Here is a 144,179-nt window from a genome sequence, read left to right as displayed (position 1 = left end):
CGCCTGACTCGATCACAGCCCAACCACTGTCAGCAGCGTGCTTTTCACCAAGCTTCCCTCTCAGTTTTTGCAGAGTGGATTTTCTGTTACTACATAGTTTCCCTTCGCTTCTGCCAGCCTCGTGATTATCCTTAACTCACTGAACAAGTGCTTCCTCCAAGCCTAAATACACACTGTCTACTAACCAATGTTCCCTCTAATTATTTTCCTCTGTGTGCGGCAGTGTAAGGTCTATGTGCGCTGCAACCAAGGCTATGTGCGCCAGTAACCAGACCTCGCGGGTGGGTGCAGAACCAAATAGCACTCCAAACTTTTGCTTAAAAAAGTGAAAAGACGGTGCATTTGCTCACATACAGATCCACGTGAACGGTGTTAAGGCAGGTTTGAAACCGTCCCAAATAGCAATTTGAAACCTTGGCAGCTATGTTGCTGCATTTCTTTTCTTAATAGAGCTGGGCTGCGTGGTAACTGTGTGCATTTATTCAGGTTTTTTAGTTAATTTCAGCTCATGATGGGCGCTGCGATTAACATCAAAACTTTAACAAATACTCTCTTTGAGCAGGAAAAAATAAAATTGCAATAAAGTTGTAATTATAATTTTACTTTTTGCAGTTTCAGGGCTGGGTTAGGGTAGAGTCGCATCAGGCTTTCGAATAACGCATTTTAATGCTAGTGTCTGCATCACCTAATTAAAATGCATTAGTTTTGTATTCTAGCGCCCCTCTGACAATACCGCAATTGAGGCACACGGCCAATGAGGCAGCACGATAAAATTGTCTAACATATATGAGCATGCAAATGCGCTTTCAAATTTAAAATGCTATGCGTCAGAGATAGAATATTTATGAACAGCGCTGAGCAGGCAGGCCATAATCTAACCAATCAATTTGCCGTGCCCCAACCAGCCTTCCTGTGAGTCTACTCTGGGGGTACCAGCCATCACGGGGTGATCCGTGGAATGGTTCATGCCTGCTGTTTTCCTACTATTACACCACCCTTTTGGTGACCAGAAGCACACACATGTTTGAAGATTGAACACACCGGGTGGTAGCTTTGTTTTTCCTTCCTGCACCTCCCAGCAGAGAAGTCACACTACCCGAGCCTCTTGCGCAGGATGTTATAGTTTTACAGCCTGGTGGTCCCATTCCCTCCTAAGCCCCTGCATCAACCTGGACAGAGATGGTTGACAAAACAGTCAACTTCTCAGCCCCTGCCGTGTCCTCCGAACATGTGTACTTTCGTGAACCGGAGGCACAGTATTGGTCTTGTCACTTGATCCTGGGACTTGATCGTCGTCAGAGTGGCACACAAGTGTTTAAATGCGACCAGCAGAGGAAGGAGGCGTTTTTAAAAACAAGCTAATAATCCATATTTTCAGACATTCTGTTTGTATGATCTGGGTTTAAAGCAATAATCGCTTATTTACTTCAAAACCCTTTATTTTGGATTGTGTATTTTTTAGGTTTGAATGCTGTGGACTGTCAAAAACAGTTTGCATGTTGTATTGGACTGCCATGGTTAACCTGAAAGAGATAAAAAAAATGAGGTGAAGATTGTAGTGCGTTGTGAATTGTTGTACACAGCAGCATAATAGTAAACTGCAATGAAATGTTGTTGTACACCGTGGTGAGCCACATTGCTTTACCATGGTTAATGGTGTATCACTGTTCTTTCTAGTTAGTTATCATCTGGTGTAATAGGCTACTCTGTTTCCAGAAGTCGGCAATGTGGATTTTCCACACCCAAAGATATTTAATGAATGAATGCACCTGACAAGAGTCCCTGCAGGGCTAGGTCATGGAAGGCATTATGTCAATAGCTGAGACTAGAGGTTCTTTTAATAATTTTTCAGATCTGTGACACATATGTGCCTGGGTGCTTGTACGTCTGAGTGTGTGTGATGTTATGTCTGTATACCTGTGCTTTTGTGAATGTGAATGTGTGCTTGCATGTGGCTATATGTGCATGCGTTATCTGTGTCTGTGGGCTGTGTGTGTGTGCTTGTGTGGTGAAGTTGACACCAGGCTTCAGGGATATCTGAGATCTACTGTGGCATCTCATTGAGACAGTTTAGGGGATATGAGAATGTTTATAATCATTGATGCTGGGCACACTCCCAGTGTGACATGGACCCACTGGTTCATTACAAATATAACATCCTACTGGAAACAGGCACCTTAACCAGGGCGGTGCTTTTGTTATCCTCTAAAAAGGCTAATTGAACTGTAGGGAATGCTCACTATGCCTTTAGGAATTTTAGCCTTAGGTCCACAAGTGTCTGAGTGTTTCTGTGCCCCAGGCCAGGGTAATATGTGCTTTACCCTTTCTCCTCATCCTACTAGCCCGGTCTCTCCCCCCATGCAAAGATCCATCATCCAGCACCTCAATGTAGTATGAGCATCATCATCTGTACCTCCAACCTCTGCCTTTCACCCAAGTCACAAGAGGAGATTTTCTTTTCTTCCAAGGGCTCCATTAATCAGCTCTTCCTGCCAGTGTTTATCAGTACTGATGATCACTGATTCATTCAGATACCCTAATCTGACAGAGTGCTGCTGCCTTTATTGTTAGGGATCCTGTGATCACCTCTCCCTGCAGGTACTGCTCATGTTCAGTCAATCATATGTACCTCTCTGCATATGATCTCCTGTAAATGCATACTGCAGGCTACTGACCTGATCCTCTTATGCATGACCGTCCACTGCAGAGATGCACCTTGGCCCTCTGCAGCACATGCAGTGCATGGGGCCACCTTCAGGTCCAGTCCTACACTATGAAGTGACCTGTGCCACTTGCACTTCCAGACTGAATTGTGGGCATCTCAGGCACACATCTCAAAGGTACTGTGGGTCTCATCCTGATACATTATGCCATACCAATTTGTACATGGTATCCTGCTGCACAACAAGCCCTGGTGAATCCCATACTTATTAGAATTGGTCAAGTGATAAGCTACATAATCTCCTGCTGCACATGGCTCTGGTTCCCTGTTCTTATTGCGTACGCTCTCTAGCTGCACCGAACCCTAGCGACCTTCTCTTTCTGCACATGGCAGCAGAGACCTGCACTTTATGTAGACAGCCACCTGCTGTATATTGCTCTGTCCTTCCTGTACATGCACATGGCCCTCTGCTCTTTACATACAGGGCCATGGTAATGTCCTGATCTACCCTATAATGTACTGCTGCATTGGCCTTCGTTAATTGCCCTTTCCACACAGGCCCTTATGACCAGCTCTTCTTTGTCACCATCTTTTGTTGGACGAGATGCTACTGTCACCTTGACTCGATTTCCAACATGTTACCTGCACATGGCCTTGGTGATATGATCTTCAAGCATACCATCTGTCAAGCAGATTCCTGGTGAAATGCTTAGCAGAAAATGCCCATGAAGACCTGTGTATCTTTCCTATGATGTCCTGCTTCCAGACAAGGGTGCCTGCTACTCTTGCACATGCTCTCCTGCAACAAAAGCCTCAGTAGACTAAGTAGTTGTGCACCTAATCTTCTTCTGTACAGAGCCCAAGTAACTTGCATTTCCTGCACAGGGTCATGGACACTTGTTGTCTTTCATACAAATTCATACTGCACTTTGCCCTACTCACATTCTCATCTCACTCACAAGAACTCACTTTTCCATGCACAGTGCCACTTTCTTTAATAAACATATACATGGCCATGGCGTCAGCTGTTTCAAAAGTAGCAAAGGCACAGCTTGACTTTTTTTAATTATAGTGATGTTCGTTACCTTATGAGCCAGTTTATTAAAATTCAATGTTGATAGGACTTTTGGTCCCAGGGCTGGGGCATTCCGTTTCGGGAATTCGCTGCCTAACAAGTAAACATTGATTGATTGTAGTTCTTGAATAATGGAGGGGCCGTTTTGTACAGATGTTGTGAACAAACATGGAAATATTTGAACAACTCCTCATTGTTTATTGGCAGTCAGTAGAGATCTACGAAAACTAAGTAGAAGTGCAGTACAACTGCTAAACAACCTTTACAACGCAACTTTTACATCACAGATCCTTTACAACGCAACCATTACAACGCAAACTATTACAACACATTGCTCTGGGGGGCGCTCTAGGATAGGGAATAGGTTAATTTACTATCCAATAACCTTCCCTAGTGTCCACGGGGACTGGAGTTGGAATAGTAAATTACACTATTCACTATCCAGCACCCCAAAGCATTATGCGTTGTAATGGACTGCGTTGTAATACTTGCGTTGTAAAGGCATGCGATGTAAAAGCATGCGTTGTAATGTCATACATCCGTACAACTATAATGTTACTCCCCGACAGTTTCAAATGTCACTAGCTGCCACTGTTTTCATGTTAATGGCAGTGCCCTTCATGCGCTGCCATTAACATGAAAACTTTACAAAAAGGCACACAATCTCCCCGCAATAAGAGAAGAAATGCAGTAGGTCTGCAAACACAGCGTGTGCTTTTAGGTGATTCTAAAAGCACACGCTGTGTTTGGTGCTGCATTTCTTTCGTTTTCTAGAGTGTGGCTGCGGGCAGATTGTGTGCTTTTGTTTTAAAGCATTGGTGTTAATTGCAGCTCGTGACGGGCTCTGCAATTAACACAAATGCTTTAAACAAAAGCATACAATAAGTCCCACAGCAGCACTCTAAATGCCTCTTCTTCTATAGGTTGGAAATGCCCGGTTTTCACACTGCAGCGTCGGTGGCACGAATGCTCCCTGGGGATGTGTGTGCGCGCCACACACACAGCAGTGCGCGCTCGGGGGCACTGTGGTGCGCGGGTGCCCAGGTGCCCAGCTTCGTGGGAACACTGCGAGTCCTAACCCACTATCTTTCCGTGACATTCAGCTCACTTCCGGTGCTTAAAATCGCTCAAATCTTGGCTAGCTTACAGGATCTGTATAGGTTTCCTGTCTGCACGGGGATTAAACCCTCTGGCCGTCTGCTCTGTACACTCTCTCGTGCTGCCTATAAACAGCTTCTAACCTGCTTGTAGTGTCCTAGCCTGAACACGGTCTAGTGTTCAGAGTGTCTGTATTACACTTTACACCCACCCACCACAGACGTCATGGTGTCACATGACGCTGGCAATAAAAGGGGCCGAGCGCACGTGCTGGAGGCCATTCTTACTACCCTCATCTGGTGTCTGCGTCCGTCATTGCTGCTCCTGACATGCGGGCCTAGGGCCCTCCACTTCGAACTTTACAATGGCGACGAGGCCGGTAGTGCAGCCCAGGCGTGCCACTACCCTCGGCTGATCTAGAAGGAAAAGGGGAAGAGAGCTGCCCGCCTAGAGGGCATCCCCTGTGGCGAGGCGCAACGCGCCGTGTAGCCGGTAGGCACGTCGGCGCCCCACAGCAAGCCGACCGGAGCCCACCCGCGTCGACCGCCACCACCGAGTGCCACCAAGCAACAGCGGACCGCCCAGAGCCCACCTGCGACGGCCGCGAGGCTGAAGACCCCCACCGGAGAGGTGCACGGGCCGGGCGGAGCCTACCCGCCGCGACCGCGACGGAGCATCTGGCCCGCCGGCCGAAGGTGAGCCCCACGGGCGAAGTGCCCGCCATGAACTGTGACACTGAATAAGCAGGACCAGCGGAGCCTACCCGCGGCCTGCCCGAGTCGCCCCCCGCCCCCGCCGCGTGTGTGCCTAGAAGCGGCGGGGCACAGAGACTAATGGCGGCGTGAGGAAGCGCGGCCGGACCCGCAACACCCGTCAACAACGAGGGGGAGGGAGCGGAGTAGCTAACCGCCTCCCGACCCCCCTCGCGACGTGGTCAAGACCAAGCGGAGCCCACCCGCGGCCTGCCGGTGGTATCCCCACCGAAGAAAGACTCTGCAGCGCCAGCGGAGCCCACCCGCGGCCTGCCGACGGCACCCCCGAGACGGAGAAGAACTGCAGAGCCAACGGAGCCTACCCGCGGCCTGCGACGTCCGTGACAGGTCTCCGCCGCGCAGCGTGTGCAATGTGGAGCTGCTGCGGCGGGAGACCGGAGCCGCTTCAGCATTTCAAAAGGGCAGAGCCGGCGGAGCCTACCCGCGGCCTGCCCCGCCCAGGGAAGAGTGACCGGAGCGACGCGCTCCCCGCCTGAGGAAGCATCAAACCCCCCCCCCCCGCGCCGCGAGGACTGCCGAGGCTGCAGCGGGCGGGGAGGGGAAAGAAGGAAACGCATACACGCGGCCAGCGCCGCCGCCGCCGATCAGATGAGCCTCCACCTCGTGGGCTCCATAGAAAAAAAAAAAAATGAAGTGCCTGTGAGCGGCCAGCGCCGCCAACCATAAACTGTGCCACGCAGAAGCAGTGCCTCACGTACATGCACAGGCACTCCTATGTGCCCCCACCCTGTGAGCAAACACAGATATGCAAATAAAAGAGACTCACCCAGCTCCCTGCTACCAGCAGCTCTAGCCCCCCTGTGCACCGAGAGAGCACAGACAATAGAGTGCTCAATCAGCGAAGAAGGTATCAAGCAAGGCAGGCTGCTGACACAGTGAACACTGCCACCCAGTGGCCAAAAGTCAAAGCGCACCTGCATTTCAAAAAAAAAAAAAAAAAGAGAACTAAAACAAGCATTGCACAACGCCAGAAAACTCACGCAGCAAGTAAGTTCTCAACAGCGCCAGTAACAGCGAAAGCATCTAAACTCCCGCAGCAAGTAACTGCGCAACAGCGCAAGTGACACCCACACACACCAGCAAGGAGTCGGCGGCTGCCACTTCCAACGCGACGTGGGAAAAAGGCACCAATGCCTCACAAAGCATCCAAGCACTGACGTCTGGAGGAAACGACTGCCAACCACTAAAAGAACGTCCAGGGAAACGACTGCCGCGATCAAAGGACGGAGAGAGCAGCGACGCCTTGTGGCCACAGGCGCTCACCGCAGCATCAACTACTCCCGCCAACGGTCCAAGGCATCAAGTACCTGACGACAGCCAAAGCAGCAAGTACTCAACGTCCTGCATCAGGCGTCCCAGAACCCTGAACAGTAAGTGCGCAAACAACGCGCCACGTGGCGACGCACAGCCACCGCAAGCAGAAAGAAGAATGCATGCAGCGCCATCGCGCAAAACAATCTTCGCGAACGATCGCCCATCAAGTGCCGACCCGCGACAGATCCATGGCGCCTCCCAGGAGCCGATCCGCAGAATGATCGCCCATCAAGTGCTGACCCACAACGGGTCCCCCAGGAACTGTTGTAGCACAAAGTCCGACAGGACGACTGAAGGCAACCTGCCAGGCATCGGCAGAAGTGGACCACCAACTGGTCCAAGACGTTCAACCATGAACAGGTCTACAAACATGGACCCCCGAACGTCACCAACAAGCATCAAGAAAAGAAAGCATCAAGAAAAGAAGGTTCGCGACACCAACTCTGGCTGCTGAGGAAGAAGGAGAAAGTGTCCCCGACGGGGACAAGACCAGGGGTACACATGCAGGGTGCGCGCACTGCATGGAGGACCCAGGTCAGAAGAGAAGACACAAGATCGGTCCAAGTGATGTCGCGATGCAGAAGGAAGAAAAGAAGAGATCTGAGTGGCACGTCTGCCACTGCGAAAAGGAAGGAAGAAAAGGAAAGATCTGAGTGGCACGTTTGCCACCGTGAAAAGGAAGGAAGAAAAGGAGAGATCTGAGTGGCACGTTTGCCACCGTGAAAAGGAAGGAAGCATATCCATGTGGCCTGTTGCCACAATTAAGAGTAGAAGGAGAAGTCAGTGCGAAGCAACGTCCCCACAGGGAAACAACTAAGGAAAGAGAAAGGAGTGCAGGAAGACGAAGACCACTCACTCCCGAAGAGAAGTAAGGCGACAAGTGCCAGGACAACGGTGCGAGGAACACGAGGCCGGAAGAACACCAGTGGCAAAGAAGACCAGCTGACAGACGATGTTTCCGCACACCCAGGATCTGCGGAGAGGAGCAAGCGAGACCGTTAGTGACATCCACCTTTGGGGTCACATGGACACTGGACACATGCCAGCCGTGGTGACCCAGGGGCAGAGGCCTCCGGGACGCAGTCCCCACGACGAGAGACGGTCCTCCGACGCCCATCCGAAAGGTCCGGGGAGGGCGAAGACATCGCAAGCAAAGACAGAAACCAACAGCTACCTTGGGACGAGGCTGCGGAATCTGAGGTGAGACACATCGTCTCTTCCATACCCCCACTGACGGCGGCGCAGGAACAACTGATGTGGACACATCCAGCCCAGCGCGAATCCGAGAAAGAGGACCTCAAGGATATCCCGTGGCAGGGGAACACCGACGAGAGGGGTCATCCTAGTGAGAGGGATGCCTTGCAACGGATCTGCCTTTTGCCAAGTAGGACACAGACTACAAATAAAGCTAAGGCCAAGACCGGAAATCGTGCATCATTCCCCGGCGAACCACAAGAACTCTAACTGCACCCGTCGCCATGGAAGTGAGCAAAAGAAGGACTGTGAGGACAATCTTGTAGCAGAGTCGTCAATAGACTGGTTCCATCGAGCACCCCCCCACACCGGTGCCACTGTGAACTGATGTTCCCCGCAACAGATTGAACATCATCTGTGATTCCAAGCAGCGGCGGATAGAAAGACACTGCGGAAGCTGAACACTTTACTGCATCCTGATACATGTTATTTTCCCCACAGGTTGATTTCTGAATGTGGGTCTTTGCAATTAAAAAATGGGAGGGATGTAGTGTCCTAGCCTGAACACGGTCTAGTGTTCAGAGTGTCTGTATTACACTTTACACCCACCCACCACAGACGTCATGGTGTCACATGACGCTGGCAATAAAAGGGGCCGAGCGCACGTGCTGGAGGCCATTCTTACTACCCTCATCTGGTGTCTGCGTCCGTCATTGCTGCTCCTGACATGCGGGCCTAGGGCCCTCCACTTCGAACTTTACACTGCTGACTGTCTCCAATGAGCAGTCTCTCTATAACCACAGTATCTCTTTCTTCCTCACTTCATCCTCTATTTGCACATTGATTTCTCCTCCTGTAAAAAGTGTTTTACACTGAGGATTGTATTCAAACATTTACACAGTCTATGACTAAGGCTACACATATTCAGATATTTATCAGCTTTTCTGTCTGTGTGATAATATACAATTGTTGATATGTGTTTGTCTCATAATCTTCTCACTAAATTTATTTCATTTTTCCCTTCCCTCTTCGGTTCTCCTTCCCATTTGGGTGTATATGTCTCTTTTTTTCTTTGTCTCTGATTGGAGCGTCTCCATCCCAGATATGTTTTTTTATGTTAATAACTCAGTAAACTACGTCAGAACAGCATTAGTCAAACGGACCTGTTTGACATTTAGACATTTATATGGAGAAATGCATCTAGCTCTACATGGTGCATCGCCATTAAAATTAATACGTTTATGTTTTTTGAAGCATACAAACTGATTCTGGATTCAGGTTGTAAATTAAAACGGGGCGGTCCCTATAAGAACAAGAAACGCTTTGATACTATTGACTACCCGACAAAGCAGCAAACAGTGAAGAAATTGATCATTTTAAAACTTGAAGGAAGGTGTTAGAATCGCTTGAACGTGAACATTATATACTCCAAATCGGAAAAAACACAGCTACTTTCCAAATGTTCATTTCCTGAAGGGGCCTCACTAAAGGATGTATTCTCTACAAATGAAATGGCATGAAAAAACATTCATTCACAGAAAAATAAACTGTTAAACATATATGCATTATAAGTCGCAGAACGCCTCCAAGGTTTCATATAAGAAAAGAAGTTGAATATGTTGTTTGTATTGCAAACTAGTGCGCCAGTCAGGAAATAAAACAGGTACGCCTGTAAGCGCACTTGCGTAGCGCAAAGAAGAAAGACGTAGGGCCATATTTATCAACCATAAGATATTTCACATTTAGGCTGTTCTTGTGCTTGGTTTACACCTTATACTACCTAGGACGCCAACCACTGTGTAGATAGTCATTTTACTTCTGATCCTGATGAATTGCTAACTGATCACTTTTGTGACAATGGAAGCAAGAAACATGTTGACCTTTTTGTATTGGCAACCACTGAACATCATGTCAGTATTTTGCTAACTCTGGTATTAACTAGACAAATAGACCCACTGATTACAACTTTTTTTAGAGTACTACTTAGTCTCCTTTAAATATTCACACACTCTATACACTCATCTACACTCCTCAGCCCTACACTTGCACTTCACATTATGTCTTGCGAACAAAGGATCTCTGATAAAGAGCCCCTTTAATTGTGCCCGTTGGGCATCGCAGCACCGGTTCAATGAAGACCAAGCCCTATGATGAAGCATGAGGTCCCCAGTTCCAAAAGAAGGAGACTCTGGCTTCAACCTTTGGATAGGTATATATACTGACCGCTCCTCTAAATCTCTATTCCTGTATCCTTAGGAACTGCATACTTTTTTTGATAGAAATCATATTTTTCAACCCCCAAGAGCAGCTGTGGCTCCTCCGCAATGGCAGAAGAGCATCGACTCACTGGCTCAGAGCAGGCAGCTGAAAAAAAGCAATATTTTATTATTGTTTTATTTTTCAGCTCCTGGCTGAGCCAGCGTGTGTAGGGATGGGCGGGGCTGGGCCATGGAAGATGGGGCAGAGTGATGTGCACTGCTAACTGCACATGTATCTTTGACCGACCGTGTTAGGCAGGCTAAACAGACCTGCACAGTTATGTTTTTCCAAACTTGCTGTATTGCACAGCTGGGTTGGAGAAAAAGCACAGACTCCTGTGTCTGAGTGAGCATTAAACAAACCTGCTCAGTACTATGCCCGTGCTGCTCTCATGCAACATGAGAGCATTGTGGTGATTGCACAGGGAGTCTCTGGTGCTGTCCCAGGGGCTGCTGGGACTAGGAAGCAGAGGAGCACTGAGGCGTGAGGCGGCAGAAGCAGCATCAGGTAAGTTTTATTTTTGTATTATTCCACCCCTCCATGCTTCCCCCTAGTGCTCCCTCCCACTGTCCCCCTGCACCTCCTCCACTCACCCACCACCGTTTATATGCAAGGCCGCCACTGCCCAAAAGTGAAACAAAACTAGTGCAAAATGATTATTTAGATTTTACTTTGCAGATTGTTTAGATTTTACTTTGCCCTGGAAAGAGGCCCTAAAGTAATGCAAAGTTGGACTTAGGGCAGCTTTGCACTATTTTGTGTCAGAGGGTTGTCCTATAGCTGGGAGAGGAACAATCCAGTGTAGCCACCCATGGTTTTTGCACAAAGCCCTATCTACTACATTTTGTAGATGTGGCTGATGAACAGATGCTCATGCAGCAGGTAAGTCTTCATACAGTTTCCTACAGCATAAAAATTTGGTGCTTGCAAGAGAAAGCACAGCTTAGACTGAACAGTGGGATTTCAAGACATACTAATGTTTTGTTGCATTGTATTTTATTTGGGAGATATTCACTGCGTTTGAAAGATATTTAGGGTTGTTCAATCCTATAGCTTTATACATAGTGCATCAGATAAAGTGGTAGCCATTTGATTGATTGTGTATGATGTTGATAAAAATCAACCATGAAGGAAAATGGATCTGACAAATTTCTTTCCTCGAACCATTTTTGACAATGTTTTTCAGGTGGTGATGGCAACTTTTTTTCACTCTTGAAGAACCTTTAATATGTTAATGATTAACTGGTGTTTTGTGACTTTTAAAGGGGTTCAACCCACCTACACATTTTTGCAATTGCCCTCTTCTCTGCCTTTTATGTCCATTGTGATACTCCCTTTCCAACTTTACTTCAGTTACTTTTTTTAAAACTCTTCACTCCTCATATTGATGTATTCTTTTTTATAAACCCTTTCCACCCATTTCAGTTTACTGATTTCCCATTACAACCACTCCTGCTCTCCTACCTTTTTTCAAATACCTTACTTCCCCTCCCACTTTGCATCATTTATATCAACCCCTTCATCCCATTTCCAATTTACAATCTTGTTCAAACCCCTTACTCATCCTCCTGATTTACTCCCATTTTTCACAAACCTCTTACTTTACTGTTTTTGAAAATCTTTACTCCCACTATACTCCCTTTTTCAAATGTTTTAATTTCCTTCCCGCTTTGTTTTCTTTTATAAAGCCCTTATTCACAATTTGTATTTATTCCCTTTTAAACCCATGAATCCCTTTCAGCTTTACTCCTGAATTTTTACAAACCCTTTACTCCCATCCGTGCTTTACTTCAGTATTTTCAATTCTCTTACTCTTTTTTCAGTCTGAGGGCCTGATTATGATTTTGGCAACCCTGGAGCAGCCTGCCACGCCAGTGCCCCATTCCCGACCACCAAACTCAACTGCCTGCTGCCCGTCAGATTATGAGTAATCTTGTTGATCTGGCGGGCCGTCCTTTGATGTTCCCACAGCAGTGCCTATTAAAAAGGCAGCACAATGGGAACACCAAAGCCCGTTCCTGCATGCCATGGTCTGTAAAGTCCATGCCGTGCAGGAAAGGGGGTGACTGTGCACAGGGGGACACAATACGTACCCCATGCATGCATGACATAGCCCTGAGGCAACACGGGGCCCTGTAGGGCCCTCTTTGTTTCCTCTCTACCACAGTTTTTATGGGGGCTCACGGTCATGAAATCTGTGGCAGAGAGGAAACTCATAATATGTTTGATGGTGCCCCTGCGGCACTGTCAAGCATACTGCGGCCTCAAGACCACTGCAGCACTACCAGGGATCTCTGATCATTGGCAGTTGCGGCAGGGCCCCCTGGCTGTCCGAATGCCCAACTTGTATTAGGGTGGGCAGACCACTGGTGCGGCAGTGCCCTCAACACCACCATGGCTACGGCTTTCCATCGGACTGCAGGAGTCACAATTAGACCCTTAGTCACATTGAATACAAATCCTGTACTCTCCGCCATTACTCCCTTTTTGAAACCCTTGCTACCTCTCCCACTTTACTCCATTTTATACAAACCCGTCAGCCTCTCCTGCTTTACTCCATTTTACAAACCCCTTACTTGCCTTTCTGTTCTTTGCCCATTCTTCGTTGCATACTCCTTATTCCCTCTCCTGCTTTACTCCATTTTTCAAACTCTTGCTCCAGCTCCCACTTTACTCTTTTTTTGTTCTCAATCCCCTTACTATTTCCCAGCTCCAGCCGCACCTCCCCCAATCCTCAATATCACCCCTTTTTCCTTCTTACCTCATTATCATCATGCTGTCTTTTAAAATAAAAATTTACCTTTTCCATTGACCATATTTTCATGGAGAAGATATCTTGTTGTTTTAACTTTTACCTGAAGTTGAAGTGAAGTTTGCTCAATCTGAATTTGTCACAGTCACTTTTTTTGTTTAGGAAATTTGTCAGAATTATACAATCCAGATATGAATACTGGGCTTATATGCTCTAATCTCTTTGTATTGGAGAGGACCTTTCCTAGTACTGGCACACATAAGTGTAGAATTTAGAAGTGAATGTGGGAAGGGCAAGGTGAAGTACTGGGTAAATGGGTAGTAATTACTACAAAATGGAGGGGTGGTTAAAGGAAATTATAGAAAGAGGTTTAGAGAGGGTAATGCTAATACAAACACACACCCACATAAGAGTAAGACAATTGCTCTTCATAAAATAAACTGATTATTCTATTACTGCCTAATAGCGAAAAAAGCTTGTGTGCGTTTCATCCCAGTCCTAGATTAAGTCAAGTACCTACAACACATGGTCAACCACTGGTATTAGAACACACTCCCACCAAAATAGTGGAGGTAAACTAGAAAACCAAAGCCTCACAGGAAATAATGTTAAATAGATTAAAATGATTTGAGGTTCTAAATAATATATATATATATATATATATATATATATATATATATATATATATATATATATATATATATATATATATATATATATATATTCACTGAAAAAACCATAGGTTTCAGGAGTTATATAGTTAGGAATTAGCTTTTAAAAAACCTTTGAAATTCACTCAAAAAACTATAAGTTTTAGTGGTGTTATAGTTAGCTGGACATTTTACTCATACATAACCTTTGAAATTGCTCCTATATAGTTAGTTGTACTAACTATATTTCGCGCACCCGCAATCCACTGCTGATGATGTCACATATTAGATCATTCATGACATGGTCAGTGACATCACTGATGACATCTCAAATGACATCACTGATGACATCACTGATGACATCATTAAGTGAATGTGGTTTGCTTCGTTATTTAAATATGCATTATATATATAGCAATTTGCATTGAAGAATAAGTGGATATATGTAATTAAATATTTGGATGGAGGATTTAGTAGCAGTGTAATTGACTGTTTACTTGACCAATTTATAATGTCTCACTAAATATAGTGGATAGTGACTAAACTGTGTGAATATCTGTATCACTTTGTCAGTTGTTGTGTAAACTGATTCTACAGTTGGTTACTAGCTATGTGAAAGTCTATATTAGTTATTGATTAGTTAACTGAGTATTTGTATGGGAGTGTGAAAGTGTGTGTGGTTCGGTGGGGGGATGTGACTGTCCAAAGATGTGTGAATAGTTGATTCAGTAGATATATGAAGTTAAAACTACATGTTCTAACAGTTGTTTGGGTGAGTGAATATCTTTATGGGTGTGGTGATGAGCAAATATATTTCTCAATGGTACAGGTCCAACAAACTAGAAAAATAAAAGGCAGTGTATGTGTCAGTTGTTGTATATAAATAAGTATACATAAGACACAATGATTGTGTGAGTGACTGTATGGATAACTGTATACTTGTAATAATGATTTTATAATTCACTAAGTATGACTTACTATCTAAATGAATAGAAGTGGTGTTTGTATAAGTGTTTTGCTAAGTAAATATGTAAGTATGATCCATTGATTGCATAAGTGAGTAGGATGACTTCATAAGTGAATAGGATGCGTGCTGTTGTTTAATGTAGATATAGATGTATAAGTATTTTTGATAGTGTTCTATTGTTCATTGACAGCATGTATGAGTGAATCTATAGGTAAGTGATTAGATGTGTGTATACATCTATGAATCACTGAGTGGATTTTTAGATACTTGTATTGCTGTGACAATGGATTTAAATATGATACTTTGTATTTTACAAAGAGTGATGAAAAATTGGAATAGTGTATGAAAAGGTGTATGTGATTTTCACGTGGATGATGTCATCAGTGATGTCATCAGTGATGTCATTTGAGATGTCATCAGTGATGTCACTGACCATGTCATGAATGATCTAATATGTGACATCATCAGCAGTGGATTGCGGGTGCGCGAAATATAGTTAGTACAACTAACTATATAGGAGCAATTTCAATGGTTTTGTATGAGTAAAATGTCCAGCTAACTATAACACCACTAAAACTTATAGTTTTTTGAGTGAATTTCAAAGGTTTTTTAAAAGCTAATTCCTAATTATATAACTCCTGAAACCTATGGTTTTTTCAGTGAATTTCAAAGGTTTTTTAAATGCTAATTCCTAACTATATAAGGCCTGAAACCTATGTTTTTTTCAGTGAATTCGCAAGGTTTTTTAAATGCTAACTCCTAACTATATAAGGCCTGAAACCTATGGTTTTTTCATTGAATTCGCAAGGTTTTTTAAATGCTAATTCTATTAGCGGATAACGTTTTTATATATTAAAACGTTTTTTAAATCTCAAATGCCTGCTTTGCTAACAGAGTTTTTAAGCACAGGCTCTTTTGTCTCTGGTGGCCATCTTGGGAGACTGCATATCAGATTTTTTTTATGAAATATAAGAGGATTTGAGAAGTCACTCAAAATGTGCCGTAATTTTTCTTTCTTCAGCACTAATCATAATTTCTATGGCAAAATGAACCCCCTCATTTTGTTCCTTTGCAAATTAAATGTTTTAAGTGTTAACACTTTATTCCAATCAAGATGACTTCAGGTGTGCCATACTTTTGTCATAAGTAAGACTGTTAGTGCTCTAGTTGTTCTTTAGAACACTCTGGGACATTCTGTCATTGGGCTATAGTTGGGCTACATCTGGCTGATATTTGGGCTACATTTGTTTTTTGTTGTCTCTGGTGGCCATCATTGGGCTACATTGGGCTACATTGGGCTACATTGGGCTACATTTGGGCTCTAACATATATATAGCCCAATGTAGCCCAATATATATTTTTTCAAAGTTAATTTTCGTAAAATCCACTGGAGCACATATCTTGAGACATAGCAAAGGCACATCGGGCTACCAGTCCCTACATTTTTGCCAAGTTTGGTGGAAAACCATTCAGCCGTTCGGGCTAAAAGTGAGTCCAACCGCCCTATGGAAATTAACATAGGGAAAAAACGTTTTGGGACCCCCCTTTTATCTCGGCCCCCGCTTGACGAATCCCCCCAAACTTTCAGGGAAGGACCGGAGCGCCGCGAGGCAAAGTTAAGGAAAATGTCAGGAAGATTCCTCAACCGGCACCAAAGTTATTCCCAATATAATGTTGGGATTTCCCTATGGAAAACAATCCTAACTATTTTTTAAATCTCAAATGCCTGCTTTGCTAACAGAGGTTTTAAGCACAGGCTCTTTTGTCTCTGGTGGCCATCTTGGGAGACTGCATATCAGATTTTTTTAATGAAATATAAGAGGATTTGAGAAGTCACTCAAAATGTGCCCTAATTTTTCTTTCTTCAGCACTAATCATAATTTCTATGGCAAAATGAACCCCCTCATTTTGTTCCTTTGCAAATTAAATGTTTTAAGTGTTAACACTTTATTCCAATCAAGATGACTTCAGGTGTGCCATACTTTTGTCATAAGTAAGACTGTTAGCGCGCTAGTTGTTCTTTAGAACACTCTGGGACATTCTGTCATTGGGCTATAGTTGGGCTACATCTGGCTGATATTTGGGCTACATTTGTTTTTTTTGTCTCTGGTGGCCATCTTTGGGCTACATTGGGCTACATTGGGCTACATTTGGGCTCTAACGTATATATAGCCCAATGTAGCCCAATATATATTTTTTCAAAGTTAATTTTCGTAAAAACCACTGGAGCACATATCTTGAGACATAGCAAAGGCACATCGGGCTACCAGTCCCTACAAGTTTGCCAAGTTTGGTGGAAAACCATTCAGCCGTTCGGGCTAAAAGTGAGTCCAACCGCCCTATGGAAATTAACATGGGAAAAACACGTTTTGGGACCCCCCTTTTATCTCAGCCCCCGCTTGAGGAATCCCCCCCAAACTTTCAGGGAAGGACCGGAGCGCCGCGAGGCATAGGTAAGGAGAATTTCAGGAAGATTCCTCAACCTGCGCCAAAGTTATTCCAAATAGAATGTTGTGATTTCCCTATGGAAAACAATCCTAACTATATATACCTACTGGCTATCGCCAGTAGGTAATATATATATCCCAACACTCCAGTTGAGCCCTCAGTGGGAAGCAGCAATACAGTCGGATATTTGCATCCATTTCATTAGGGATCAGATGCAGCAGGAGACGCATTCGAGCACAGACATCTCGCCTTCATCTTGCCAGACCGGTTTCGGGATCATCATCCCTTTATAAATGGCAGCTGTTAGCTCTGAAACCTTGCGTGCACTTCCATCTTAAAGAGCCTGCCCCAGTGGGCGTGTCCAAACGGCATTCTGGTTCTTGTAGTGGAGTAAAGAAATGATGATCCCGAAACCGGTTTGGCAAGATGAAGGTGAGATGCCTGTGCCCGAATGCGTCTCCTGCTGCATCTGATCCTGAATGAAATGGATGCAAATTTTCCGACTGTGTTGCTGCTTCCCACTGAGGGCTCAACTGGAGTGTTGGGATGTTTGCGGCTCGAGTCCAGCCGCGGGGATCAAGCAAGACGCTTCAGGGCGGACCCGTGATGGCGCCAACCGGTGTCACCTTGACGGGAGGTCGGAGTCCTGTGAAAAGATGAATAAGCACAACAGGATGCCCAACGCCACAGTGCCTCAGCCCACAGGGGTGTTATTAACTTTTAATTTTGCTGCCACTTTGAACCTACTCACCTGAGACATTATCATAAGCACTACAAGAACCAGAATGCCGTTTGGACACGCCCACTGGGGCAGGCTATTTAATTTGGAAGTGCACGCAAGGTTTTCAGAGTGAACAGCTGCCATCGATAAAGGGATGATGATCCCGAAACCGGTTTGGCCAGATGAAGGTGAGATGCCTGAGCCCGAATGCGTCTCCTGCTGCATCTGATCCTGAATGAAATGGATGCAAATTTTCCGACTGTGTTGCTGCTTCCCACTGAGGGCTCAACTGGAGTGTTGGGATGTTTGCGGCTCGAGTCCAGCCGCGGGGATCAAGCAAGCCGCTTCAGGGCGGACCCGTGATGGCGCCAACCGGTGTCACCTTGACGGGAGGTCGGAGTCCTGTGAAAAGATGAATAAGCACAACAGGATGCTTAACGCCACAGTGCATCAGCCCACAGGGGTGTTATTAACTTTTAATTTTGCTGCCACTTTGAACCTACTCACCTGAGACATTATCATGAGCACTACAAGAACCAGAATGCCGTTTGGACACGCCCACTGGGGCAGGCTCTTTAATATGGAAGTGTACGCAAGGTTTTCAGAGTGAACAGCTGCCATTGATAAAGAGATGATGATCCCGAAACCGGTTTGGCAAGATGAAGGTGAGATGCCTGTGCCCGAATGCGTCTCCTGCTGCATCTGATCCTGAATGAAATGGATGCAAATTTTCCGACTGTGTTGCTGCTTCCCACTGAGGGCTCAACTGGAGTGTTGGGATATATATATATATATATATATATATATATATATATATATATATATATATATATATATATATATTCACTGAAAAAAACATAGGTTTCACACCAGTTATAGTTAGCTAAACATTTCACTCATACGAAACCTTTGAAATTCCCACGTTATAGTTAGTTGGACTCACTATAACTCGCGCGCCCGCAATCCACTGCTGATGATGTCACATATTACATCATTCATGACATGGTCAGTGACATCACTGATGACATCACTGATGACATCTCAAATGACATCACTGATGACATCACTGATGACATCTCAAAGGTTTTTTAAATGCTAATTCCTAACTGTAACGAGTGTTAAACCTATGGTTTTTTCAGTGAATTTCAAAGTTTTTTCAAAAACTAATTCCTTTGTATATCGAGTTTGTAACCTACGATTTTTTAAAGTGAATTATTTTTTTTTAGTAGCTGTTTTTATAACTATTAATTATTATGTTTTTTTATTTTCAAAAAGTAATTTTTCAATGTATTTTTCATGTAGTTTTTTTTTTTAACCATTTTGTTTTGGAGCACTCAGGGTGCGTGCACCGGTAAGCTCACCCGAGAGCCCAGCGAGAGCGCTATTCCCGCGTGCGAGAATTTATTTTTTTATTTAAAGTAAAAAATAATGCAAGACATTTAGTGGCATACTTATAAAAGTAATATTTTTAATTTTAAATACCCGTATTTTAACTTTAAACGTATTTCCGAAAAGGTAGCAAAACGTCATTTAGGCGCACCGCGTAAGCGCCCCCGGAAGCGCCTACGTCCGTGCCGCGTAAGCGCCCCAGGAAGCGCTCCGGTGCACGCAGCATAAGCGCGTCAAGTCATGTGACCTTAAAATAACACTTTTCATTGGTTCTTTACAGTTTTTTTTACAACTAATGAAAACCCCACCCATTTCCTTCACTACCTCTTTCACTTTGGAGAGAGCAAGACCTGTTTCCTGTTTCTCTTCATTAGTTTTGAAAGAATGGCTGCAAGACCACCTAGCAGCAGTGAAGACTCTGATGAGTTTATCCAGGAGGAGCCTCCTCAGCCTAAGGTGAAGGAGCACTTTATCTGGAAATTTTTTACAATTCCACCAGGGGAAAAGAAGGTTAATGCTCCTAAGGTGGAGTGTAAGATTTGCCAAACAGTTTTTCTCGGGGTGACCCTAGAAGGAAATGTAGTTTTGGCAACTCAACTATGATCAGGCATGTTCAAAGGAGGCACCCCCAGAACTATACCCGTGAGAGTGTCAGGGACCTGGCACGTAATCCCCCAAGGGATGGCGCCTCAACATCCACCGGAGGAGCAACAACATCGGGGAGAGGAAGACCAGTGGAGCTGATCCCCAACATTCAGTCTGTTTTCACTGACATCACTATCAAGTGTAAGCAGGGTGATGAACTGCTTTGCTACGGAGAGCAGAGTATCATGCTCATTGTATGCAAAAGAGAAGGCCATCGCTGCCCTCCCCAGCCCTAATTTTTCCCCATTTTTTTGCTCCTGTTTAGCAGTTTGGCATTCCCTCTTTTTGTTTTTGTTCGGATTTTTTTTTTTTTTTTTGAAACGTTCGTAAAAAGTAAAAAAATTAATAAAACCTAAAAAAAGAAGAAAAAAAAACAGTTCTTTTTAGAACTACCTCCAATTCTCCAAAAAGAGCTGTATTCTTTACAAATTCAAAAGGACTGAGTGAAGTGGAGTGCAGTGAGAGAGGAAAGGAAAATGAGTGAGGGAGCTAAGAAAGGGACGAGAGGGGAAGGGAAGTGAAGTAGGGGTATTAGAAGGAGGTGAGTGTGGGAGGTGAATGAGGGGAAGGGGAGTGAACATGGGGAATGAGGATAAGTGAAGAAAGCGGAGTAAGGGAACGGGGGTGAGGAAGGGTAAGAGAAGAGCAGTGAGGTTGAGGAAAGAGGGGTGATAGAAAGTGGATAAAGGCAAGTGAGCGTGAGACAAGGGGAGTGAGGGAATGAGAAGACAGAGGAAGTGAAGGAAAGAGTGAGAAAAGAGGACTGAGTGAGGGAGCAAAGAAAGATATGTGAGGGAGTGTGGCTGAGTTATAGGGAGTGAGTGTAACAGAAGAGGAGTGAGAGACTAAGAGGACGGAGAGAATGCGGGTAACAGAGAGAGAGTGACGGAAGGGGAGTGAGTAAGTAAGAGTACAGAGGGATTGAGAGAAGGAGTTTTTGAAGTGGAGTAAGGAGAGTAACAGAGGGTAAAAGAGTGAAGGAGCGAAGGAAGGGAAGAGACAGGAAGGGAAGTAAAACAGGAGAGCTGAAAGAAAGTGAGTGTGGGAGTGTGGCTGAGTTTTAGCGAGTGAGCGTGACAGAAGAGGAGTGAGAGACTAAGAGGACGCAGAGAATGAGGGTAACAGAGAGAGAATGAGAGAAGGGGAGTGTAGAAGTAAGAGGACAGAGGGAGTAAGAGAAGGAGTTAGTGAAGTGGATTAAGGAGAGTAAGGGAAGGGAAAAGAGTGAAGGAGCGAAGGAAAGGAAGAGAAAGGAAGAGAAATTAAGGAAAAGGTCTAAAAGAAGGTGAGTGTGGAATGGGAGTGAGGAAAAGGGGAGTAAACATGGGGATTGAGAATAAGTGAGGGAAGCGCAGTAAGAGAACGGGGGTGTGGGTGGGTGGGAGAAGAGTAGTGAGGTTAAGGAAAAGAATGTTGAGAAACTAAATTTTGTACGTCAAACTTACCTTATAAGTAATGTAAATTTACTTACATATTTTTAGTAAATTTAATATCTGTGGAAGAGAAAAAAAAGTAAGTTATAATATTCATAATATATATTTTACAATACAAGAGAGAAAGCAGGAGATTAAAAGTCATAAAAGGGTAGTAAGAGATAAAGTAGGAGTGAAGGACTCAGAAAGGAAAACAAAGGAATGGTGAAGGTCAGAGAGAGTGAAAAAGAAATAGAGGGAGAGCAAATTACAAAGATGATAATGGCATGGATACATTCAATGACAGAGAACAAGAGAAGGAGAGAGAAATAAAGTGAAAGTGAGTAAGATACTGAAGGAATGTGTATTAGGAAAACTAAAGAAAGAAAGGGAAGTAAAGAAAGGAGAGTGAGTGACACGGAAGCAGGAGTTTGTGATGGTGGATTCATGACATTGAGGGATGGAATGTGAGTGAGGGTGAATGTAGGGTCGTAAGACAGTGAGGGGACAATGGGAATGACGGTAACAGAGAGGGAGTGAGGGAAGACAAGTGAGAATATGAGAGAATAGAGGGAGTGAGAAAAAGAGTGAGTAAAGGGGAGTTAGGTGAGTGAATGAAGGGGAATGACTGAGGGAGCAAAGGAAGGAAAGAAAGAGAAGAGAAGTGAAGCAAAGAGACTAGGGAAAGGTGAGTGCTTGAGGAGAGAAAGAGGAAGGGGTATTAAGGATGATGAATGAGAATAACTGAGGGAACCGGAGTTAGGGAACAAGGATAAGAGAGGGTGAGTGAAGAGCAGTGAGGTTGAGGAAAGAGGGAAGATAGAGGGAGGATAAAGGCAAGTGAGCATGAGACAAGGGGAGTGAAGGAGTGAGGACACAGAGATAGTGAAAGAAAGAGAGACAGAAAGGGACTGAGTGAGAGAACAAAGAAAGGTAAGTGAGGAATTGTGGGTGAGTTATAGGGAGTAAGCGTGATGGAAGAGGAGTGAGAGAGTGAGGGGATGGAGGTAGTGAAGCTAAGAGAGAGGGATTGAAGGAAGGAGAATGAGGATGTGACATGACAGAGGTAGTGAGAGAAAGAGTGAGTGAAGTGAAGTAAGGTGAGTGAGGTAAGGGGAATGAGTGAGTAAGCGAATAAAGGGAATACAGGGGGAGAGGACTGAAGCATAGGTACTGAGAGAAGGTGAGTGGGGGATGAAAGTAAAGGGAAAGGGAGACAAATATAGGGAATGAGGGGTAGTGAGGGAACCAGACTAAAAGAATGGGAGTGAAAGAATGGCAGAGAGCATGAGTAAAGAGGGATGAAAGAGGGTGGATAAAAGTGAGTGAGAGTAAAACAAAGGGAGTGAGGAAGTGAGGGGATAGAGGTACTGAAGGAAATAGTAACAGTAAAGGACTGAGTGAGGGCGCAAAGAAAGATAAGTGAGGGAGTGTGGCTGATTTATAGCGAGTGAGCGTGACAGAAGAGGAGTGAGAGACTTAGAGGACAGAGAGAATGGGGGTAAGAGAGAGAGTGAGGGAAGGGGAGTGAGGAAGTAAGATGACAGAGGGAGTGAGAGAAGGAGTTAGTGAAGTGGACTAAGGAGAGTAACGGAAGGGAAAAGAGTGAAGGAGCAAAGGAAGGGAAGAGAGAGGAAGGTAAGTAAAACAGGAGAGCTGAAAGAAAGTGAGTGTGGGAGTGTGGCTGAGTTATAGGGAATGAGCGTGACAGAAGAGGAGTGAGAAACTAAGAGGACAGAGAGAATGATGCTAACAGAGAGAGAATGAGTGAAGGAGAGTGTAGAAGTAAAAGGACAGAGGGAGTAAGAGAAGGAGTTAGTGAAGTGGAGTAAGGAGAATAAGCAAGTAAGGCTCTTGCCACTTGCCATCGTATCCTGAGTGGCAAAGCACCTCTCCCGCTCCAGAGCCTTATAGCCCATTATGAGCCTGCACGCAGTCTCCGGTCTTCGCAGACCGGGCTGTTAAAAGTCCCAAGAATATTTAAAGCTCGCATGGGAGGCAGATCTTTCAGATACCTTGCTCCCAAGCGCTGGAACAATCTGCCACTGGAACTTCGGTTGGAACCCTGCGAAGTCCAGTTTAGGAAAAAACTTAAAACGCACCTGTTTCAGTAGATAGCTTGGTTGGGAGGAGGGGGGGACAGCCACACCACTTGTCATAGCGCGGAGACACGCCAGTGGCGTAATCAGGCGCTTAATAAATGCCCAATAATAATAATAATAATAATAAGGGAAGGGAAAAGAGTGAAGGAGCGAAGGAAAGGAAAAGAAAGGAAGAGAAATGAAGTAGAAGGTCTGAAAGAAGGTGAGTGTGGGAGAGGAGTGAAGAAAAGGGGATTAAACATGGGGATTGAGAATAAGTGAGGGAAGCGCAGTAAAGGAATGGGGGTGTGGGTGGGTGAGAGAACAGTAGTGAGGTTAAGGAAAAGAGTGTTAAAAAACTAAATTTTGTTTGTCAAACTTACCTTATAAGTAATGCAAACTTATTTACACATTTTCAGTACATTTATTATCTGTGGAAGAGAAAAAAAAGTAAGTTGTAATATTTATAATATATTTTATAATACAAGAGAGAAAGCAGGAGATTAAAAGCCATAAAAGGGTAGTAAGAGATAAAGTAGGAGTGAAGGACTCAGAAAGGAAAACAAAGGAATGGTGAAAGTTAGACAGAGTGAAAAAGAAATAGAGGGAAAGCAAATTACTAAGAGGAAAATGTCATGGATACAGTCAGTGACAGAGAACAAGAGAAAGAGAGAGAAATGAAGTGAAAGTGTGTAAGATTGTAAAGGAATGTGCATTAGGAAAACTAAAGAAAGAAAGGAGAGTAAAGAAAGGGGAGTGAGTGATAGAGAAGCAGGAGTGATTGATGGTGGATTCATGACATTGAGGGATGGAATGTGAGTGAGGGTGAATGTAGGGTTGTAAGACAGTGAGGGGACAATGGAAATTAGGGTAACAGAGAGGGAGTGAGGGAAGACAAGTGAGAATATGAGAGAATAGAGGGAGTGAGAAAAAGAGTGAATAAAGGGGAGTTAGGTGAGTGAGGGAAGGGGAATGACTGAGGGAGCAAAGGAAGGAAAGAAGGGGAAGAGAAGTGAAGCAAAGGGACTTGGAAAAGATGAGTGCTTGAGGAGAGAAGAGGAAGGGGAGTTAAGGATGATGAATGAGGATAACTGAAGGAACCGGAGTAAGGGGACAAGGGAGAGGGAGGGTGAGTGAAGAGCAGTGAGGTTGAGGAAAGAGGGAAGATAGAGGGAGGATAAAGGCAAGTGAACATGAGACAAGGGGAGTGAAGGAGTGAGGACATAGAGGTAGTGAAAGAAAGAGAGACAGAAAGAGACTGAGTGAGAGAGCAAAGAAAGGTAAGTGAGAGAGTGTGAGTGGGTTATAAGGAGTGAGTGAGACAAAAGAGAAGTGAGAGACTCAAGGGACGGAGAAAGTAAGGCTAAAAGAGAGGGACTGAGGGAAGGGGACTGTGGAAGTGAGAGGACAGAGAGAGTGACTTTAGGAGTGAGAGAATTTCAGTAAGGTGAGTAAAGGAAGAAGAATGAGTGAGGGAGCAAATGAAAGAAAGAGAGGGGAAGGGAAGTGAGGAAGGGAGACTGAAAGAAGTTGAGTGTGGGAGGGGAGTTAGGGAAAGGGAATAAACATGAGGAATGAAAATAACTGAGGGAAGTGGAGTAAGGGAACGGGGTGATGTAGACTGAAAGAAGGGTAGTGAGGTTGAGGAAAGAGGAGTGATAGAGAGTGGATAAAGGCGAGTGATTATAAGACAAGGAGACTGAGGGAGTGAGGACATAGAGGTAGTGAAGGAAAGAGTGATAGAAAAGAACTGAGTAAGGGAGCAAAGAAAGGTAAGTGAGGGAGTGTGGGTGTGTTATGTTATGTTAACGATATTTATATAGCACACAGCTGCCCCAGCAAAGGGGCGTCCTGGCGCTTAGACAGATATTATAACATAACACGCATGAAGAAAGATAAAAGATGGAGCAACTACTCAGAAATAGAAAATAAAAAAGTTTTAATAGCACGCCTGAAGGAGGACAGGTTATTCAAAGCTCGAATGTGCACCGGGAGCGAGTTCCACAACCCAAGCACCCGGTAAGAGCGGCCACCCATTCTGCTAAGTTTAAAACGGGGGCAGACCGCAAGATGAAGAGCCTCCGATCTCAAAGATCTCGAAGGGATGTAGGGGATGAGCAAGTTGGCAAGTGCCGGCGGCGAGGAAAGCTTCATGATTTTGAAGGCCAGACAGAGTGCTTTAAACTTAATCCTCTGTCTGACTGGCAACCAATGAAGGGCCGAGATGGTACTGGAAACAGAACAATGCCTGGGAAGACCAACAATGGCCCATGCCGCAGCATTCTGTACCCTTTGAAGCCTAGATGCCTCAGCCTGGTTTACCCCTAACATCAACGCACTGCCGTAGTCCAGCCGAGATAAAACCGAGGCTTGGACCACGAGCTGCCGGGTGGGAGGGTCGAAGAACTTGAGGACCGGTCTTAAGCCTCGCAAGATACCGTAGCAGGTGGCTGCAACCTTCTTCGTGTGACCTATGAAGGTGAGCGCTGGGTCCAGCCAAACCCCAAGGTTTTTCACTTCGGAAGCTGGCATGGGAGTGATGCCCAACTCTAGAGGCCACCACTGATCTCCCCATAACTCAGCATGTTTCCCCAAGACCAAAACTTCAGTTTTTGTGGCATTCAGTTGTAAGCAATTGGTTCTCAACCAACTTGCTACTGCCACAAGTCCAGCTCGGAATCTGGGGGCCTCCACTTCAGGGTCTCCACTCAGTGTCACCGCCAGCTGCGTATCGTCAGCATATGAGGTCATCGTCAAACCCCACTGTTTGACGACTGCAGCTACCGGTTTCACATAAAGGTTGAACAGGGTAGGGCTCAACGAGGAGCCCTGTGGGACCCCCAGGACCAAAGGATGAAGAGTGGACTGGCAGGGTGGTATAGCTACCTTAAAGGTTCGATCTGAAAGGAAAGATCGGAACCACTGAAGGGCGGTTCCTGCTACTCCAGCTTCCTCCAGACGCTGAATCAATACACAGTGGGACACAGTATCGAAGGCAGCGCTCAGATCTAATAGCAGGAGCGCTGCCGTACGTCCGGAGTCAAGCACCAGGCGTAAGTGCTCGATCATATAGAGCAGAGCGGTCTCGGTACTGTGTCCTGGCCGGAAGCCATTTTGGCTAGGGTCCAATATCTGATTACGAACAAGGTGATCAGACAAGATGGAATAGGGATAGGGAGTGACTGTCATGGAAGAGGAGTGAGAGAGTGAGGGGACCGAGAGAGAGTGAGGCTAAGAGAGAGGGAGTGAGGTAAGGGGAGTGAGGATGTGAGAGGACAGAGGGAGTGAAAGAAGGAGTGAGTGAAGTGGAGTAAGGTTAGTGAGACAACGGGAATTATTCAGGAAGCAAAGCAAGAAAAGAAGGAGAGGGGGGTGAAGTAGAGTGACTGAGAGCTGGAAAGTGGTGGATGGGAGAGAGGGAAAGGGCAGTGAAGAAATGGAGAATGAGGTTAAGTGAGGGAAGTGGAATTTTGAAAGGGAGGTCAGGGAGAGTGAGAGAAGGCTAGTGAGGGTGAGTTAAGAGGAGTGATAAAGAATGGAAAAAGGTGAGTGAGCATAAGACAAGGGGAGCATAATATATATTTGATAATACAAAATACAAAATAATTTGTACAACATGTTATATAGTTTATTTTTGCTGTTCTCAGAATATATTGAATTTCACTTAAAACAGTGACTTCAATACTACTCATCATATGACAGCGGGCAAAAAAAAACACAATCAAAATGATTGTGTTTAAAAAACCCATACAACGTTTCAATAAATAATGTAAAATTTAGAAAAAACTTATCTTAACTCACTTTTGATCCACGTACTTTTCCACGAGGCCAAATAGTATATGGAAAGTCCTTTTCTTTGGAAATTACTCAAGAGTGTTCTTAATCTCCCATTTACCCGAGTTTCTGAAAGAAAAGTTCCAACATCTTTTACATTATGAAACAATAGTTTTATTTCCAACTCCTCGCTTACTTTTCATTAATATTTCCTACAATACTCACATCACACACTACGTGATACACTTATACTACCTCTATGACAACTACATGTTTTTTATTATCTTCAGCACTCCCACTCGGAAAGTAATTTTGAACATCAAACTAAATTTTATTAACTGTTCCAATCTTCATAGGCCAATTACCTTCCCTAAAATTTCGGTTGTAAGAACACTAGGTAAGAATTGTGTAAGTCAGAAGGCAAACGTTGTTTCAAAGTCAATTGAGTATCATCACAGTTACTCCAGCCTTTTTGACATTTTAAATAAGCTGTGTAATGTCCTGATGTTGTAGAAGGACCATCATGGTAAATAATTGCTGCAGTTCAAAGGTTTTAATTAAAGTTGTCAATTTAGTTCCATCAGGTCTACATCGTTGGAACATTAAAATTACATACTGTCCATAACTTTGTATAAATAATGTTGATTGCATTGCAGATTTACATCGAGTACAAACCATGTTTTGATTTGCTTCTCTAACTAGATTATTAAAAGACACTGATTTGCAGTCTGGTAAAGTCAAATATATAAATCTTTCAGTGTCTATTGTAGTACTACTTGAAAAGGAACAATTGTCGCAGTCATGTTGCCATTTATAAGAAAGGCCAAAAAGATTTTCTACATCTACACCTTCATCTTGCAATACAACAAGCACATACATTAGAAATTCCTGACAATCTTGCTGAATATTCTGTGAAAATTGATTTAGACCAGAACATATGTCTAAAAGATTTCAAATTTCAGACACTATGTATTTTTGTTCTATCGCTGCTACATTTCTCAAACATAGAATTCAACAAACAACAAAATCTTTGATCTCGATTTTCAGCGATCTGCTCTTGTACAGTTTGGAGAAAAAAAACAACATTAACCACTACATTAGCATTGCAGTTGACACCAGAACTGTTTTCTAACTGAAATCCAACAACATCTTTAACTGAATCCTTTTCATTTATGCTTACAATTACTGGTTCATCTACTTTTTTTCTTTTTGCTACAACTTCACTACAATTTTTCTCATTTCTTCTTTTTCGGCTACTACACACTTTTCAAATAGAGAATATTGAGGTAAATTTGGAGCATACTCTCTTCTTAACCTATTATATTCTTTTACACAATTTAGATCTGCACTAATCTTTGTGTCATCAAAATCAATCAAGTACAATCCAGATAAAGCAACATATGCCATACCCTCCATGAACACAGAACTTCCAATATTCACCAAAGCACTATCTACACTTAAACCTTGAGATTTATTAATAGTCACTGCATATGCCAAAGAAACAGGAAACTGTTTTCTGCGGACATATAAATCTTTCACAAGCAAAAATTGGGCGGAACAACGACTGATTTGTTGTACTTCTTCAATACCATCAAATTTAATTTTTATAAGTTCAATTCCATCTCTATTTCGGTAATTCACAAAATCCACAACATGACCCATTGCTCCATTTACTAAACCTCTTTCTGCATGTAAATTATGTCAGAAAATTATACGACAATTTAAAGATGCATACAGAGTCTTTTCCAAACCAGCAGTTTTAGATATTGTCTTCTCTAAAGAATCCAATTTTGATTTAAACTTTTCTGACAAAATAATACTTGCTCCTTCATGTTCTATTTTATCAATAGCTTCCAGTTTCACAATCTCTTGATTTTCCAACTTTAACATTTTGTTGTTGAAGATTGAACATTCTTGCAGAGTTGGCATCAAGCATATGACAGATTTGTTTTCAGGAATTTTCATAAAAATATTCTCTGGGAGAATATTTTGATTTGGAAACAAATTTGAAATTAATCGTCCATGTAAAGCTTATTTGCCATGCTCAGTTAGTTTTCCAATTCTTACATCTTGTAGAATATTTTTATAATCTTCATCCTTTGCCTGTCGCATATTTTGAAGCAGTTCTGCATATTTGAAATTTAACCATATGTTAACATTTCCAATGCTTCCTAAGCACTTCCTAGTATCTTCATGCGTACGCATTTTAAACACTGGCTGTCCTTTCACTGGAGGTAGTTGCAGTAGATCTCCAAAAACAATTATGTGTTTGCCTCCAAATAACCCATCATAGTCTGTTTTAAGAATTTCTTGCATTCTTAAATGCACAAAAGCAAGCATTACATTTGATACCATGCTTACTTCATCAATGATAAGAAGTTTCATTTTCTTTAGGACTCTTGAAACTTCACAACAAGCTTCTCCAGATAGCTTGTGGTATTGTAATTTATTATCATGCTCTACTGGCACCATCAATAAGCGATGTAAAGTAATCCCTTTAATGTTGTGTGCTGCCAACCCAGTTGGAGCAGTAACAACACAAGAGAGCGATGACTCCGTTCTTTTCTGCAGATATCTTGCAACTGCTTTAATCAGGAAACTTTTTCCAGTTCTTGCTTCGACACTCACGTACAGTCGGACAGGTATACATGATGTACATGAGCACTCTTTTTTCTCATGAGATAAACCATGCTCAATGTGTTCTGTGACTTCGTCATATATTTGTCTCTGCTCAACGTTTAGTTCTTTTTCCAAATCTTCTAAGTTAACTCCATCCTCCTGAGCTTGTTCCATGGCTCTTTCAACTTCATCCATGGCAGTGGCAGCTTCATTTTGTATAATTGGTCCTCCTAGTGGATCCTGACTCAATGAAGCAGAACTCTGACTATCTTGAGAACTGTCTCTAGCAATCTCTGCTGCAATTGTAGCTTCTTGCTGTATTTCCTCGTTCAACATTTGCAGATCATTTAAAAAAACAGGACATTCTATGGTATCCTTGGTTGAATTGAACACATCTTCATAAGTAAGAAAATCTCCAAGTAGTTTCTCTTCTGTACGCCAAGGCTTAAAGAGTTGCAAAAGAGCTAAGTAATACAATTCCCTTTTGTCTGGAGATTCACAACTCAATTTTTGATGATTAATCCAATGGCCTATTCTTTGTTTCACTAGACAGCCTTCACATCCAATTACAGCATATACACCTTTATTGATGTCTTCTGTGACGTTCCTTTTAAAAGTATAGGTTTGCAGAACTTCATAGAGACAAACGTTCTCAAGATGAGTACTTCTATTTGGATAGTATGTATCCAACATGTTTGTCTTCAAAATATCTGTACTGTCTGGTTCTTTCTCCACCAAATACTCTATTGCTTGTACAGATTTCAAAACTCGGTTTCGTGTTGCAGCAAGACCTAGACTCACCCGAATGATGGTTTTAGATTTGGCATATAGACTTGCTGATGATAACCAATCAGAACTTTCATATGCTCATATGCTCCAATTTCTCGATGCGACAACATCTTCAGACTGTAATTGTATAATTTCTTGCTTAGACTCTTTTCATGTGAAATTTCCTCCCACATTTCCTTCAGTTCCGTCTTTTCAGATTTTGTGATGTAAGACGTCACATATCGAGCCACAGCAATAGAATTGTCAGCCACATATTGAATATCCATGTTAGCATTCCACATGGACAAAATTACTGGGTTGTAGTCATTTATGTATTTGGACTCCTCATTTCTTCTTAGGTTGTATGTATTTTTAGGTGATTTTCTTGTCACAGTATGTCGCAGAGAAGACATAAAATTGTTCACTCTTCCTTTCGATGTTACTGGACGTGGAAATGCAAAACGACATTTCGTGTAGAACTTGTATTTTCGACGACAGTATTTTCCACAACGATGGGTTTGAAAGAGTGAAACTTGATGTCTCAAATTGTTTTCTTCTGTACTTTTCGGAATAGCACATGTAGAATACTGCTCAATGAAACTCATCACTTTCTCATCTGAATCTGTTCCAAATTTTGGTGCATCTTTAATCCATAGCAGCATATGTATGTGAGGAGCACCTCTTGCTTGATACTCCTTTCTCCAAAAGAAATCCAACACCTCTCCAAGCGGAGGATTTTTTTTGTTTGTAATAAAAGACATCATAGCTTCAAACCTATGATTGAAATACCTGCATACATTAACTGGATCCAAAGAGCACAGTTCTCCAGGTGTCTTGTATTCAATATTTTCAATGTTTTTATTTGCCTCTCGTAGAAATTCAAGTAAGTCTTCCAAAGCATACTCAGCATAGCTAAGAGTGAGGAACCATGTAGGAGTTCCTAAGTTTCTTAGCATACATTTCAATTCCCCATGACGATGGTACCAATACTCGTTAGTACCACGCTGACATGCCATGAGATTAATTAGCTGAGATTCCAAAACACTGTCTTGCAGTTTCACTTTATCCATAAAGTCCTTTGCCGAAACATTTTGTAGATGTGCTCTACTTTTCAGTATGTGGTTCACTGCATAAGAAAGTCCAGACAAGTCACTCTCAAACAGTAAATGGAACAAATATGGAATGCATTGACGAAACCTTGGATCTTCTGCATATAATCTTGAAGTCCGGTATTCAGATGCAGGAATTTGAACAGGTCGGTCGTCATATCGTCCACCTTCACCTGTTGGAAATAACTGTGGAAAACAACAAGCTTCCAAACTTTCTTCCCATACACTAATGGGACTTCTTTCATTTGAAACAAGTCAATAGCATTCCCCATTACTTCTTTGGAATGCAATGGATGAACACTATAATGTTAATACATTTCTTCACTTCTAGAGACATCAACTTTTTCTATTTGCCCAGCGGAGAAATCACTGTCCTCTTCTACAGTTGTTTCCTCTTCTCCCACATACACATTTTTATAATACTGATTATTTTTTACCAGATACAACATTGCCTTTTTGACTTTCCTAACATCCACTAATTCTTGCCAGATTGTCTTACTCTTTGTCGGAACACCATTAACTAGAATAACCAGAGGTTCCTCCTCTACTTTTTCTACACCAAATGTATCAATATTTTTCTTAAAATCTAGAGGCAAATAAACAACTCTTCCCTTTAATCCTCTCTGTAAATCTGAAGGAGGCAATTTCCCTGTCTTAGGCTCCATGCGAACATTAGCCTGAAAAGGATGCACACATTGAATCAGAATAGACTCATAGGTATTTAAATCCATCAATTCAGAAGGAATGTCTACCAACTCCAGATTATTATGAACAGCTCGAGCAGGCATTCTGTTTTCATTTAATTTATTATAACAATATTTACAAATACGTTGATCAGAACCCAAATCAAAACAATTTTCTACCAACAAATAAGTTGCAAAATCCTTCCACTCATTATTATTTACCTTTTCGATTTTTACATATAAATCAACTAATCTAGTCTGATGCTTATAATGAGTTTGTCAACAACATACACAAGTAAAAGTAGGCCTTTCACTTGAATTCACCTGAAATTTCATGTTCAAATGTTTCTATACTTGAAATCTCTACATTCTCTTCTACATTACCTTGTATTACTGTATCAATTTGTGCACTGTCCTCTTTTTCACCAAAGTAACAAAACTCAATTTCTTCACAAATGTTTTTCACATCTAATTCAGTCCCATGCAAAAGAGCACTGTTTAACTGTTTTAGTTTAAGTGCTGGACTTTTTGCATAATACAACCTTCTCACTAATTTCCTCACTTTATTATGATGCACTGCTAACATCCTAAAATGGTGAAAAACACTCTGACATACTTTTCTTGAAAGACAAGCCAGTGAATGCCCTTGCAAACCTGTTTTTTCTCTCACTCTACAAGGATCTAACTCCTGCAAAATTTTCATTTTTTGTTTTAGACTTTTCTTAGTATATGTCCGTAAGAAACTGCGAAACAAATCAATTGAATCCTGTTGCACACTACAAATACTACTACAATTCCAAGTATACACTGGAGCCTTAGGACATCTCCCTAAAACTTCACCAGCTAACACATCTTCTGTATTTCTAGGCACAATCTTTTCTTTTTCAACTGGACAACCGTCCTTCACCTCATATGCTCGACCACTGGTGTCAACTGCATGCACCAAATCATTATCCTGAAAGTAACTTTCTTCATTAAAAATGGCTCGCAACTTGAACTATGCTTCCATTCTCCAAAAAAAAATCCCAAAAATTAGTCCGATTAATTATTCTTTTCCACTTAAATTTTGATTTGAACAGATTGATTACCTTATCTAGTGTACGTATTCTATTCATTACTAATCCATATAACTTATTTTTGACTTTAAATGCTTCATCCACAATCTTTACTATTTTATTTTCTCGTAAAAAGCGGTCTTTTTTTGATACCTCTTTCCTTTTTTTAATAAATTGAATACTATTCTGTTATAAAACATTCGTCTACGAATTTCAATAAATTGATTTCTCCTTCTATTGCTATAAACAATATCATCTCCTTCTACAGGTCTAACATTTTTTGAGGAGCACAATTTCTTCTCTCTAATTAAAGGTGTCTTATTCTTCTTTGAAACATCATCCTTTTTTTTGACATTTCAATAACTTCCTGAGAAAATTCTTAGTTTGCTTACCAGGAACATTATTTTTTTAATTTCAAAGGCACACCCTGGATCTTGATTGCACAGCTTAGAGCCTATTTCTGAAGTACCTAACACAGACGCTGCCTAAGATTCCCTACTAGAACATATACTAAAGCCCAACTGACTTTTAAAAAACATATACTTCCATATTTTTTAAGACATCAACTAAGCATATTATTCATCCAGATCCATTTAAAATCAAGCTTGACTCACACTGTGATCTTAGGCACCTGACCAGGATGTTACATGTAATCTACCATGTCTGTTTCTGTATACAATATGTGTGTGTCTGCTCATACTATTTCATTGTCTCTACTGGCAAAAAACAGACCACCTATATATAAGCAAGACATAACATTCCTTTTTCATTTGAAAGGCACACCCTGGATCTTGATTGCACAGCTTAGAGCCTATTTCTGAAGTAAGAGGCCTAACACAGACGCTGCCTAAGATTCCCTACTAGAACATATACTAAAGCCCAACTGACTTTAAAAAAAAATGTACTTCCATATTTTTAAAGACATCAACTAAGCAAATTATTCACCAAGATCCATTTAAAATCAAGCTTGACTCACAGTGTGATCTTAGGCACATGATCAGGATGTTACATGTAATCTACCATGTCTGTCTCTGCATGCAATATGTGTGTGTCTGCTCATACTATTTCACTGTCTCTACTGGCAAAAAACAGACCACATATATATATATAAGCAACACATACCATTTCTCGTTCATTTCAAAGGCACACCCTGGATCTTGATTGCACAGTTTAGAGACTATTTCTGAAGTAAGAGGCCTAACACAGACGCTGCCTAAGATTCCCTACTAGAACATAAACTAAAGCCCAACTGACTTTAAAAACAACATGTACTTCCATATTTTTAAAGACATCAACTAAGCATATTATTCACCCAGATCCATTTAACATCAAGCTTGACTCACACTGTGATCTTAGGCACATGACCAGGATGTTACATGTAATCTACCATGTCTGTCTCTGTATACAATATGTGTGTGTCTGCTCATACTATTTCATTGTCTCTACTGGCAAAAAACAGACCACATATATATAGGCAAGACATAACATTCCTTTTTCATTTCAAAGGCACACCCTGGATCTTGATTGCACAGCTTAGAGCCTATTTCTGAAGTAAGAGGACTAACACAGACGCTGCTTAAGATTCCCTACTAGAATATATACTAAAGCCCAACTGACTTTAAAAAAACATGTACTTCCATATTTTTAAAGGCATCAACTAAGCATATTATTCACCAAGATCCATTTCAAATCAAGCTTGACTCACAGTGTGATCTTAGGCACATGACCAGGATGTTACATGTAATCTACCATGTCTGTCTCTGCATGCAATATGTGTGTGTCTGCTCATACTATTTCACTGTCTCTACTGGCAAAAAACAGACCACATATATATATAGGCAACACATAACATTCCTCGTTCATTGCAAAGGCACACCCTGGATCTTGATTGCACAGCTTAGAGACTATTTTTGAAGTAAGAGGCCTAACAGACGCTGCCTAAGATTCCCTACTAGAACATATACTAAAGCCCAACTCACTTTAAAAAAACATGTACTTCCATATTTTTAAAGACATCAACTAAGCATATTATTCACCCAGATCCATTTAAAATCAAGCTTGAGTCACACTGTGATCTTAGGCACATGACCAGGATGTTACATGTAATCTACCATGTCTGTCTCTGCATGCAATATGTGTGTGTCTGCTCATACTATTTCACTGTCCCTACTGGCAAAAAACAGACCACATATATATTAGCAACACATAACATTCCTTGTTCATTTTAAAGGCACACCCTGGATCTTGATTGCACAGTTTAGAGCCTATTTCTAAAGAAAGAGGCCTAACACAGATGCTGCCTAAGATTCCCGACTAGAACATATACTGAAGCCCAACTGACTTTAAAAAAACATGTACTTCCATATTTTTAAAGACATCAACTAAGCATATTATTCACCCAGATCCATTTAAGATCAAGCTTGACTCACAGTGTGATCTTAGACACATGACAAGGATGTTACATGTAATCTACCATGTCTGTCTCTGCATGCAATACATGTGTCTCTGGTCATACTATTTCACTATCTCTACTAGCAAAAAACAGACCACAAATATATAAGCAAGACATAACATTCCTTTTTTATTTCAAAGGCACACCCTGGATCTTAATTGCACAGCTTAGAGCCTATTTCTGAAGTAAGAGGCCTAACACAGACGCTGCCTAAGATTCCCTACTAGAACATATACTAAAGCCCAACTCACTTTAAAAAAACATGTACTTCCATATTTTTAAAGACATCAACTAAGCATATTATTCACCCAGATCCATTTAAAATCAAGCTTGAGTCACACTGTGATCTTAGGCACATGACCAGGATGTTACATGTAATCTACCATGTCTGTCTCTGCATGCAATATGTGTGTGTCTGCTCATACAATTTCATTGTCTCTACTGGCAAAAAACAGACCACATATATATAGGCAAGACATAACATTCCTTTTTCATTTCAAAGGCACACCCTGGATCTTGATTGCACAGCTTAGAGCCTATTTCTGAAGTAAGAGGACTAACACAGACGCTGCTTAAGATTCCCTACTAGAATATATACTAAAGCCCAACTGACTTTAAAAAAACATGTACTTCCATATTTTTAAAGACATCAACTAAGCATATTATTCACCAAGATCCATTTCAAATCAAGCTTGACTCACAGTGTGATCTTAGGCACATGACCAGGATGTTACATGTAATCTACCATGTCTGTCTCTGCATGCAATATGTGTGTGTCTGCTCATACTATTTCACTGTCTCTACTGGCAAAAAACAGACCACATATATATATAAGCAACACATAACATTCCTCGTTCATTGCAAAGGCACACCCTGGATCTTGATTGCACAGCTTAGAGACTATTTTTGAAGTAAGAGGCCTAACAGACGCTGCCTAAGATTCCCTACTAGAACATATACTAAAGCCCAACTCACTTTAAAAAAACATGTACTTCCATATTTTTAAAGACATCAACTAAGCATATTATTCACCCAGATCCATTTAAAATCAAGCTTGAGTCACACTGTGATCTTAGGCACATGACCAGGATGTTACATGTAATCTACCATGTCTGTCTCTGCATGCAATATGTGTGTGTCTGCTCATACTATTTCACTGTCTCTACTGGCAAAAAACAGACCACATATATATTAGCAACACATAACATTCCTTGTTCATTTTAAAGGCACACCCTGGATCTTGATTGCACAGTTTAGAGCCTATTTCTAAAGAAAGAGGCCTAACACAGATGCTGCCTAAGATTCCCTACTAGAACATATACTGAAGCCCAACTGACTTTAAAAAACATGTACTTCCATATTTTTAAAGACATCAACTAAGCATATTATTCACCCAGATCCATTTAAGATCAAGCTTGACTCACAGTGTGATCTTAGACACATGACAAGGATGTTACATGTAATCTACCATGTCTGTCTCTGCATGCAATACATGTGTCTCTGGTCATACTATTTCACTATCTCTACTAGCAAAAAACAGACCACAAATATATAAGCAAGACATAACATTCCTTTTTTATTTCAAAGGCACACCCTGGATCTTAATTGCACAGCTTAGAGCCTATTTCTGAAGTAAGAGGCCTAACACAGACGCTGCCTAAGATTCCCTACTAGAACATATACTAAAGCCCAACTGACTTTAAAAAAACATGTACTTCCATATTTTTAAAGACATTAACTAAGCATATTATTCACCCAGATCCATTTAAGATCAAGCTTGACTCACAGTGTGATCTTAGGCACATGACCAAGATGTTACATGTAATCTACCATGTCTGTCTCTGCATGCAATATGTTTGTGTCTGCTCATACTATTTCACTGTCTCTACTGGCAAAAAACAGACCACATATATATAAGCAACACATAACATTCCTCGTTCATTTCAAAGGCACACCCTGGATCTTGATTGCACAGCTTAGAGCCTATTTCTGAAGTAAGAGGCCTAACACAGACGCTGCCTAAGATTCCCTACTAGAACATATACTAAAGCCCAACTGACTTTAAAAAAAATATACTTCCATATTTTTAAAGACATCAACTAAGCATATTATTCACCAAGATCCATTTAAAATCAAGCTTGACTCACAGTGTGATCTTAGGCACATGATCAGGATGTTACATGTAATCTACCATGTCTGTCTCTGCATGCAATATGTGTGTGTCTGCTCATACTATTTCACTGTCTCCACTGGCAAAAAACAGACCACATATATATATATAAGCAACACATAACATTTCTCGTTCATTTCAAAGGCACACCCTGGATCTTGATTGCACAGCTTAGAGACCATTTCTGAAGTAAGAGGCCTAACACAGACGCTGCCTAAGATTCCCTACTAGAACATAAACTAAAGCCCAACTGACTTTAAAAACAACATGTACTTCCATATTTTTAAAGACATCAACTAAGCATATTATTCACCCAGATCCATTTAACATCAAGCTTGACTCACACTGTGATCTTAGGCACATGACCAGGATGTTACATGTAATCTACCATGTCTGTCTCTGCATGCAATATGTGTGTGTCTGCTCATACTATTTCACTGTCTCTACTGGCAAAAAACAGACCACATATATATATAAGCAACACATAACATTCCTCGTTCATTTCAAAGGCACACCCTGGATCTTGATTGCACAGCTTAAAGCCTATTTCTGAAGTAAGAGTCCTAACACAGACACTGCCTAAGATTCCCTACTAGAACATATACTAAAGCCCAGCTGACTTTAAAAAAACATGTACTTCCATATTTTTAAAGACATCAACTAAGCATATTATTCACCCAGATCCATTTAAAATCAAGCTTGACTCACAGTGTGATCTTAGGCACATAACCAGGATGTTACATGTAATCTACCATGTCTGTCTCTGCATGCAATATGTGTGTCTCTGGTCACACTATTTCACTGTCTCTACTGGCAAAAAACAGACCACATATATATAAGCAACACATAACATTCCTCGTTCATTTCAAAGGCACACCCTGGATCTTGATTGCACAGCTTAGAGCCTATTTCTAAAGTAACAGGCCTAACACAGACACTGCCTAAGATTCCCTACTAGAACATATACTAAACCCAACTGACTTTAAAAAAACATATACTTCAATATTTTTAAAGACATCAACTAAGCATATTATTCACCCAGATCCATTTAAAATCAAGCTTGACTCAGTGTGATCTTAGGCACATAACCAGGATGTTACATGTAATCTACCATGTCTGTCTCTGCATGCAATATGTGTGTCTCTGGTCATACTATTTCACTGTCTCTACTGGCAAAAAACAGACCACATATATATAAGCAACACATAACATTCCTCGTTCATTTTAAAGGCACACCCTGGATCTTGATTGCACAGTTTAGAGCCTATTTCTAAAGAAAGAGGCCTAACACAGATGCTGCCAAAGACTCCCTACTAGAACTTATACTAAAGCCCAACTGACTTTAAAAAACCATGTACTTCCATATTTTTAAAGACATCAACTAAGCATATTATTCACCCAGATCCATTTAAGATCAAGCTTGACTCACAGTGTGATCTTAGACACATGACCAGGATGTTACATGTAGTCTACCATGTCTGTCTCTGCATGCAATATATGTGTCTCTGGTCATACTATTTCACTATCTCTACTAGCAAAAAACAGACCACATATATATAAGCAAGACATAACATTCCTTTTTTATTTCAAAGGCACACCCTGGATCTTAATTGCACAGCTTAGAGCTGATTTCTGAAGTAAGAGGTCTAACACAGACGCTGCCTAAGATTCCCTACTAGAACATATACTAAAGCCCAACTGACTTTAAAAAAACATGTACTTCCATATTTTTAAAGACAACAACTAAGCATATTATTCACCCAGATCCATTTAAGATCAAGCTTGACTCACAGTGTGATCTTAGGCACATGACCAGGATGTTACATGTAATCTACCATGTCTGTCTCTGCATGCAATATGTGTGTGTCTGCTCATACTACTTCACTGTCTCTACTGGCAAAAAACAGACCACATATACATAAGCAACACATAACATTCCTCGTTCATTTCAAAGGCACACCCTGGATCTTGATTGCACAGCTTAGAGCCTATTTCTGAAGTATGAGGCCTAACACAGACGCTGCCTAAGATTCTCTACTAGAACATATACTAAAGCCCAACTGACTTTAAACAAATGTACTTCCATATTTTTAAAGACATCAACTAAGCATATTATTCACCAAGATCCATTTAAAATCAAGCTTGACTCACAGTGTGATCTTAGGCACATGACCAGGATGTTACATGTAATCTACCATGTCTGTCTCTGCATGCAATATGTGTGTGTCTGCTCATACTATTTCACTGTCTCTACTGGCAAAAAACAGACCACATATATATATAAGCAACACATAACATTTCTCGTTCATTTCAAAGGCACACCCTGGATCTTGATTGCACAGCTTAGAGACTATTTCTGAAGTAAGAGGCCTAACACAGATGCTGCCTAAAATTCCCTACTAGAACATAAACTAAAGCCCAACTGACTTTAAAAACAACCTGTACTTCCATATTTTTAAAGACATAAACTAAGCATATTATTCACCCAGATCCATTTCAAATCAAGCTTGACTCACAGTGTGATCTTAGGCACATGACCAGGATGTTACATGTAATCTACCATGTCTGTCTCTGCATGCAATATGTGTGTGTCTGCTCATAATATTTCATTGTCTCTACTGGCAAAAAACGGACCACATATATATAAGCAAGACATAACATTCCTTTTTTATTTCAAAGGCACACCCTGGATCTTGATTGCACAGCTTAGAGCCTATTTCTGAAGTAAGAGGCCTAACACAGACGCTGCTTAAGATTCCCTACTAGAATACATACTAAAGCCCAACTGACTTTAAAAAAACGTGTACTTCCATATTTTTAAAGACATCAACTAAGCATATTATTCACCCAGATCCATTTCAAATCAAGCTTGACTCACAGTGTGATCTTAGGCACATGACCAGGATGTTACATGTAATCTACCATATCTGTCTCTGCATGCAATGTTTGTGTGTCTGCTCATACTATTTCACTATCTCTACTGGCAAAAAACAGACCACATATATATAAGCAACACATAACATTCCTCATTCATTTCAAAGGCACACATTGGATCTTGATTGCACAGCTTAAAGCCTTTTTCTGAAGTAAGAGTCCTAACACAGACACTGCCTAAGATTCCCTACTAGGACCTATACTAAAGGCCAGCTGACTTTAAAAACACATGTACTTCCATATTTTTAAAGACATCAACTAAGCATATTATTCACCCAGATCCATTTCAAATCAAGCTTGACTCACAGTGTGATGTTAGGCACATGACCAGGATGTTACATGTAATCTACCATGTCTGTCTCTGTATACAATATGTGTGTGTCTGCTCATACTATTTCATTGTCTCTACTGGCAAAAAACAGACCACATATATATAAGCAAGACATAACATTCCTTTTTCATTTCAAAGGCACACCCTGGATCTTGATTGCACAGCTTAGAGCCTATTTCTGAAGTAAGAGGACTAATACAGACACTGCTTAAGATTCCCTACTAGAATATATACTAAAGCCCAACTGACTTTAAAAAAACCTGTACTTCCATATTTTTAAAGACATCAACTAAGCATATTATTCACCAAGATCCATTTCAAATCAAGCTTGACTCACAGTGTGATCTTAGGCACATGACCAGGATGTTACATGTAATCTACCATGTCTGTCTCTGCATGCAATATGTGTGTGTCTGCTCATAAACACTTGACATCTACGCCCATTTCATGTGTAGGCTGCGCTTTTACCCTTCCACCTCCTTTGTCCGCGACCATTACCACATTGTATGCACCGGAAACTACCACCGCCCTGCTTGCAGTTGATCAGTATTATAGGGCAGCACTGATTAACGCACGTTCTCTCCCCCAACATAGCTTGGATATTAAAGAGTGTATTCTCAATCAGAAACTGGATATTCTCTTTGTTACGGAATCCTGGGGAGATGAGGCATCGGGCCCTGACTTTGTTCTGGCCACCCCTGAAGGCTACTGTGTGGCCAGACAGGACAGAATTTCTGGCCGAGGCGGAGGTTTAGCCATTATCCATAGGGACACTTATCGTGCAAAATTCGAGCCTATTCAAAGCACTACCTGCGAAGCTTTTGCATTTGTTATTAATCTTACGCAGAGGCAAGCTTTTAAAGGGACACTTGTGTACAGGCCACCGGGTTACCGTACCAAATTCTTAGCTGAGCTTACATAAATAACTGAACTAGTAATAGGATCCTCCGACTATACGATTCTAGGGGATTTTAATTTCCCGCTGGAAAACCTTGAAAATAAAGATACAGCCCAACTTATCACCGATATGCAGGCAATGGGGCTGCAGCAGTTGGTGAGGGGCCCTACGCATGAGGCCGGGCACACACTGGATGGCCTGTTTACCAATAATCCGGGCATTGATCTATCAGCGGTGCTACCTTTGGTATGGTCTGACCACCAAGTTATTATTTTCAGGATTAGATCATCACCCTCCAAACCCTCTCAGATCAAAATCCGGTCGTCAGTGGGGACGCGGAGGTGGAAAAATGCAGACATTCCACATCTCACTAATCTCCTAATGACATCAGCCCCGGAAAGTTCATGTGATCCTGAAACTATGTCCACTAATTTTCAGGATTGGATACTGAAGGCAGCTAATCAAGTTGCACCTGAAAAATTGTATCGCCCAAATAGAGCCACTCCATCTGCCCAGTGGTATACAGAGGAGCTGCGACTCCAACGTCAGTATTGCAGAAACCTAGAAAGGCGTTGGAGAAAGCATTATAGCCCCCCCGCTAAGTTAGTCTATAAAAATGCACTGGCAATATACAAGAAAGCTGTCTTTGCGCAAAAGAATATCTTTTTCACTGGCCAAATTGAGCAAGCACAGAACTCAGCCAGGATGCTTGTTCAAGTGGTGAGCTCTCTTTCTAATCCTCCAACTGGACCTGTAACTGAGAATTCGCAGGAACTTTGTAGTTCACTGGCCACATTCTCACCTCTAAGGTGATGGAAATCTATTCCACATTTTCCAAAGAACCGTTGGAAGGATCCATGGACTTATCCATCCATCCAGCGCCCACTCACCCTTTCTTCGCTCAGTTTCAGTCAGTTACTGAAGACCAGGTCAGCACGCTTGTTGCTAGGATTAAAACCGGCTCTCCGCTTGATCCATGTCCTCCTCCCAAAATGAACCGATTACATAACACCATCACCCAGCCGCTCTCCGATATTTGTAATTCCATCTTCAAAACCGGTGTCTATCCTGAGATTTGGAAGAAGGCTATTGTTAAACCTTTGCTCAAGAAGCCTTCCCTAGACCCCACCATTACGGCCAACTATAGGCCTATTGCTTGCCTTCCCTTCCCGGCTAAAATCGTAGAGGCCATCATGAACCAACAGCTGTCAGAGTTCATAGAGCAAAATGGACTCTTGGATGATACTCAGTTCGGGTTCCGGAGGGGACACGGAACCGAGACAGCACTGATAAAGGCCTCCGATGAAATCAGAGATATTATGGACTCGGGAGGAGCGGCAGTGCTTATTTTGTTGGACCTATCGGCTGCCTTTGACACGGTCGACCACGTCATCTTGGTCGACCGTGTCGCAGCCCTTGGGATTAACCATCTGGCTAAAAAGCTTATAGCTTCTTTCTTAGTTGACCGTAAGCAGGCAGTCAAATTGGGTAACCACTACTCACTGACTTCTGAACTGCCTTGCGGGGTTCCTGAAGGATCCTCGTTAAGTCCGACGCTTTTCAACATTTATGGCGCGGACTTGGCGAGGGTCATCAAATCTCATGGGATGCGTTTAACCACCTATGCAGATGACACCCAGCTTGTGCTGGCGGTGCAAAAGAATGGCCCAGTGGTAGCAGCTAAGCTTCAGGAGGGGTTACTGGACATACAATCATGGATGCACAGTAACTGCTTGAAGCTTAATGCTGAGAAAACGGAGGTGATGACCTTCGGTAATATCTCTCCAGAGTGGTCCCCGACATGGTGGCCCAGTCAGATGGGCCCTCCCCCGGTCCCAGCCACCAAGGTCAGGAATCTAGGAGTGATTTTTGATAGCAAGCTATCTTTCGGATACCATGTTAACAAGGTGGTCTCTGCGGCGTTCTTCATGCTGAAAAAGATAAAAAAACCTCTGCCGTATTTACCAGCATCAGCAGGAAAAACACTGATTACTACCTTAGTGTTTTCCAAGCTTGGTTATGGAAATGCTCTCTTTTTCAACACGCATAAATGCATCCTGAATAAGCTTCAATCGGTCCAAAATATGGCACCACGGATCCTGCTCAACATACCCAGACGTCACTCCACTTCGGCAGCCATACCCCAGCTCCACTGGCTAAGAGTGGAGAGCAGGATCAAATTTAAAGCTTTGTGCATTGCCTATAAGGCCATCCATCACACTGGACCGAAGTTCCTAAAGGAGGCATTTCAGGTGTACATTCCTAAAAAGAACCTAAGATCAGCAGTAGGCTATCGACTGTCTGTACCCCGTACAAGAACGGCAACATGGGGCGACAGACGATTTTTGGTAGCAACTCCAATATTGTGGAACACACTCCCCTTAGACATTAAAACTGCGCCAACCCTCATTAGCTTCCGCAAGGCTTTGAAGACCTGGCTCTTCAATCAATAAGATCGTGTCCTGACCACTGTATCTTGGAGTATCTCACTGCGCCTAGACACCTCAGGGTAGTAGCTGCGCATTAAAAATTCCATAAATAAATAAATAAATACTATTTCACTGTCTCTATTGGCAAAAAACAGACAACATATATATATAAGCAACACATAACATTCCTCGTTCATTTCAAAGGCACACCCTGGATCTTTATTGCACAGCTTAGAGACTATTTCTGAAGTAAGAGGCCTAACACAGACGCTGCCTAAGATTCCCTACTAGAACATATACTAAAGCCCAACTGACTTTAAAAAAACATGTACTTCCATATTTTTAAAGACATCAACTAAGCATATTATTCACCCAGATCCATTTAAAATCAAGCATGACTCACACTGTGATCTTAGGCACATGACCAGGATTTTACATGTAATCTACCATGTCTGTCTCTGTATACAATATGTGTGTGTCTGCTCATACTATTTCATTGTCTCTACTGGCAAAAAACGGACCACATATATATAAGCAAGACATAACATTCCTTTTTTATTTCAAAGGCACACCCTGGATCTTCATTGCACAGCTTAGAGCCTACTTCTGAAGTAAAAGGCCTAACACAGACGCTGCTTAAGATTCCCTACTAGAATATATACTAAAGCCCAACTGACTTTAAAAAAACATGTACTTCCATATTTTTAAAGACATCAACTAAGCATATTATTCACCCAGATCCATTTCAAATCAAGCTTGACTCACAGTGTGATCTTAGGTACATGACCAGGATGTTACATGTAATCTACCATGTCTGTCTCTGCATGCAATATTTGTGTGTCTGCTCATACTATCTCACTATCTTTACTGGTAAAAAACAGACCACATATGTATAAGCAACACATAACATTCCTCGTTCATTTCAAAGGCACACCCTGGATCTTGATTGCACAGCTTAAAGCATATTTCTGAAGTAAGAGTCCTAACACAGACACTGCCTAAGATTCCTTACTAGAACATATACTAAACCCAACTGACTTTAAAAAAACATATACTTCAATATTTTTAAAGACATCAACTAAGCATATTATTCACCCAGATCCATTTAAAATCAAGCTTGACTCACAGTGTGATCTTAGGAACATAACCAGGATGTTACATGTAATCTACCATGTCTGTCTCTGCATGCAATATGTGTGTCTCTGGTCATACTATTTCACTGTCTATACTGGCAAAAAACAGACCACATATATATAAGCAAGACATAACATTACTCGTTCATTTCAAAGACACACCCTGGATCTTGATTGCACAGCTTAGAGCCTATTTCTGAAGTACCTAACACAGACGCTGCCTAGGATTCCCTACTAGAACATATACTAAAGCCCAACTGACTTTTAAAAAACATGTACTTCCATATTTTTAAAGACATCAACTAAGCATATTATTCTTCCAGATCCATTTAAAATCAAGCTTGACTCACACTGTGATCTTAGGCACCTGACCAGGATGTTACATGTAATCTACCATGTCTGTTTTTGTATACAATTTGTGTGTGTCTGCTCATAATATTTCATTGTCTCTACTGGCAAAAAACAGACCACATATATATAAGCAAGACATAACATTCCTTTTTAATTTAAAAGGCACACCCTGGATCTTGATTGCACAGCTTAGAGCCTATTTCTGAAGTAAGAGGCCTAACACAGACGCTGCTTAAGATTCCCTACTAGAATATATACTAAAGCCCAACTGACTTTAAAAAAAACATGTACTTCCATATTTTTAAAGACATCAACTAAGCATATTATTCACCCAGATCCATTTCAAATCAAGCTTGACTCACAGTGTGATCTTAGGCACATGACCAGGATGTTACATGTAATCTACCATGTCTGTCTCTGCATGCAATATGTGTGTGTCTGCTTATACTATTTCACTGTCTCTACTGGCAAAAAACAGACCACATATATATAAGCAACACATAACATTCCTCGTTCATTTTAAAGGCACACCCTGGATCTTGATTGCACAGTTTACAGCCTATTTCTAAAGAAAGAGGCCTAACACAGATGCTGCCTAAGACTCCCTACTAGAACATATACTAAAGCCCAACTGACTTTAAAAAAACATGTACTTCCATATTTTTAAAGACATCAACTAAGCATATTATTCACCCAGATCCATTTAAGATCAAGCTTGACTCACAGTGTCATCTTAGACACATGACCAGGATGTTACATGTAGTCTACCATGTCTGTCTCTGCATGCAATATATGTGTCTCTGGTCATACTATTTCACTATCTCTACTAGCAAAAAACAGACCACATATATATAAGCAAGACATAACATTCCTTTTTTATTTCAAAGGCACACCCTGGATCTTAATTGCACAGCTTAGAGCTGATTTCTGAAGTAAGAGGTCTAACACAGACGCTGCCTAAGATTCCCTACTAGAACATATACTAAAGCCCAACTGACTTTAAAAAAACATGTACTTCCATATTTTTAAAGACAACAACTAAGCATATTATTCACCCAGCTCCATTTAAGATCAAGCTTGACTCACAGTGTGATCTTAGGCACATGACCAGGATGTTACATGTAATCTACCATGTCTGTCTCTGCATGCAATATGTGTGTGTCTGCTCATACTATTTCACTGTCTCTACTGGCAAAAAACAGACCACATATATATAAGCAACACATAACATTCCTCGTTCATTTCAAAGGCACACCCTGGATCTTAATTGCACAGCTTAGAGCTGATTTCTGAAGTAAGAGGTCTAACACAGACGCTGCCTAAGATTCCCTACTAGAACATATACTAAAGCCCAACTGACTTTAAAAAAACATGTACTTCCATATTTTTAAAGACAACAACTAAGCATATTATTCACCCAGATCCATTTAAGATCAAGCTTGACTCACAGTGTGATCTTAGGCACATGACCTGGATGTTACATGTAATCTACCATGTCTTTCTCTGCATGCAATATGTGTGTGTCTGCTCATACTATTTCACTGTCTCTACTGGCAAAAAACAGACCACATATATATAAGCAACACATAACATTCCTCGTTCATTTCAAAGGCACACCCTGGATCTTGATTGCACAGCTTAGAGCCTATTTCTGAAGTAAGAGGCCTAACACAGACGCTGCCTAAGATTCTCTACTAGAACATATACTAAAGCCCAACTGACCTTAAAAAAAATGTACTTCCATATTTTTAAAGACATCAACTAAGCATATTATTCACCAAGATCCATTTAAAATCAAGCTTGACTCACAGTGTGATCTTAGGCACATGACCAGGATGTTACATGTAATCTACCATGTCTGTCTCTGCATGCAATATGTGTGTGTCTGCTCATACTATTTCACTGTCTCTACTGGCAAAAAACAGACCACATATATATATAAGCAACACATAACATTTCTCGTTCATTTCAAAGGCACACCCTGGATCTTGATTGCACAGCTTAGAGACTATTTCTGAAGTAAGAGGCCTAACACAGACGCTGCCTAAGATTCCCTACTAGAACATAAACTAAAGCCCAACTGACTTTAAAAACAACATGTACTTCCATATTTTTAAAGACATCAACTAAGCATATTATTCACCCAGATCCATTTAAAATCAAGCTTGACTCACACTGTGATCTTAGGCACATGACCAGGATGTTACATGTAATCTACCATGTCTGTCTCTGTATACAATATGTGTGTGTCTGCTCATACTATTTCATTGTCTCTACTGGCAAAAAACAGACCACATATATATAAGCAAGACATAACATTCCTTTTTCATTTCAAAGGCACACCCTGGATCTTGATTGCACAGCTTAGAGCCTATTTCTGAAGTAAGAGGACTAACACAGACGCTGCTTAAGATTCCCTACTAGAATATATACTAAAGCCCAACTGACTTTAAAAAAAACTGTACTTCCATATTTTTAAAGACATCAACTAAGCATATTATTCACCAAGATCCATTTCAAATCAAGCTTGACTCACAGTGTGATCTTAGGCACATGACCAGGATGTTACATGTAATCTACCATGTCTGTCTCTGCATGCAATATGTGTGTGTCTGCTCATACTATTTCACTGTCTCTACTGGCAAAAAACAGACCACATATATATATAAGCAACACATAACATTCCTCGTTCATTTCAAAGGCACACTCTGGATCTTGATTGCACAGCTTAGAGCCTACTTCTGAAGTAAGAGGCCTAACACAGACGCTGCTTAAGATTCCCTACTGGAATATATACTAAAGCCCAACTGACTTTAAAAAAACATGTACTTCCATGCGCGCTTATTGATATATATGTGTTTTTGAAGTTGCTTTTCATAAACCACTGGAGCAATTTCAAACAAATATGGAAAAGGCCCTACTACGTACCAGTGCCTATCATTTTACCAAGTTTCGTGTAATTCCCTTCATCCGTTTGGGCTGTAGCCATGTCTAAATGTCCTATACAAAATTGCATGGGGAAAACACATTTGAAAGTATTGAAATTTAGAACCAATCAAAATGTTACTTTCATTTTGAATTTGTGTGTGATGAAGTATGATTGGTTATGTATATATCTTAAATAAGAGGAAAACACGGCCATTTTGTGTTACTCCTGTCTGAGGTACTTTTGAGAGGAATTTTGGGTGCTCAATTTCTGGAGTTTGAATTACACAGTACTAACTCTTCTCCTACTTTCAAAAAGGTGAGTTGTTAATTTGTAGGAGGAACTATGGTGTACACTTTAAGATAATGTGGAAAATGTTTTCTGTTAGCTATTTACAGTCATTCTGTTATAATTATGGATTAAGATAGGCTTCATCACATGCAGTGCTTTATATTTCTAGTACATGCCTGATACTATACACTACCAATTAATTTTTTAAGAACTAAATACTTGATTAAGCTACTTTTATATTATGTATTACTAAAAATGATAAATGAAAGTGATTACTTTTTTCTGCAATTTACAGCAAGAAATTTGAAATTAAAATGGATCAGAATGAGGAGACCAAGGACATTTCTTTTGAAATTTCAACTACATTTATTGAAATTCAAAATGTCACAGATATCGACAGCACCATTTTATCACAAGGAGGAGATGACATAAATAATTGTTTGGATGAATGTCTTGACGAACAGTTTATCAAATGTTTGGATACAATAGAATTCCAACGATCATCATGGCACACTTATAATGAGGAGATTCATGATCATATAATTGAAGAGGAAATTCCAGATGAGGACATGCTACAAGTTCTATTAAATTATGAAAATTATGAACAATAAATTATTATTTTCAAATTAAAAATTAGTTGACATATTATTCATTTTTATTTCTAATTTATGAGGTAGTAGCAAAGTGATTGTATTGAAGTGAATTTTAGAATCTGCATCGGTACCTACTTGTAGGTACTTAAATCACCCACATAACACAACAGTTCTTTTTAGAGCTACCCTACCTCTAAACAATCCAAATTCCTATTTTACACTATTTTCAATGTTTTTCCCTGTGGTACACTCTGGGTGCGCGTACCGGTGAGCGTACATGGGAACGCACACAGCGCTTACCCTGTGAAAATTGCACAAAAAAAAAGTTTTTTTGCCCCTCAGGGTCCTTCTAGGCCCCCCTCAGAAAACCTAGGGGGTCAGGGGGTGTCTACCCTGCCCCCTTTTAATCATTTCCCCCTTTTTATTTTCACCTCTTGTGTCTCGATTCTACTGAGACACAAGATGGCGGACTCTCCAGACTGTTTAGAATGTTGACAGACATCTGACAGCCAATCAGCTTTCCTCTCGCGCACTCCTGTGGCGCGCCGGGTGCGCTCCCTGGTGCGCGTACCGGTGAGCGCTCGGAGGGCGGCTATAGATATATATGTGTTTGTGAAGTTAATTAAAAAAAAAACACTGGAGCAATTTTCACCAAATATAGCAAAGGCACATCTGCGTAACAGTCCCTACAATTTTGCAAAGTTTGGCGTAATTCTGTTCAGCGGTTCGGGCCCCCACTTCACGAATCCCCCCGAAACTTTCAGGGGAGGAGCGGAGCGGAGCTGGCCAAAATTTTTGAAAATTACACGCAAATTCCTCAACCGGCGCCAGAGTTATTCCCAATAGAATGATGCGGATTTCCTATGGTAGCTAGGTCCTAACTATAACTACCTACTGGCGACCGCCAGTAGGTTATATATATATATATATATATATACATGTGTGTGTAAACAAGGGCTGCATAGCCCAAAACGCGTCATGGTTGCTTGGTTCACGAAAAAATACTGACGAAATAAACCTACCTGGAAAATAAGCTGTGGTCTGTCTCCTGCTTCGCCGGTCGTGTGGGATTGGAGGTGGTATTGCGGAGTTCCTGTTAATATATATATATATATATATATATATATTCACTGAAAAAACCATAGGTTATAGACCATATATAGTTAGGAATTAGCATTTATGTAATACATTCTTTATTGATTGGTTAAAAAAACCATTTACAATTACAACATGACAAGAAAATTAGTAAAAGTGAATCCGATAAAATGAGTTTAAAACAGTTAATTTAAAATAACTTAAGATTCAGAGGACCAATGAGTTCTAGTAGTGTTCCGGTACAGTACTTAAATCTGAATTATTTGTAGACTGGTTCTGATATTGTGTCTGTTAACACCACCATCTGCTATAATGAGGAAACTTTGGGTTGGAGAGTGGCTTCGAGGGATTTTATCGCTTTGTGGACAAATTTTGAAAGCCCAATGTTTAGCTTGACGTTGTCAGGGTCAAGAGCGGCCATTATTGCCTGGCGGCAAGATCGAACTTCCAACTGGATAAATTGGCCTCGCAACAGTGACCGTCTGACTGTGAGCAGTGCAGGACATGCACAGACGATATGTTCAATTGACTCTGAATGGTAGCCGCACAATCTGCATTTCGTGCAACTACTTGGCCGCCGCCATTCCGGGAGGTTCTTCAAAAAGGGCCATTCTCCCATCCTCAGGGCTAAAAACTTGCGTTTCCAATAAAGTGCGTATGTGCTTGACAAGTAGAGAGGTGGAACACCCACTTTAAGATTGGCGATTACAGCCCAGGCATGTCTCCTCTTTGAAAGGATCGCCCTGTCAGAGTGGAAGGACCACAATCTAACAGATTTTTTGATAGCAGACTTTAGCACCGGGACAGATGGGTTTATGTCCCAGAGATCTTTTGCACCTAATAGCTGTAGGCTGTGGTCCAGGAGTTGCCGATGCTTGTAGCTGGTCTGTTTATGCTGTATTTCCTGCCAGAGTCGGGCCTTCAAAGAACCCACCTCGGCCTGGCGCAGACTATGGCACAGTTTGATGAATGCACCTGCCTCCACTCCATGCTGGTCTTGGAGACCTAATTCAAGTCTCACTTGAGCTGGTGAGGCAGATTTTGGCAACCCAAATGCTCTTTTGAAGATTTTTGTTATTAACTTGTTTAATAGAGAACTGGTTGCACCTTTGGTGATTTCGTGGCCATAGGTCAGGGAGTTGATTACTTTGGTTTTCATTACTTTCAGCATAGGTATTAAGCTGGGACCTAGTAGCTGTTTTGCCAGCTTTGCAGCAACCACTTCTAGCGACAGAGCTTTCATTTTTAAGGCTTCTTTGTGCTTGATAAATGAGCCTCTTCTATCCAGATGGATGCCCAGGTATTTGTAGCTGTGGGTTGAGTCTAACTTTGTTTTGCTAAAATACCACCTTTCTGTTGACCTTTTTTGCTTCCCAAAAGAGATGGTTTTGGTTTTTGACAAGTTGAGCTCTAGATGATTACTTGTCGTATAGGGTAGCAATTCATCCAGCAATCTCTGGAGACCCACTTTTGTGTGACTTAAAAGCACAAGATCGTCGGCATAAAGCAGGTTAGTGATGCGAGTCCCATCAAGTTGAGGAGGGTGGCAGTTTACACTGTCGAGAACTGGAGAAAGATCAGATATAAACAAGTTGAAGAGAAGTGGGGCCAGTACGCACCCTTGTTTGACGCCGGTTTCGGTTTGTATCTTCCTGGAGACATGGCTGCCTTCGCCTAGCTTAATTCTTATCCACGTTTCAGTGTGGAGTTGAATAATCGCCTGAAGGAGAGACTGCGGGATGCCCCACAATTGTGGTTTCTGCCATAACAGGCCCCTAGGCACACGATTAAAGGCGGCTTTGAAATCTACAAAGCAGCAGTGCAGCGGGATATGTTGGCAGGTCGCTTTATCCAGCAAGACGGTTAGCGCTAGCAAATTGATTGTGGTACCGGTATTAGCCACAAAGCCCGTCTGATTGAAAGGAAGGAGTGCAGTTGATTCGGTCCAAGCCTGTAGCTCCTCCAGTAGAATATTTGCGTAGTACTTGGACTCCACATCAAGAAGCGCTACCATTCGGTAATTTTTTGGCTCATTTCTCTTCCCGCCTTTGTGGATTGGATGGATAACTGCGCCACGCCAGGATTCTGGGACCGTGTTGTTTAGACTGCAGTAGAGAAATAAAGGGGTCAAGTATTCTGACCATAGACTGATGTCAGATTTAAACATAGCTTGGGGGAGACCCTTTGGGCCTGGGGCTCCATCGGCTCTGGCTTTCCTTATGCAGCTTGAGATCTTATTTTTTAAGGCGACCAGCGACACCGTAGGCTCCAGTGCAGTGTCACTCGATAGTTCCTTGTGTGACAGATCTTCAGATGGAATTGCTGCAGGGGAAGCCCGCCTCAAACTCTCCAGTCCCAGAAGAAATCTCGTGGAGTTGACAGGGCCGGCAGAGTTGGTGCAAGCTTCGTTTGTGTCGATGACTCTGAAGTGCAAAGATAAAAACTTGTACCAAACTGCTTCGCTGATGTTTGCGCTGCCGTATCCACTTGCACTTTGATTACTCCTATTTACGAGAGACCAGAATTGCTTTGGGTTAGGATTTTTACTTTCGTGGATAAGCTTTATCCAGAATTGATCCGATGCCACTCGTTTTTCCTTTTGTATGGCGATTCTGAAGGCGGCTTGAGCTTGCTTATAGTTATTAAAATAGGTTTTGCTGCTGGGGGACTTTCTTGATTGACGGAGTGCTCGATTCCTTTCGGTTCTTAGTTTCCTTGTGGCTTTTGAGATATGGAATTGTAAGATTTGGTTTCTTTGGCCCCTCTTTATTGGAAGTTCCTGGAGAAGGAGATTTGTAAGAGAGGTCCAGCCGCTGACAACGTGGGTATTTAGCGCTAAAGAATTTTGTAGTAGGGCTCTGCTTTTTTCCGTCAGGGATGGATCCGAGGATTGTGACCACTTTATCCGCTTTAAATCCTCTGTGTGACTCCCTGAAAGGGAGTGGGCCAGTTCTTGATGATATGAGTTACTGGTAGAGAGTGTTATTATTTGTGCCCGATGATCACTCTCTCCTTGTGGAGCAATTTGATAGTTCTTAATCCTTGCCAGTATTTCTCTGCTCCCTAGGGTAAAGTCCAAAAAGGAAAGGGATCTGCCGTCTGACCGGGTCCAAGCGTGAGGGATGTCAGATGAGAGGCGCCCATTCAGTATGGTAAATCCTAGGCTGTTAAACTGCATTGCCACGTATTCACCCAATTTTGATGATTTATTTCCAACCGGAATTGACGGGGGTGCAAAGTGTAGGGGAATACTGGGAGGGTCTGATCCTGGGTCGTCGGCAAGGTTGCAATAAAGATTAGTGTTGAAATCACCTGATATTATGCCTGGTATACTGCCATACTTGCCAATTAGATCGCAGATGGAATTGATCAGGGTATCCATTTTGAATTTTTTCTTATTGGTGCAGGGGGATATATAAACATTGAGAATGAGCAGCTCGGGGTCCCTGGGTGAACTTCCTAGGATTATTCCAGAGAGCCAATTCTCTTCAAATTTAATCTGTTCGATGCATTGGGCTATTTTTGTCGAAGCATAGATCGAGAGACCGCCGCTTGGTCTACCGAACTTGGACTCCCTGGTGGCAGGGGTCATAAACTCCAGATAGCCCGCTATTGGAATACTTTCTCCTGCCCATGTCTCCTGCAAAAGGAGGATGTCATATTCTTTTAAAAAACCTAAAATGGCGGGAGATTGTTTTTCCCGACCAAATCCGTTAATGTTCCAGGAGCATATCGTCAAACTATGGTTAGTGATGGTTCAATCGGACTGGTTTCTAGATAGAATCCCCGGCAGCCATAACCAGTCTGCTTCACCAGGATTTCGATGGTTAATTGCTCGGTCGGTGGTTCCCGTTTGAGAGGTGCCTCTTGCGGACCTCAATACAGAATAAGGGATTGAGGAGAAACTAGGAGTATCTGCCTGGTTATTTTCCAGTATTGAGGGATAACGAGGGGGACTTGGTATTGTTATTAATATCCCCCATGCTTTAAATTGATCGATTTTCGTCAGAACCAAATCCCGAGTTGCCGGTGATGCCAGTGTTACTAGTGTAGCTTCGCCCATATTGGAACCGATGAATGGAACAAATTTGATAGCAATTATATCTCTCGACTGCAGTTGATTCAGATCTGGTAGGGTTTTAAAAAGCTTTAATATATTCCCTCGGTTAAGGAGGTCATGGGGGCCCCTTGAAGTAAATTCTGGGATAAGCAACAATTCGGTGTTCTCATTCCTGCTTTGGGGCAAGCTGGATTCATTGACAGTTACTGACTGTTTTTGCTTTGGTTTTTCCCCCAAGTGCTTTCTTGGATCTGTGGATATGGTGAATGATAAAAGGGGGAATTCCTTGTAGTTGGTGTTTGAGGAATATGGGGCTTGGCTTTTGTTTTGAGGCACCAGCTTTGCGACAGTTTGCTGGATTGCCGACGTGCTTGCGACCAGATTCTGTGGCTGTGCTCTGCGTGCATAAGTTGTTCTCCTTAACGATGGGAAGATGAGAGAAGGTGATTTCCTGAGATGGCAAGTGAATAGTTGCGAGGCTGTGTTGCTCTGCTTCCGATACTGGGTGCTCTAAAGATGGTTGTATAGAGCTAGAGTTTACTTGTATGGGCGGCAGGAGAGGGTTTCCAGGGACTCGAGGTGGCACTGACAGCTGGATGGGCCTATTTGAGGGATCTGTCTGAGGGGACTGCAAGATCAGTGATTGTTGGAGACTTGTCAGATCTCCTTTCAAAGATAGTGCCAGTGCGGCCGGTGGAACGTTTCCTGAACGTACTGCGTCGCTTCTAGGAGAGTTGCTTATGTTTGAGTTTGTTACGTCAATTTTTAATTTGTTCCGGCTTTTTCGTTGTCTTTTCTTTTCCCTTTTCGACATCCGATGTAGATTATGATTTCTAGATGGTTCGCTGGTCGGTAGATTGACTACAACTGATTCTACAGTGTTTGGTGAGGATAGACTGGAGTGGGCTTTCTGGCAGGGTGACTCATGTGCCTGGCTTGGCGCCTCGGTTGGAGAGGCTAACGACTTGGACTCCGATGGTTTTTTTATTTCCGTTAGGACGGCTGAAAGAAATTGGGGCAAAGATGAGAGGGAGTCAATTATGGGGGAGCAACAGCACACTGATTGCACCAGTTGAGTTTGGGCTTGAGCTTTTATAATAAGGGCATTTAGCGCCTCCAATTTTTGATCAATCCCGGCAGTGTACACCGCAAGTGTGTTTAGTAGGTGCACCTGCATGTCCATCTTATCGGAGTGATATGTTAATGCTGCTGACGTTGTTTGGAAGGTTTGAAGTAATTGGGTCCATAGATTGTTGAAGTTAGCCGAGGGGTAACTGTCCTGCCTTTCGGGCTCTTTTGGTTCAGTATTAAAAAACGATAAGTCCAGAGAGGTATTGATTATATTGATATTTGACCCCTCATGCATGACCTTTTGACCCGCTTCTTCGCCTTGATTTTCCTTATCCAGAGAGTGATCTGGATCTCGTTGGGGTTGGGCCCCGGCCTGTACAAATGAGGCTTTTGGGCTCTTTTGGGGCTTGTACGATTTAGGAACGGTTGGGGGGTAAAATACGGGTGAAGAAAGCAGGCTTAAATTTAGTAATGGTTGGAAAGTTGGCGGATCAATATTGCTGTGCAGCGTTACATTGGATGAGGCTTGTTCTAACGGAATTAAATCATGGGCTGATGGTTGAAGAAGGGGCTCTTGAGATGGACTGAGGACAAGGACTTCTCGGCCGCTTTTGCAGGGGGATTCTGTTACTGATGATATAGTGTTGGGTTGCCCTAGGTCGAAGTGCCCTCCATCAACAATGTGAATCATTGGCTGAATCGTAGTTTGATATGGCCGTAGCTCAGGAGCTGCAGGGGCAGGTGCCCGTTGTTTGTCCTGAGTGCTTGTGTGGTTTTTTCTTGCTGTGGCTGGGACTATGACCCTAAAGTAATCCCTTAGAGTGGGTTTAATGTTTGTTGATTTGAATTGATCTTTGGGGCCGGACAGTTGTTCCTCGACAGTTGAATAGGGGTATTCTAACCCTGGATCGGACACAGTCCTTTGGTTTACTGGTGTTTGAAGAGGCAGGGGTACCACCGGGGGTTCAGCCAGAGGATCACAGAGGTCCATCTTCTTTACACCTTTTTTGGGAGGTTTTGGTGGAGCTGTCCTTGTTCGTCCTGACCTCATCCCGGGTGCCCCAAGGCTTTCCAATTGATACGAAAAAAATTCCTATTGGCTATTTTGAAAAGTGGTCCGGGTTGATAAATTGGGGCAACAAATTAAATTGATGTGAACCTTTTTTTCTTTATGTTGAAATTTATTAGATATTTGAAAAGGTTTACCAATACCGGGAAGATTCTTGGGAATCCGCTTTTCCAGAGCCCAAACAGACGTTGTGGATTATATTTCCTGGTTTTTTCCTTGTTTTTTCCTTTTGTATTCTTTTCGGCTATTGTGTTTTAACATTGGGTATCTTTGGTTGTTCCTTGGTTGTATCTCAGTAATTTAATTTATCTGAATTATTAGGTTCTCCTTTTTTCCTAATTTGATGGTTATTGACTCTGATGTTGCGGATAAAAGCGGCTGATTATTACTTTTGTTCCTGTATGATTGTAGATTTTGAACTGTATTATTCAATTAGCTGCTGTTCGGGTGTTGGAATTATACAGTTTTCGCTGGAATGCTTTGCATATATTTTGATATGACCTAGACTGAAGGTTTTCCCCCTCATGCAAGGCGAAAGTTGGGGCAGGACGGGGTTGGTGGATAGATATGGGGGGGGGGTTGCGCTCCTCAACCCCCTTGGCCTGCCCGTTGATGGACTCCCCCTCTTACACTGCCTTTTGATGGACCATTGTAAGCTCGAGAAGCTTCTCCCCCAGGGCAGAGGGACAGAAGGGGTGCCTCTCACCTTCTGGACTGGCTTCCGCTGCACGATCCCCTGGCTCTCCTCTCCTCCCCCTTGGAGATAGAGGCAGTGGTAGGGAGTGATAGTCGTCTGGGCGTCTGGACGTCTGGATGCGGCTGAACGTAGAAGCCGGGCAGAAGCAGAGGAGCGGGGGAGCTGAAGAGTAGAATTCACGGCTCGACCCCTGCTCAACTCGTTCTCACGCCGCACTCAACTCTCAGCTCTCTGCCTCTACCGCTGAGAGGTCCGCTGCTGAACTCCAACTCCGGCCCCGAACTCCAACTCCCCTGCTGAGCGGCCACAGCGTGGAGGAGCAGAACGGGGAATCGGGAATCGGACCGCCGAGATGGGCCGCCTGCCTCGACTGCAGGGCCGCGGAAACACAGGACAAAGCAGCAAAGCAAATGAGCGGGAGGTCAGGGGTACTGTAAAGTGCTGTGGCCGCAGTTTTTTCCGCAAATTTTTCCGCAGCCACTCCTTCGCCGCCTCGCCACGCCACGCCGCCTCGTCTCTCACTGCTCTGCTCTGCACTGCACTGACGACGAACTACAAAACCCGGACTGGACTGAATTAGCATTTAAAAAACCTTATTTTACTCACACAAAACCATTGAAATTCCATATATAGTTAGTTGCACTAACTATATATCGCGCACCCGCAATTCACTGCTGATGATGTCACATATTACATCATTCATGACATGGTCAGTGACATCACTGATGACATCACTGATGACATCTCAAATGACATCACTGATGACATCACTGATGACAACATCCAGTGACTGTATGTTTCTGTAAAGTTAAAATATGTCTTACATATTGAAGAATGAGTAGATGTATAAGTGTCTGGACGAAGGATTTAGTAGGTGCATGACTGAATGTATGAGTGAGTGATTAAATGTGTATAGGTGTATGAGTGCATATGATAGTGTTGTAAAGATGAGTGATTGTATGTATGAATGATTGTATGGGTGAATGAGTGAGTGTTTGTGTAAACATAGGAATCAGTGAGTGCGTATGTAGTAACTAGTATTGGTGTGTCAATGGTTTAAAAAATTATACTCTGTATCTAACACTGGGTGTAACAGAGGTTATATGAAAGTGTGAGGAGATGCATTGTATTGTCACATGAATGATATCATCAGTGATGTGACCAATGATGTCAAATGAGATGTCATCAGTGATGTCATTTGAGATGTCATCAGTGATGTCATTTGAGATGTCATCAGTGATGTAATCAGTGATGTCATTTGAGATGTCATCAGTGATGTCATCAGTAATGTCATTTGAGATGTCATCAGTGATGTCATCAGTGATGTCACTGACCATGTCATGAATGATGTAATATGTGACATCATCAGCAGTGAATTGCGGGTGCGCAATATATAGTTAGTGCAACTAACTATATATGGAATTTCAATGGTTTTGTGTGAGTAAAATAAGGTTTTTTAAATGCTAATTCCTAACTATATATGGTCTATAACCTATGATGTGGAGAAGTGTGGCTCACTGGTTAGAGGAGGCAGACCTGGAAGCAGAGGTCAGCCTGGGACCAGGGTTCAATTCCCGGCTCGGCGGGGTCTTGAGTCCTAAAATGTCCATGGACTCGACAATTCTCGCTCCGGTGCCTACTCGATTCACGGGTTCACACTCTGCGACTCTGGGCAATAGCTTGCTTAATCTCCACAACGGCCCCTCGCGGCGGGATGCCTGGCTTTCACCTTGCGGATACCCTGCCGGGGTTATCTCACAGGGGAATACCAGGACGGGTTCCCTAAGCAAGCGCTTAGAAACCGCTTGGTGATTTGCGCTATATAAATTCCTGTACATTTACATTTACATTTACATGATTTTTTCAGTGAATTTTCAAGGTTTTTTAAATGCTAATTCCTAACTATATATGGTCTCTAACCTATGGTTTTTTCAGTGAATTTCAATGTTTTTTTAATAGCAAATATCATAAGCTGTCGAATGTCAAGTACATGGTAAGTAAAAACATTTTCTTGTTTATGCACACTGATCTGCTTTGAATGCTGCCCCCCCCCTCCCCCTCATTTCTATTAGGAGTACTCTCTCTTTGCAGATAGTGAAGGGTAGTTAACGCAGGCCTTTGCCCCCGTTGTAATCCGTCGGGCCTGCTTCTCTCTCCATTTGATTGATTGTTATCCAAGCATTTACTGTTTTAGAATTGGTTCTCTTTGGTTCATTCTCTATTTACAAACAAGCACAGAGTCGCAATACTCTGTTTAGTCTTTGCAGATAGTGAAAAATCGTGTAAAAAAACAAAAGGAATCGAGCAAAATCAGTAGGCCACTAATGGGATCTCTTTTTGACCTCGCTAAAATAGAAACATTAGGAACAACCCCTCATGAGAAATACGAAACTAGTGAGATGAACTGAGCTCCACACCATGATGGCTGCAAGACAGCTCGGCTCCGCCACCCACCCCGCCCAAAATAGCGATAAACTCTATGCAAATATTACAAATATATACAACACACCAGCAAAGTAACAGGGTAAAACATTTTATTAAATAACTATTTACATAACTATTTTATACTTTTTGGTGCCCGATCCGGCTAGCTCAATCGATCGAGCATGAAACTCATGCACTCTGATAGTTCAAAGTTTTGAGGAGTGCTTGTAACACTGTCTGAAGCTTATTTGCACTTGCTACAGCTTCACTATTCTCAATGTAAGTGGGGGCAGTTTGAGGACGTGACTGCATTTGAAAACAATGTGATGCGGTGCCACCCTGAACCGCTTGACGGAGGCCCCCGAGGGACGGTGTGATGGCGCGGACTCGGAGGGGGCGCTTGGCTCCGGCCCCCTCCCCAAGTCGTGTTGTCCTGGTGTGGCCTGAGATCGCCCCCGACATAGGTGGCCGGCTCCTGGGGTCAAGCGGAACTTTTTGCCTTTTGGTGACTCTTCCATTCTTGACCTTGTCCCACAATCCGTTTCACCTAAAGACACGCTGTAGTGGGGCGCCCCTTTACCGTTTCAGTTGACATTCCGCCCGCTTTTGCCTCTTCCGCTATTCAGCTGTTTACCGCCCGCTCTTTCGACTACAGCGTCTCGCTCACCATGTAGTTGAGTTGCTCCCGCTCTTGCGGTGCAGCGATAGGCGGCTGCCACAGGACTCTCAAAATGGCGGCCGGCTCTTCAGATTTGGGCGTGGTCCACTAAAATGGCCCTGCGACACCTTGGAACTCGGACGCCTGTCTGCTAGGGCTTGGGCTCCATTCTCGAAAGCGTCCCCTCAGCCTTGAAGATTCTACAAAAGTCTTGGGGGCCCCCGACTCCCGCAGGCTTCTGGTGGGGAGCGGCTGCCATGATTGCTCGTGGAATGGCCACGACGGAGCTACGAGATGGTGGTGCTCTCATGCTGATGCCAGCTTCAGTCTGAAACATCCAGAAACACTGTAGACTACCAATTCGATCAGTTCCGGTAGCGCCCCAACGTGACCCGGTAGAGAAGAACTTGCCCTCCCCTCTTTGACTGATGGTTCTTCTTGCCTGTCCCTTCTGTTGTCATTTAACAGAACTATTTAGCCTGCTGAAAGGGGTTGTGTTCCGACCGCTGGTTGGTGGAGACATTTTGACTATATTCTGGACCTGCGTTGTCGCGTAATGCGTCATATGACGCGCCGCGTTAGCGCATCCGGAAGTGCTCCGGTGCGCGAAGCGCAGCTTCCCGGAAGCGATCCGGGGCGCGGCGCGCAGCGCGTAACGTAAGCATAACAGGTCATGTGACTTGTTAATAAAACTTTTCACTGGTTCATTTACTTTTCTTATTCTAATGATGAAAGGCTTGGTCATATGACCTAAAAATTACGCTTTTTATTACTTTCGAACATTATTTTTTCTTAAACATATGTTATAATGTTCCAGGCTAATGTACTTTCCCGGAAAATTTACAACTGTTCTGCAAGTAAAATATATTCCTTTTTCGAGAAAAAGGGCGTTTCTTCGTCCCATGAAGGAGCCGTTGAGCAAAAGAGGCTCGGCCTGCTGTCTTAGTCGCCGATACGCCTGAATATCAGATTCTTATCGATCACTTTATGTTGCAGGAGTAGAAAACACAACAGCCCTTGACCATTTATCTTTACTGCGTTCCTGCATATTATACCTTTTACCCTTCATGTAATTGGACTGCTTTATTTCACTTGCCTTTTACTGATTCTAAAACAGTGACTATTATTAAAAACTTTACCAATGTAAATACTACTACCATGTTTTCTTTTAAAAACCTTTATTGTGAAAATGTCAGTATACAAATACGGGCCTATAACCATGTGGGCCGGCCACGGAGCAAACTGTAATCGTATATGATGAGTAGACATTTACACTGTAGAGGAACGTAACGGGCGGGCCATTAGGTTGCAAGAACTAAGGTGTCTAACAGTTGCGGAATCGGTGGACGTACATTTTATAATTAAAATACGACAGGGCCAGTTACAATAAAATTACCTAGATATACATTTGCGGGCAAGTACCATGGGTGACGTTAATTCGAACTTTCAATAGTACAGTAATCAATAACACATCAGAACTTAATATCAATAGAGATGTCGAAATATTCAATCAATTCTCGTCCCCGCCCGCCATGTGCTTCAAAACTGCATACGTATCTCGTGATATCAAGGTTGTGCAACCAGTACACAACAAGGAGTTACGAGTCCCATTTATTCCGGCGCCATTTTGGGCGAGGACGGGCAGGTCCAGGATATAGTCAAAATGTCTCCACCAACCATCGACTATGATGATGTTCATATGCTGTATTTATTAGAGTAACACTCATCTGTCCACATGAAATTAATTTGCCACAATCTAAACATGTCATTTTAATCTTTCCAAAGTTCTTCTAAATATTTGGGACCGTTTCCCTTGCCTCTGATGCTGTCAGTGCCACTTCTTTGGTGAATGTACTGGCAGATCGGGGGTTCTCCTCCGAATCTCTCTTTTGTGCAGCACTATAATTAATCGGTGCCACCTCTCCATATGACGATGAATGGTATAATTACCATAACTATATTTTTTTTCGGTTCCTCTGGAGAGTACATCGTGGCAGATGAGGCAGGTAACGTACCGGGCATTTACCTTTTTTGCATGTAGAGGAAAGGAAAAAAAATTCGAGCGTCCGAGTTCTAAGGTGTCCCAGGGCCATTTTAGTGGACCAGGCCCAAATCCAAAGAACAGGCCGCCATTTTGAGAGTCCTGTTGCAGCCGCCTGTCGCTGTAGCATCAAGAGCGGCCGAAACTCAGCTGAATGGCAACTGAAACGGTAAAGGGGCGCCGCACTACAGCAGACGAGCCTCCACCTGGGGAGGCCCGTTCACGCCGCCTCCCCCCCCCCCCTTCGGGCACCCCACGCCGTTATTCGGAGCAGCATTGTAGGATGGCCACACCAGTGCGGCAACTTGCTAGACACCACCTCGGTGCCAACCGAATCTCAGCGCCTTGTGGTGTCTTCCATTCCGAAAATATTGTTGTGCTGCCTTCGGCCTATTCGCCGCAAGTGCGCACGCAACTCAGCTGCATAGCGAGTGAAACACCAAGGGGCGCCCCACTGCAGCCGAGGAACCTTCATCTTGGGGGCGACGCACAGCATCACATTGCTTTCCAATGCAGTCAGATCCTCAAACAGCCCCCACTGACTGACACCGCCTCACAGGCCAACGGGGCGCCCCACGCCGACTTTCAGCGCAGCATTGTAGGATGGCCACACCAGTGCGGCAACTTGCTGGACCCCACCTCAGTGCCATCCGGATCTTGGCACGTTGCGCTGCCTTTGGCCCTATTCGCACATCGGTCCGCTACTGACGCCACCTCACAGGCCAACGGGGCGCCCCACGCCGACTTTCGGCGCAGCATTGTAGGATGGCCACACCAGTGCGGCAACTTGCTGGACACCACCTCGGTGCCATCCGGATCTTGGCGCGTTGTGCTGCCTTCGGCCTATTCGCACATCGGTCCGCTACTGACGCGAACTCACAGGCCAACGGGGCGCCCCACGCCGACTTTCGGCGCAGCATTGTAGGATGGCCACACCAGTGCGGCAACTTGCTGGACCCCACCTCGGTGCCATCCGGATCTTGGCGCGTTGTGCTGCCTTCGGCCTATTCGCACATCGGTCCGCTACTGACGCCGCCTCACAGGCCAACGGGGCACCCCACGCCGACTTTCGGCACAGCATTGTAGGATGGCCACACCAGTGCGGCAACTTGGTGGACACCACCTCGGTGCCATCCGGATCTTGGCGCGTTGTGCTGCCTTCGGCCTATTCGCACATCGGTCCGCTACTGACGCCGCCTCACGTGCCAACGGATTTTCTACGCTTTTTATACCCTATGCCGCATAACAGGTCATGTGACTTGTTTATAAAACTTTTCATTGGTTCATTTTACTTTTGGTTTCCTAATGATGGAAGGCTTGATCATATGACCTAAAAATAACACTTTTCATTGGATGAAAACTTTTTTTTTTCCCAAACGATGAAAGCCCCATCTTGTTTCTGGATGTTTCAGACTGAAGCTGGCGTCAGCATGAAAGCACCACCATCTCGTGGCTCCGTCGTGGTCATTCCGCGAGCAATCATGGCAGCCGCTCCCCACCGGAAGCCTGCAGGAGTCGGGGGCCCCCAAGACTTTTGTAGAATCTTCAAGGCTGAGGGGACGCTTTCGAGAATGGGGTCCAAGACCTAGCAGACAAGCGTCCGATTTCCAAGGTGTCCCAGGGCCATTTCAGTGGACCAGGCCCAAAAAGGAAAGAGCCTGCCGCCATTTTGAGAGTCCTGTGGCAGCCGCCTATCGCTGCACCGCAAGAGTGGGCGCAACTCAGCTGAATGGCGGATTTTGGCACAGTGTACCAAAAGCGGGCGGAATGGCAACTGAAACGGTAAAGGGGCACCCCACTACAGCAGACGAGTCTCCACCTGGGGAGGCCCGTTCACGCCGCCTCATCCCCCCCCCCGGGGCGCCCCACGCCGTTATTCGGAGCAGCATTGTAGGATACCAAAACCAGTGCGGCAACTTACTTGACATCACCTGGGTGCCATCCACATCTCAGCGCGTTCTGCTGCCTTGGGACTATTCGCACAACAGACCGCTACTGACGAGCCACCCCCCGGGACGCCCCACGCCGTTATTCGGAGCAGCATTGTAGGATACCAAAACCAGTGCGGCAACTTACTGGACATCACCTGGGTGCCATCCACATCTCAGCGCGTTCTGCTGCCTTGGGACTATTCGCACAACAGACCGCTACTGACGAGGCCACCCCCCGGGACGCCCCACGCCGTTTTTCGGAGCTGCATTGTAGGATACCCAAAACCAGTGCGGCACCCAGGCAACATCACCTGGGTGCCGTCCAGAACTCAGCACATTGTGCTGCCTTGGGACTATTCGCACAAAACACAGCTACTGACCATTGTTGCTTCTTTTTTCCTAAAAATGTTTAAATGCTTTTACTGTTTTTGTTGCGTTGTATATATTTATAAGTTATTAAAGTTTTATAATCCTACTACTTTGTTGGAGTGCTATATATTTTTAATGTGACACATAATTGTAAAAACTTTGATGTACAAAGAGGCATCCCTCGAATCTTCCGCTTCAGGCTCGGTCCCCTCCCCAATCACAATACAGGATGGTTTTCAGATAGTAGGAACGCGTGTGGTGTGACAGATCTCATCGGGTAGGGGCCTTGATCTACTGTAACTCCTTTGAAGAGGGGTGATTCTTTACAGCTGGGGCCATAAACTACATCTGCAGGTCTAGGTGATAGCCTGGGACCGGCCTGGACAATCGGACACAGAGGAAGAGGAGTTTCAGAGGGTGCGGTAGTGAATAGGGCGAAAGGGAGGTGTCGGGCGGGCACAGGGTGTGATTCTCAGGTGATTCTCAGGGAAGAGCAGCGCAGATGGGGGGAGGTTTATTGCCCATGCATAAGACAGAGAGCGGGGGTGACCAGTGCCTGGGGGAGATGCTTGCGAGGGTGGGGAGCCATGCTAAGGATCGACAGCGTGCAGAGAGTGGGTCTGGTCAAGGCATCTAAAATGGCACGACAAAAGTGTTGCATTTGAAAAAAGGCAAGATGGCGCAGACAATGTTTATCAACACTTCCTGATTTCCTTCGAATCGAACGTTAACAGACGTTATCTCTCCCACACTACCGGTCCCCCTCGGCTTAAACGCCGAGATGTTAGGGACTGCATCCAGTGGAGATAGGCCGAGACGTCACTCAGCAGAAGAAAAAGAAAAAAAAAAGTCTATAAACATACAATAAGTTAAAAGTCAATCATTCTTGTTTCCTTGTAGTACGCTCCCCAGTCCGCTTCCCGTTACACGAACCGGGCGCACCCCACGAATAAAAAAGATTTTTTTTATTTTATTTTTACTTTTTTTTGCCCCGCGGAGCCCTTTTAAAGCCTCCACATCAAACCTAGGGGGTCAGGGAGGATCTACTATGCCCCCTTATGATCATTTGCCCCTTCGCTTTGGCCTCCTCTTGTCTCCCGATCCTACCGAGAGACAAGATGGCGGCCGCTCCGTACTGTTTGGAATGTTTACAGACACCGGAGAGCCAATCAGCTTCGCTTCGCAAAGCTCCGTGACGCGAAAAGTACGCGAAACGGAGCGCTACCCAAGTTTCATGCAAATCCATTCAGCCGTTCGATTTTTATTTTTTTTTGCCCCGCGGGGCCCTTTTAAAACCTCCACATCAAACCTAGGGGGTCAGGGAGGATCTACTATGCCCCCTTATGGTCATTTGCCCCTTCGCTTTGGCCTCCTCTTGTCTCTCGATCCTACTGAGAGACAAGATGGCGGCCGCTACGGACTGTTTGGAATGTTTACAGACACCGGAGAGCCAATCAGCTTCGCTTCGCAAAGCTCCGTAACGCGAAAAGTACGCGAAACGGAGCGCTACCCGGGACGCTGTCACAGATATATATATTTTTTTGAACGTTAATTTCTCAAAATCCACTGGAGCACATATATTGAGACCTAGCAAAGGCACATCGGGCTACCAGTCCCTACAATTTTGCCAAGTTTCGTGCAAATCCATTCAGCCGTTCGGGCTAAAAGTGTGGCCAACCGCCCTATGGAAATTAACATGGGAAAAACGCGTTTTGGGACCCCCCTTTTTTCTCGGCCCCCCCCCTTGGCGAACCCCCCCCAAATTTTCAGGGGCTGCTCAGAAACAAAATGTTCCATTTTCCTGAAAATTTCAGCCAATTCCGTCCACAAACGCCAACGTTATTAGACATAGAATTTTCAAAAATCTCATAGAGAAAAAATCCTAACTATATATACCTACTGGCGACCGCCAGTAGGTAATATATATATATATATATATATATATATTACCTACTGGCGATCGCCAGTAGGTATATATAGTTAGGATTTTTTTCCTATGGGATTTTTGAAAATTCTATGTCGAATAACTTTGGCGTTTGAGGACAGAATCGGCTGAAATTTTCAGGAAAATGGAACATTTTGTTTCTGAGCTGCCCCTGAAAATTTGGGGGGGTTTCGTTAAGGGGGGGCCGAGAAAAAAGGGGGGTCCCAAAACGTGTTTTTCCCATGCAATTTTCCATAGGGCGGTTGGCCTCACTTTTAGCCCGAACGGCTGAATGGATTTACACCAAACTTGGCAAAATTGTAGGGACTGGTAGCCCGATGTGCCTTTGCTATGTCTCAAGATATAGGCTCCAGTGGTTTTTACGAAAATTAACTTTGAAAAATATATATTGGGCTACATTGGGCTATATTTATGTTGGAGCCCAAATGTAGCCCAATGTAGCCCAATGTAGCCCAATGATGGCCACCAGAGACAAAAAAAACAAATGTAGCCCAAATATCAGCCAGATGTAGCCCAACTATAGCCCAATGACAGAATGTCCCAGAGTGTTCTAAAGAACAACTAGAGTGCTAACAGTCCTACTTATTACAAAGGTATGGCACACCTGAAGCCATCTTGATTGGAATAAAGTGGTAACTCTTAAAACATTTAATTTAAAAAGGAACAAAATGAGGGGGTTCATTTTGCCATAGAAAGTATGATTAGCGAATATATGACAAAATCCCGCATACCATCAGTCCGCAAAAAAAATCCTGCATGTACTATTAGGCCGCAAATTAAAATAACGAAAACTTTTAGAACGAATATGCCTTTAGCATACACTAAACAACTAAACTACCCTAAACCCTAAAACACTACCCCCAGCATGACCCTACACTACACAAACAGTACAACACTACCCTAAACCCTAAAACACTACCCCCAGCATGACCCTACACTACACAAACACTACAACACTACCCTAAACCCTAAAACACTACCCCCAGCATGACCCTACACTACGCAAACACTACAACACTACCCAAAACCCTAAAACACTACACCCCAGCATGACCCTACACTACGCAAACACTACAACACTACCCTAAACCCTAAAACACTACCCCCAGCATGACCCTACACTACACAAACACTACAACACAACCCTAAACCCTAAAACACTACCCCCAGCATGACCCTACACTACACAAACACTACAACACGACCCTAAACCCTAAAACACTACCCCCAGCATGACCCTACACTACGCAAACACTACAACACAACCCTAAACCCTAAAACACTACACCCCAGCATGACCCTACACTACGCAAACACTACAACACTACCCTAAACCCTAAAACACTACCCCCAGCATGACCCTACACTACGCAAACACTACAACACTACGCAAAACCCAAAAACACTACACCCCAGCATGACCCTACACTACGCAAACACTACAACACTACCCTAAACCCTAAAACACTACCCCCAGCATGACCCTACACTACACAAACACTACAACACTACCCTAAACCCTAAAACACTACCCCCAGCATGACCCTACACTACACAAACACTACAACACTACCCTAAACCCTAAAACACTACCCCCAGCATGACCCTACACTACGCAAACACTACAACACTACCCAAAACCCTAAAACACTACACCCCAGCATGACCCTACACTACGCAAACACTACAACACTACCCTAAACCCTAAAACACTCCCCCCAGCATGACCCTACACTACACAAACACTACAACACAACCCTAAACCCTAAAACACTACCCCCAGCATGACCCTACACTACGCAAACACTACAACACTACCCTAAACCCTAAAACACTACCCCCAGCATGACCCTACACTACACAAACACTACAACACAACCCTAAACCCTAAAACACTACCCCCAGCATGACCCTACACTACACAAACAGTACAACACTACCCTAAACCCTAAAACACTACCCCCAGCATGACCCTACACTACACAAACACTACAACACTACCCTAAACCCTAAAACACTACCCCCAGCATGACCCTACACTACGCAAACACTACAACACTACCCAAAACCCTAAAACACTACACCCCAGCATGACCCTACACTACGCAAACACTACAACACTACCCTAAACCCTAAAACACTACCCCCAGCATGACCCTACACTACACAAACACTACAACACAACCCTAAACCCTAAAACACTACCCCCAGCATGACCCTACACTACACAAACACTACAACACTACCCTAAACCCTAAAACACTACCCCCAGCATGACCCTACACTACACAAACACTACAAAACAACCCTAAACCCTAAAACACTACACCCCAGCATGACCCTACACTACGCAAACACTACAACACTACCCTAAACCCTAAAACACTACCCCCAGCATGACCCTACACTACGCAAACACTACAACACTACGCAAAACCCTAAAACACTACACCCCAGCATGACCCTACACTACGCAAACACTACAACACTACCCTAAACCCTAAAACACTACCCCCAGCATGACCCTACACTACGCAAACATTACAACACTACCCTAAACCCTAAAACACTACCCCCAGCATGACCCTACACTACGCAAACACTACAACACTACCCAAAACCCTAAAACACTACACCCCAGCATGACCCTACCCTACGCAAACACTACAACACTACCCTAAACCCTAAAACACTACCCCCAGCATGACCCTACACTACGCTAACACTACAACACTACCCTAAACCCTAAAACACTACCCCCAGCATGACCCTACACTACGCAAACACTACAACACTACCCTAAACCCTAAAACACTACCCCCAGCATGACCCTACACTACGCAAACACTACAACACTACCCAAAACCCTAAAACACTACACCCCAGCATTACCCTACACTACGCAAACACTACAACACCACCCTAAACCCTAAAACACTACCCCCAGCATGATCCTACACTACGCAAACACTACAACACTACCCTAAACCCTAAAACACTACCCCCAGCATGACCCTACACTACGCAAACACTACAACACTACCCTAAACCCTAAAACACAACCCCCAGCATGACCCTACACTACGCAAACACTACAACACTACCCTAAACCCTAAAACACTACCCCCAGCATGACCCTACACTACGCAAACACTACAACACTACCCTAAACCCTAAAACACTACACCCCAGCATGACCCTACACTACGCAAACACTACAACACTACCCTAAACCCTAAAACACTACCCCCAGCATGACCCTACACTACGCAAACACTACAACACTACCCTAAACCCTAAAACACTACACCCAGCATGACCCTACACTACGCAAACACTACAACACTACCCTAAACCCTAAAACACTACCCCCCAGTATGACCCTACACTACGCAAACACTACAACACTACCCTAAACCCTAAAACACTACCCCCAGCATGACCCTACACTACGCAAACACTACAACACTACCCAATACCCTAAAACACTACCCCCAGCATGACCCTACACTACGCAAACACTACAACACTACCCTAAACCCTAAAACACTAGCCCCAGCATGACCCTACACTACGCAAACACTACAACACTACCCAAAACCCTAAAACACCACCCCCAGCATGACCCTACACTACGCAAACACTACAACACTACCCAAAACCCTAAAACACTACACCCCAGCATGACCCTACACTACGCAAAAACTACAACACTACCCAAAACCCTAAAACACTACACCCCAGCATGACCCTACACTACGCAAACACTACAACACTACCCAAAACCCTAAAACACTACCCCCAGTATGACCCTACACTACGCAAACACTACAACACTACCCAAAACCCTAAAACACTACCCCTAGCATGACCCTACACTACGCAAACACTACAACACTACCCTAAACCCTAAAATACTACACCCCAGCATGACCCTACACTACGCAAACACTACAACACTACCCAAACCCCTAAAACACTACCCCCAGCATGACCCTACACTACGCAAACACTACAACACTATCCTAAACCCTAAAACACTACGCCCAGCATGACCCTACACTACGCAAACACTACAACACTACCCTAAACACTAAAACACTAGCCCCAGCATGACCCTACACTACGCAAACACTACAACACAACCCTAAACCCTAAAACACTACCCCCAGCATGACCCTACACTACGCAAACACTACAACACTACCCTAAACCCTAAAACACTACCCCCAGCATGACCCTACACTACACAAACACTACAACACAACCCTAAACCCTAAAACACTACCCCCAGCATGACCCTACACTACACAAACACTACAACACGACCCTAAACCCTAAAACACTACCCCCAGCATGACCCTACACTACGCAAACACTACAACACAACCCTAAACCCTAAAACACTACACCCCAGCATGACCCTACACTACGCAAACACTACAACACTACCCTAAACCCTAAAACACTACCCCCAGCATGACCCTACACTACGCAAACACTACAACACTACGCAAAACCCAAAAACACTACACCCCAGCATGACCCTACACTACGCAAACACTACAACACTACCCTAAACCCTAAAACACTACCCCCAGCATGACCCTACACTACACAAACACTACAACACTACCCTAAACCCTAAAACACTACCCCCAGCATGACCCTACACTACACAAACACTACAACACTACCCTAAACCCTAAAACACTACCCCCAGCATGACCCTACACTACGCAAACACTACAACACTACCCAAAACCCTAAAACACTACACCCCAGCATGACCCTACACTACGCAAACACTACAACACTACCCTAAACCCTAAAACACTACCCCCAGCATGACCCTACACTACACAAACACTACAACACAACCCTAAACCCTAAAACACTACCCCCAGCATGACCCTACACTACACAAACACTACAACACTACCCTAAACCCTAAAACACTACCCCCAGCATGACCCTACACTACGCAAACACTACAACACAACCCTAAACCCTAAAACACTACACCCCAGCATGACCCTACACTACGCAAACACTACAACACTACCCTAAACCCTAAAACACTACCCCCAGCATGACCCTACACTACACAAACACTACAACACAACCCTAAACCCTAAAACACTACCCCCAGCATGACCCTACACTACACAAACAGTACAACACTACCCTAAACCCTAAAACACTACCCCCAGCATGACCCTACACTACACAAACACTACAACACTACCCTACACCCTAAAACACTACCCCCAGCATGACCCTACACTACGCAAACACTACAACACTACCCAAAACCCTAAAACACTACACCCCAGCATGACCCTACACTACGCAAACACTACAACACTACCCTAAACCCTAAAACACTACCCCCAGCATGACCCTACACTACACAAACACTACAACACAACCCTAAACCCTAAAACACTACCCCCAGCATGACCCTACACTACACAAACACTACAACACTACCCTAAACCCTAAAACACTACCCCCAGCATGACCCTACACTACACAAACACTACAAAACAACCCTAAACCCTAAAACACTACACCCCAGCATGACCCTACACTACGCAAACACTACAACACTACCCTAAACCCTAAAACACTACCCCCAGCATGACCCTACACTACGCAAACACTACAACACTACGCAAAACCCTAAAACACTACACCCCAGCATGACCCTACACTACGCAAACACTACAACACTACCCTAAACCCTAAAACACTACCCCCAGCATGACCCTACACTACGCAAACATTACAACACTACCCTAAACCCTAAAACACTACCCCCAGCATGACCCTACACTACGCAAACACTACAACACTACCCAAAACCCTAAAACACTACACCCCAGCATGACCCTACCCTACGCAAACACTACAACACTACCCTAAACCCTAAAACACTACACCCCAGCATGACCCTACCCTACGCAAACACTACAACACTACCCTAAACCCTAAAACACTACCCCCAGCATGACCCTACACTACGCTAACACTACAACACTACCCTAAACCCTAAAACACTACCCCCAGCATGACCCTACACTACGCAAACACTACAACACTACCCTAAACCCTAAAACACTACCCCCAGCATGACCCTACACTACGCAAACACTACAACACTACCCAAAACCCTAAAACACTACACCCCAGCATTACCCTACACTACGCAAACACTACAACACCACCCTAAACCCTAAAACACTACCCCCAGCATGATCCTACACTACGCAAACACTACAACACTACCCTAAACCCTAAAACACTACCCCCAGCATGACCCTACACTACGCAAACACTACAACACTACCCTAAACCCTAAAACACAACCCCCAGCATGACCCTACACTACGCAAACACTACAACACTACCCTAAACCCTAAAACACAACCCCCAGCATGACCCTACACTACGCAAACACTACAACACTACCCTAAACCCTAAAACACTACCCCCAGCATGACCCTACACTACGCAAACACTACAACACTACCCTAAACCCTAAAACACTACCCCCAGCATGACCCTACACTACGCAAACACTACAACACTGCCCTAAACCCTAAAACACTACACCCCAGCATGACCCTACACTACGCAAACACTACAACACTACCCTAAACCCTAAAACACTACCCCCAGCATGACCCTACACTACGCAAACACTACAACACTACCCTAAACCCTAAAACACTACACCCAGCATGACCCTACACTACGCAAACACTACAACACTACCCTAAACCCTAAAACACTACCCCCCAGTATGACCCTACACTACGCAAACACTACAACACTACCCTAAACCCTAAAACACTACCCCCAGCATGACCCTACACTACGCAAACACTACAACACTACCCAATACCCTAAAACACTACCCCCAGCATGACCCTACACTACGCAAACACTACAACACTACCCTAAACCCTAAAACACTAGCCCCAGCATGACCCTACACTACGCAAACACTACAACACTACCCAAAACCCTAAAACACCACCCCCAGCATGACCCTACACTACGCAAACACTACAACACTACCCAAAACCCTAAAACACTACACCCCAGCATGACCCTACACTACGCAAACACTACAACACTACCCAAAACCCTAAAACACTACCCCCAGTATGACCCTACACTACGCAAACACTACAACACTACCCTAAACCCTAAAATACTACACCCCAGCATGACCCTACACTACGCAAACACTACAACACTACCCAAACCCCTAAAACACTACCCCCAGCATGACCCTACACTACGCAAACACTACAACACTATCCTAAACCCTAAAACACTACGCCCAGCATGACCCTACACTACGCAAACACTACAACACTACCCTAAACACTAAAACACTAGCCCCAGCATGACCCTACACTACGCAAACACTACAACACAACCCTAAACCCTAAAACACTACCCCCAGCATGACCCTACACTACGCAAACACTACAACACTACCCTAAACCCTAAAACACTACCCCCAGCATGACCCTACACTACGCAAACACTACAACACAACCTTAAACCCTAAAACACTACCCCCAGCATGACCCTACACTAAACAACCACCACAACTCCACACTACACTAACACAACACTACACTACACAACACTACACTACACAATCACTAACCCACGAAAAAATTAACACAAACCCACTTACCTCTCTCGTCATCGTGGTTTTCACAACGCAAATGCATTTACCATACATGCCTTTAAAACGTAATTCTTTGTAAAGGCATGCGCGATAAATGCACATGCGTTTTGAAAAAATGCGGGATAATGGTATGCGAGGTCAATGACCTTGCGGGATAATGGTATGCGGACTGAAAGTCTGCGGGATAAAAAATGCGGGAAAATGGCTGCAAACCATGATTAGCAGCAGACTTCCCTGGTGAGCACTAGCTTTACTACAGTGATCTAATGAGCAACTAGAGTGCTAACATTCAGAATTTATGGCAAATGTGTGACACATCTGAATGCCTTCTTGACAGAACCAAAGTAAACAAGCATTGAAAATGCAATAGATCTCGCCCTCGTTTAAGTTAACCCCTTCCATGCTCATGACGGAACGGTTCCGTCATCAGCGTCGGTGCTCCGGTGCTGATGACGGAACATTTCCGTCATGAGTCAATATGATTTATTACCCTTCAGCACTGCAGCGAAATTCGCGCAGCACTGAAGGGGTTAAAGCCATTCTGTTTGTAATGAGGTGGCTTTTTAGCTTTGCTTTTATTAGTGTTTTTAAAACTTTCTTGTAAATAACATGCATATGTATGCATATATGTATATGTATGCATGCATTTATATTTATATAGATATGCAGATTATATATGTTTATATATGTATATTACCTACTGGCGATAGCCAGTGGGTATATATAGTTAGGATTTTTTCTCTAAGGGATTTCTGAAAATTCTATGTCTAATAACTTTGGCGTTTGTGGACGGAATTGGCTGAAATTTTCAGGAAAATGGCACATTTTGTTTCTGAGCAGCCCCTGAAAATTTGGGGGGGTTTCGCCAAGGGGGGGGGCCGAGAAAAAAGGGGGGTCCCAAAACGCGTTTTTCACATTCATTTTTCCATAGGGCGGTTGGACTCACTTTTAGCTCGAACGGCTGAATAGATTTACATGAAACTTGGCAAAATTGTAGATATGGTTTGCCCGACGTGCCTTTGCTATGTCTCAATATATGTGATCCAGTGGATTTTGAGAAATTAACGTTTAAAAAAATATATATATCTGTGACAGCGCTCCGGTTAGCGCCCTGGTTCGCGTACCTTACGCGTAACGGAACTTCGCGAAGCGAAGCTGATTGGCTCTCCGGTGTCTGTCAACATTCTAAACAGTCCGGAGCGGCCGTCATCTTGTCTCTCGGTAGGATCGAGAGACAAGATGCGGTGAAAAACGAAGGGGGAAATGAAGGAAAGGGGGCAAGGTAGACCCCTCCTGACCCCCTAGGATTGATGAGGGGGATATTAAAGTGCCCCGCGGGGCAAAAAATAAAAACACATTTTTTTTGTTGCGATTTTACGCCGTAGAGGCGCGTCCCGGTACGCGAACCGGGCAGCTCACCGGGCAGCTAACCGGGCAGCTAACCGGCAGCGTAGCTGTCAACATTGTAAACAGTCCGGAGCGGCCGCCATCTTGTCTCTCGGTAGGTTCGAGAGACAAGATGTGGTGAAAAAAGAAGGGGGAAATGAAGGAAAGGGGGCAAGGTAAACCCCTCCTGACCCCCTAGGATTGATGAGGGGGATATTAAAGTCCCCCGTGATTTTTCGCGGTAGAGGCGCTTCCCGGTACGCGAACCGGGCAGCTAACCGGCAGCGTAACGGGAGTCCGCCATCTTGTGTTTTTGGAGCGTCCGGTTCGCCTACCGGGTAGCGTCCCGGTAAGCGTAACAAGGGGAAAACCAAGAGAAACAGTAAAAAAAAAATGAAGAGAATAGATTTCCAGCAAACTTGGCAAAATTGTTGGGACTGTTTGTTTGATGTGCCTTTGCAAGGTCTCAAGATATGTGCACGTGTGGATTTTGTCTAATTAAGGTTAAAAAAAATATATATATCTGTAAGCGTGCTCCGGCACGCTTACGTTACGGGTTGTGTTTGCGCTGCAGAGCCGATACGTCACGGTTATGCGACGCGTCATGAGGCGTCTCACGTGGCTACGTGATTCCCCCTCCGGTCTCCACTTGTATCATTAGCGCGGGGATGCCTCCGGGTCACCAGGCGCTTTATAAATCGCTAAATAAATAAATAAATAAATAAATAAAGAATATATTTTACAGCTATAGATATTAGCTTTTAAAAAACCAATGAAATTCACTGAAAAAACCATAGGTTATAGACCATATATAGTTAGGAATTTGCATTTACAAAACCTTGAAAATTCACTGAAAAAACCATAGGTTAGAGACCATATATAGTTAGCTGGACATTTTATTGACATAAAACCAATGAAATTCCATATATAGTTAGTTGCACTAACTATATATCGCGCACCCGCAATCCACTGCTGATGATGTCACATATTACATCATTCATGACATGGTCAGTGACATCACTGATGACATCACTGATGACATCTCAAATGACATCACTGATGACATCACTGATGACATCCCAAATGACATCACTGATGACATCATGACACACCAATACCAGTTACTACATACACACTAACTGATTCCTACGTCTACACACACATTCACTCATTCACCCATACAATCACTCATACATACAGTCACTCATTATTACAACACTATCATATGCACTCATACACCTATGCAGACACTCACACACTGCCACTCATCCATGGAGTTACTCACACACCTAGTCAGTCCTGTAAAGAATCAATCACACTTCCATTTCCTCATCTATACAGTTAAACACAGAACACCATACTTCAGTGACATCACTGATGACATCACTGATGACATCTCAAATGACATCACTGATGACATCTCAAATGACATCACTGATGACATCATGACACACCAATACCAGTTACTACATACGCACTCACTGATTCCTACGTCTACACACACATTCACTCATTCACCCATACAATCACTCATACATACAGTCACTCATTATTACAACACTATCATATGCACTCATACACCTAGTCAGTCCTGTGAAGAATCAATCACACTTCGATTTCCTCATCTATACAGTTAAACACAGAACACCATACTTTTTCACACATATACTAACACATACTTACTCTCTTATACAATCACTGATACAAGTACACATTGATATGCACAGTCACACACCTCCCAGCCAGCCACACACACACTCAGTCTTCCATACATCCACTCATTCTTCAATATGTAAAACATATTTAAACTTTACAAAAAACACACAGACACTAGATGATGTCATCAGTGATGTCATTTGAGATGTCATCAGTGATGTCATCAGTGATGTCATTTGAGATGTCATCAGTGATGTCATTAGTGATGTCACTGACCATGTCATGAATGATGTAATATGTGACATCATCAGCAGTGGATTGCGGGTGCGCGATATATAGTTAGTGCAACTAACTATATATGGAATTTCATTGGTTTTATGTCAATAAAATGTCCAGCTAACTATATATGGTCTCTAACCTATGGTTTTTTCAGTGAATATATATATATATATATATATATATATTACCTACTGGCAGTCGCCAGTAGGTAGTTATAGTTAGGATTGTTTTCCATAGGGAATCCGCAACATTCTATTGGGAATAACTTTGGCGCAGATTGAAGGATCTGCCTGTACTTTTCCTCAAATTTGCCTCGCGGTGGTCCGCTCCTTCCCTGAAAGTTTGGGGAGGATTCGTCAAGCGGGGGCCGAGATAAAAGGGGGGTCCCAAAACATGTTTTCCCCATGTTAATTTCCATAGGGCGGTTGGACTCACTTGTAGCCCGAACGGCTGAATGGATTCCCACGAAACTTGGCAAAATTGTAGGGACTGGTAGCCCGATGTGCCTTTGCTATGTCTCAAGATATGTGATCCAGTGGATTTTGAGTAATTTAGGTTAAAAAAAATATATAAATCTATAAGCGCGCACCGGTACGCGCACCCTGCGCACTACGCGAGTACGCGAGCGGAAAGCTGATTGGTTCACGGGTGTCTGTCAACATTCCAAACAGACCGGAGCGGCCGCCATCTTGTGTCTCGGTAGGATCGAGACACAAGAGGTGCCAAAACAAAGGGGGAAATAACCAAAAGGGGGCAGGGTAGACCCCCCTGACCTCCTAGGTTTGATGTGGGGGTCATAAAAGGGCCCCGCCGTATAAAAAATAAATAAAAAAAATTGATTTTCGCGAGGGGAGCGCCCGGTACGCGCCCCGGTGCGCGTACCGGGGAGCGTACCCTGGAGAAAAAACAATGACAGACTTTTTTACAAATGTAGCATTTTTTAATACATTGGAGGTAGCTCTTTTTCATTTTTTTAAGAACACAGCTCTTTGATGAGAATTGGAGGTAGCTCTGAAAAGAACTTTTGCTTTTCTTCTTTTTTTTTAACAAAAACAAAAACAGGGAACTGGAAACAGCTCAACAGGAGCCAAAAAATAAAAAAAAATTAGGCCTGGGGATGGCAGCGGTGGTTCTCGAGAGCTCGAACCATGAGTGTTACACTTTGCTCCCCATAGCAAAGAAGATGGTCACATTTCCGGCATTTTAATATAGCCTGATTAAAAGCAGGCTGAATATTAGGTATCATCTCCTACTCACGCCGACGCACAGAAGGTGTTGCTCCACCGGTAGAAGTAGAGCCACCATCCCTGGGAGCCTCTCGTGCCAGAGCCCTGACACTCTCCCGTGCATAGTTCTGGGGATGTTTCCTTGACACGTGGCGTATCATCGTCCAGTTCCCGAAGCTGTATTTTTTTCTGGGATTTCCTCTCGATAAGATGGTGTGGCATATTTTACATTCCACCTTTGGAGCATTTACCTTCTTCTCCCCCTCTGGAATTTTGAAAAATTTCCAAATGAAATGTTCCTTCACAGTTCGTTCAGGAACCTCCTCATCAATGAAATCCTCAGTCTCATCACTGCTGCTGGATGCTCTTGCAGCCATGATAATAGAAGTAAATATGACACAGGTGCCAAAAGCAGGTCTTGCACTCACAAAAGTGAAACAAGAAGTGAAGGAAATGGGTGGGGATTTCAGTCTTTGTAAAAAAAAAAGTTAGGAACCAATGAAAAGAGTTATTTCAAGGTCATATGACTTGTTACGTTTACGCTACGCGCTCTGGAGCGCGCCCGGGGGCGCGTAGCGTAAGCGCGTCAGGACGTTGCGCGATCGTATGCGCTCGCGTGCTTCCGGGTGCGCTTACGCAGGGCGTCATATGACGCATCACGCGGTTACGCGAAACGTCACGATGTTGTTTTCGTTCGCAAGAATAGCGCTAACGGGACGCTCACCGGTACGCGCCCAGGGAGCGCTCTGGGGCAAAAAATTTAAAAAAAATTAAAAAACTATTAAATAATTATACAATATAAAATTCGTTATACATTTTTTAACTTTTTATACTTATAGAGATTTGCTATTAAAAACCTATGAAATTCACTGAAAAAAACATAGGTTTCACACCAGTTATAGTTAGGAATTAGCATTTAAAAAACCTATTAAATTCACTGAAAAAACCATAGGTTTCACACCTGTTATAGTTAGCTGGAAGTTTTACTCGCATAAAACCATCGAAATTCCCACGTTATAGTTAGTTGGACTCACTATAACTTGCGCGTGCAATGCACTGCTGATGACATCACATATTACATCACTCATGACATGGTCAGTGACATCACTCATGACATCACTGATGACACCATCCTTGTGACACAGTGACAGACCTCCTTTCACTGTAATGTAACCCTTGAAACACATATTCAAAAATAGAAACTATAATTTTCAAAAAATTGAGATACCCATACCAGTTACAACAACCAATTCAATAATTCCACCATCTATATACACATCCACTCATTCACCAACAGTTCTATATAATCACTCATACGTATACTCACTCATCATATGTAGTGATACACCTATACATCCTGTTACACACCGACATTCATCCAAAAGATACTCTCACACATACTCACAGATGCAAATAAACTATTGAACATCAATTTTTTTGCATATACAGCTATACACACACTACCACCTTACTTGTAAGGAACCTTACACATACTTACTCTCTTAAACAATCACTTATAGAAACACATACTTATTTAAACAGGAACTCTTACAATCCCTTACTCTCACATATAGTCACTTATATACATCAATATTCACATATACTACATTAAAACATATGTAGTTACTGATAAAGACAATAGTGAGACAGTCATTCAGTCAGTAACACACACATATACACAGTCATCCACCCATACAGTCCTGCACATATGCTGTCTTCAAAACGTATACAAACAGAGAGTCAGTCACTCATGCATCTATGTTCTAAGTAATACCCCCACCAAACATATAGACACTCATATTGATATTTAAAAAAACCATCTAATAACCCATATACATACACATGTAGCTACTCACCAACCCATGCAGCTACTTATACACAAAGTGAAACACTAATCCATATATTTAAATATTTAAACATTACTCACTAATATATGTATACACTAAGATACACTTAATAAGCCAGTGAACCAATCAATTTTTTTTAAAAAAAACATCCATGTAAACCCTTATTTAAACATTTTTTCTTCCATCAACTTTTACATATACATATATAACACATATATATTTTTTAAAAATGCACACATTCACTGGATGGTGTCATCAGTGATGTCATGAGTGATGTCACTCACCATGTCATGAGTGATGTAATATGCGATGTCATCAGCAGTGCATTGCACGCGCAAGTTATAGTGAGTCCAACTAACTATATCGTGGGAATTTCAATGGTTTTATGCGAGTAAAACTTCCAGCTAACTATAACAGGTGTGAAACCTATGGTTTTTTCAGTGAATATATATATATATTTTAAATTAATCAAACACTTAAGTATAATCATTGCAACATCATATTGTGCTTGATTTAATAATGCACTGCAATTTAAAATCAAATGCAATGTTTAACTTAAATTACATATTCTAAAAATTATTACAATTAATTAAAAACATATCCTATAACCATGGTCGTTGAAAATTAGATAAACATGAAAATGTAATAAGAGATAGTGTGTAATTGTTGTGGTAAAATATTGTAAAAAATATTATTTTAAAAACTAAGGGGCTCATTAGGATGGCGGACGGAAGAGCCACCGCGGCCCTGGAGTAGGCGGAAAAAGCCTTTTCCGTGTCCGCCTGCCGCGGATACTCCGTCCGCCATATCAGGATAGGAAAACGTGTCAAATTTCCGTCCGCGACGGAAAAGCACGCTCCGCCGCCGAACTACACACGAGACCGTGGCGGACGGAACACATCCGGAGGCCCCGCCGTACGTACTGACGTCGAAGACCGTCCCCCAAATCAAGATGGCGGAAAATACACATAAAACCGCAGCGGAAAAACAACCTGTCTGAACACGGCGGAATCCCCACTGCGAAGACAGGTGACATAGCAGAGATACCCACCGCAAGCTGACCAACACCATGGACCCAGCGCTACACGCTTTCCCGATGCTCTTCGCGATCCACCACGTCCTAGTCATGGCCCACCATGGACGACGACGCAGGTAAGGCACAAACCATTGGCTGTCTGCAGGGGAATACCAGTAAGGGACGTGACGTAGGGAGGGGGAGTGTCATGTTACCGAAACCACTGATGAGAAGCAAATACAAATACACATTAGTAGTACGCAAGCAGGAATGACAACGACAGACCACGAGACCTGATAGACTACCTTTATTGTACAAAATAGGGGTTAAATCACAGTGTATGCGTGAGCATGGGCAAAGTGGGCACCACAGCAGCTACATCATTGGCAGTCAACGAGAGGGCAGAATGCAGTATCAGAGCATCAACAGGGCATTGTGGAGTACAGAGCAGGTACATCATAGGCAGTAAACGAGAGGGCAGAATGCAGTATCAGAGCAACAACAGGGCATTGTGCAGTACAGAGCAGGTACATCATAGGCAGTCAACGAGAGGGCAGAATGCAGTATCAGAGCATCAACAGGGCATTGTGGAGTACAGAGCAGGTACATCATAGGCAGTAAACGAGAGGGCAGAATGCAGTATCAGAGCATCAACAGGGCATTGTGCAGTACAGAGCAGGTACATCAGAGCAGGTAACGAGAGGGCAGCATGCAGTATCAGAGCATCAACAGGGCATTGTGCAGTACAGAACAGGCCCATCAGAGGCAGCACGTGAGAGGGGCAAAGTGCATCAACAGTCCATTGCACAGAACAGGCCCATCAGAGGCAGCACGTGAGAGGGGCAAAGTGCATCAACAGTCCATTGCACAGAACAGGCCCATCAGAGGCAGCACGTGAGAGGGGCAAAGTGCATCAACAGTCCATTGCACAGAACAGGCCCATCAGAGGCAGCACGTGAGAGGGGCAAAGTGCATCAACAGTCCATTGCACAGAACAGGCCCATCAGAGGCAGCACGTGAGAGGGGCAAAGTGCATCAACAGTCCATTGCACAGAACAGGCCCATCAGAGGCAGCACGTGAGAGGGGCAGTATGCAGTATCAGAGCATCAACAGGGCATTGTGGAGTACAGAGCAGGTACATCATAGGCAGTAAACGAGAGGGCAGAATGCAGTATCAGAGCATCAACAGGGCATTGTGCAGTACAGAGCAGGTACATCATAGGCAGTAAACGAGAGGGCAGAATGCAGTATCAGAGCATCAACAGGGCATTGTGCAGTACAGAGCAGGTACATCATTGGCAGTAAACGAGAGGGCAGAATGCAGTATCAGAGCATCAACAGGGCATTGTGCAGTACAGAGCAGGTACATCATAGGCAGTAAACGAGAGGGCAGAATGCAGTATCAGGGCATCAACAGGGCATTGTGCAGTACAGAGCAGGTACATCATTGGCAGTAAACGAGAGGGCAGAATGCAGTATCAGAGCATCAACAGGGCATTGTGCAGTACAGAGCAGGTACATCATAGGCAGTAAACGAGAGGGCAGAATGCAGTATCAGAGCATCAACAGGGCATTGTGCAGTACAGAGCAGGTACATCAGAGGCAGCACAACTACGTGTCCCTACCAAACCGTCACAGGGACCACAAGAGTGCCACGCAGTTCTCAATGGACACACCATGTGAACTAACATTTGAGTGAAGTGTACAGCACCTCACATCACAGAATCAGGGGGACTGCGTGAACTACCTGCCTCGGACACACTGGCAGCACCAGCAACAGGAGTGTGAGACACAGCCACAGCCCGAGTGACACACACATGGGCCACGGACCCAGACACACTGGCAGCACCAGCACCAGGAGTGTGAGACACAGCCACAGCCCGAGTGACACACACATGGGCCACGGACCCAGACACACTGGCAGCACCAGCAACAGGAGTGTGAGACACAGCCACAGCCCGAGTGACACACACATGGGCCACGGACCCAGACACACTGGCAGCACCAGCACCAGGAGTGTGAGACACAGCCACAGCCCGAGTGACACACACATGGGCCACGGACCCAGACACACTGGCAGCACCAGCAACAGTAGTGTGAGACACAGCCACAGATGTAGTCACTGACACGTGAGCCACTGACCCAGACAGACTGCCAGCACCAGAAACAGGAGTGTGCAACACAGCCACAGATCTCCTAACTGACACGTGAGCCATAGACCCACATACCCTGCCAGGATCTGCAACAGGAGAGGGCACAACTGACACTGTGCCACCATCTGATACATGAGAGTCAACTGCACCAGCGCCACTGGGACAACTGAAATGATGAGCCACAGGGCTGTATGGGCCAGGAGGCAGGGTGGGCCTGGGAGCTGGGGATAGCTCACCTAGAGCCAAATCGGGGTTGGCAGGTGTCAATGGTGTGTGTCTGCGTTTCTTAGGGAGGTGTGAGTGCACCCTGGACAGGACAGGACTGCCAAGTGGTGGGGACTCCAAAGAATCACCACCCAGCATAGGTGGAGCAACTGCTGCCGGGGATCTGGTTTCGGGGGACGTGCTGGAGCCTGCTTGTCGTTTGCTCTGTGCCTGCCGCCTGGACTCGGAATGATGTGTAATGGGGGATGCAACAACAGGGGACACCCTCCTCTGCTTCTGACTGGCCTGGATGGGAGTGGAGGTATGGGGGGACTCCGCCGCGGAGACATCAGTTTGGCGTTTAGTAGAAAACATCAGCCTCAGTGCAGCCAGGGGTGAAGTATGCCTGTCCTTGATAGCGCCATTGTCCATGCTAGATGCCTTGTCCGTAGGATGTGCCTTATCCTTAGGTGGAGTGTTGTCTCTGGATGTAGCCTGTGCCCTGCTCGCCGCCCTGTTCCTGCCAGCAGACTTGTCGTCTGTGGTGCACCTGTCTCCAGCAGACACCTGCTCTCTGTGTGTGTCCCTGCCCTTGGGAGTGGTCCTATCCACTGCTGTGGGCCTGCTCTTGGGAGTCTCCCTGCTCTTAGTAGGTGCCTTAGTCTTCTCACTGTCCTTGGGAGTGTCCCTTACCTCTGCTGTGGGCCTGCTCTTGGGAGTCTCCCTGCTCTTAGTAGGTGCCTTAGTCTTCTCACTGTCCTTGGGAGTGTCCCTTACCTCTGCTGTGGGCCTGCTCTTGGGAGTCTCCCTGCTCTTAGTAGGTGCCTTAGTCTTCTCACTGTCCTTGGGAGTGTCCCTTACCTCTGCTGTGGGCCTGCTCTTGGGAGTCTCCCTGCTCTTAGTAGGTGCCTTAGTCTTCTCACTGTCCTTGGGAGTGTCCCTTACCTCTGCTGTGGGCCTGCTCTTGGGAGTCTCCCTGCTCTCAGTAGGTGCCTTAGTCTTCTCACTGTCCTTGAGAGTGTCCCTTACCTCTGCTGTGGGCCTGCCCTTGGGAGTCTCCCTGCTCCTAGTAGGTGCCTTTGTCTTCTGACTGGCCTTGTCCAAGGAACAGTCCATGGACATGTGAGTATCCCTTGCCTTGGGAGTACCTTTCGTGTTGAATGCCTGTGTAGCTCCGGAAGGCATGTCCCCCAACAACACTTGTGGATCCTGTGTGTGTACTCCAGTGCATCTGACGTCGTCTACGTGAACAGATTTAGCTGATCTAGGGGATGGGGTCTGTGCCCTGCGTGCCCTGACGTGCTGTCTGACGCTGCTTCTAGTGCAATAACCTGTATTTGAGTCCTGCTCAGAATAATCACTACCCCCTGAGACATCCAGCGGTGTAGATGGTGAAACAGAAGTAGCACCCTGTTCGTTCGACTGTACTATTGCAGACGACACACTGCTTGCCAATGACTGCACTGTCCTGTGTAGACCTGCAAGATCGCCATGCATCCCTTCCATGAATGCCACCACCTGCCCCAACTTCCTATCATGGTCCTGGAAAGCATTTGTCATATTGGTCTGCCCCACACACAGCTGTCGCAGCAGATCAACGGCCTCAGCACACAGTGCATTTTGGCTCACCGTGGCAGGGGCAGCGGTGCCTGCACCGAACGCCACTCTGCTCCCCCTACTCCTCCGGCCACGAACAGTACATGGTGCAGTTGGCGGAAGTGTGGGCCCTGTGTGCTGTCTTACGACAGAAGGTGATGAGTGCCCACTCCCAGTCTGTGACAACAGTGCAGGCTCACCACGAGTGTCCGACGAGGAGGACGATGGTGTCTCCACATGCGAGTCCTCAGGGACGGTCCTGTCCCCCTCTCCGGCGCTGGCCTCCTCCGTGTCAGTCTGCGTGTGTGCGAAGTCTGAGCCGGACTCATTTCCTCGGCTACTCTCCACCGTCTGTGGCTGAGTGTCCTCTGTCAAAGCTGAAATGCACAGAAAAGATGTGTGAGTCATGGGCACACTCACGTACAGAAGGAACAGGATAGCCAAATCACATAGCAGACAAAGGTTTAGGAGCCCTCATCCTGCACATGGCCCACCCCTACCAGTCATCCTCACATTTTCTGCCATGGGGCCATGGACCACTAGGGGATGTGCTTTTACACTCAACTACTAAGCAAGTGGCGTGTCAACATGGCGGACCTGGATGTCAAATGAGTACCACCCAATGGGACCAAAATGGCATCACAGGCATACATACGCAACACGGAACTCAATAGTGTGTCTGTGCACCAATACATGCATAGCACTCACAAGTTTCCTACACAGACAGTATGCTCACCGCTAGTTTGCTGTTGATCGGCACTCAGACGTTCGGCCAGTTCAGGATGCGTCACTGCAATGATACGGTGCATGAGAGGGGTCATGGAGCGTCGGGACAGACGGGGCGTCCTTGGAATCAGGCCCAGTGTTACTTCCGCTACATTCTTGCTCAGCCTGGAAATGTCGTCCCAGCGTTTGTGGCAGTGTGTATGTCGTCTGTTGCACACCCCCAATGCCCGTACTTCCCGTGCTATGCTCCTCCACAGGTCCTTGCGAAGGTGCAGCTTGACCTACCATGATGGGAGACAAAAGGGTGTAAGTCAGTGGACAGGTGGCCTGTCACACACATAGGGGCAAGACGTTACTGTCAGCAGCCATGCACAATCAGGAACATATGTCTAGCCCACACTACACAGCTAAGATAGAAATAGGCCTGATCATTTGGCCCCCTCATGCACACCAACATGTCCCACACTGCACTTACCACCCGTCCCGGTGCGCCGTAGAGGCGTCCATAGTTGCGGAGTACACCGTCCACGAGGACAACAAGCTCCGCGGCGGTGAAGGGTCGAGACCGGATCTCTTTGCCTCTCGACATGGCAAGATCACGGAGTATGGCACTAGAGCAGCAGTCGGTGGTCAGCTCAGCAGCAGCAGCAGGTCGAGGTGATGGTCACAGGCAGCAGTCGGTGGTCAGCTCAGCAGCAGCAGCAGGTCGAGGTGATGGTCACAGGCAGCAGTCGGTGGTCAGCTCAGCAGCAGCAGCAGGTCGAGGTGATGGTCACAGGCAGCAGTCGGTGGTCAGCTCAGCAGCAGCAGCAGGTCGAGGTGATGGTCACAGGCAGCAGTCGGTGGTCAGCTCAGCAGCAGCAGCAGGTCGAGGTGATGGTCACAGGCAGCAATGGTCCCCAGGGTAGGAAGTTTCATTTTGGCCAACACACATATATAGGGCCCTCAGCACGTGTCAGTGGCATACGTCGCCAGCAATTGGTCAGCCCTGGAAGCGTGATCGTGAAATGGGCCAATGACTGGCCCTGTTGTTGCGGTGCACAGCTTCCGCTACTTGCGATTGGCCGTATGCGGCCAGCGTCCCTCTTCCCATTGGCTGCATGTGCAGGGACCGTCACGGGCACACATCGGCAACCGCACGTGCGAGCCTCAGGCACGGATGCTTCAGTTGCAACAATGTACTATCACTGGCGCCTCCATGGCGGTGCACGTACACAGCGGGGGAGGTGCAGGCCTATACACCCTGTAGATGTACTCAATGGACATGCCAGTTCATGACCCCCCTTACAGTCACCTTGCATCATCCACCGTACACCGGCCGGAGCGGCCGGCCCATGAACAACCGCCGTGCCAGGCCCTGCCCAGGACCGCCGTGCCGGCCATGGCAACCACCGCCATTGCACGGCCCTTCCACTACCGCCGTGCCAGGCCCTGCCCAGGACCGCCGTGCCGGCCATGGCAACAACCGCCATTGCACGGCCCTTCCACTACCGCCGTGCCAGGCCCTGCCCAGGACCGCCGTGCCGGCCATGGCAACCACCGCCATTGCACGGCCCTTCCACTACCGGCGTTCCCTGGCGGTCCGTGCAATGGCGGTTGTTGCCATGGCCGGCACGGCGGTCCTGGGCAGGGCCTGGCACGGCGGTAGTGGAAGGGCCGTGCAATGGCGGTTGTTGCCATGGCCGGCACGGCGGTCCTGGGCAGGGCCTGGCACGGCGGTAGTGGAAGGGCAGTGCAATGGCGGTGGTTGCCATGGCCGGCACGGCGGTCCTGGGCAGGGCCTGGCACGGCGGTTGTTCATGGGCCGGCCGCTCCGGCCGGTGTACGGTGGATGATGCAAGGTGACTGTAAGGGGGGTCATGAACTGGCATGTCCATTGAGTACATCTACAGGGTGTATAGGCCTGCACCTCCCCCGCTGTGTACGTGCACCGCCATGGAGGCGCCAGTGATACAACATTGTTGCAAATCGACCATCCGTCCCGGATCCTTGCACATGCACTTGCCGGTGTGTGGGCGTGACGGTCTGTGCACGTGCAGACAATGTGAATGTCGAAGGCGGCCCGCGTATGCCCAGACGTAAACAGCGGATGCAGTGCACCGCCATGGCGTGGTCAATGTTTGCATCTTAGCCGATGATGCACCTTGTACCATTGTCTGCAGCTGCCTGCTCACGGTTGTGTGCGTGATTGCGTGGCTACACATGTCATGCTCCATCCCATGTGTGTCCATACCATGGCCATCGGTGAGCCACAAGTGTCCATCACGTGTGCATGTCCACATCGGGTAGTACCCTACACAATTTTTTCGTACCTCACATGTACACAGTAGATCCCGTATGTATGGGCACCTGTGAATCAGTTGTCAGTGAGTGGTATGTGTCAGATGATGACTATGGTGGGGGTTCTGTTGTGTACTGTACATGTGTGTTGCCTATTGTGTCCCCATGCATGTGATGTCCGTATGCCCACCATTCCTGGTGTTGCCATTGGTGCATCATGATATGGGGGGGTGGGGGGGTGTTTAATTTAGTATGTGTGCATGTACTTGCATGTGTGCATGTGATGTTGGGCCTACACATGTGGGTCATGTCACATGTCTGGTTGGCAGTGATGTTGAGGTGAGACAGTGTGCATTGCACATGTTGCTAAACATCATGTTGCTAGTGGATGCACATTGTTGCTACGTCGATCCATGTTGTCCTGACAATCAGAGGAGTCACACATATGACAAGCATACACTGGATACTACATGTTGGTAGAGGGCATTGACATGTGATTGAGGTGCACACACATGCGTTGTATGTGATTTGACTTCCATTCCATCTACTCCCACACAGGAGGGCTCCAAATGTCCATCGCCCATACACTGTGCTGGAGGATATGGTGGACGAGGAGGTGATCCGGAAATTCAGGCTGGATCGCCGTCGATTGTTGGAACTTGTGACCCTATTGTCTCCTCACCTGCAGCCGCGAAGAACCTATCCAGGTTCCATGACACCCACGCAAAAGGTGATGGCGGCACTCCATTTCTTTGCAACAGGCACATTCCAGTACACAGTTGGAGATGCCGGGGGAATGTCACAGGCCATGTTCAGCACGGTACTCCGGGATGTACTGACAGCCATGATGCTGTACAAGCATGACTATATACATTTCCCTCAGGCGGCGGACTTGGCAGCGGTCAAAGCTGACTTCTATGCCCTGGGTCGTATACCGCACGTTGTGGGTTCCATTGATGGCACGCATATCGCTCTCATTGCACCACGGGCACGTGAGCAGGTGTATAGGAATCGGAAACACTTCCATTCCCTGAACGTGCAGGTGGTGTGCCAGGCCGACAACATCATCTCACATGTGTGTGCAAGATTCCCTGGCTCTGCACATGACGCCCACATCATGCGGAGCAGCATGGTCCCCCAACTGATGGCTAATCTGCGTCCGGCACAAGCGTGGCTTGTTGGTGAGTATGCTGTGGTGACAGGAGTGATATCTGTGTGGCATGGTGTGCCCCACAATGCAGGTTGTGATGTTTCTCTCTCTCTCTCTTCCACCAACACAGGCGACTCGGCGTACCCAAACAGGCCTTGGCTGCTCAGTCCCTTACGCAATCCCACTACAGCTGGAGAAATGAGATACAATGATGCCCATGGTAGGACACGTCGAGTGGTAGAATGGACATTTGGCCTGCTCAAGTCTAGGTTTCGGTGCCTGGATAAGACTGGAGGGGCCCTGCCTTACTCACCAGGCAAAGTATGCAAGATCGTGATAGCGTGCTGCATGCTTCACAACCTGGCTGTGCGCTATAACATTGAACTGCTCTTGGACCCTGATGAACTGCAAGTTCCTCGCCCTCCCGACCCAGCCATGTCAACTGATGAGGATAGTGGTGAGGAGGAAGGTGTGGACCAGAGGCGCCAGATCATTGATCGCTACTTCCCTTGATTGTGAGTGTGCTCCTCTTGTGCTGCTTGGGTATGCCCTGTGAATGTGTGCTGGTGTTGTGGCATAGTGGTGTGCTTCATCTCTGTGTTCTGCTATGTGATGCATGCATGTGTGTGTGTGTGCTAAATTGTGGCCAATGCACGTCTCCATGATGTGTGTCGTCTCATCCATTACTGTTGTGATGCGTGTGGGTTGTTAAATGTTGCACTGCAGTGTGTTCTGATGAGTGTGATCATGTTTCCTGACGTGTCTTTGCGGTTTCTATTTTCCCTAGGTCACTCCCGCAGCGCCATGATTCTGTACCAGTTGGATACCTGTACCTAGTAACATCTGTTTCTGATGCATTCATGTGAATAAACATGGAGGCAACACATGATTGAGTGAGTAAGTGGCTTTTATTTACAAATTGTGCATGGGTGTAGGTGCATATTTACAAATGAGTGAAGGGGTGGGGGAGTGAGAGTAGAAGGTTATGGCAGATGAAATGTCCGTGCGGACACCACATAGGGTGGTGTCTGCCTAGTACAGCAGGCCTGTGGCAGGTGGGACCGGATAGTTGGCAGGGTGAATGGCATGCGCAGGTACTGGTACAGTCATTTTCTGTTCCTCTTGGAGCGTGTGGCAGCTGCTTCCACACTGCTGTCGCCCACTTCCAGCCTCGGACGGCCCCTCCGTCTTTGTGCCGGTACGGAGTCAGCTGGTTGCGCTGGGGCATCGGGTACCACATCCGCCGCAGGTGGCGGTGGCGGTGGCGGTGGCGTTGGCGGTGGCGGTGGCGTTGGCGGTGGCCTGATTGTCCTGGTGAAGATGTCCACTAGTTGGCCAAGCCGCCTCTCAATGGCCCCCAACATTGCAGTGTTATCTACAAAGTCCTGGTGGGCCCAGTCTGCCTGTGCCTGACCACGTTGGTAGCTCACCTCCACCCTGCCCAGTGCCTCCAATGACTGTTGCACTGGATTGGGTGTGTTGGTATCCTCCCGTCTTCTTTGGCGTATGCTCCTGCCTGCCGGATCTGGCCTTGCATCTCTGCCTTGCCTCACACTCTCCCTGCGTGGCTGGGATGGCGCTGGCACGGCGTTGGCCGTTGGGTTGGGCAGGGTGGCAGGGGCAGGAGTGGTGGTAGTAGTGGTGGTGGTGGAGGTGGTGCTGGTGGTGGCTGTGCAGGTCACAGTGGCCGGTGTTGTCACAATGGCAGAGGCCGTAGTTGTTGGTGCAGGGGTGACCTGGGAGCCAGATGGCCCTGGCTGGCTGCTTGTGCCGGGATCATCCTCTGCCCCGGAGGTGGCTGGCCAATCGTCCCCTGAGACGTCTGTGATTGGTGAGTCTGGAGGGCGGGTGTTGCTTCCAGCTAATCACAGGAGCATCAGGACACCCTCACTGGGATGTTAAAGAAGGCCCTCACTCACCACCTAGTGATGACATGCTTCATCATCGGGCCCCACCAAAGAGACCGAATGTCTCTTTGGTGTGCTACAACGCCAGAATTACTGCGGAGCGGGATGGTGAGTAGAGGGCGTGTTGCGTGCAAAATTATACTAGTGAGTGATGGAGGATAAAAAATGTCAGTAGTGTATCAAAGAAAAACTTTATTAAATGATCACTAAAGACAATGAAGTTAAAAATATGTGAGGGACCAGTCCACTTTAATTGAGTGGTGGGTTCCTACAATGTTGTCCAACATTGTAGGAACCCACCACTCAATTAAAGTGGACTGGTACACTACTGACATTTTTTATCCTCCATCACTCACTAGTATAATTTTGCACGCAACACGCCCTCTACTCACCATCCCGCTCCGCAGTAATTCTGGCGTTGTAGCACACCAAAGAGACATTCGGTTCCATCCCCTCACACCCACCACCACCACCACCACCGCCATCCCTATGGACATGGGGGCCTGTTGGGAGTTGTAGTTCCATCCCCTCACACCCACCACCACCGCCATCCCTATGGACATGGGGGCCTGTTGGGAGTAGTAGTTCCATCCCCTCACACCCACCACCACCCACCACCACCACCACCACCGCCATCCCTATGGACATGGGGGCCTGTTGGGAGTTGTAGTTCCATCCCCTCACACCCACCACCACCCACCACCACCACCACCGCCATCCCTATGGACATGGGGGCCTGTTGGGTGTTGTAGTTCCATCCCCTCACACCCACCACCACCCACCACCACCACCACCACCGCCATCCCTATGGACATGGGGGCCTGTTGGAGTGATTTCGACGTTGGTGAGTATGTGGACTGCATGCATGGGTTGGGGTCTGGGAGATGTGTCTTCACAGTTGTGTGAGGCACACCATGTAGTAGTGCTCGTGGTGCTTGGTTTGTACTTACCAGCCTCTTCTCCCTCAGGAAGTCCATCAAGGCTCTCAGGGTGGATGATGGTCATCACCTTGTCCTCCCACTCGGTGTAGGGTAAGGGCTCCGGAGGGGTTCCACCGCCGGTGTGATTAGCCCGGAGATAGTTCTTGGCTCGTATGGCTTTGACTCGGGTCTTTAGATCGTGCCACCGCCTCTGGATGTCCTGCTTCGTCCTCGGGACGCTCCCGGAGGCATTCACCCTGGTGACTATCCGGTCCCACATGCTGTTTCTCCTGGCTATGCTGGTCTGCTGCACTAGGGCCCCGAATAAGTGGGGTTCCACACGGATAATCTCATCTACCATAACCTTCAACTCGGTGTCAGTGAATTTTGGTTTTTTTTTTGGTGCCATGGTGTGTGGTGCTCGGGGTGTGGGTTAGCGTGGATGGGGAGGTGCAGGTGTGTGGTGTGTAAGAATGGTGTGGTGGGTGTTTGTGTGGTGGGTGTGTTTGGGTGTGGGTTGTGTGAATGCTATTTCTCTTTGGTCTCAGTTCAGTGGTGTGTCCTGCTAGCAGCTATGCTGTGATGCAGAGGAGTTGTGGAGTGGGTGGGAGTTCTTTTATGGTGTGTGTCTAGACCGTGTCTGAATGGTTATTGGCAGTCAGGTGCTAGGTGGGAGTGTTGCCAGGTGTGGATTGTGTGGTGCTTGGCGGTGGATCATTGTGTGTTGTGATTGGTTTGGATGTTTTCGGTGGGTGGGCGTTTTTTTTCGTGTGTTTGGTGATTAACTTCCGTGCCAATGTATGGCATTGGTTTGACAGTAGGGATGTTGTTTGTGTTGTCGTTCCGCTGTGGTGCACGGATTCTCGGTGCATTTGTACCGCTGTGGACGTGGATGGCGGTGACTACCGGGGTATTTGCGGAGTTATCCTAATAGCGGACACGGACATTGCGCAGGTATCGCGGGGGTGGTGGATGTATTCGCGGTCATGTGCGTACGCGGCGGTCGGTGTTTTTACTGTTCCGTCCGCCTGCCGCGGACTCAGGTGTACTCCGACCGCCGCGGACGGGGATTGGTGTGCTCCGTACGCCGCGGTCGGCGTTTTTTGCATGTTTTATCCTAATTGCTGTTGCGGATTTTCCGCGGACAGGTCCGGAGTATCTTGCCACCTTCCGCGGCGGACGGTACACGTTTCCGTCCGCCATCCTAATCGACCCCTATGTATTTAAACCAGTTTACAATGTAACACAAAGTTAATTATATGAGGTAGTGTACTGTATCTTTTTCATTTAGCCCTACATTAATATTGTTTTTTTTAAAGCATTTAACATTTTCATTATAGAATAAATTCATTTTATTAATTTAATATAAAATATATTACATTTCCCTATATTTTCATATAGGAAGAAATCCACAAAAAAGGCGGAGATCTCCACAAATTTATGGAAAGTAACTATCTCCCAATTGTCGTAAGAGTCTCCACCCCTTCATTTGATCAGGTGCAAACTCTTAAGCCTCCATCAAAGGGGCCCATTAGGATGGCCATTCTATCGTGAAATGGGAACGCCCGCCATAAGGGCGGGGGTCCCGTGGGGGCCATTAGGATGCTCTCCAAGTGCATGTGCTATTTTGAGAAGTGTATTTACCCAAGTCGCTAATGAATGTAATACATCAGATTGCGATCACCCCGCCACTGAGACATTGATTTCCGCCACATAATCCACGATATGTCACGGAGGCATGTTCTTGTATGGCACAAGCAGGGGCTATACTCCTGTACAAGCATACACTTTAAAGCTAGTGCATGCTCACGACACTGGCATGCGTTGCTGACCATCCAAGCAATTGCAGACAACAGTGAACTGTGTATACGTTTGTGATGTTGTTTTTACCTGTTTTTCTCCCCAGACGCAGCCTGGCAGCACGCACGGACAGTACACTTCACACCAGAGGAGCAGCTACTCTGCCCTCTCCATATTGTTAGGATAGGGAATCCCATCCTTACCTCCCCCAGGGGGCTCCCATGCCCTGAAGAAAGTCCCGGACCTTCACGGCCACAGAGGACTGAAACATGTTGGCACTAGGGTCATAGGACCATAACATCCTGATCAGACCCAATTGTATAAATACATTTTATACAGCATTTTAACTTCCCGGATAGACCCCAAAATAAAGGGAAACTGGGGATCTATCTAGGTGATTTTATTTTACGTAAAGCCCCCTCCTTGAATATATCAGTAGAGCTTCCCAACACTGTGGTTGAGCCCACCCCGACTTGTAGGGGTCGGGGCGACCCGATGATGAAGCATGACACCACTAGGGTGTGTGAGGGTAATATAAACAAGATTAGTGTATTTCCCTAAATGAACACGGTTGCATTAGACACAACGATACAGGTATACCACCTAATAGCTCCTTCTTCTCTTCCTTATAGACCGCGGGCTAAGTTTTGTATACTTTACTCAATTGACCGTCCTGTGGTCCACTGGAGTATTTTTTCGTGTTGGCCATTAGGATGCGCCCGCCACAGTGACGGGTGCATCCTGCATTCCTGTCATTGTGGCGTGCGGTGCACTCAGCACCACCCACCACAATGCCAGGAAGGCATGTTGTGCATGGAACTGCAGGAGAGTACTATAGGTAACATGTGCACCCCCCCCCCCCGAATCCCTTGTGGCCCGCAACGGGCCCCCGCAAGCAATCCCCGCATGCCCCCATCCTATCCTAATATGACCGGCGGTGTTTAACAGACACCGCCACCATATTAAACTCTTTTCTGCCTGGTCAACTTGTTAACTGGGCGGAAAAGCGTTGGACGGTCTTTCCGTACGCCGTGGTCCCCCCGCCATAGTAATATGGCGGGGGCAAATGGGTAGCAGGTAGGGAAGGATCTCGGGCGAATGGCCACCACCATGTGGCCGGTGGCGATCTGCCCGAGATCCTAATGAGCCCCTTAATTGTTAAGCCGGGCCGCAGGAATTATGTAATAGTGCAGCGACATTTGTCACATAGAACGTTATCTGCTAGATAATCTGCAGCTTTTAATCCCAAAAACTTTCCACAAGCTCAAATGGTTAAAAAGTTACTAAAAACGCAGCACCTCATTTTGTTTCACAGTGAAAGGCCCTTTACAAAGATTGACTTGTCACCTTTCATCTGCTTATTGCTCTATATGCGAATTAAACTGGTACTAGTGAGATGCAATCAATGCCCAGACAGTGGTTACAAGTGTGAAAAAGGGGAAACACTAAAATAATACTGTCGCAAAATGTGCTGTATTACACCACATAATTGGGCTTTTCACGATGCACAATTTACTCTATCCTGCCACATAATTTGTCCCTCCCCTGACACATAATTCTGGTGACCTTGGTGGTACTCTCCACCCAGAAATGGTGAATATCAAAAAGTAGAGATTTAAGTCTTTTGCTAGCTTACCTTTGTGAATCAAAGGTAAGAATTTCTGATTGTATTTCAGATTCAGATGAATCCCCATAGCAACATCCCCTTTAGTATAATGCTCACATGGAACTTAGTCCTAACACTGTCTGAGCTGTCAAGGTACCAATGTACCTTGATTTAACATCCCCATTTAAAAATGCTGACATTATGCCAAAACTGACAAACTGCAGGAGCAGTCGCACTATGGCAAAGGGCAAAACTCTTCTAGTAATTTTCAAAGAATCGCACGAAAAGAATTTATAGCTTTTCCGGTGGTTAAAAATCTGCATCCCCGTTCTTCTCTAGTGATTTTGTCCTCTGCATGATAATTTATAGTTCTTGGAATGGGTTTCTCATATTTAGAATGGTGCATTTAAAATCTAATTTATACCTTTTCATTATTGTTTAAAGGTTTCCTCTCAAAGGATTTGCTTTTCGCACCAGTTGTTTTCAAATAATATACATTTAGTTGAAGACAGAAAATCAAAGTAGTCTACAGGCTTGTTTCAGCAGGATGTTCATCTTTCCATGATACAATAAATATGACAGAGTTCTAGAAATTTATGAACTATTAGACACTTTATCAAAGCTAATATTTATACAATTAAGTATGATTAAATCTGAAATCGAAATTTGATAAATTGGACTATTCTTTCGATATACATACATAACAATGGCTTCACTAAGCATATGCAAATATACATTTATTCATATATTATTGAGACTCGTATTTAACAAAAGCACAACATTCAGGATTGCATATATTTGGTTGACAACACAGCCTTATCTTCCCCTGGCCAATATATTGCATATTGCATCACATAGTAAATGAAATAGGGCATGTTAGATGATGGCTCTGCCCACCTAATCCACCCAGATTGTTTGCCTTTCAATCACCTGGTTTTGAACCTTTTACTTTGGTTGTGTCTCATAACCTGTTACTCGCCCATGGTAAACTTATGGTAATTGGACTGCACATGTTTTCCACCAGTTTCCTCCTTTTAAAATAAGGCCGCTGTGATGCAGCAAGTGTAAGGGGCACTTAGCTGGTTGCACGTGAACACGGGTGCACATGTTTGTGCATACCTCTGAGGGCTGCAGGTGGGAGACTCCTGTCATGTACAGCCCGGTAATTGTACCCAGGTAGCCTGGTGCAAGGGGGACACTGCAGGATTAGATATTATCCTGGAGTAGGCCTCGTAATGTTAGTGTACACTCATAGAGAAAGTCAGTGTGATTTACTGTCTTGTCTGCGGTGACACTCCATTATATACCTATAGTGAGGGCTGCCTTAGAGTGCAGCTTTGTTTCCCTATGGCCTGCAGAAACCAGTGATATATTGAATTAGGGTGCAACTTGTGTGGCAAAATCAGCTCTGCAAGTTCCAAAAGTATATCTGTAAAGCTTATGGGTTATCTAGTATTTTCATATTTGTCTGGCTCAGCTCAGGATCAGCGTCCAGGCCTTTTGTCACTCTACTCTGCCAAGCTAATCACATTTCTCTACAGTGGCAGGAACAAAGGCCTCCCCACAGAAAGGGAATAATTAACAGTGCTTCACGACTCAGCTTCTGAGGAGGAAAGGGGTGGGGCTGAAAGATATGCATCAATGAATCAGCTGTCATCCCGCAACTGGGATTGGCCTGCACAAGCCCACTATACAAAAGAAGGATCATAGACCTCTGGGGCCAACACAGCAGGGGGCTCCCTTTGAAGAATTATTGGGAAAGGCCCTGGCAGTTAAGTCAGGGAGGGGCGAAGCAGAGGCCCCCTGAGCAGATGTGACTAGTGACACCTGGCTGACCCCAAATCAAAATGTCACAGCGGGCTATGCAAGAAGGTTGGGACATTGGTGGAGAGGTGATGTGGCATTCCAGGATAGGCCATAAGATCCTCACTTCTGAGACATTCCGCTCACACTTAAAAGGTCTTGCACAAGGGGAAGAACTCTCTCTTGGTTGCGATTTTCTGCTGGATACTGGGACAAAAGGCGGCCACCAAGGACAGTTGGAAGGAGGAACCCCATGATATTCATCTGGACTAAGGACTCAGCCTGCAGTTTCCCCCAGGACAAGTGGGGCTGTGTACAGGGCCAGAGAATGTAGTCTCCTTACACCCTCTGATAATTAGATTAGGGAAATACTGGGCTTCTGTGCCACGGAGGAGAGAGGCCTAGAGGAAACCAAGGACTAAGGCTGGTGAAGGGAGTCGGTGGAACAAGATCCCTGAAAAATTAATAGTTGTAGAGATCAGGAGGCCTAAGTTAAGTGCTCCAGGTGGCTAGGGCTTGCCACCTGGAACAAATGAGCCCACAAGTGTGCAAAACAGCCGAAGGAGACCCAAGAGATGAGCAGGAGAGGATTTGACCATTGACCCCTACTAGCGCAACCCTGGAGCATGTGTCACTCAGTAGCCCGACTAATCCAAATTCTACAGGGTGGGCCAGGGCCTGGGGGTTGCCACAAGAAGAATTCATACCCCAACTCCAGGTCCAGTAAAGAGATGGGGGGTCCAGGATCCCCAAATCTGGGACCCCGATGACCATGGTGATGGGTAAGCACCATTCTGCTTTCCCCAAAGGAGACAAAAAAGAATTAGACCTGGGATCACAACTCCAGGTCCCAACACGCCACATAGGAGGGACAGCACTACTCCCTGCATCAGTGGAGGACCTGTCCTGCTCCTCATGCCCATGTCTGGGGGAAGCGGTCAGCTACCACCATGGAAGAGGGCAAGGAAAAAAAACTACCACTGCCTGCTCTGCATAAGCATGGAGCAGTGCTCCTAGTGCTGGGAGCAAGCAGGAGTGGGTTCTCTGGGTTGCCCTGAGCACTCAGTGTGTCTCCTCTGTTTGGGCGGAGCACCCCCAGGAAAATAAAAGTAGAGAGGAAGAAGGACATTCCACATGGTGCAAGGCCACATAGCACAACAATGAAAGCGAGCAGAACTGCTAGTCAATTATTCACCAGCTTTATGAGGGAGTGTCCCATTATACCTTGCGAGGCCTGCAGCTTATTTGCCCATGTCCGCAGTTTGTAGTGGCCCCAGGACGGCAGGGCCACCACCATCAACACAAGAAGGATGCAAGGAGCTGTAGAAGTGCCACAGCTTCCCCCAATGGTGCAAGTTATGCTTTGAAAAAGTACTGACCCTAGGAGCCTCAATACGAGTCTGGTGGTCTTCTGAGTACCCTATTACAACCATCGTAGTCGGGACACTTTGGGAACACCGCCAAGAATCAGAGATCCCAGGGGGCAGCGCGGTGGTCTTGAGGATGCAAAATGCCTAGAGGTTGCTTTTATAATTGAGTTTCCTTTGGTTGAAAGTTTACAAAAAGCACACAAATTCATAGGGAGTTCATTTTGTAAATGCTTTATTAAAAGGTTGACATTGACTATTGATCAAAGTGCATCGGCTGTATTAACGTTAAAAAGTGCCTTCACACAGGGTTATTTTGGTTCATTGCATTTACTCCTAAAATGAGGATGTTTTCACATGGGGTTTGTTGCTTTTGAACCTTTGACCACATCAATGTACCTACCTAATGTGGTTCTATGACCCTCCAAGGGGTCAGAGGTAATTATGCAACGTCATAAAAGGTATTTCCACCAGCCTAATGTATATTTGCAAATGACTGCATAGTATTGAGTAGGTTGTGTGTAGTAAATGTACTTTTACTTTTCCAAAGCAAAAGCACAGACTGGAAATTGATTTATTGAATGTTATTAATGCTTGCCAGCGAATGGTGATTACTAGCCAAGACCACCTATCTTGAGTAGGTCTTGGGCTGCTCTGCTTCACTACCCTGAGAGAGTCAAGTGCTAAAATGGGGTGTTAGGCTCCCAGTGGAGGACAAATGTGAACCCTTTACATTTGCAAGCCACACGACTAATGACCCATTTCCCTGCAGGGCAAATATACATACTTTTTAAATCTTTCATTTATTTGCATACATTTTTTTTCCGACTATTTTGTTTACATTACAATATGCTTGTGATTTGAGGATGGAATACCTCACCTGTTAAATACCAAAGCAGCGGGTTGGAGTATTCCCCAGGTGCAGTATTAGGGCATTGTAACACGCCCCAAGTTTTGGAAAGAAGGATACTGCTCTAGTATTGCATGTTTTACACCTGTTACAAGTTATAAAACTATGAATCTGTGGCTCTGTGATATTTTCATGCGCATATTCTGCCAAGTTTTTCGTGATGAAATATGTGCAGGTAAAATGTGTGGTATTATCACACAAGCTATAATCTCGAATTCGGTGTGAACTTGTGCTTGAGCTCAAATCAAGATTACTTACCGTGGAGCTCATAAGAAGTGCTTCTGAGGATTTGGCATACTGTTTGAGCTGGGGAACCAGGCTCGAGTCTCAGCGCTGGCTCAACATCCTGTTATTTTGGTAAATCATGTAATCTCCCGGTGCCCAGAAAAAATTTGTGTGTCCTCATGTAATGTAACTGGTGCTCATGTAAAGCACTCCAATACCATCAGGTCGAATTTGAGCTATATAAAATGGTAAAAAAATAATCAAAAAAACGTAACAGTTGTGGGTAAGAAGAGGGGATATTTCCAGGTTAGGCAGTGACTGTAGAGATTCTTTATAGAGGCAAGGCAATGATAGCCCTTCATTTCTTAGTCCTAGCTTCTCATGAGTGAGAGAGCTACTAGTCCTGGGAAAGTAAACCAGCTTATAAGGCCAGTAAGAAAAGAGGTTATGGGCCATTTTTGATAAACTGGGTGTTTTTTAGGGCTGCCTTGTTAGAGTTAGAGATTGCCAATGGCTATGCCCAACGATGCATTTGGTACCATTTCTGTTTTGTCTGAAATTAGTTTGGTCTCCTAGTCATAAAGTTGTGGACAAGTATTGTGAAGGCTGCTTGAAGGTAACCAGGTCCTCAACCCTCATACGCCTTGGGCATGGGACTTATTTCAGTAGCCATATTTTGTTTTGCACTTGGAGCATATGCAGTCTGTCCAGCGTTTTTATTTGGGGGGGGGGGGGGGTTGTATCCTAAGACTTTCTTAGGCAAAACATAAATTGTATGCTTGCTTTAGATTCATGAGTGCAGTCTAACCATGAGAGTGCAAGTACTGTACAAATCCTGTCTGTTGTTTCACTAACATTTAAGGAAATACTAAACATCATACGTTAATATTCTTAAGGTCACGCATGTGTACAGAGGAACACAGTGTTCATCGTGCACCCACACACACAATCACACACCCACACACTTACAGAGCAAGTTGATGATTTGTCTTCAGATAAGTTAGGGGCATATTAACCAGAATGGCGCTAAAATTATCCCCGCTTTAGCGGCAGGATACTGCCGCTAAAGCGGCGACAATGTCCTTGATAATATGCCCTTGTGAATTCCCATAGAAGCCCAGGTTCACACCGGAACCTGCACTTCTATGGGAATTCACAAGTGCATATTATCAAGCCCATTATCGCCACTTTAGCGGCAGCTTCCTGGCGCTAAAGCGGCAATAATTTTAACGCCGTTCTTGATAATATGATCCTTAGTTGTTACTTGGTGGATGCAAGTTTATTTGTGTCTGAATGAGTCAAAATCGGTACATCGAATGGGAAATTGGAAGGACGAATTTGAAAGAAGTTTGGATGTTGGTTCTGTGTTCAGCACGTATTTTTTGCAGAAGGGCAAAAGTGACTATCATTTTTCTTCAGGCAGACTTGACCCTTTGAATTTCTCAGTACCTGTTTTTGTACTATTTGGTTTCGTTTGTTGGTCTGCAATTTGGGTAATAGAACCAAATCCATTTAGCTCTAAATTTAAGGTCAACTTACTTTATCAATATTTTTCTTTCCTCCTCTCCCCATCTTTCCCCACAGAAAGGGCTACAGCTGCTAACATTGAATTGTGGTCTGTAGTGACGGGAGTACTAAGCTATACCTTAAACGCCATACCATTTAGGAGGAGTTAAGGATATTCTTAGAACCAGAAATGTACTGGAGTTATTTTTTATCACAACATGTTATTGAAATGCGACAAGCAGTAGTAGGTTGAAAAAGGAGGTTTTACATTTAAAATTCAATAATAGTTAGAAGTTAAAAAGCTAATCCTGCAGTAACTGTATTAGAATCGATAATTACCGCTCCAATATAAGTACTTATTATTACAGGGCAGCAAGAGTACATATCAACTGCTCAGTATGTGGTGAAAGAGCATCCTGGTCATCTGGATGGGTAGAGTTGCCTCAGATAGACATTAGCTGGCAATAGGAACACTTGCTCAAATACATATTTTTTTTGCTATTAGTTATCAATCTCAGAACTGTATTCACACATTGGGTACTGAAACATAATTTATTTGAGACAAAATGCATCCTTTTTATCTGCCATTGCTTGATCCTTTTCTGCAAAGTGTATCAAGTAGAGTCACCTGACCAAGGTCACCAAACCAAAATGGTAATTTTTCTTTCATTCAAGAAATCTGGAATCTCTGTGCAGATGGCCAAATATATATGCTACGCGTGACAAAGATGTTCAGCCCTGAAATATTGATTCAATGTTATTTCCACAGAGAAGAACATTTGGTGCTTAAAATGATAGGGCTCTACATATTTAATAGACTCACAATATAGAGACTCAGGGCCTCCATTATAGACTCTAGAAACTCTATAATGCTTAGTAATGTGTGAAGTGAAAATCAGTGGTGGCCGCCACAGGTCAACACAGTGGGGCGGAGTAGGATGGGACGGGGTGAGGGGGAGTCAACAGACGAAGGAATAAGTATAATTAAATACATAAATAATACATATTCCATGGTCTGTCGGCCCTGCCCATAGCCCCATCACGTTTACCTGTGCCGGCCGCCGCTGGTGAAAATGATTTCTGAGAAAGAACTGACCGAACGTCCTCTTTTACTAAATTCAACATCTTGGATGGCAGGAAGACCAGATTACAAACTATACATTCCAAAAATCTATGAGCCAAATGGGAATAAAAAAGAGATTTCTCAAAATGTATGTTGAATCCTAAAATCTAAGACTATATTCTATATGTCAAAAGAAGGCCTTCGGAAGTTGAACATCGGTAAGATGTTGTCCGAGTTGAACAATGAGACTCACTCTCCTGATTTACACAAACTTTATGATTGGCTGCAGCATTTTGGTAAATACCAGTGAGTACAAAAAGAATATGAAATAATTAAAGGCCATCCTTGCCTCACGGAGAGGAGCTAGAAATATGTTTTATGTGGCCAAAGTGTCATGATCGAAAACCAAGAGTTCTTTATATAGAACCTAACCACCCAATCATGGCATAGTAAAGTTTCTTCAAGAATTTTAATATCTTCCATTTCAAGTAGTGGTAAACCACCCATTTGATGAGAAAGGTTGGGTTGATGATGTGTCGGAGACCATTCCCTTCTTAATGACAAAAAAAGTTACAAATATTGCTTACCAACATCTGAACCGCCTACATGTGCAAAGGGATCTTATATATCCTGATCTCCAAATACGAAAATATCTGGTCTTGTGAAATAAAAGAGTGTCAGATACATCCTGATATAAGTGCCCTATTCACAAAGGTATACTTACATGTTAAAAGTACTTACATGTACATTTACCTTTACACCTAGTAGTAGCATTACTTCTGTTTGCTATTCACCATTTCCAGGTGTAAAGTTACTACAATTTGTAGACTTAAATCTCTACTGCCTCAGCTTAGGGGGTGGAGTCTTCTTAAACATAATTTACAACCATAAAGTTATTACTTTTAACATTATGGCTGCAATTTACATTCCAAACACTTGGGAAAGATACTCGTATACTTGGACGGGAATAGACTTGAACCGAATGACACACACCTAACACCCATTTACTTTCAACAACATAAATACTGCCCTCACCATAGGTGTTGCTTTTAATCTCTTCACATTTTAGATCCTGCAGCCAACACATTGTTCTGCAATAATGCAGACCACACATTGAAAGGGTTAAGAGCCTGTTCCATGAGGAGGAGACAGCCCTTGTAGTTACATTTGTAGTAAAATTCTACAAATCTACATGGGTCTCCTCCATTTACCCTCAGTGGAACACAGTAGGCAGGCTTAATGCAGGAGGTGGGAGACTTTATCAAAGCACCAGGGAAGAGGCAGAAACACACAATGGGGATGTTAAATTAGGTGCCAAGATTAGATTAGGTAGGATGAAGCAGAAGTGCTCCATGATTTAGCAGGCACAAGCTCTTCCTGGAGAAGTACATTTATTGAACCTCCATTTCACCCGCTTGAGAAGGAAGCGTTTTCCACAGTGCACTCCACCTGTTATATGGGCTGCTACTTTTGAGTAACACTAATTTGATGTCTGGTAAGATTGTAAATCCTCTCTCTTGCTAAAAATAAACCTAATAATCACTCATCCATATCTATCCTTCACCATACCTACATTGATAGACACACATTGCAGACATATCTCTCAAAACACAACTTAACACATACTATAGATATGCCTAGATGTTTTGATTGCTGTTATTTTATTTGTACTTTTTTTCAAAGAGCCACTCTTTTAAGTAAATTGGTTGCTTCAGATGTGCAGGAGTAATTGCAAGTGCATCAGGGCAATACACAGGGTATGTCTCTCAACGTGAGCAAACTATGTTTTTATGCTCACAATTCTACTACCACGCTATATGAGATTTCTATTGCTTGTTTTGCTAAACCCAAAAACCTTTACCCTTTATTTTTTTACTTTAAAGGCCCCGTGCTGTTGTCCTTGTTCCACCTGCCAGAGCATCTTCTTTTGCTCCTAGAACTGAATCAAACATCGGACTGGCCCCACAGAGAACATCTAACAAATGTCTTTATTTGTAACTGACAGGGTAGCTTTATATATATTGCCACACATCCCAATTTGGACTCTGGTCAGTGTGTAATTCAATTGTTGACTAAGCTATATGTTGTCTGACACAATTGCCCTTAAACATAGGATTGCAAGAGAAGCACTTTAACATATCTGTTAGGCTTTGTTTTAAATTTCAGGACACCTTGAGATGTATCCCATTCTCACTCCTTCGCGGAGACGGGACATGAGTCCATACACCCCCCCACTACATCGGGAGCTATCTGGGCTACTAAGAAGCGTTCCCACTACCCTGGGCTGGGAAATTCCTGAGCCACTCCTCGTAGGGTCACTCCTCAATGCCTCCTCAGACCCTCTGGCACTCACCCAGAGGTCTGCCTCCCGTGCAAGTTCCCTGGGATCAGAGAACCCACACTCAAACAGGTGTTGGTGTAACCCTGGAAAACAACAATGGAACAAGTGTTCTCTGACAATCAGATTGAACAGCCCTTTGCCGTGCTACCCATCACCCAACTTTCCAGTGCATCACAACACTCATCCACAAACTCCCCCAAGACTGGTGAGACAGTTTCCTACTGCCTCTGAACCTCGACCTATACCCTTCAGGTGTGACACCTTCTTCCTGGGAACTAGGTACCACGCTCTAGGATCTAAGCGTGGGACTTCCTACACTGGACTCACTTCTTCTGCCAACACTGGATCCACCCTCACTGGTGAATCCAGACCACTAAAACTACACTCAGGGGACATATCCTTAAGAGTTAGCTTTTCCCTGGTGAGGGCCCTCTCTGCCTCTGCCATCCTCTCCTGCGCTAAGACTCTCTCAGTCTCTAACGCTTTCTTTTCAAGGACCAAATCTTTTAGTCTCAACTCCTGAGCCAATAAGGCCTTTTTTCCTCCACACCCAGCTGCGCTATCTCTTTAGCATGCTCTAACCTGAGCCTTTCCATAGCCAGCTGGTGCTCCTTTTCTTTCCTCCTATCCACCCGCTCCTCTGGGGACTGGAAAAGGGATGGGGCACTGCCCCCGGAACTGAATCCAGCTACAGACTCCCTTTCTATGGGGTCCTCACTATCTACTGGCGTCCCTCCCCTGTCATTTTCTTCTTCCTGTGCGGACTCCTCAGGGCCACCCTCAGACCCACCAACCTCTTGGTGTGCGGCCCGGGCACCCGGTCCTCACTTCTCCATTCCTCCTCCTGCCATTGGAGCAGGACTTCTGTTTAGCTGGGTGTCTTCCCCACTCACTGCTAAGCCTAGCTCATCACAAAAAACACTCAATTCTAACACATTGTATTCGAACAGATCACGTGCAATAAAGGCAGATTCCATTTTTGGCAAGGCACTAAGATACAAGTGCAACAGAAGAGACCTAGGTGTCAGAGCTGCATCAGGAGTACACAATAAAAAAATACTTTTTTCAAGGAGAAACAAAAAAATCAGGAGAAATCCCCAAACATGTGATTATCTAAAATGCAGTGTTTTGTAGTGCAAACATGCGTCACTGTGGTACTGCACAAACGCAAGTCCTATCCTCACTGCTGACAACCAATGTTAGAAATGGGATTTCTGTTTGGCTAGGGCATGCACCTAAGTCAAGCAGAAACCACCACTCTAGTGAGGGCAAGGGAGTTATACGCTGAAGATGACCCCTGCTCACCCCCGTGGTAGCTTGACACGAGCAGTCAGGCTTATACAGAGGCAATGTGTAAAGCGTTTGCGCAACACACTCGCACAGCAGTGACACACTAGACACACCACAAAAGAAACTCCACACAAGGTTATATAATGAGATTGCCTTTGTATTACTCATAAACAAATATACACTGTGCCACCTGGCACTTGGCAATTCTTTACAGGGGATTATATACATGACAGAGCCAATCAGGCCACTGTCAGAACCATTATAACAGGTAATAACACAACCAATAACTACTGGCAAAATACTGTACTTAGTGGAATCATATTATGCATAAACACATTAGGCATAAATCACAATTAGAAGTGCACCGTAGCAACACTCTCTAGGTGCATACTTCACCTCAGGCATAAACACATTATGCATCCTTGTAGGGCCTTGTGCCCTACCAATAGCACAAACATGACCCCAGGAAAACTGGCCTTTTTTGGTGCCCAAATGCCCTCTGTCCAAAAGTCAGGGCTCTAAAAGGGGCTAGGGTGCAACTCACCCTTGTTCCTGTTACCCAAAAAGGAATGCCCCCTTGTAGCAGCGGCCCACACTTGCTCGGTGCAGCTGTGTGCAAAATCAGCTTGGTACAGCTGTGTGCAAAATCAGCACCCATGGTGCGGAGGGAGCCTCACCTTCCCAGTACTCCTCTGCATGGTACCCTGATGCCCCCAAATAGGCACTCATAACATTGCAGCTGCCCGCGATCTTGCGGTGCAGATGGAGCAAATTGGACTCAACACTACAGTGCCTTGAGAGCCCCACTCCGGGACTCTTAAATAGAAATGGTGCCCTCTTGTTGCAGCTGCCCGCACTCTCGTGGTGCAGCTGGGAAAGCAGCCCTGGCACCACAATGCCCAATTTGAGCCCCACTCACTGGGGATCTTTGTGGACTCCTCCGGTCTCTCGCTGGTGAGCAGGCCTTCCTCTGGACTGCTCCAGGAACCCGGAAGGCTCCGTCTCATTCTCGCCACAGGTTGGGAAGAAATCTGCTTATCTGCACTGTTAGACCTGGGCCATTGGTTTGGGTCTTCCTTCCATTTTTTGCTGTTGCCTCCTGTATTATTGCTATGTTTTTGCTGGTCTAGATGCTTTGGACACTTTGCCACTGCTGTTCAGTGCCAAAGTGCAAGTGCTCCCTATTGTATATTGTTGTAATGGATTAGTGACTCCAAGATTGGATTATTTGACTTACTTGTCAGACCCTAGTACAGTGCACCATGTGTGCCCAGGGCCTGTAACTCAGATGCTGCTGGTGGGCTTGCAGCACTGGTTGTGCCACCCACAGAAGCAGTTTGTAAAATATGGCTCAGGCTGCCATTGCAGAGCCTGTGTGCAGTCTGGCACTGCCATGTCGACTTGGCAAGTGCACCCACTTGCCAGTCCCTAAACCTCCCCTTTGCTGCATAATAGTTATCCCTAAGGCAGGCCCAAGGGCAGGGTGCATTGTATGTAAAAGGTAGATCATGCCTTGATGTGTGTGGCATTTCCTGTTAGTGAATTACAGCCAATTTCATTTTTCACTATTGCAAGGCTACCTGCTCCCATAGGCCAGAATCATCAGTTTGATTATAGCACCTTATAATCCTAACTGACCCAGGGAACAAGGTAGAAATTCGAGTTTAGCATGCCAAAACTCAGAATATTAAAATATTTAGTGAGGGTGGTTTTTACATTCTGTGTTTAAAAATGCCACTGTTAGAAAGTAGTTATTTTCTTGACTAACCATCCAGTTGTCTGCTAGGATTGTGTATTCCATGCCTGGTTTATAAGTGATATGGTGCTGGAGAGGGCTTTGGCTCCAGCAGTCTGATGGGTCAGGGCTGGACTGAATTGGACCTGCATTGAATAGAGAGTAGGGGGAGGAGATTTCCTTTCACTGCCATGAGCCCTCATAGAATAGAGAGTAGGGGGTGGAGATTTCCTTTCACTGACCTGAGCCCTCATAGAATAGAGAGTAGGAGGAGGAGATTTCCTTTCAGCTATCTGGGCCAGGTCTGTTCTCAAGCAGTGCTGTCTCTACCTTCTGCCAGGAAGCTGCACCCAGGAGGACAGAACTGGTTTTGACTAGGTACAGACACCCTCTGCCTTCAGAGGACAAATTATTTTGCAGTTTAAATATTGGGGCCCAGACCCCAGAACTTTAGATCACTTCTGGGAATCAAGATGAACCCTTTGCTAAGGAGAAGAACCAGAGGAGGGGAAGGAACATTACTGCCCCTGTGCTGTTGTTTGCCATTGGGGTTGGCCTGCAGTCGTTACTTTATTGCCAAGGAGAGGTTAAAAGGAACTTTCTGTGAACTTTTACTATCTTGAGGAAGATCTCCAAGCGCTTGTGACTGAGCTTGTCTCCTGTTCTGAAGTCTCCGGGACACAAAGACTTCACCACCAGCTCCCCCTGAATTCCCTTGCTGGGAATTCTACCTGCAGTGATGTGCCTGCTGTTATTTGGGCTCTCTGAAAGACTGTGTGTCGCTTGGAGCTGGAAGCGAGGCGCAACGAGGAGAAGCGTGTCGCCAGCGCAGCAGTTACTGTCGCATCGGCGAAGAAGCGTGCCATCGCTGCAGCTGTTCGCCGTTGCATCCCAGTTGAAGCGTGTTGCCACCGCAGAGGTCGCAGTTGCATCACCGGAGAAGCGTTTCGCAGGGCCTGTCACGGCTCCAAAGTTCATCGATTTCAACGCACGGCTGTCGGGGGTACACACATTGCATCCACATTGTCGCATTGCATCGAAGACGCCATTTTGTCCCACCGGATCGTCGCAACGCATCAAGGCGCCATTTTGACGCATCGTATCCGGGAAGCAGTAAGAAACCGACGCTTCATCTCCTCTCTGGTAAGGAACCGACGCATCACCTCTCCCGAAGCAAGTAACCAACGCAACACCTTCCCTGCAACCCTTTTGTTTGTTTTGCATGACGCATCCAAGGTACTTTGGGAGTAAAGTGTTGCATTTACCATCTACATTGAACTAAACTATTTCTACCATTTTAAAGTCTTATTTTGGATTTAACAGTATTGCCGATTTTTATTGTTTGGTCTTCTGTCAAGTATAAAAAAGAATATTTATTTTTCTAAAGTGGTGTGTGTCCATTTGTAGTGTTTTCACTGTATTACTGTATGTGTTCACAAATGTTTTACACACTGCCTCTGAGCTAAGCCTGACTGCTCACCCCAAGTTACCAAGGGGGTGAGCAGGGGTTATCTGGAATTGTAGCCCCTTACCCTGACTAGAAGCAAGGGTTCCTATTTGGACAAATGTGCAAACCATTGCCAACTAGAGAGCCCCATTTCTAACAGGCACTAGGAGCACTCGAGGCTCCGGTCAAGCTCCTCCTCTCTGGGCTCCTCCTCTTCAGCCTCACTCACCGGGGCTTCTCCTGAGGGCCAAGCCATGAAGGTGGGGTGGACTCCTGAATACTATTCAGTGTTTTTCCACTGCTCTATATGGGTCTGAGGACATTTTAATGCTTCTTCTTACCAAACAGAGGAAAATGTAATTTGCAGGAGGCTGCTTTATCTCCCCCCCACCTCAAATGTCATCATGCTATCTGAGGTACACCTACAGTACATCTCAGACAACTTAGCTAGTTTGCAGATATGGATTAGTGTGTGGCTTAACCCCGTTGCCAGTTTGTGCAGGGATGTCATCATTGAGTGTCTTCATTTGACAAGTGCCTTACAAATTCCTTGGCTTGATTACATTTCTAAAACTGTATGAGTAATGGGATTGTCTGACTTGTTCACAGCCCCTTCATGTATTAAAAGGAGTGATACATTTATGAATAGGAATCACTCTTCATAACCTACAAAACACAGAGGCTGAAAATGAATTAAGCAAAAGCACATTCCGGAATATCATACGTTTTATGCATCTACTGAACCTGTACTGTCCCTGACCTTACATCTCACACACTGGGAGAAGTCCCTCCTCTTCCGTTCATAACTTCAGTAAGCTCGGCCTAGCTCCATTCGTGCAACGTCACGATGCGCGTATCCGTCTACCCGGAAGTAGCTTGCCGTACTGGTGCGCATGCGCAGTAAGAAGAGGCCGCGGAAGGAAGGAAGGGATCGGCTAACGGACTGCACACACGCCGTGAGGGAACGGCTGTCCTCACCGCCACTTCCACCCCTGAAGCGCCGTGAGGGCAACGGCCGGAGCATCGAGACACTTGTTGTGAGGGACTACACTTCCCAGGTGCCCCGGAGGCGAGAGGTGCACCTGGACCGTCAGCAGCAGCGCCTGGAGGCGCGATTTAACAGCGGAGCACCGGAGCGCTCATTGGGGGCTTACTTTCAGGACTGCACACACGCCGTGAGGGGAACGGCTGTCCTCACCGCCACTTCCACCCCTGAAGCGCCGTGAGGGCAACGGCCGGAGCATCGAGACACTTGTTGTGAGGGACTACACTTCCCAGGTGCCCCGGAGGCGAGAGGGGCACCTGGACCGTCAGCGGCAGTGCCCGGAGGCGCGATTTAACAGTGGAACACCTCTCGCCCTGCGAGTCGCGCGCAGGAGAAGCCCGGGACAAGGGCGGGACCGTCTGTGGCCGTCCGGGGCAGGCCGAGGCAGGGCAGGGCCACGGACTTTGGTCCCTGGACTTCGGACTCCCATACATTAATGTGAGATTATGTTTATAATTTTGTTTTAATACATAATATTTGTGTGTTTATATAATATTAAGCCTTGTGCCCCTATTTGGTGGATTACACATTTTTAGACAATTCATGTAAGCTTATACGGTCTTTTAAGTCCCTACCTGAATTTTGTTTTTTCACAAATATGTCTAAAAATAAAATAGCACCAGCATTAGCCACATTGGACAACTACCTAGTTGAGGTTGTCCATAAAATTAATAGTGAGAGGCGATCGTCGTTGGGACTAAATAGCCCTACTTTACCCTCTGCGTTATGCATTTCTCCTGCTCCATTAGTAATGGGGGAAACTTGTAACACCAGCAACCTAGACGTGTCTGTTGAGGTAGTGTCTGAACAGCCAGTCCCCATTCAAACAGAAAGGGACGATTCCATAGTTACATCAGTACAGTGTTCTCCGACCCCTGCTACTAGAGCGGTTAGAGCATGTAGAAAAGTCCTGCCTAAACGAGGGGGTACCCGTACAAATAGGAAAAGAACAGTCACCTCCTCAACAGAACCTGTTAGGGATAGCGATGCCATGACTAAAGATGACAGTATAAAATTGGATGCTGAACAACTTACACTTTTAGGCAGCACCACTGATCGAAAGATAAAGGGCATTGTGAAACCCCTAATGGACACACTTGATCAGTTGTCTGCGGAGGTAAACAGGTTAGGAGGACTTTTGAATAAGTATATGGATGATGCAGGCAGTTTAATAACCCCCGTACAGAGCAGTAACATTAATCAAGACGCTCAGCCTGAGAGAGGGGCATGTGTTAGGGAAACTGCTGTTCAGAACCCAGCCCCTCTAGTTTGCCTAGGTACTCAGGGTGTGTCAACAGTAGTAAGGAAGGAGGAGGGATGGACTGAAGTAAGGCGAAGGCATTCCATTAACCTCCCCCCTGAGTGTGCACCATATGTCCTAGTGTTAACTAACGTACCTGAAACTGGGAATGAGAGCCAACAGGAAACCCATGATTCTTTAAAAAATAAAACGGTATCTTGGCTAAACAGACAATGTGGCTTCCCCACTGCATTCTCTGATCAAATCCTAACTACAAGAAGGGTAGAATGGATAGGGAGTGCTAGGAAGAGCTGTAAAGGAGACTGTGTAATCGTAAATTTCAAACATCCACAACACGCAGCAACAGTTCTTCTTAGAGCAGCTTCCTTACCGATAACTGATTATAACGTATGTGCCCGATCGCTAGGTTTTTTCTATAGCCACCTTAACACTATACCTCAAGATGCCAAAAGAACTAGATCTTACCCACCTATTCATAGGCCACTTTATGATATTACTATGCCAAATCGCTTCCATGCATTAAGCGGTCTGGACTTAAATGACTGACTCAAATTGAATGGTCAGTCGTTGCCCCAGGTTATTACCAATAGTAGTGTGGATAATAATGAAGTTAATAATGTGGTTTCGAGGTTAAATGCCACACTTGGGTAAGAACAGGTGGTTGACCCATGTGCGACTATGGAGCAGCGGGTCATAAGTATTGGCCCTCAGGAAAATTGGATTGGGCCAAAAACAATGTTTAATGTCTGATAGTGTTGGCATAATTGATAAAGGCACCACGTTTGTCAGTTGGAATGTGGCAGGATTAAAATCCAAGGACAGGGATCCAGGTTGGCTAAACTTCATTAATACATACAACATTTTATGTTTTCAAGAAACATGGTGCAGGGATGAAATTAGTTATGATGGATTTGTCTCTTATAATTTACCGGCTAAAGGGGTGGGACCAGGCAGAGCGAAAGGGGGCCTACTAACTTTAGTTTCTATCTCACGCCCAATTGTGGTTAGAAAATATCTACCCGTGGGCAAACACGGACAGATTCTTTGGCTTGTTGAGGAAAAAGATCGTAACATACTACTGATTAATTATTATAATAATATCTTTGACAACACTAGGGCTAAAGTAGTTATTGATTTAGCTGATGCTATCGAAAATCTGTGTTTAGACAGGAATGTTGTATTTGATTTTATATGGATAGGGGATTTTAACATCAATCTATGTGAACTGTCATCACTAAAGGTCTGTGGGGTTACTAACAATGCTGGATGGGACGTCCTGCATTTCGGGCATAACAGCTACGGGTAAGAACTGCGTAAGCTTATGGGCTGTTATGACCTGGAAATCCTGGAGTATAGTAAAGACGCAAATGGTTTATCCATCCCTACTTTTAAAAACCGGCATACTACTTCTATAATTGATCATGCGATTGTGTCCACTAATATTATCTATTGCTGTGCTCCCCCCAGAATTATTGTAACTACAACAAGTGGTCATAACTGTATTATTTTGGATACTATTTTTGGGTTCGGAAGGACAGTTGATGAAGGTTTGACGATCACCAATATAGAACCCCACAGGACCAATGGTGTTAGGATAAGGTGGGCAGGAGAAAGGGCCCATGAATTGACTAGTTCCATTGTAAAGGAGAATTTACTGGATATTGTATCCATTTTAGAAAATAGAAATGATAATGAGAAGGTTTTGTCATCTTTTAATGATATCAATAAAGCTATCAATGTCAAGTTCACTGGACGCAGTAATGCTCACCAAAGGAAGGAACCGGGTTGGTTCAATCACCACTGCACTGCCACACTAAACGACCTGAAGCAGGCTTTAGCACGAAAGCCCAGGGACAGTGATTTAATTATTAAATCAAGACTGCAATATAAATGTGCACTCCAACAGAGGAAGAGGGAATTGCAGCAACAGGCGTGGGACTCCCTCAATCAAGCAGTAGAGACATCAAATAGCACCTTGTTTTGGGCCACGATTAACTCTTCATTCCTTAAGGATGTAAAGACTCCTGAGTTAACTTCAAATGTCCCGAGTTATGGCTGGATAGCTCACTTTTCTAATATTTTTTACTCTAACAGATTGGCGGACATTTACCCCACAGGATGGGAGGTTCTGCCACTGAATATTACGCCTAGTGGGGTAGAACAATGCATACGTATCAGCAAGGGAGGGAAGGCCCAGGGCCCAGATGGGGTGCCTATTGATGTGTATAAAGCAGCACCAGAGATTTGGGGGCCTCTTTTGGCCTCCGTCTTTAATGCAGCCGTGTGCTCTAAGACACGTGTAACTTGGGGCGAATCTATTATTGTGCCAATCTATAAAAAAGGCAGTAGATCTGACGCACAAAATTATCGTCCCATCTCTCTTCTTGACTCGTCGGTTAAGATTATGAGCCGAGTCATGCTTGTTAGATTAGAGGAATGGGCAGAACAGGAGGGCATTCTGGCTGATAGCCAGTATGGATTTAGGAAGGGCAGGGGTACACTTGATCAGTGCATCAATCTTGATCTACTGATCGGGAAATATACTGAAGCGAAACCTGGCTCACTCTACCTCTGTTTTGCGGACCTCAGTAGCGCATTTGACATCGTAGACCAATCTATTTTATGGTCAACCCTGCTGATGCTAGGAGTCCCTGATGGCATAATCTTCTTTCTGGCAAGGCTGTACGAGAAACTGCAAACTAGCATACGCTTTGGAACCAGAGGAGAATGCACCCCGAAATTTAATGTGAAAAGGGGAATTAGGCAGGGATGTGTTCTTGCCCCACTCCTTTTTATATTATTTATCAATGGAATTGATGCTATTTTAAAAAAAGTCAATGCAGATGCCCCTCAGATTAAAGGCGCCCCAGTACCAGTGTTATTGTGTGCCGATGACGCTGTACTGCTATCAAGGACCCCTGTGGGATTACAGCGACTAATGGATAGTTTTTCCTCTTTTATTAATGACAGAAAATTATTAATTAATAAAGGGAAAACACATACAATGACCTGTGGGGCCAAAAGCAAATTTTTAAATGCTTTTTTTATTGACAGTGAAAAGGTGCAACAGGTCGAAAAATTTTGTTTCTTAGGTATTACCTTTTCCAAGGATAGGAAATGGACTAGTGAGTTTATTAATATACAGAACAAAATGGCTAAGAATGCCTATGGTGTCTTCAGATTTGCTGCGAAGGTTGGGGAAAGGCGTACACTGGATATGCTTAAGATTTACCATGCTAGATGCGTGTCCATAGCATTATACGGGGCAGGAGTATGGGGTCACAGCTGCAGTTATAGGTTGCAGCTGGAAGAAAACCACTTCTTAAAAAAGCTCTTGTGTTTGCCAACATCTGCCCCAACAGAATTAATTCACTGAGAATTAGCCATCAACTACTTAACCGATCTGTTATCCCTTAGACCATTGATGGTCTGGCGCTCTATCTGGCTTAAGGAGGAGAAATCATTTAACAGATCTATAATCGAGGACTGTTTATCATTGGACAAATATCTTGAGATCCCATGGGTTAAATATGTTGTTGTCTGTTTCTTGGATATATTCGAGGTGAATATTTTAACTGACCCTAGCGCAGCATCGAAGATTCCAAAAGCTGAGATGAAAAGCAAATTCTTGGCATTTGTAGGGAAGAAGCGAGCATCTGCCTCTGGATTGCTGTCCAATGTCAAGTTTTATAATAGATACAGCGCGGGGGAAGGATTTCCTACCTATTTAACTATGGTGACCAGCCAGTCACATAAATTTGTGCTCACTAGACTTAGACTTGGTATGGCACATTATTTAGTGGCCCACCCAAATATCAAGAAACATCCGATGGGACCATGTATGTGTGATGGTGTGTCTACCCAGAGCACGTTGCACTTTCTGCTGTTTTGCAAACTGTACATGAACTTCCGTACTACCTTCCTGAAACCCATGTTTGTTAAGTACGGAGTACGTACAGTTAAACAGGCTATGGACTTAATTTTTAACCTACAATCTGCGGATATTTGTTTTTATACTGCAACGTTTTTAAATAAGTGCATTAATTCCAGGAAAAGTATGTGCTTCAATGAACTCTGATTGTTAATTTTATCTGTAAATATATATATATTTTTTAATTTAATACTTTTTTATGAATTACTGTATATTTTATGTTTGTGCTTTTATGGTCATTCATTTGTACCGAATAAAGCTTCATGAATTGAATTGATTACATTTCTAAAACTGTATGAGTAATGGGATTGTCTGACTTGTTCACAGCCCCTTCATGTATTAAAAGGAGTGATACATTTATGAATAGGAATCACTCTTCATAACCTACAAAACACAGAGGCTGAAAATGAATTAAGCAAAAGCACATTCCCGAATATCATACGTGTTATGCATCTACTGAACCTGTACTGTCCCTGACCTTACATCTCACACACTGGGAGAAGTCCCTCCTCTTCCGTTTTAGGGGTTGAAAGGTTTGGCTGCTTTTGTGTTTTTGGAAGGACTGCAGCACTTTGTGGGGTCCGGCTCCACCTTGCCCTTGTGATGGTCTGGCTGGCCAAACCTTTGTTGCAGTGTATATTGTTTTTTAATTCTTTTTCAGCGTTTTCTCAATCCCTTAAAAAATTCCTGAGGTCACCGGCAATGCAGGGAAGCGGTATTCTATTTCTAGCTTTTAAATAGACCTCACGTTTACTTCAGTGTCAGTTAGTTTCTTAGAGCTGAGGTGAGATGCAGGAAACCTATGGAAGTTTAGATATCTGGGCGTGAACAGCTCTTGTATATTGCTACAAATGAACTGCTTCTAATACAATGATTGTAAGATGCATTATTGATAGATTATTAGGAATAGTTTTATTCTTGTGATATTAGTTGATATTCTATTTTAAACTGTGTGGCTGGTATTGTATTGCACTGGTTTTTATATTGTTTTCAAATGCTGTATGTTTTAATAGCATACTTTAAATGTTATTTTATTTTATAATGTTTGAAAGTCTTTTCTGGCTAATTTTAGCCGAATAAAGATTCTTTGACTTGACTAGTATGTGGATTTTAAAATATGTGAGAATTTATGCTCAAGTGCTGAAAATTAAATATTTGAATATTATGGAAAATGAAGTGACAGTTTATTTTTAACTAGAGAATAGTTTGTTGAAGACATTAAGTAAACTAAATAGATGTGTCCCTTAATAGTATACATGGAAAGTGTAGTAGTTCACCATTCATCATTAACAAGAGACTATTAATTGCAGTTAAAAAAATGAGTTAACTTATTCATCCAGCAACATTATACCCTGACATGTTTTATTTACTCCTTCCTGGGTACATGTATGTGGGTGTAGATGAGGGTCAAGATCTATATGTAAGCACTTTTGCATGGAGATATTGTGAAGCGCCCCATAGGATACAAAACTCTCATAGACAACTTCTTAGGAATACACCAGCAACCCCGTACAGTCAAGACATCTGACTCATTACATAACGTTCCCAAAAGTGCATTCAATGTATCTCTGAAGAAGTGGTGTGGTAGGACATCTGTAGGGTGGGAGTATACCTAGCATCACTTGCAGCAAAGACATGTGACATTTCCTAAAACTGAGCTCAAATGCAAATGTAATACATCATACATACATCCATGCAGTGAGTGTCAGGGTAATTTACGTGTCTATTGTTTTCTGAGAGTTTAATGTGTTTGCTTGAGATGCCACCCTCAGATACACATTTAGCCCCAGTGTGAGTTATTGTAGCTTACCAGTAAGCCACATATTATCCCCAGAAACTAAGCAACATGGATGAGATGGATGAATAATGTAGCAGTCAAGTGGGTTTACAAGAAAGAAAGCCCCTGACATCATGGAGAGCTTCCACGTTGACGGAGTGCCGGTAGTACAGGGGTGTCTATTTCAAAAAACATGTTCTGTGAGGTCTCTCACGTGCCCATGGGTACAGTCAATTGCACCTTCTGTATAGGGGAAGTGGGCAAAGGTATACATTTCCACTTTTACCCTATGTCTTTCCACCAGTGTCTGTGGCATAGACATAAACTAGGGCACTTCTGTTGATGGATCTCAGTACATGAGTGAGATTGCATTAAGGGTGTATTGAGATTAGCTTGCCTGTTAGATGCCTTTGTTATAAGCGAAGACCCTCGAAAATCCAGTGGCCACGGAATGGAGTACAGCCAGTATTTTGACATGGGCAGCAATAGCCTGGTGTTGACCTGAAGGTCACTGAAGCTCCTGCTTACAGTCTGCAACCATGTCGCGGATCACTTCTGGTGAAAAGCAATATCTGTCATTGACTGCTTTCCTTGAAGTCTCAAAGGTGTTGACACTTTGCTTGTAAACCATTCTCCTGTTGAACTAATTATTACTCAAAACGATGGCTACAGCAACAAACACATTTACCTACAAAGTGAAAACAGAAAAAGTTGTTTTTGTATGAAAGTCAATTTCTTATGTGGTCAGCATGGATATGATCGTTCAGTGTTACAATCACTTCTTTCATTATTAGGTGTGTTGGACATTTTGTAAGCCTTGTGTGAATGCAAGCACGATTAGCTTTAAAGAAAATAAGAAGTACTGAATCATAAAAAATAAGCGTTGTTATAAAAGTATAAAAAAGGTTCATTTTAAAGAAAAAATATTGGATTTTACAAAAAGATTAGTGTTCTTTTATTTTTCAATATATTTTTATAGTTATTTGGTGGCATCATTATTTTATATGGAAGTGTGTTGCGGTACTAGTATTTTGGCCACATGTGGTGCTGTATTACATTTACTTCTGTTTGGGGTACTATTTGGTTGTAGAAATGTAGAAGTGAAGCTTGTGAGTAGCAATGGGCTTACTCTTTTTTGGATGGGTGTCCTTCACTAATCCACTCCTTACCACTCCTTTACACCCTTCTTACTCCTCCTTAATCCCTCCCATTTAGAAATAAGTATTCCCTGTTTTCACTCACCCCCTGTCCATCCCGCATTTACTACAAAAACGTATGTGTATGTGTGTTGGAGATCCCCACAACCATGGCACAGACATCTGCAGGTAAAACATAGAAGAGACTCACAGGTATATGAATAGTATTTTGAATTTTGTACTATGTGAGTAGTACTATTGTAGCGTTACTAAATGTAGGACAAAGTACAACAATTTTGAATAGAACCCTAAGGGGCCGATTCCGATCCGGTAAAATTCTCGTCCGTACGATTCGCATCCTGAGCCGTCTCCGTACGACTCGTACACACACCATACGACTCGACGAATATGCTCTGGACCGGGGTATCAGGACGCGATTCGTACGGTCCACTGGTGTTGTTGGTTTTTTGACTCTCTACACTGGGCTTCTGCTGAAAAGGGCAGCCGCGGCCCATGGAGAGAGTTGTGGTGGGGCAGAGAGGCAGGGCGGGGGGTGCTAAAAACCAGTATATGGATATTTGGAGGTAAGTAAACAATTGAATTAATAAAACAAATTTCGTAGCACACGCTGCATCGCATTTTGCGATGCAGGGCACGCTACGACATTCGTTTTATTAATTAAATTGTTTACTTGCCTTCAAATATCCATATGCCGGTTTTTAGCACCCCTCACCCTGTCCCTCCCCCGCCCCACCTCTCTGCGCCACTGCAACTCCCTCCACGGGCGACGCGCTGGAAAAGGCCCCTATGCATGCGCTCTGTACCCTAAAAACCTGTTGAATTCGTTAAAATCCCTGATTGACACATTTACCTTATATATAATTCCCTAGAATTAGGTATCCCATGTGCCCAGGGCCTGTAAGTTAGACATTATTTGTAGACTGTAGCAGTTATTGGCCACAACTACCTCATGTACTACAGGACGGGGGGCCAGACACAGCAGACTAGCTGGGCAGTTTTAAAACTACCATCTCAACCTGCTAAAGTCACCCTTTTGCTAGGCCTAAGCCTTCCTTTAAAAAAAAACTGAGTCACTCCTTAATTAGTCCTTACCAGTTCCTATGCAGGGTGCATAGTATTTGAAAGGAGGACTTATGTTGTTAGTGTTTTTACATGTAAGCCCAAAAAAACTGGACAGTGGATCAATTACTCCCAAGTCACCAAACCACAGAAATATTTACCAGTATCTTTAACATAGACCAAAACAATCCTGTGTGCAATCCTTTAACAGTGCTCCCTGTGCAAGAGCACCACCCTTACCCCAGGGTCAAATTAATTCTGTATACCATGTATTAAAGTTGCACCACCAAAATGTAATATATGTATCAAGCACAATTATGTACAGTCCATCCAATAAATGCAATTCCTCCTTTTTAGGATTATAAAGTATTCTTTTTATTATTTGATCAGTCACAGCCACAGCCAACGCGTTTCGTTCTGAAGCCAGAACTTCTTCAGGGCAGGTGATATTTCCTACTGCAGGCACAATCATGCAGTTTGGTTGACTTTCTCTTCAAAAGCTCAAGATTAGTCTCGTGTTTCATGTGGTCCATTTTGCTATATTCTGATAAAAAATCTCCAATTCTATTTCTTTTTCAATTTTTCATATTCCAATTAGCAATTTTCTTCACGTGTGTAAATTCCAGAAAAGTGATCACAAACAAATCAATGTGTGGTCTATATTCACTACTGGACACGGCATGTATATAAAGCCTTCAGCGTGGTCCTCATGTGTCCGACATAAACTCCCGTAATTTCGGATGAGCCGCAAAATCCGCAGCAATGTTTTTACATGTCTTTACAGTCCAAACCTGTTTTTCACTGTAGTGAAGCTGCCATGCCATAGAAAACACTGTTTTTTAAGTATGATTAATACAACTAACTTAAGATTGGCACTTGCTAGAAAAAAACTTCAAACAAGAGATAATCAAAATCCAACATAATGCTAAAGTTGAATTTTGATATCTGTTTCAGAAATAGTCACTTTAAAAATTCACTACTTTTTACCAATATCCTTTAGTAGCCATTCAGAGCTAATCCCCATCTCCTGAAGCTGCTTTTGTCTGGGGGACAGTTTCATCATTTGTGGCATCCTGGTGGGACCTGCGTTCCGGGGATTTCTACCTGCCATCATCGCTGCACCTGCCGTCCCTCTATCCCTCGGAGCAGAGCTGCGCTGACCCTGGTGGGACTTCAAGTCCCAGAGTGCCCTGCGCCCCAACTGAGTGGACACAGCTACGGGGGAGGAGCCACCACGAGCTGAAAAGTGCTGCAGCCTTCCCGCGGCGTGGGACGTGCGCGGGCCAAGCACGGGCCAAGAGCGGGCCTGTCCTTGCCCGTCATAGACAGGAAGAGACAGGGAAGGGCCACCCCCCTTAGATCTATTTTTCCACATTTTCTGACCCCCAGGATCTGCACCATTGAGGACATCACTGAACTTTAATCTAGCCCTCCTGGCCTCATTTGGTGTCTTCTGGACTTTTATTTCCTTTAATTGTTGTTTACCATGACTGAGTGACTTTTCTGCCTGGTCTTTAATGTGAACTGCCCCAGGGGTTCTCTCGTTTGGGAATACACTAAAATCCTGTTGTATCTCTTTTTGAGCCTTTCCCCATAAGCCATGTGTGTTTGCTCATTACCATTTTAATTGTTGATTAATTTGAAAGGTTTTTACGTAACAGGTTGCTTCTCTACAATTTAATATGGGGAAGCGCACTTGTATCCCTAAGAAAAACCGGGCCCAAATTAACTCCTCTTCTCCACCCCCGACATCAATCGATAGGATGTTGCAAAGGGCCATGGGTGCTGTTACATCTGAAATTGAACGCACCGAAAGGCCGTTATCAATTTCCCCTGACCTTTTCCTACCCCCAGTGGACTTGCCGAGTCCCAACACTCTTTCTGGACCGTTGCCACCACTTAGAGATGATCTTCCGCCCCCCCCCTACTCCAAATGGATGCAGCAACGGTTACAGCAACATTGGTAGATGAGGGTGTAGGTACACGCAAGAACGGGAAACGCAAGCAGACAGCTGGGAGGGCAACCACGAGTAAGAAGGCAAGAAGAGGGAGCAACATAGGGGCAGAAGACCCTGCCAATCGGAACCCTCTAACAGAACCCGTACCAGTCCCTAGTATAGATCCTAAGTATCCAGTCTGGGCCCAGTCATTATTTGCAGACCTATTGAGCTGACTTAGAGATTTGATTAAACAAGAGGTTGCCCCCTTAGTTGACCAATTAAAATCCTAGACATTAATGGTAACCATGAGGCAAATGCAACCTACTCGCAGTGTAACATTATTACCAGGAAGGGAGGGACGTTCAAACCATGATCCTGATTCCAACTTGAGGGCGCCTATAAATAAACAGGTGAGTTCTAACGTTCAAGATTTTAGCACACCGCAGCTCATTAGCAGAGACCACAGTTCCACCTCTCAGCCCACTGCCGTACAGCGAGAGCAAGAGCACATTACAAATACATCACATGAGAACAGCTCGCAGTGCAGATGAGAGTACCCAGCCGATGGCCCACATGCTGAACACCCACCAACCCACTAGTAATGGGGAAGGCCCTAGAACAATTAGAGAAGAGCTGAGGAGTAAGGTAGATCCCGCCCTGCCAACTATTAATCTCCCCCCTGAATCAGTACCCTATGTAATTATTCTAACAGGGGTCCCACCTCTAAACGATACCCAGAGGGAGACGAAGCTAGAACTCAGGAACAAGAGTTTACGTTAGCTAGCAACACACAGGCAGCTTCCCTATGAGAGGTCTGGGGAAATTCTAATGGTGTGGAGAGTAGATTGGGTGGGACACAATAAGAAATCTAATTCAGGAGACTGTGTGGTTGTCAATTTTAAAAACCCCCAGAAGGTACGTTTTTTACTAAATCACAAAACTACCCCTGTAGATGTGAGAGATCTCCCGCTGGATTATTTCCACTTCCATTGTTTTAACCCTGGTAGGGCAAAAACTCCTTTGGGGCAGCCTAGACAAAGGGAGAAGGAACGGAATCCTGGCCACAGACATCTTTCCAGCAGATCTTTGCTTTTTAATTTGCCTGTAAACAACCGATATGGGCCTCTGGAAGATGTAGATTGACCATTAAGTATAAATGGTGTGGGCTCCCCCAAGAGTATTCAGGAACACCAGGGAGGGTGTGTGCAGTTAGACCAGGGGAGTTTCAAGCGGACGCCCTCTGTGCGGTTAGGTACAGAAATGGGGGCTTGTGTCCAGCCCACTTTGGGGAGTGGGGCCCCGGAGCGACAATCTTTTCCACCGGGGACTATACCTATTAATTGTTCTAACCCCTCTGATGACACCGTAAAGGGAACAAACCACCTAAATACAATCAAAGCCTCCTCCGATTCTCCGCGAGGAGTCTCTAGCCAGGGTAGTGTGCTGAAGATCTTATCCTGGAACGTAGCTGGCATCAAGGGCAAACTCTCTTGTTCTGATTGGGGACTTTTTGTGGACCAGTTCGACGTTTGTCCGTTCCAGGAGACTTGGGCAAGAGATGATTGTGTTAGGGCGGGCTTTACAACATTTAACATCCCAGCTACAACTAGAGAGAGGGGCAGACCATCCGGTGGACTATCTATTTGGGTTGCCTCTCACATGGGCTGTAAACCTACTTCCCTGAATACCTCCTCTAATGACAACCAATCTGAAATGCTCAGCTTTCCCTCTAAATTGAGGTTTGTCATTATTATTGTCTACTCTCGGCCTGTAAGATTGTGCCAAGAATCAAAAACCCTTGATGAATTAAACTCTTTTATCCCCATGATTCCGCTTAATTCGAGGCTGATAGTTGGGGGAGATCTAAACTGCCATTTTGAACCCCTTTCAGGCACTCATGATATGATTACCAATAAGGAGGACTTGCAGTGGACTATTCCTGACCAACAAGTCCATCCGGTCAAGACGTGGTCCCCCCTAGTACTTCAAATAAATGCCATCTTTTTAAATCATTCTTTGAGAGCTTTAATGGTCGTACACTTTCTGACAGGCCGGGTAAACCTACATTTAATAGAATCGGCTAAGCTTCTCTTACAGATTACATCTTAGTGGAGTGCAGATCATGGTACAGGGTTCTGTATTTTGCTGTCATCGCACGAGATGACAGTGACCACAATGCCCTGACATTAACGCTGAAGGTCACAGATTCAGGCATTCTCCCTGCTACGAATTCTCCCCTGGAGGATAGGTTAACCCTCACCAGTAATAGGAGAAGAATTAAGTGGGGGGCAATAAAACAAACACCCGAGAAGTTGGGAACTCTTCACAAAATGGTAGTACCAGCCTTGCAGGAACTTGCCAGCGTTCCTGCTAATTGGGATAATCCAGCCCATATTGAGCTGGTCGCAACACTCCACAAGAATCAGACAGTTAAACTAACCGATATTTTATACCCGGTAGTACGCCCTAATAAAACAAAAATGGTAACCCATACGTGGTTTAATGATAGTTGCCGTAAGGCCAAACATGCGCTGTTAGCAGCCATTAAAGCAAAAAACAAGCCACTAACTAAAATTAGGAGGGCTCAATACAAAGAAGCTGTTTGTTGTGCAAATCAGTCCTGGGAAGAAAACAAATGGGTGGACATTAAAACCGCCCTACTCAACCAGGACATGAAAGAATTTTGGGCCATAGTTAGAACTGCAGTAGCGAGGGTAACCTAGTGGTTGAACCAAACATACCAGCAGAACTGTGGGCTGATCATTTTCGGGCATTGTATGCAGTAGATCTGGATCCGGACCCACACCCTACTAACCATATAGTTCCTCTAGGCAACTTGGGTGCAGATAGCGGTTGCGTAGAGGACTCATCTGCTATTGACCCCAGACATGTTGTTGAGGTGGCTGTTGGGATAACCCTCCGTGAGGTCATCTCGGCAATTGAGAAACTACCAGCAGGCAAAGCACCTGGTCTAGACAAGTTACCAGGTGGTCCTTACTTGTGGGTGCTCTTTAGTGCCATTATGAATGGCATGCCAATCCCTGATACCTGGGCTGAGGCAGAAATTGTCTCAGTTTTTAAAAAGGGCTCTCCTCTACTCCCTGCAAACTATAGACCGATCAGTCTGATCAATGTCACACAAAAACAGTTTGCACTGGTATTATTAGATCGAATTCAGGGCTGGCTGCAAGAGAATGATGTCATCAGCCCCTATCAAGCCGGATTCAGGAAAAACACCTCTACCGTGGACCAAATATATAGATTTCAACTCATCGCTTGGAAGACGGTATCAATAGAGGGTGGCAGCCTCTATTTGATTTTTGTGGACCTGAAAACGGCCTTTGATTTGGTGCCCATAATTAAACTTTGGGGAGTGCTAAGAGAACTGGGGATTCCCACTTACTTGCTCAACCTGCTTATTAAGCTGCATGATGTCACCTATGCCCAAGTAAGATGTGGTAGGGGTGCAGAACTAACCAACAGATTCCCAGTTGACAGAGGAGTGAGGCAGGGTTGTTTGCTCGCACCGACACTGTTTTTCCTCTTTGTCATCGCACTCATTGCACACCTTACAGAGGTTGAGGACAATGACACCCCTAAGCTAGCAAACTCAAAGGTACCAGCATTGATGTTTGCTGATGACACTCTTTTGTTGTCCAAGTCGCCGATGGGTATCCAGAGGATACTGGATAAGTTTGTCAATTTTTGTAATAATAGGGGCCTGGTGATTAACACCATGAAAACCAAGTTCATGGTAGTTAACCCGCCTAAGAAAACATGCCCAAATCCCCAACTAAATGGTATTGCACTGGAGAGGGTTTCTGTGTTTGACTATTTGGGCGTCGCCCTTACTGAAAATATGGAGTGGGCATCCCAAATAGCCGAAGCCAAGCTCAAGTTAGCCCACACCGCCGGGGGTATAGCTAAAATGGTAAGGGAATCGACAATCAAACCTATTGGCCCAGCCATTGAGATCTATAGGGCGCATGCGAGGGGAGCCACGTTGTATGGGGCGGAACTCTGGGGTCACTGTTCTTCTGCTTCTTTAAGTGTAGTGGAGAACAGTTTCCTTAGACAAATTCTGGGCCTCCCACCTAGCACCCCACTTATCCCCTTGCGCTTAGACCTAGGCAAAGCCCCGATTGAAGATGAGTTTGCTTTAAGACTGCTAACTTTTTGGCGTAGGCTGCGGGGGACCCCAGAATTGACAGCGTACCAAGTAGAAATTAAAGAGCTACTATCTTAACCAGGGGTGTTGAAAAAAGTTCCTTGGTTTGCGCATGTAAGGCATGAATGTGTAAGGATAGGCAAACCAACCCTCTGGAGTAACCCTGAGGAAATCAGCCCTCTGGTTTCTCGAGCTGAAATACTGAGAATTTATTGAACCCGAAGGCTTGATGCCATTCAAGTAAATTTGAAATTAGGTGCTCTAACGTACAGTTCCTCACTGTTAATGAGGACTATAAATTAGAACCCTTTCTGGATGACATCCTACCCTTTGCAGCAAGGAAATTATATGTTCAGTTCTGATATTGTATTGTATTGTATGGCATACTTATATAGCGCAGACACTGTCACCCAAAGGGTATCCTGGCGCTTTGACTTTGACCAACCATACGCGTTGTTACACTGCCATAACCTTACGCTATCCTGGGGAAAAGGTACCTTTTTAATCCTTTTTTAAAGGAGGCAAGATCCCCCTTGTTTCTCAAAGGCAAAGGTAGAGAATTCCACAATTTGGCTGCAGAGAAACCAAAAGAGCGTCCTCCCATCCGAGTCCTCACAATTTTAGGGATTACCACCAGACGGGCTGATGAAGAACGAAGAGACCTAGGGGGTGTGTACCAGGAAAACATAGCCTGCAGCGTAGACGGCCCTTGCCCATGTAGGGCCCTGAATACCAGACAAAGTGACTTAAAATCAATACGCTGGACAATCGGCAGCCAATGAAGATCCATGAGCGCCAAGGAGGAAGAATCAGAACGCCACCTAGAGAGGGCCAATTTAGCAGCCATGTTCTGTATTCGCTGTAATTTACCCACTAAGGTTGCTGGTGCACCCAGAAGTAGCGCGTTGCAGTAATCAAGCTTGCTTAAAATGATACTGCGCACCACTTCTGGTCGGGCATGAACCGGGAGAAAAGAAAGAATCTTCCGCAGTGTGCAGAGCAGCATCATACACGTAGCCACGGTTTTGTTGACAAACGTGTCTAGCTGTAAGTTGGATTCGAACATCACACCCAGATTACGAACTGAGTCTGCCGCCATCCCAGAGCCCTGGGAAGATATAGCACTTTACCCCTCCAGGCCTTTACTTCGAAATGGGCTGTGCTGTCCGAACGCAGGTGTCCTGCATGCAATACTCAGGAGGAGTCTGAACTGCATGTCCTATTCTTTTGTCCTGAATATCAGGCAGCAAGGCGGTGTTGGCTTTCACAACTCTGTCGTAATTTGGGGGTTGTGCAATGTAAGGCGGCATTTAGAGTTTTGAAGTACAACACCTCCAAGCCCATTGTCTTCTCTGTTTCTAGATTTTTAAATGCAATGTGGAGGAGGAGATGGGCTTTTTTAGAAAAGGAAAAAACAAATAAAACCGTCAGACAGCCTGCAGTATCAACACAAGTGCCCAATGTATAGATTATTTTATTAAAAATTAACAGGATACCGCTTTTTATATATTTTTATATGAATGTAGTTTTTTAACTGAATTTTGTAGTTTTTAATTATTTATTGTATTATCTCTGTTATCTCGTATGCATTGGGTTTACTTACACCAAATGAACTGATCTGCTATCTGGTCTTTTTGCCCACGTACTGTATTTTGTCCTTCCTCTTTGCCACTATAGCACTGTACTTTCTCAATGGAAATGCTATGTTCTCATGTGCCGGCAAATCATCTCTTTTAGAATAGATGTCTTTTGTACTGTTTGGCATGTTTCTAAATTTATAACGCTAGTTTTCTTATCGTTGTATACTTTTATGGTCCTAGGGACCGAAATAAAGGTTTTTGAACTGAACTGAACTAATCCACATATGTCACCTGGCAGCATGCCTGCCACCTGCAAGGAGATTCAGAAAAGGGGGTGGTGATGAACAGAGTGTCTGAATTAAGCAGACCACTCTTACCCAGTCCAAAGATCAGGGCTTGATCTATCACCATTATTTAGCTCACTGCCCCATCCCAGCTCAGAACCTGGCTATATGCAAATTAGTCTGTCCCTGGCCCAGTGCATCATGGGAACAGGGCAGACCAAACTACCAAGCCAATTCTTCACCAGAAAGGAGACAAGCTTCCGGGGACCGGTTTCTGCCATTTCAGGCGTCGTCGGCCCGGCTTGCTTGAATCCTGATGGAGCAGTGAGCAAGGGACTCATGTCTGAGTATACCCTTCCACGCTTATGGTGGACAAAATGATTCAGAAAAGGGGGTGGTGATGAACAGAGTGTCTGAATTAAGCAGACCACTCTTACCCAGTCCAAAGATCAGGGCTTGATCCATCACTGTTATTTAGCTCACTGCCCCATCCCAGCTCAGAACCTGGCTATATGCAAATTAGTCTGTCCCTGGCCCAGTGCATCATGGGAACAGGGCAGACCAAACTACCAAGCCAATTCTTCACCAGAAAGGAGACAAGCTTCGGGGACCGGTTTCTGCCATTTCAGGCGTCGTCGGCCCGGCTTGCTTGAATCCTGATGGAGCAGTGAGCAAGGGACTCATGTCTGAGTATACCCTTCCACGCTTATGGTGGACAAAATGATTCAGAAAAGGGGGTGGTGATGAACAGAGTGTCTTAATTAAGCAGACCACTCTTACCCAGTCCAAAGATCAGGGCTTGATCCATCACCGTTATTTAGCTCACTGCCTCATCCCAGCTCAGAACCTGGCTATATGCAAATTAGTCTGTCCCTGGCCCAGTGCATCATGGGAACAGGGCACACCAAACTACCAAGCCAATTCTTCACCTGTAAGGAGACAAGCTTCCGGGGACCGGTTTCTGCCATTTCAGGCGTCGTCGGCCCGGCATGCTTGAATCCTGATGGAGCAGTGAGCAAGGGACTCATGTCTGAGTATACCCTTCCACGCGGGCCGACGACGCCTGAAATGGCAGAAACCGGTCCCCGGAAGCTTGTTTCCTTCCCAGTATAAGAATTGGCTTGTTAGTTTGGTTTGCCCTGTTCCCATCATGCACTGGGACAGGAACAGACTAATTTGCATATAGCCTAGTTCTGAGCTGGGATGGTGCAGTGAGCTGAAAAACGGTGATGGACCAAGCCCTGATCTTTGGACTGGGTAAGAGTGGTCTGCTTAATTCAGGCACTCTGTTCATCACCACCCCCTTTTCTGAATCATTTTGTCCACCATAAGCGTGGAAGGGTATACTCAGATGTGAGTCCCTTGCTCATTGCACCATCAGGATTCAAGCAAGCCGGGCCGACGACGCCTGAAATGGCAGAAACCGGTCCCCGGAAGCGTGTTTCCTTCCCAGTATAAGAATTGGCTTGGTAGTTTGGTTTGCCCTGTTCCCATCATGCACTGGTACAGGAACAGACTAATTTGCATATAGCCAAGTTCTGAGCTGGGATGGTGCAGTGAGCTGAAAAATGGTGATGGATCAAGCCCTGATCTTTGGACTGGGTAAGAGTGGTCTGCTTAATTCAGGCACTCTGTTCATCACCACCCCCTTTTCTGTATCATTTTGTCCACCATAAGCGTGGAAGGGTATACTCAGATGTGAGTCCCTTGCTCATTGCACCATCAGGATTCAAGCAAGCCGGGCCGACGACGCCTGAAATGGCAGAAACCGGTCCCCGGAAGCTTGTTTCCTTCCCAGTATAAGAATTGGCTTGGTAGTTTGGTTTGCCCTGTTCCCATCATGCACTGGGACAGGAACAGACTAATTTGCATATAGCCAAGTTCTGAGCTAGGATGGTGCAGTGAGCTGAAAAACGGTGATGGATCAAGCCCTGATCTTTGGACTGGGTAAGAGTGGTCTGCTTAATTCAGGCACTCTGTTCATCACCACCCCCTTTTCTGAATCATTTTGTCCACCATAAGCGTGGAAGGGTATACTCAGATGTGAGTCCCTTGCTCATTGCACCATCAGGATTCAAGCAAGCCGGGCCGACGACGCCTGAAATGGCAGAAACCGGTCCCCGGAAGCTTGTTTCCTTCCCAGTATAAGAATTGGCTTGGTAGTTTGGTTTGCCCTGTTCCCATCATGCACTGGGACAGGAACAGACTAATTTGCATATAGCCAAGTTCTGAGCTGGGATAGTGCAGGGAGCTGAAAAACGGTGATGGATCAAGCCCTGATCTTTGGACTGGGTAAGAGTGGTCTGCTTAATTCAGGCACTCTGTTCATCACCACCCCCTTTTCTGAATCATTTTGTCCACCATAAGCGAGGAAGGGTATACTCAGATGTGAGTCCCTTGCTCATTGCACCATCAGGATTCAAGCAAGCCGGGCCGACGACGCCTGAAATGGCAGAAACGGGTCCCCGGAAGCTTGTTTCCTTCCCAGTATAAGAATTGGCTTGGTAGTTTGGTTTGCCCTGTTCCCATCATGCACTGGGACAGGAACAGACTAATTTGCATATAGCCAAGTTCTGAGCTGGGATGGTGCAGTGAGCTGAAAAACGGTGATGGATCAAGCCCTGATCTTTGGACTGGGTAAGAGTGGTCTGCTTAATTCAGGCACTCTGTTCATCCCCACCCCCTTTTCTGAATCATTTTGTCCACCATAAGCGTGGAAGGGTATACTCAGATGTGAGTCCCTTGCTCATTGCACCATCAGGATTCAAGCAAGCCGGGCCGACGACGCCTGAAATGGCAGAAACCGGTCCCCGGAAGCTTGTTTCCTTCCCAGTATAAGAATTGGCTTGGTAGTTTGGTTTGCCCTGTTCCCATCATGCACTGGGACAGGAACAGACTAATTTGCATATAGCCAAGTTCTGAGCTGGGATGGTGCAGTGAGCTGAAAAACGGTGATGGATCAAGCCCTGATCTTTGGACTGGGTAAGAGTGGTCTGCTTAATTCAGGCACTCTGTTCATCACCACCCCCTTTTCTGAATCATTTTGTCCACCATAAGCGTGGAAGGGTATACTCAGATGTGATTCCCTTGCTCATTGCACCATCACGATTCAAGCAAGCCTGGCCGACGACGCCTGAAATGGCAGAAACCGTTCCCCGGAAGCTTGTTTCCTTCCCAGTATAAGAATTGGCTTGGTAGTTTGGTTTGCCCTGTTCCCATCATGCACTGGGACAGGAACAGACTAATTTGCATATAGCCAAGTTCTGAGCTGGGATGGTGCAGTGAGCTGAAAAACGGTGATGGATCAAGCCCTGATCTTTGGACTGGGTAAGAGTGGTCTGCTTAATTCAGGCACTCTGTTCATCACCACCCCCTTTTCTGCCACCTGCAAGGAGGCATGAATTGCTCCAATGAAAGGAAATAAAATGGCCTTGAGTGGCAGGAGCTGTGACCTCCTACTGAGAACATGTCCTGGGGAATGTGACCGCCTACTGCACAAGCTTCAATGGGGTATCCCCTGTCACAGGCAGATATAACTCACACCCATGCCAGCCCCTTACAATGTCCAGGTATTTCAGGCTGGCACCATTTAAGCAGGGGGAAATAACCTGTTCGGAACTGGTTTGCAAGGGGAGGTTCTCATTATCCTAGGCACACCTCAGGTGCTTGTCCAGAGCTCTGCACAGGGGAAGAAAGGTTCTGACATGATGGATTTTGGACTCAACAGTACACTGTGGGATTGTTTAGGGCCAAACCTCCAGGAAGTTATTTAAAAGTAGATACGTTTACCTCTGCAATCTTTTTGCTGATTGGTCTGAGACACTCCCCCACCTACAATCTGGTGCCAGGCATAAATGTGGCATCCCCCGAGACCTTCTTCAGAGCACCTCTGGATTTGTGAAAGACAGAAGACAGAAGAAGTACTGCATCTGCTATTGAACCTGTAGAGAGAAACCTCAATGGCTGGATCTGCTCACACATGTTCCCAGGACAAAGTAGTAGACACCTATGGTCAATTAGCTGCCCTCCTGTTAAGCTGCAGGGGTACAAAAACTACTAGAAGCCTACTTTTTCAAAGAGCCCAGCTGACCAGTTTCAACTGTATTTGCCCAGAACCAGCTGGTGGGTTCTAGGTGAGTCCTAGCCCCTAAGTGGTGCCCACAAACTCCTGGACACTTGACTGGTGTTAAAGTGTAATCCTCTGAACCTACAATCTGCAAAACTAGACATATGGAAACTTTCTCAGCACTTTTCCTCTAGAGAGCCAGCGGAAACCAGGACTGACTCTGCAGCCATGAATGTCGAACAGAAGGTTGAGCTCTACTCAGCAGTTTTACCCCCTCAGAAAGGAATTCGACTTCCACAAAAGCTTTTGAATATGGACGTAGTGGGACTTCAACGAGGCAGATGTTGTACAGCATCTGACAGCACATTATAAAACTTTCCCACCACTGACGTCGACTGTGCCAAGTGTCCCATCAGATCTGAGTCACCCAGAAAACCCTTGCTTGACCAGGCTGCTTTCGTTTAACCCTCCTTTTATCCAGCTTGTACCCCAACCTGCTGAAAATCTTCCAAGTCAGAAGGTAAACTTATCACTGGGACAAACCTGGTCCCTGTATTGACTGGCAGCAGCTCGCTGTTGGACTTAACGTATGACTTGGACTCAGTCTAGCATGAACAGATACCAGAAATTAGCTCTTTGTACTTCTAGGCGTTATTGTGACTTAAAACGTTTCCAAATCTTATCACTGGTATCCTTTATCCCATTTATCCCAAACCCACCTGCATTCCAAATGTTTCTTTGCTCATGCCTTCTCTCTTCCTTCTTCACCGTACACCTCCCCCACACCCTCTGTTTACCCTCCCCATCCTACACCTTCTGTGTTGCTTCTTCCCATCTACTCCCTCCTTGTTGCTTTCCCACCCTCGCCCTCAATGTTGATTTCCCCAAACCCCCACCACTTGTGTTGTTTCCCCTCCCCTCAGTGTTGCTTACCCCAACAGCCCTACTTTTAAAAACATTTTATGTACAGATCCAACTCAGATTGGAAAACAACATGAAGATAAAAATACTCACTTCATTTTGTGCTTTGTGCATGCGCGTACAAACTGATGGCTGGTCAGGTCACAAGCCTTTTTACTTTTTTTTTCTTTAAAAACATGCTGCGCAGCATGCGGAAGGCTGGGCAGCATGGCTAGATCCACTGATAAGTCAATAGATCCAGAAAGCCAGACCTATTGGCTTTCCAATGCTTGTTTATTTGTAATTCAGTCTTCCCTTTCATAATGCTTCTGCTTATAGTTTGCAGCCTATAAAAGATATTATATAATATATATACTTCTTGATCAGTTGACAAAATGGAGGTTAGCTTCAGTAAGTAAAACGACTACATGACGTCAAAATAAAATATAAATAAATTGGTGTATTGAACAAAAATCCAACATAAATGCCATGAAGAGTAATATAACCTTTTAAAAATATTGTATCGCCCGTTTCCTGAAGTGGCAGCCCTTTGATTCACTGTATTTCATATATTTGTGGCTTTTCTTATCTGACTTCCTACTTCACTTCAGAATAATGCCGACATACTTGTTTCCTCCTAATCTGTTAGAAATACATGTATTATTTTATGCCATCAAATATGACAGAGCGGGAAGGCCAACCTTTTCGGAAAATCTATATAATCTTCACCTTTTTTGCTGATTATGACAATATTGTACATAAAGATTAATCGTCTCGCAGTAACCCTCTCGCAAGTCACGAAAGGTTAATAACTCATTTACGCCTTCATTATAAGCACGGATCAAAGTCATCTTAATTTCAAGAAGATATCTAAATGTCTCTTTAGGGAAAACCCGCACGTAGAATTGAAATGTGATCCTTTATTAACAAAATGGCAAGTGCAAATTTACATGTCACAATCCTGACTGATGATGCCTCAAATTGCTTCTTCCTCTAAAGCAGAAGACTTAAAATGGTTGTTTAAAAAAGTGTTCTCCCTCGTAGGCAGTGAATATGCCAGCTGTCAGTCAGGATTATCCCTTATGGCAGTGAAGGTTTTGATAATAGACAGACAGAGAGGACTAATGAGTAGACAATGGAACTGCCCACAAGAAAATTATCACACCTCATACATTTTGACACAATGTTGCCATAAAATGAAGAAAAGGACTTAGACCTTCTAAATGTCAAAGAACACAAGGCATACCTTAGCCATTCGATCATTGGATATTTTTGGAATGATGTCAAACAGATTAATTGATTTTGGTTTTGACAAAGAAAGATTCTTAAGTATTGTCCTTTTTCCCGGTTGGCACACAGCTGGCATGCGTGTGAGAGGGAACTTGAAATGTTTACGTTGGACAGGCCTAATCATGTAACAGACTTGTGTGAGCGGTATTTGAATTTGTCGGTGTAAATTGCACTGCTATCAGTTTCTAACAAGATATTGCTTGTATCTTCTATTTAACATTAATGTCAATGTTTTTTCAATAGATAACACTTTGTACTGGGCTGGACTGTGACAGAACATAGTCCCATACATCAAAATAAAAGTGGCCTTCGTAGTTAAATCTAATATCTAAAAAAGTGGACCCCATGTGCAAGTAAGTGCAGTTTTAACCTTATAAGGACAAGCTGTGTAGGTGTTTTGCAAGGCATGGGCGATAGCATGCATTTGTGCCTTCTGGGGTCAAGGTTTGAGGTAATTTCAGGAAAATCAAAGGTAAAATCTGGCCCACGAGACCGTCAAAGAGGTCCAGCTACAGTGGGGAAAAAAGTGTTTGCGGAGATCTTTCAATCCAGCCCTTTTGGAATAGCCTCATTGTGGTGTTTGGACAAAATATTGATATGTCATTTTCGGGAGACACAAATATTAAAAAATATATTGAGCCCCAGAAAATTGTGATGCAAAAATATTGTGGTAAGGAATATCATTTGTTTAGGTAAGTAATATAGTTTCTAAGAATATAATTGTAAAATATATCTTTTTTTATTATTTTGATGTGTTTTGGTGAGAAGTTAATTAATCCATAATTAATTGTTAATTAATTATTTAATTGATTATTAATTATATAAATTATGCTATACATATTTATGGGAGTTACATTTTAGTAGCTGGATGCTAGATTTGTAGAGGTATAAGGTGGGAAATTCATTAACTAGTAATGAAATATTAATTGTGTGTTCATTATTTAATTGATTATTGATCATGTAAGTAGTTCTATACTTATTTATATGAGTTGCATTTTAGTTGCGGGATGCTGGGTTGGGCGGCAGGGTCGAGGGTGTGAAGTCAGCTAAGTAATAATTAATTAATGATTACAAATGGAAATTATTACTTAATGTTTTTTAAATATGTAAATGATAGAATAGTTAATATTTTAGTTATATTTTAGGTGCCGACTGCTATGTTTGTAAGAGTAAAGAGTGGGAAGTTAATTAATAATCGAATAATAATTAATTATTATTTTATGTAAATTAATATTTATTTAATTGAGAGTGTATTATTTTTTTCTACATTCACGGCGTTACTCATATATGTATTGTGTTTCAAGTGAAGTATTTTCCCTACTCTTGCTTAGGCTGCATGAGGAAAAGTAAAATGAATGTCTCGCAGTTCAACTCTTTCCCCCTCCAACATCCAATGTTTTCCATACTGGTGCAGAGACTGGAGTGGGAGTAGTACATTTTACCCCTCCAAAGTCCAACGCTTTCCCTACTTTTGCCCTGACTAGAGTCTGAATAGTAAATTTCACCCATCCGAAATCCAACGCTTTCTCTACTGTAGTTTACACTGGAGTAGGATTAATACAGTTTACCTCTCCAAAGTTCAACACTTTCCTTACTATTACACTGTTTTGAGTGGGAAAAGTAAATGTAACCCCACCAAAGTACAACACATTCCCTATCATTCTACAGACTGGAGTAGAAATAGGACATTTAATCCTTCCGAAGTCCAACACTTCTTTTACACTGATTGGAGTAGGAATAGTCAATCTAACTCCCCCAACGTTCAAAGCTTTCCCTATTTTTGTGGTGACCAGAGTAAGAATAGTAAATCTAATCCCTACAAAGTCCAACACTTTCCCTAATGTAGTATAAATTAGAGTGGAAATAGTATATTTAGTAGTATTAGACTCCAATACTTTTCACAATATAGGTTGAATAGATTTTATAGCATGAGTTGTTTAATTTTTTTACAATTTATATTGTCTGTTTCAATTTTTATTTTTGGTTTAATCCATATAGTTTTTGCTAATGTGTTTTTGTGGATTTCTTAATTTCTAATATCTTATTTATTGTCTGCATTAATTGTTAGATTGTTTTCCTATTCAATTGTATACAGCAATTTTTGTAGATATTCTCCACTTTCTGCCCCTGTTTGGACTACTAGATGCCGGTTTTCTGATTTGGACTGTACGCTGGGCTCTGCTAGCCAGGCCTAGGGCCAGTGCTTTGTTTAAAAGGAATAAGGTAATTAGGTGTAAACACTATTGATACTGACAACCTAACCTATCTGTAAGTCCCATGTATGGCATGTAGGTTTAGCGGCCCAGTGGATTTAATGCACCTAAATATGCACTGAAGTGGTTCCTGCTGTCATTTTAAAAGCCAACCCTGCTTTGCAGGATGCTTTTAAAATAAAACAATGCCCTAATTCAACCTTGGAATTAATGGTACTTCCAAAGTCTTAAGCTACCTTATGTTTACATACCTCACCCCTGAGGTCTGCGCTACGTGCTCCCAGGGTAAGGTGCAATTTTGTAATAAGCAGGGGCAATATAAAAGGTGTTTTATATTCCCTGCTGAGGGAAAATCAGCCAATTCTGTTTTTTCCCATTGTAGTGTGCCAACTCCAAAGGCTGACATGGAAAGGCTGTATTAAGTAATAGTAACAACTATTTTGGACAGGAGTAAACTAGAAAAATATTCAAATTATTAAAATATTAGTTACAATAAATTCAGTTAAGGTTGGATTTATTATAACTATTGCAGGAAAGTAATTTTAGAACTGCTTTCCAAAAGGTATCTAAAATCAGTCCTGTAGCAGCCTCCTGTGATTGAACATGTTTTGACAGGCTGAGACAAGCTCCTGACCTTATCTTCCACACAAATAAACATGCCCAGTGGAGAAACATCTTTCACTCATTGCTCCATATCTCCAATGTTAAAAAAAAAACAGCATGCCCTAAAACTGTCGGTAATAGCTTCAGCTTTTTGCCCAGCGAATGCCACCATCACCATTTACAATAACGGTAATATCCTTATACAAACCTCCGACGCTAATCTAGATACCATAGACAGGATCTTTTCTATTATCAAGTCAGCAGTAAATAGCAAGAATAGCACTCTGGCCGTATCTCACCATCTTCAGTTTCTAGATGCCCCCCAATTCCACAGCAAAACCCCATAACAAATTCCTCAGAACGGACATCTCTTCACACTCCCAATGAGCCCTACCTCCCAACCACTGCGGTCACAACCACACTCAGATCCCTTGGGACTGGGTTACATGCAGCTACCAACCATCTCAATACAGACACACCCATTGAGTCCTACCCCCAATCACATCAATCGCATCCATGCCTGGATCCCTCAGCCTAGAAGGGACAGGGTTAATCTTAGCCACTGATCGCAGCATTGATGATTCTACACGGTTATCCCCTTCGACCATGAATAAAGCCTCCAACCCGGATAACACCCATGTAGTGTCTCTATCCTCACTCTCATCTAATTTAGATTACATAGATTCCCCGGACCTACTGTCTACCACAACATTGGATCTGTCATTAACACCCTCAATACTCACTCCACCAATCCGAACACAACACACAATGGCCAGTCCACACACCGACTTGGACCTCCTTACAAATATCCCTCTACATACCACTCCGATCCCTAATGATGATGTCCCCATGCAACCTGAGAACCTGCTCAGGCATACAGATCTTCTGGTATATCGCCCCCATAAATGATCTTACTCCACACATACTACTAACCTCATGAACTCCCTTTGGTTTGCACAATTCAACGCGTTAACCTTAGCCCTAGCCCAGCTCAAGGATGAGATGCACAACATATCAAACATCACCAATGAACTTCTAAATGAGCACAAAGCCACCAATGTCATTGTGAACCGAATCAGTCTCCAAACTAGTAGATACTTCCCCAGGAACTCTCATCACGAGAAAACTAGTCAGAGTAACCAAATCAATCCACAAATTAGTAGTCTCATCCCCAAGACCATAGATCCTGACAATAATACACAGACCAACTTATCTCCCCCCTCTTGGCCTAGGAGATCAAACGTTGAACTATCAGACAACAACATAGACGATCTCCTCTTATCCTATGACATAGCAACAGATAGCAGTACGCCACAATGTGGCACTATCCAATCCATTCAAACCAACCCCCTCAGAGAACCTACCCACAACAACAGATCCGTAAATAGAGATAATCTCACAAATATCAACATAGAGCAGACTACCTTAACCCACTCTACTAACAAGATGAAATGCACACTGATTATTTGCAGATCAGCTAGCAAACATGCTCCTGACATATTCAACCTCATCCTAGAAAACGATTTAGACCTTATCGTCCTTACCGAAACATGGTTAAATAGCTCCTCCTTTCCCATCCTTGATCTATTGGTTCCTCCTAGCCACGACCTAATCTACCTAGACATAAAAGTGGTGCCCGGAGGTGGGTTAGCATTCATCTATCGTAACACAATCTCAGTCAAGCAAGCAGACTCCATCGCCCTAACCGCCTGCGAATATCTCTTCATCAATATCTCTGATTATAAGCGCCTCGCCAGCAAGCTTCATTTATTCTACCACCCCAGAGAGATAATCTGACTTTCATTGACGAGTTAATGGAAGTCATTTCCTCAAACGGCAATTCTCAATCACCATACATTTTCATGGGTGATTTTAATCTTCACTGGAACAATGCAAATGATCATGGTGTAGGAAGTCTTAAAGCATTTCTGGCAGACCAGGATGTATACCAATTCTGTGACAGTCCAACGCACAACAAGGGAGAGTCACTGGACTTCATCATAGCAAAATCAAGCATCATTTCACTAGAATCCATCACCCCATGTGACTGGACTGACCCTCACAGTATCTTCCTCTCCATCAATATCAAAGCAATTCCAAAAAGGAGTCAACCATCAAAAACTAAACAATGGAAATGGAACTTGCAGAATATCAACCCCATCACCCTGGTAAATCGATGCAACTCCGCCCTGACCCCCTCAACGGGCATGGATGATGTCCATGACCTCACAACCTTCTACAATTCCACAATGCATGAAATCTTGGACTCCAGAGCACCCCTCGAAGAAAACACATGGTTCCGCCAACATTTCCAAACCTTGGTTCAATGACTCCCTGAACACGGAGCGACGCAAGCTAAGACGCATGCCGAAATGCCGCCATTGGGAGTTGGAGTTCCTCAGGGCTCAGTATTGAGCCCTACTCTATTTAACATCCTCATGACCCCTCTGGCGGCACTGGCGGAGTCCTATGGGGCCCGGATCGTCTCTTATGCTGACGACACCCAGCTTCTGTTTACCTGCCACAAGAGTGAAGACTTCGATGGGGAAAGTATCCGTGAGTGCCTTGGGGCTGTTTTTAATTGGTTTAAATGTAACAGCCTCAAGTGTAACTCGGATAAATCCGAGATACTTTTCTTCGGATGCCCATCGGAACCGGATTGGCATGGTTGGTGGCCCGCTGACATGTTCCCCCCAGCTTAGTCATCTAAATGGGCTAAGAACTTGGGAGTTAAAATCGACAATGAGCTTTCGCTCAAATCCCAGGTGGCTACTCTTACAGGAACGTGTTTCGGGATCCTCAGGATGCTTCGAAAGTTCTTTCCCCTACTTTCCGAGGAACATCGGAGGATAACTGTTCAGGCACTTATAGGATCCAGATTGGATTATGCAAATGTTCTGTATCTGGGTCTGCCAGAATATCTCTTACAGCGCATGCAGGTGACCCAGAACGCTGCAGCACGAGCGATTTTTGGCCTGCATCGCCGTACTAGTGCCTCAAATCTACTTCTATCCCTCCGTTGGCTTCCTATACGGAAGAGGATAATGTTTAAGGCTATGACCCTGGCCCATAAAGCCCTGCATGCCAATGGTGCAAAATACCTCCAGAAGAGGCTGGATTTTTACCGGCCTGCACGATCCTTAAGATCGGAATCATTGGCTCTGGCGGTGGTGCCACGTATAAAGAGGGCCCGACTGGGCGGTCGGTCCTTTAGATTCCTTGCCCCCCAGCTATGGAACTCCCTGCCACTGTCTCTGCGGGCTACATCTAACTTACTTGCCTTTAGGAAGGGTCTAAAGACTTGGCTGTTCTCTGGTTAGTGTGTCTCCCTCTTTTAGGTTTCTGTTTTTTTTACTGTTATGTTTTCCAGTCTCTCTCAAGGTCTGGAGCACAAAGCGCCGGGACACTCCTTCGAAGTAGCCGTTGCGCTATAAAAGTCCCATATAACATAACATAACATAACAGAGTTGCTGAACGATTAAGGAAATATGCATCCACTAATGTTCACCTACATCACATTAGAATGTTAATTAACTCATACAACAAGAAGATTCTAAAGACCAAGGCAGATTTTTTAGAATCCAGCTGAGCCAAGCAATCAACCGTCCAAAAAAACTCTTCGAAATTGTCAAGCAACAAACTTGCAATACAGCTAACTCTACGGATCTAAACGACCTGGCTACACCTTCTTGCGATGATCTTGCCAACTTCTTCCGTGAAAAGATAAAGGTCATCAAGCTCGACATCCAATCTAAGAAGGCCCTCCCACAACCTTTGGCCAATGATGCCAACGGTCATTCACAATTCAAGGTCCTCATCAGTTCTCCACGGGAAGTCACAAAAAACAACGCCTCCTGGAACACCTTTGCGCCAATCTCCGAACGAAAAATGTATAACACTCTTCTGGGAATCAATCCCTTCAACCATTTCTCCGTGCCCCCTTCCTCCTGACCTTTTCAAAATGATAAAAATATCCTTCAACCACTATGGGCAAAAATTGTAAACGCCTCCCTGAGGCAGGGCTCCATTCCAGGCTGCCTTAAAATAGGGCAGGTTACGCCTACATTAAAAAAATCCGACGCCATCCCATCTGAACTCAACAATTACCGCCCTATAACTAACATCCCCACTTTGGCGAAACTGCTGGAGAAATGTGTACAAATACAATTATGCAAGCATATTAAGAACTACAACCTCCTAGACATTCACCAATCTGGTTTCCTCCAAGGTCACAGCACTGAATCTGCTCTCACACAGATATTGGATGACATACTAATAATGCTTGACCACAATGATTCCTGTCTAATGATACTGCTTGATCTATCCTCCGCCTTCGACACGGTTAAACATGACAATCAAATATGCTATTAGACCGAAGGATGGGCCTCTCGGGCTCAGTGTTACAATGGTTCTTCTCCTTCCTTAATAACAGGTCTCAAAGAATCAAGATGAAGAATGGTCTCTCTCAACCATTCAGGGTCGACATAGGTGTTCCCCAGGGCTCAGCCCTCTTTTCAATCTACTAATGGAACCCCTGGCTAACGCATTGAAATCAGTGAATATCTTATATCACCTATATGCGGACAACACCCAACTGTATTTGAAAATCACCACTCCAGAAGACTTCATCTCCCTCAACGCTATTCTTCTGAACACGCAAAGCTGGCTCATGAACAACCATCTCATGAACAACCACCTCATGCTTAATACAAAAAAAACAGAATTCATTCTCATCTCCCCACCCAATCACACACCTAAGATAGAGCAATGGTTGAAACACCTAACAGCCATGGACTGTGCACCCCTCATCATTGACTCATTGAAATCCCTGGGAGTCACCATAGACAAACACCTGAATATGCAGTCACACATCAATAAGGCCACCAAGGGAGCCAATCACCAGATGAGCTTACTAAGGAAACTTAAACCCGTCCTCCCTCAGACCGACTTAAAAATGTCAGTGCAAGCCTTAGTGCTATCAAGATTAGACTATGGAAGCACCACTCTCTGTGGCCTCCCAAGATACAAGCTGGCTCCGCTAAGGGCCTCTCTTAACTCTGCAGCAAGATTGGTATCAGGATCTAAAAGAAATATCCACATTTCCCCGACTTTGAAAACGCTGAATTGGCTGCCATATGAGGCAAGAATACAACTAAAGGTTGCTTGCATGACCCATAAAGCACTTTATAACAACACACCCAGTTATCTAGCCCTAAAGCTTGAACAATCCGGAGGGTGCAGACAATTGAGGAGCGCTAGTTCTTTACTTCTGAAACCACAGTCCTTTCATAAAAAGGGAACTGGTTGCAGAGCCTTTTCAGGGTTCGCGCCTAAGGTTTGGAACTCATTACCTCCAGGGGTTCGGGGAATCTCTTCCTTTACCGCCTTCAAAAGGAGGTAAAAATACTCATAATGAACAAATTTCCATCCAAAGACGTTATGATCCTCTTATAACTGGTTACCTTGTTTGGATTGTAAGAGATCATTATATGTTCGTTTATTTTCACAATATGGACCCAAGACATAATAATCGCTTAAATTGTAATGTGCTGTAGCCCTTTATCATCATCATGTGTTGTCCACTGGTCACCTATGTTATCCTATACCTATGTTATCTCATACTTCTTACCTCGTTTGTGAGTAATGATGAATATCAAATGTATGTATAGTACCTCATTGCCTATGTCTCTAACTATATACTGTAAAGCGCTCTGATACACTCGTGGGTCACGTTCGCGCTATATAAAGTGGAGTGGAGTGGTGTGGCTCACTGGTTAGAGGCGGCAGACCCGGAAGCAGAGAACGGCCCGGGACCAGGGTTCAATTCCCGACGAGGCAGGGTCATGGACCAGGGTCAGCGGACTCGACAATTCTCGCCTCGGTGCCTACTCTAACCAGGGATCACACTCGGCAACTCTGGGCATTAAGCTTGCCTCATCTCTACAACGGCCCCCCACAGACACCGGGGATGCCAGGTTTCACCTTGGAGATACCCAGAAGGGACCATCTCACAGGGAAAGCCAGGACGGGTTCCCCAGCGGTCTCCAGCGCCGGGAAGCTTACGGGCAGCTGTGCGCTTTACAAGTCCAACACATTTACATTTACATTTACATAAAACTTTATAAATAAATAGGTGTGAAGCGGCCTGGGCTGTGACAAGAGACCTCTGGTAGGAGGAGATCTGCTGCTGTAGATGCCAGGACAGGATGGGGACTGGGTAGCCAACTGCTCTTCATCTGGAGAAACACTGTGAGGACAGGAACTAGGCCCAACCCAGCCAGATGGACGCTCCTGTAATTGAATTAGGAGAGGGGCTGGAAGGAGAGTGTAGGGAAAAATTAGCTACACTTGCGGGTTGGGTTAGTCAGACTTGAACCTCCAGGATACATTTTCTCTATGTTTTACTTTTTCTGAGAAGAGCTTTCTGGGAAAAAAA

This window comes from Lissotriton helveticus, chromosome 1_1 (genome assembly GCF_964261635.1).
Source record: "Lissotriton helveticus chromosome 1_1, aLisHel1.1, whole genome shotgun sequence".
In the NCBI taxonomy this organism is placed as follows: domain Eukaryota; kingdom Metazoa; phylum Chordata; class Amphibia; order Caudata; family Salamandridae; genus Lissotriton; species Lissotriton helveticus.
This window is presented reverse-complemented; position numbering follows the sequence as displayed.